This window comes from Monodon monoceros, unplaced genomic scaffold, assembly GCF_005190385.1.
Source record: "Monodon monoceros isolate NGI ecotype Baffin Bay Population unplaced genomic scaffold, NGI_Narwhal_1 Super_Scaffold_20, whole genome shotgun sequence".
Classification (NCBI taxonomy): domain Eukaryota; kingdom Metazoa; phylum Chordata; class Mammalia; order Artiodactyla; family Monodontidae; genus Monodon; species Monodon monoceros.
This window is the reverse complement of record NW_021703777.1, coordinates 136,815,856-136,942,526: the sequence shown is the minus strand read 5'-3', so window position 1 is coordinate 136,942,526 and position 126,671 is coordinate 136,815,856. Positions and strand designations below refer to the sequence as shown.

General features: G+C 59.4%; 5 protein-coding genes across 24 annotated transcripts; 2 read left to right on the top strand and 3 right to left on the bottom strand.

Moving 5' to 3' along the window:
* Positions 1-9,284: 9,284 nt before the first annotated feature.
* GAK (cyclin G associated kinase) lies at positions 9,285-61,355 on the bottom strand. Of its 5 annotated transcripts, none has more exons than XM_029235566.1 (29): positions 61,109-61,355; positions 51,393-51,454; positions 50,618-50,677; positions 49,599-49,713; positions 46,866-46,937; positions 46,494-46,636; positions 44,208-44,333; positions 43,066-43,155; positions 41,604-41,739; positions 41,260-41,372; positions 39,665-39,737; positions 38,010-38,133; positions 30,798-30,847; positions 30,114-30,262; positions 29,628-29,750; positions 28,765-28,898; positions 25,475-25,669; positions 25,040-25,157; positions 24,670-24,749; positions 20,901-21,094; positions 20,088-20,231; positions 19,602-19,994; positions 19,191-19,364; positions 18,460-18,570; positions 17,386-17,502; positions 12,682-12,906; positions 12,023-12,171; positions 11,239-11,415; positions 9,285-11,148 (listed from the first exon to the last, which is right to left on the bottom strand). In XM_029235566.1, exons 1-29 carry the CDS (start codon positions 61,251-61,253, stop codon positions 11,047-11,049), a joined length of 3,894 nt encoding a protein of 1,297 aa, XP_029091399.1. In that variant the 5' UTR covers positions 61,254-61,355; the 3' UTR covers positions 9,285-11,046. The 5 variants fall into 5 exon arrangements, with proteins under 5 accessions (XP_029091399.1, XP_029091400.1, XP_029091401.1 ...); XM_029235567.1 differs by having other exon boundaries at positions 46,866-46,892; XM_029235568.1 differs by lacking the exon at positions 46,866-46,937.
* A 136-nt stretch (positions 61,356-61,491) lies between these two features.
* Positions 61,492-87,289, top strand: TMEM175 (transmembrane protein 175). 5 transcript variants are annotated; one of them, XM_029235579.1, is made up of 11 exons: positions 61,492-61,846; positions 76,485-76,645; positions 76,789-76,827; positions 78,450-78,547; positions 79,453-79,504; positions 79,643-79,678; positions 80,342-80,425; positions 80,784-80,948; positions 84,469-84,547; positions 84,686-84,821; positions 86,463-87,144. In XM_029235579.1, exons 2-11 carry the CDS (start codon positions 76,493-76,495, stop codon positions 87,142-87,144), a joined length of 1,524 nt encoding a protein of 507 aa, XP_029091412.1. In that variant the 5' UTR covers positions 61,492-61,846; positions 76,485-76,492. The 5 variants fall into 5 exon arrangements, with proteins under 5 accessions (XP_029091412.1, XP_029091411.1, XP_029091413.1 ...); XM_029235580.1 differs by lacking the exon at positions 61,492-61,846 and adding an exon at positions 77,812-78,002 and having other exon boundaries at positions 76,496-76,645; XM_029235578.1 differs by lacking the exon at positions 61,492-61,846 and having other exon boundaries at positions 75,991-76,645; positions 86,463-87,289.
* A 202-nt stretch (positions 87,290-87,491) lies between these two features.
* On the bottom strand, positions 87,492-99,752 carry DGKQ (diacylglycerol kinase theta). 5 transcript variants are annotated; one of them, XM_029235571.1, is made up of 23 exons: positions 99,361-99,752; positions 97,461-97,540; positions 96,644-96,743; positions 96,135-96,220; positions 95,922-96,047; positions 95,365-95,569; positions 95,216-95,287; positions 95,016-95,116; positions 94,660-94,913; positions 94,484-94,574; positions 94,309-94,363; positions 94,121-94,182; positions 93,676-93,826; positions 93,211-93,249; positions 92,496-92,611; positions 90,987-91,138; positions 90,638-90,786; positions 90,365-90,543; positions 89,982-90,082; positions 89,748-89,894; positions 89,541-89,652; positions 89,307-89,459; positions 87,492-89,002 (listed from the first exon to the last, which is right to left on the bottom strand). In XM_029235571.1, the coding sequence occupies exons 1-23, from the start codon at positions 99,656-99,658 to the stop codon at positions 88,901-88,903; spliced, it is 2,931 nt and encodes a 976-aa protein (XP_029091404.1). In that variant the 5' UTR covers positions 99,659-99,752; the 3' UTR covers positions 87,492-88,900. The 5 variants fall into 5 exon arrangements, with proteins under 5 accessions (XP_029091404.1, XP_029091408.1, XP_029091405.1 ...); XM_029235575.1 differs by having other exon boundaries at positions 87,492-89,093; positions 95,365-95,518; XM_029235572.1 differs by having other exon boundaries at positions 95,365-95,518.
* A 9,860-nt stretch (positions 99,753-109,612) lies between these two features.
* IDUA (iduronidase alpha-L-) lies at positions 109,613-126,532 on the top strand. Of its 6 annotated transcripts, none has more exons than XM_029235346.1 (14): positions 109,613-109,870; positions 110,641-110,781; positions 121,309-121,394; positions 121,545-121,652; positions 121,938-122,033; positions 122,132-122,334; positions 122,499-122,678; positions 122,785-123,001; positions 123,303-123,515; positions 123,622-123,743; positions 123,821-123,946; positions 124,023-124,099; positions 124,507-124,607; positions 124,724-124,976. In XM_029235346.1, the coding sequence occupies exons 1-14, from the start codon at positions 109,728-109,730 to the stop codon at positions 124,828-124,830; spliced, it is 1,920 nt and encodes a 639-aa protein (XP_029091179.1). In that variant the 5' UTR covers positions 109,613-109,727; the 3' UTR covers positions 124,831-124,976. The 6 variants fall into 6 exon arrangements, 4 of the variants coding, with proteins under 4 accessions (XP_029091179.1, XP_029091183.1, XP_029091181.1 ...); XM_029235350.1 differs by having other exon boundaries at positions 109,627-109,666; positions 124,724-126,530; XM_029235348.1 differs by having other exon boundaries at positions 109,648-109,870; positions 122,132-122,295; positions 124,724-126,532.
* On the bottom strand, positions 110,913-121,302 carry SLC26A1 (solute carrier family 26 member 1). 3 transcript variants are annotated; one of them, XM_029235343.1, is made up of 3 exons: positions 115,477-121,302; positions 113,830-114,451; positions 110,913-113,128 (listed from the first exon to the last, which is right to left on the bottom strand). In XM_029235343.1, exons 2-3 carry the CDS (start codon positions 114,418-114,420, stop codon positions 111,599-111,601), a joined length of 2,121 nt encoding a protein of 706 aa, XP_029091176.1. In that variant the 5' UTR covers positions 114,421-114,451; positions 115,477-121,302; the 3' UTR covers positions 110,913-111,598. The 3 variants fall into 3 exon arrangements, with proteins under 3 accessions (XP_029091176.1, XP_029091177.1, XP_029091178.1); XM_029235344.1 differs by having other exon boundaries at positions 118,490-121,302; XM_029235345.1 differs by lacking the exons at positions 113,830-114,451; positions 115,477-121,302 and adding an exon at positions 113,301-113,809.
* Positions 126,533-126,671: the final 139 nt, after the last annotated feature.

The following is a 126,671-nucleotide window of genomic DNA, read 5'->3' as shown; positions in this document are numbered from 1 at the left end:
TCCCGCACTCCCATCCGCTTCCGCCCGTTTGGGGCACCTAGCGTGCGGACGGATACGTGCGCAGCGCCAGTAAGCGAAGCCCTTTCTAGTCCAGCCGCTGTCGGGGGTAGTTGGGCGTCGCGGCTCTGGTCGCCATCCCACTCTCTGCCGACGCGCGCGGGAAGGGGTTCCCTGGCGCGGCCGGTGACAGCGGTCCCGACCGGGCCGAGTGCCCCTCAGCGCTGTCTTGGCCCCCGACCCCCGCCGTTACCGGGCCTCCTGCACCGCTGGGCGTGAGAAGGGAGCCCCCAGACGCCAGACAACCCATCCAACCGTTGGAGGAGAGCAGCCCGCAGACCGACCGGGACCTATTTTTCTGCGTAATAGAGTCGCAGAGAAGGAGCCACGCCGTTTCATTTTAGTGGGACAGAGACCGAGAGACCCTCGCCCCCTCGGCTGGCGGCCCCACGCCGGGCAGGGACGCGCAGAGGTCACTGCGGACCGGCCGCTCCGCTCCGTGTCCCCGCAGTCCCGCCCCCGCCGCGGCCGCCCCCTCCCTGGGGCCTCCGGGATTTCCTCTGCGGCGTTATCCGCGCCGCGGGGAGACCGGGGTCGCTGCAAGGTCGGCGGCTCGACGTCCAGTCCCACCACCCCTCCTGGGGTCGCAAGAGTGCTGTGGGAGGGGTCCGGGTCTCCGCTGGCCTCCTGGTTGGTGGGCGGACACTCCTGATGGCCGCTGCACTAGCTTTCACCCTCCCCTCTCAGCTGAGGCATCAGGGCTCCCTGGGCCTGGGGTGGAAGGGGCAGATCCTGGAAACCCCACCCCGGGGGGGCACTCCTCACGCCGCTCCTCCAGGACAGTCCGCCTGGACTCCAGAGGGCATGCCTGTTTCCCCCCATGTGCTTGGAGCCTGGGCTCCCAGCGCCCACCCCTCGCTGACCGTCTGCAGGCCCAACTGTGCGCACTGGTGGCCCGGCAGGGCCCCCCAGCCGGCAGGAGTGAGGAAGGGGAGGGGGTGGAGGAGGCCAGCACAGCTTTCCGGGAGTTGGCAGGGGCACCGCCACTCTGCAGCTACTCTGGCCAGCGAGGGCTCTGCTGGCCCTGGGGGAGGCTCACATCCCAGAACGCATGGAGCTGCAGCCTCCCCGGATGCAGGGGCTGTGGGAGCTGGCCTCAGCTCTGTCCATTCCTCCTGCCGATAGCTCCTGTCACCCAGATCTGGGCAAGGAGGTGCAAGGTGGGTGCAGTGGGGCTGCTCAGAAGGGTGGGCCTGGGGACCGAACACGGTGCTCAAGGCTGCAGGGAGCGCCTCTTGCTAGCCTGCCCTGGCTGACCCCTAGGAATGTCAGAAGCACATGTTCATTTTACCTCTACCGCCACCCTTCACGTGACGTGGGTCGAAGCCCCAGGCCTTTTGCAGGTCTGGGGACAGGTGCTCTGTGGAGGGAGTGGTTGCCTGTTTCCAGGTGTCTGGGGTTCTGAGGGCCCAGCCTGAGCCCTCAGGGTCTGCTCAGCCTGGCCCTTTAGTGTCCTCAGAACCTGGGTGTGGACACCGGAGGGAGAGGTGTGGGTCCAGGAAAGAGAAGCCCCTTCTCCCCACTGGAGCCTCTGCCCTCCGCCTCTACCACCACGTGGACCTGGGGGATGACCCACAGCTGAGTCCAGAGCAGCCCCACGACCCATGAGCCCAGCTGCCCTTACAAGCACAGAGACACCCCGTTGACCTTGGGGCATCCTGGCTGGGTGTGACTGGGTGTGCCCATCACCAAGACAGGAGTGTAGGGGTCCGTGCTCGGCCCACAGTTTCCATGACCCCACTGACCCTGTGACCCAGGCCTGCACCACGTCGGAGGACAGAGGACAGAGGCCTCCGTGGGCCTCGCTGCCTGGCCCTCCCCCCCTCCTCCTCCCTCCCTGCGGGGTCGCCATTCGGAGGTCACCTGTGGGGTCATCACCTTCTTTCTCTCTGTCTCTGTGTGTCTGTTTGTGTTGTTACCCCTTTTAGACCCACCACACACGTAGCTGCCTCTTCAGTTCTCACATTTGTCCAGGCCCTGGGCTGGGGTTGGGGGACCCAGCAGGGTCTCAGACCCTCCTATGGAGAAATAGACAAGGTTGGTGACAGTCCCAGGTCAGGATGACCGGCACTCTGGGAGAGGGAGAGGCCGGGCGGCTGTGGGACCTGATGAAGACTGGAGGGCGGGGGACCCGCTCTGGGCGGGAGATGAGGGGAACGGCCTGGAACTGCCCACCAGCCAGGCCAGCCCCCATGGCAGGGAGGCAGCTCAGCTCACGGCCTCCGCCCAGCCTCGGGGCCACACCCCAGGTGGGCGCTCACGGCCCCGTGAGCACCCAGAAGAGGACCTGGGTTCCGGTGACCAGTGCCCCAGCCCGCAGTGGCCAGAGAGGCAGGAGCTGAGCGGGAGACGTCCATAACAGCAAGAAAGGCCAAGCCAAGGGCACCCGCCAGCGTCAGCAGGCTGAAGACCCAGGAGGGTGTCGGGGTGGGGGAGCTGGGCGGCGGCAGGCCGGGCTGGGCAGCGGGTGCCGGGAGCTGGAGAGGGGGAGGTGTTGCGACCAAGGGGTCAGCTTCGGGGCGTGTGTGTTTGGCCACGGCCACGTCTGGGCTATGGGACCCTGGCCGGCCGGCAGGACAGGGATAGAGCCCTGAGCTCAGTGCTCTGCGGGCTCTTCAAATGCAGAAGGCAGCCCCTGAGGGCTGGGAACCGCTGACCCAAAGCAGGGCTATGCCGAAGCCCGGGAGCCTGTGGTGCTGGGTTTGAGACGCCACAGCGCCACCTAGAGTCCCCCCTGCGGCCCCCACGGGGTCACTACTCCAGGTGTCAGGAAGGGGAGGCGGCCGCCTTGCTCCAGCAACTTCCCCCCCGCACCCCAAGCGTCCTGGAAGCCCCTGCCTGGCTCCCTGCACTCCCTCCAGGGAGGCCTGGCGCCTGCTGGTCCCCTCTGTCCCGGGAGGGCCCAGGATCACTTGAAGTCCTTCTTCAATCCTGGCATGGGGTCTGGCAAGGGGGTCGCAGGCCCCGCAGGAAGGGCTGGGACGGGCTCTTGGCACACATGGGCTCACCAGCAACTTCAAATACAAACTTAATAATTTAACACGATGAATAATTCAGTCCCCAGCACCAGCACCACCTGTGTTGCCATTTTCCTGCTGGATTTCATCATTACTTGCCAGGTAATGTAACACGTGAAAAGCAGAAGCAAAGCAAAGCTGGGAAACCATCACTGCTGTTCCTCAGAGCTGGGCCAGAACGTCTCGGCTGTGTGTGGAGGAGACCTTGTGCGCTCCCCGACTCCAAGGCCCCTTCCCTGGCCACGTGGGCTCCCGAGGGCGCAGCTGCAGGTGCTGGCCCGGCCTGGGGTGGCCTGCTCGTTCCTCGGACTCCCGCCCCGTCCTGGGTCAGGGTTGTGTGTCGAGATGCACTCTTCTTCATCTCCACAGAGGCTGCTCCTCGAGTTCCTGAGACAAGGGGGCCCCTCGGTTACCACCCGGGAGCCCTGAGGACCGCCCCCCGCTTTCTGAGGAGCTGGCCTAGGATCTGGGCTCAGAGCACAGTGGTGGCTCCTGTCCCCTCAGTTTGCCCCTGCTCGCCCCAGACCCCAGGCCCCTGATCCTTCCACCCCTCCCCATGGGGAGCGTGTTGGAAAGGGGGAGCTGTGACTTCCAGAAAGGGCGGTGACCACGAGGGGCTGTGGCTCCCATGCCCCCCTCTCCTTCCTGACTGCTGCCTGGAGCCACCCCCCACCCCTGTGCTCCAAGGTAAAACTAGCAGAGCTCACAGGCCTGCAAGTGGGATTCTGCTTCTCACCGCTTTGCTGGGACGGTGGCAGCCGTGGCGGTGCAGGGCTGCACAGAAGCACCAGGGTGGCCTGAGCAACCAGAGGGCCTCGGTCACCAACAGGAGGCAACAGGGGGACGACGCGTGAGAGGCCATGCTTCTGAAGGCCTCTGCCTGGTGGGAGCCCAGGCCACCGGATGCCCTTGCCCCAGCCCTGGGGTCGGCTCACCCAAGCCTCACGTCGGGGTCTCCACAGGCGAAAGGAAAGGGGTGTCCAGCGGAACAAGCGTCCATACCCAGGCTCTGGGCCCCTGACTCTTTGTCCAGCGGTCACTCCCTCTAACGCGTCGCGTGACCCTCCTGGGGAGAGTTCCCTGAACTGCAGACCGGGTGTCCCTGCTCTGTGAATGCCCCCCACCCATCAGCTCTGCCATCTCCCCCATCCTACTCCAGAGGCCTCCTCCACCCCCCATGGGCTGCCCGGACCAGCCTCGGGGACCTTTCACAGGACACTCGGTCAGAGGCCTGGCTCAGGGCCCAGGCAGAGGACGGCTGGCCTGTGCTGGTACGGGACCGAGGGAGGGTCTAGGGCCCCCGGGGTGTGCACAGGGCTCCTGCTCCGGCCGAGTGAGGTCTGGGCTGTGCCATCAGGCAGCTTCAGGTGGACGCAGTGCTCAGAGCTTCCTGCGCCCCGTGTCCCTCGAGGCCCCGAGGTGGCTGCACTCTGTGTGGGGCCGGCCACGACTCCCTCAGTCAGTGACCCAGCCCCAGCAAGGACTGAGTTGGCGGACAACAGAGCTGGCCCTTGGGGGGAGTGGGCTTCAGGCTCAAGAAACCCTTCCCGGAAAGGCAGGCCACAGAGAGAAAACACCACCCAGGAGGGCCAACCCCCCCGGCCCCCTCCTCCCTCCAGTGGCACCCAGAGTGAGGCCAGGCCTGTGTGGGTCCCCCTGGAGGGTTTCACACCCAGGAGGCACGGGGAGATGCCTGTCTGCTCAGTTGGGGAAGGGTCTTCCTTTGGTCCCGGGTCGCGGCCGTCTCCCGGCTGTGCTTGTGTCTGGGGGGCCTGGCAGCCCTGGTCAAGCATCGAGGGGTGGCGGGGAGGGGCGGGCGGCTGAATCCAGGCCCCGTTCCCCTAGGCCTGGAGCAGGGTGGGGCCCCAGGCCTGCCCCAGGGGGCAGGGAGGCCGCAGCAGCCAGGCCTGTGCAGGCCAGGGGACTGTCCCGCCTGGAGCGTCAGAAGAAGCACCCCATCGGGCTTTCTTTCCTCTTTCCTCAGAAAGCCTGCTGCTAGCTCATCAGTGCACCTGGAGCAGTCAGCCTGCAGCCCCGGGAGGGCAGAGGAGTCCGGGGCCCGGGCCAGCTTCTCTGGATCACGTCCACCACCTCGGAGGGGCCGACGAGGTGATGCAGGACAGCGACCCCTCATCCACTGCAGAGTCCAAGCCCCTGTTGTCCCCGTCACCCACCGGTCCACCGCCGGCCAGGGGGCTGTCCTGGCGCCGCGGGGGCCGCTGAGGAAAGCAGTCGAGGCGGCGCCTCTCAGAGAATTTGCTCTCAGACGCCACTGGGTAAGCGCCACGCAGAGAATCACAGAATCAAAACAGCGGAGCCGGAGAGACCTGGAGCCTGCTAGCGCGGGTGGCCAAGCCGGGCCTCGGGCTGAGTGACCCAGTGTCCCACGCTCCAGGCAGCAGCCCTGCAGGCGGGAAGGAGGTCTTGAGCCAGGTGGGGGAGGGCTCGATCGTGCCTCCCAGGGCCAGGCTGCCCCCCACCCGGCCCCGTACCCAGGGGTTCAGAAGGGCCTGCGTCCCACACTGCCTCTTGGGGGTGAGAAACACCCGGAAGGTGTGATTTCCACATCTGTGCTACAGGTGCGGATGGCATGGCCCAGACGGGTGAGACCTGTGTCCACCTTACGCGGGTGGGAGCCCTGGAGGCCCCGGGAGCATTCCCCTCCCCAGAAGGAAGAGGCTGGGTAAAATATTCCATCCCTGAAGGACAAGTTAGTGCCAGGCATCACATCGGAATTACAGCATCGCATGCAGAAAAGGAAAAATGATAGAAATGGAAGGCGTCTCAGAGCACAGGGAGGAGCTCCCCGCCCCCCGCCCCCAGAGGAGCCCAGGCAGTCGCTGAATAAAGACAACTGTCACCGGGGAGCCAGGCTGCGCCATTGCAGGATGCTGCTTCTCGGGCCAGATAAGCAGGGTCACCGGGGGGGCCACACATGCGGGGGGATGGGCAGCTCCCCAGACGCTGTGGAAAAGGCAAAGGGGGGGGTCTCCCTTGATCCGGGTTGTGCCATAGATGGTCGGCGCCTTGTCTTGGCCAGTGCGATGGCCTGACAGCCTTGGGGCTGGCCCTGGTGCGGGCCGGGAGGCTCTCAAGGCCCTGGGCCTGGTGCCTGGCCTGCTGTCTGCCCAGGCCTGGCTAAGGGTCTGGAACCACTTCCTCCCCTCCCCCAGGCATCAGGGAGCCAGCCCTCCTACCCCTTCTTCCTGTCCTGGGGGCCTGGGTGTGGGAGATTCTCTGACCCAGGCCCCGCCCGAATCCGAGGTGGCCAGTGGACACAATCCCAGTTCAGGGCCAGGTGCCAGGTGTCCTCCATGAGAAGCAGGACCCTCCACCAGTGGCCCTTTAGCTGCCCAGCGCCCCACCCTGTGTCTGGGCTTTGCCCCCCACACCTACATACCCTCCCCCTGATGAGACTCCTGGAGGACCCCAGCCCAAGTCCCCCCAAATCTACCTGTCCCCCCACATGCTCACCCACAAGCAACACACCTGCTGGCCTCATCGTGCCACCCAAGGGGCCCCTCCTGCCCCCGTAACGTCCCCTTCCTGTCTCCCTCCCTCCTAGTCCTAATGTCGCTTTCTCCTCCTAACACCCCCCGCCAGGTTGCCCATGGGGGACCCCCAGGGGTGTCCCCGGACTCTGCTGGTTGGAGCAGGTCTATAACTGTCCACAGCTGTGTCCTTGCTCTCAGGCCAGCTGCTCCCCAGTCTGGCAGACCCAGGCCCGCCCCTCCCTGGTAGCCGTGTTCTAAAGCCGTGTTCTTGGGAAAGCCAAGGCTGGCCCCTGGGAGCAGGGGCAGGTTCTGACCCCAAAATTGGCCCATGGGGTCTGAGGGGGGCTTCCTGGTCCTGAAACATCGCTCTCAGGGACGAGGGTGCGTCCTGGAGGCAAGAAGGCGGGTGGCGGGAGTGGGCATCGCATCCACGGCAGCCACAGAGACACAGGTGTTTCTCCAAACTGCGGATGTCACCCAGTGAGTCCTGAGGCAGCTCTGCGTGGAATAGCCTTGAAAACCTCCTGCCAAATGAAAGCAGCACCCTCCCCCCCGCCCCCCGCAAGCCTCTCCTTACTCTAGGGATCCCCACACCCCCGCCCTGCCCAGTGGGTGCTGTCCTGCCCTCACACCAGGCCAGGAAGGGCCATGCCCAGCGCAAGCAGGCAGGGCGACGTCAGGCCCCAGGGTTCCCTTCATATGAGACACGGTGCCCAGGTCTCATCCACCGCCCAGCAGGTACTCCGGCTGGACAGGGGCCGTGTCTGTAACAGAGAAAACAGCAGATGCGTGTGTCTGCCTGTCTGTGTCCTCTCTGTGCCCTCCTGGCAGCTGAGGGCCCCCCACTCCCACAGCCCGTCACTCTGGCACAGAAACCGCCACACTGGGGAGAGATCTGTCACAGCACCGCAGCCCAGACAGCCACCATCACCAAGACAGGCCCGGGCTGGACCACCGGGCACAGGGCGGGGCTTGGCCAGCTCCTGGCAGGGCCCAGAGCACCTGGGGGCTGGGTGGCTGCAGAGCAAGGCGCCCAGGGGTCTGCCCAACCCCTCTGGGGGCCTGAGCCGGCTTCATACTGGACAGAGGGTCTCTCTTGGGCCAGGATTCCCAGCCCCGCACTCCACCTTGACCCCCCCACCCTGGGCAGAGGCGCATCTCCCAGGATCGTTCACAGGCCTGGTGACCCAGAGCTGGCCCGAGTCCCCTACACTCACCCCACGGGGCTGGGACAGGGTGATTCCTGAGGGTCTCTGTGGGGACTAGCACCTGCCCGGCTGCCTGGGGCTCGGCCCTGGGCAGGAAGGGAGGCCTGGTGGTGGAATCGCCACAGAGCAGGGGCCCCAGGTCACTCCAGTGCCCCGCACGGCCTGAGGGGATCTAACCCTGGGCCCCCCAAGGCAGAGCCTGGACTAGGGCCCCGAGCAGCAGTTTGTTCCTAAGGGCTCAGGAAGAGTGGCCTGGGCAGGCGAGAAAGCCCATGGAGGTTCGAGGCCGAGCTGGCCGTTCCTCGGGAGTCTTGCTGGGCCTGCTCAGCGGCGCCGGGAAATACTCACTGAGCAGGTGAGTCCTTCCCACAGAGGGGCCTTTGCTGGGAATCCGGCGGGGGCGGGAGCCAAGCGCACGGGCCTCCTGCGCTGCCCACACTGCCCGAGGACCCCCAGCCCACGAAGGGGCCCCTGCGGCAGGGAGACGCGGAAGCGTCCTCAGACCCGCGCTGCCCTGGGGTGGGGGTGGGGGACCGCCCCAGGAGCAGCGAGAACCACGCAGCAGAACACAGCAAGGACCCGCCATCAGAGTGCTTCCTGATTTCAGGGACACGGCTCGATGGTTGGGCGAGGACTCACGGAGACACAGGACTCGATACCCCGGCCAGGACTCCAGGGAGGGGCGCACTCACTGCCTCTGGGACCAGGAGGGGAGGGGCGGGGGGCCGAGGGAGGTACTGCTGGGACCAGGGTCATGTCCCTTCGCGACACCAGTCACCCAGGCTGTCCGGCGCGTGCTGGGTGGGGTCCTCTACAGAACAGGGGGCGGCCGGACCAGGGGGTCCTGGGGTGAGGGATGGGTGGGCAGCACCGGGAGGCATGTACTGTGCTGGGTCCCTAATCTGAGCCAGTCTCCAGACCCGACCTCTGCTGAGGAGCAGACCCCCCCCAGGACCACGCCCGCTTCGAGTGGGGATGGGGCCAGCAGCGGCCCAGCACAGGGTTAGGGTTATAGGGTCATTCCCTGGGCCCCGAGGGGCTCACTGGAGGGGACACACGTGGTCCTTGGAGCAGCCCTGCTCAGGGTCTGCGGCCTGTAGGGATGGAGCCACTGGGGCCATCACCTCACCAAGATAGTAACTCAGAGCCAGTAGGGACGGCGGAGGGAGCGCCACACCAGAGACCCAGGGGCTACTGGCCCTGACCCATGACCCAGAGCAACTCTGATGTGCAGTCTTGGGCCTGTTTAGGTCGTTCATTGTTTTGTTTATGATAAATTTATTTATTTTTGGCTGCATTGGATCTTCACTGCTGCGCGTGGGCTTTCTCTAGTTGCGGCGAGTGGGGGCTACTCTTTGTTGTGGTGCACGGGCTTCTCATCACAGTGGCTTCTCTTGTTGCGGAGCACGGGCTCCAGGCGGGTGGGCTCAGTAGTTGTGGCACGCGGGCTTGGTAGTTGTGGCGCACGGGCCCAGATGCTCCGCAGCATATGGAATCCTGCCGGACCAGGGTTCGAACCCGTGTCCCCTGCATCGGCAGGCAGATTCTTAACGACTGCGCCACCAGGGAAGTCCCACTGTTACTTAAAAGAGTGAGTATGCTTTGAAAGAGGCCTCAGCCTGGGAAGAGCCGGGTTTAACCCTCCTGCCCACCTGCAGCAGCAGCCGCAGCCCAGGTGGGTGGCTCACCTCAGTGAGGGGACAGTGATAGGTCCAGGCGGCCCTCGGCCTCCTCTCCTGCTCTGCGCTGGGGCGGGGCTGGAGAGCAGCCCTGGGGCAGAGGCCGTAGGGTCCTGGGGCCTCAGGACACAAAGCCAGAGCCCCTTCCTCCTCTGAACTGTCAGGAGGTGCAGGCCCACCCTCTGCCAGACCAAAGACGTCACTGGAGGTGGAAGGCGGGGCTCCGAGCTTCAAGTCAGAGTGTTCAGCTAACCGCTGCGCTGCCTCCCAGGTGAGGCCTTGATGTGAGGATGGGTGCCTAGGAGCCCGGCACAGGGAGGGTCCTGACCCTGGTGACCCAACTCGCAAGCCCACCTGAGGGGCAGGTGGCGCACTCTTGAATCCCTGACTTGGCATCACATCTCACTCAGTAACTCATTTTGGCTAAAGAAGAGATCGCACAGAGTTCTCAGAGGCCAGCCACGGTGCTGACTGGGCCGAGGGGCAGCTTTGGCCGGGCCTGGCCAAGCCTGCTGTCACCACGGGGACGAGGGTCGAGGTCCGCCCGTCTCCAGGGCCCGGCCAACAGCGCCAGGCAGCCAGGAGTAGGACGAGCCCTGGGGATGGTGGACTGACCCGCAGGAGGCTGGGAACGTCACTTCCGACCAAAACCTCAAGTCGTGTAACTGCCGTCGTTTGTCCTGACGTGTTGTCTCCCAGAGCATGGGGCGGCTGGGGCTTCTCTAACAGGCCGTGACTCAAGGCCATTGCTTTTGCTTTGAATTCCCGGAACGAGAGAATCCAAAGCCCCCCACACCCTCCCGCTGTGAGGAGGAGGGACCCGGGGGGCCCAGGGGGAGGGCCAGCCTCTGAGCACCTGCAGCAAGACCACCTGCCTCCGCCACGCTGCAGTGGCCACAGGGCATGCCCAGCACCCGACGCGGGCCAGCCCCCCGACCAAAGCCGCAGCTCATCTGATCCCTCCCCACACCTCCCGGCTCTCCTGCCCTCCTGTCGCTCCTGACCACCCAGCTTGGGCTGCTGGCCGAGGCCAGGCTGGGGGCCCGCGGGGGCTCAGACCAGCAGTGGAGAGGAGCCCAACTTCGCCGGGCGGGGGTCCCTGCGGCTCATCTTCACGGTCAGAGCCAAGGTCAACCAGGGGACAGCAAAAGTGCAGGGAGGTGGTGTGCAGCCCCGGAGGCGAGGGGCGTCAGAAAATAGTTTAATTATGTACAGGTGGTCACCAGGCTGATTGCGAGGGGAGACGTGAACGTTCAGGAACGGATTCTGGAGGACAGCTGAGCAGCGCGATCTCCCCAGTGGGCGCGCCACGGATCAAACAAACCACAGACTGTGACACGTGTGGGAGGAGTGCAAATCGTCACCTTTCCTTCAGGACCAGAAGAGAAAAAGAAAGAACTCGGAGGCTTTGGAATGCTTTCTCTTCCTGTGAAGGGAGTGGCGCTGGCCCTGGATCCGCTGAGCGTGGCGGGCGTGACGTGATGCCAGCTGCGGCCGCGCCAGCCCGTGCCGCCCCGGCCCACGTGCAACCCTCCAGGCCAGCCGGCAGCTTCCAGCTCCACGAGCTGCGCGTGCAGCTGCGACCGTGGGCTCAGAAGAGCGGCCGGGAGCCCTGGCTCTCGAACTCGGCCCAGGCGTCGCTGAGCTCCATGAAGACCATGCGGGCGTGCTGCTCGTAGGGCTGCCCCCGGGCCTGCGGGCAGGCAGGATGGCAGCGGTGAGGGCCCGGCCTGCTCCCAGAGCCCACCCCGCCCCCAGCCCGAAGCCCACACCCCGTGCCCACCTTGTCCGGGTGGACCACCAGCACGGCGCGGCGGTACTGCTTCTTCACCTGCGCAGGCGTCACCAGGTCGGCCATGCCCACGGGCGTCCAGCGGCTCTCGTTGTCCCACAGCGCCGTGTGCAGCGTGGACAGCAGGGCGCGGATGTTCCTCTCCTTGCCCTCCGTCCAGTCCAGGAGCTGAAGGAGACGCCGTACTGCTGAGGGCGTGCCAGGCCCCGGCCTCTACCCACTGAGCAGCCGGCGGTCGCCCCACGGAGCAGGGATCTGACTGTGAGATGTGTGGCCCCGACGTGGACCCCCACCCCAGTTTCTGCACTGACCCCACCCAGGCATGGCTAATTCCATTCCCTAGGTCTGGCCGGACAGGACACGGACTAGACGGTGCGTGGAATTCAGGGACCCTTTCCTCAGTGGGGCATTCACAGATGACCCACCGTCACAGCCTTGCCCTGTCCATCCCGGGGTCCAGGCACACAGACGTCCTTGTCACCCCCGGGGTCTCTGCGGCCCACGCCCCCCGACCGGGGTCCCGCCTGGCTGGTGTGCAGAAGAGCGAGGAGCTTTACGAGCCTGAAGCCACATGTCCCAGCCACATGGGGACAGTTGATCTTTCACCCCAAAACTTTCAGGAGAGCAAATAAGCGTAGATGGAAGCCACTGTCCCCGCAAGCATGTCGGACAGAGGTCCTCGTGCGTGAGAGTCGGGGCTGCGCCGGCTGTGTCCCTCTCCCCACGCTCCTGCCCAGGGTGCCCCCCACCCTGCCCCGGCCCGAGGGCCCTGCACCTTCAGCTTGAGCGGGTCTGAGTCCCGCGCCTGGTCCTGCCTCCTCATCTCGGCGATCGTCCTCGGTCCCTTCCTGTCGGCCCGGGAGGAGAAGCCCTGGTTGGACAACAGGTCTTCGAAATCATTCTCCGACACCCTTGGCTTTGGACCTGGAGGAGAGCAGAGGCTTCAGGGGCCGCGCTAAGTGCCCGCCTAACAGCCTGCCTGCTGCCTCTGTGCTGCGTGGCCAGCTCGAGAACCCTCGGGGACGGCAGGACGGCCGAGAAGATGGGAAATGTCCAAAAGAGCTGCCCTGAGGCATGAGCGCACGAGTGTGGGCGGGGTCACGGCAGGCGTCGGGACCACCACCCCCGTGACAAGTGAGGCAGCCAGGCCTGGGCTGACCAGCCAGCCAGCTGCCCGGCCAGCAGAGGCCGAGAAGGTTCCCGGACAGTGTGGCCTGGCCCACTGGGGGCAGAGGCTCACCCACAGACATGCATCTGAAATCATTAACTTCCATCCAAAGGGGCTCCCGCTGGGTGGAAACAGACTCTGGGTCTCCTTAAACACCCTTTCCCGGGACTGGGCTCTGAGCTGGACAAGGCAAAACGGGATTTCACTGTAACCACTTCACAGCAAGCTCAAAAAACCACACACGCGGCGAGAGAGGAAGGACTCACCAAAGCTGGGGGCACGGACCCCCCTCTCCTCCCGGCCGCCGATCACACTGAAGCTGGAGTTGTAGTTTGGCCGTGGCTGTACACTGGCTATGGGGGTTGGCTTGGCCTGGGGGGGCCACGGGGCGCCCTGGGCTGGGGGCCGACTCATCTGCCAGGAGCCGCTGGCCTTGGGAGGGGGGACTGCTTTGGGACCGAAGCCCCCAGGAGTAGGTGCAGCGGGCGAGCCTGGGGAGACAGTTCACGTGGGGAGTGTCATTGATGGCCTGAGGACCGGGCGCTGCCCCGGCGGGTACTCGGCCCTTGCAGGCAGAGGACACACCCCCGCGAAATGAACGTTTCAGGTCAGCCGCCAGGACGGGCGGCCTCTAGGTAGCCGCACAGCTGGCCCGTCTGCAGGGGCTGGGCCGGGTGGGCTCCCCTCCCCACTCGTTCAAATGCAGGGCTGAGTCCAGGAAGCTCCAAACCAGCACCCAGAGCCCACAGGGCCCCCGAGCAGCACCACGCAGGCTGCTGCTCCGTGCACGCAGGCATGTGCCGCGTCACGCGTGCGTGGTTCTGTGCCACTTCACACGCGTACAGCCACGCAAGCACTGGGCTAAGATGCCCCCGTTCTCTGTCCTGTGACCTTTCACCTCGAGAACATTCTAGACGCAGAATCACAGGGCAGGCGGCCCTTGCGATGGGCTCTTCTCGCCCAGGACCCACCCACCTATCCACTCGTCGCCAGCAGCCTGGCAGGTGGATGCGCCACAGAAGGACTCCGGTGGGTTCCAGTCTGTGGAGATTACCAACAGGGTCGCCCTGAGCACTGCTGCAGAGACTCCCTGCTCAGCCCACGTGCACCTCTGGGATAGACGGCGGTCGTGGGTTCGGTTCTGTGAGAACCGACGCCAGCCTCAAGTAGCCGTCCTGCACGACCGCCAGCTCTGTGCCCGGCGCTGCACCCCGTCGAGACCCCCCGCGCCTCCAGGGCCGCCAGTGACACTAGACCTCTCCCCAGGCTGCCGTTCTCTTCACCACTCACCCGTTTTCAAGTTGGATGTGTTTTGCTGTTTTTACTGTTCTTACATATCCTAGATAGTTGTCAGATACGTGGTTCAAAGCTATTTCTCCCACCCTGTAGCTCTTCATCCTGCTGAGAGCCTTTAGCAGGGCACAAGATGTCTTTTTGTTCAAGTCCAATTTATCCATTGTTTGCTGACGGATCGTGGTCCAGGAGACACTAAAGGCGACGTCCCCACAATTTTCTCTTTTCTTCTGAAAGCTTTACAGATCTATGGCCAATTCTGAGTAAAATGGTCATCTACCTGCTGTTTAAGGTGTGAAATTCAGGTGAGGCCACTTTCTTGCCGCCCCAGCACCGTCATGAATGGTTTTGCACCTCTGGCAAAAGTCAGTTGGTCTTACTGGTGTGGGGCTACTTCCAGGTCGGTGATCTACGTGTCTGTCCTGCCCACAGCACGCAGGCATGGAGGAGGTAGGAGGCCTGGTGAGCTGAGTCTTAACCACCCCATTTCCCCTGACTCTCCAAATAAAGTCTACAACAAGCTCGTCTATGTCTGCAGGAACCCTCACTGGCATTTCTGGTGAGGACTGTACTGACCCCATTGACCACTGCAAGAGAACCTTCCTGATGTGGGTCACCGGGCTGCGAGCCCATCTGTTTACTGAGATCTTCCCCGTTTGGTTTTGTAGCTTCGCGAGTCCTGTATGTGCTTCGTAACAGTAATATGTTATATGTTTCTTTTTTTCTTCTTTTGCAGGGATTGTAAACGGTGCTGTTCTAAATTTTGGGTTCCTTGTGCATGTTGCTAGTAAACAGAAATACCCTTGTGGTGTCTGTTTGTTGATCCTGTGTCCTGCGACCCTCCTGAACTCGCTCTGGGACCTGAAATGCTTCCATAGACCCCCTGAGATTTCCCACACAGACAGCACGGCGTCCGCACATGACAACACTGCCTGTGTCCCTTCTGTCCCTTTCTTGCCTGCCTGCACCACCTGGGCTGACCCTGGGGAGTGTGTGGTCTTCTGAAATCCAGCGCAAGCGTGGCGGCAGGACTCTGCAGATGCTCCCTATCAAGCCCACGGGCTTCGCATTACTGGTCTGTTGAGCGTTTATCACAAGTAGGTGTTGAACTCCGGGGAATGCCTCTTCTGCACCACCGATGTGATCACACGACTTCCCTTCCTAGGCCGGTTAACGCTGTGTATACGTATACATATATATATGTATATATACAATTTTTTAAAAAATTATTTATTTATTTTGACTGCGTCGGGTCTTAGTTGCAGCACGAGGAATCTTCTCTAGCTGTGGCGCGTGGGCTCCAGGGCACGTGCGGGCTCAGCAGTTGTGGTGAGCGGGCTTAGTTGCCCCGCGGCACGTGGGATCTTAGCTCTGCGATCAGGGATCGCACCCGTGCCCCCTCCGTTGGAAGGCGAAGTCTTGGCCACTGGGCCGCCAGGGAGGCCCCTGTGCGATGCTTTCATACACTGATGAGCTCTCTGTGCAGCTCTCTGTGCTGATGACTGGCTTTGATCTTTGTGTCTGTGTTCATGAGGGACGCTGCCCTGTGGTCTGTAGTTTCCTTCTGTATCGCCTCCATCTGGTTTTGGTATCAAAGTAATACCAGATTCATAAAGTCAACTGGAAAATATTCCCTCCTCTTCCTATTTCTTGGAAAAGACTGTGTGGAATTGGTATGAATTCTTTAAACATTTGGTAAAATTCTCCAGTGAACCCAGATGGAACTGGAGATTTCCTTTATGGGAGGTTTCTAACTATGAATTCATTTTCTTTATGATTACAGACCCACTCAAATGCTCTACCTCACACGGGGCACACCTGAAGAACTTGTCCACCTCACCTCAGTCCCAGAGCTGGTGCTGAAGCCGTAAGTCCATTTCCCTTCAGAGCCTCTGGGGTCTGTGGACATCTTGGGTTAACCCCTCTTTCTTAATCCATCTTAGCAGAGATTTGTCAACTTTACCGACCTTCTCAGAGAACTAGCTTTTTGATCAACCCATTTTCTCTAGTTTTCATTTTCTATTTCATTGATTTGGGCTCTTTATCATTTCCTTCCATTTGCTTTGAGCTTATTTTGCTTTTCTTTTCAAATGTCTTCAGGTGATAACTCACAATACTGATGAGACGTTTCCTCTTTTCCAAACTACACGCTTAATGCTATGTGTTTCCCTCTTGGCACTGCTTTAGCTGCATAACCCAAGTTTAGATGTGTCATGTTTTCATTTTCATTCTCTTCGACACGCTGTTTTATTTTCCTTGAGACTTCCTAAATAACCCGTGTTATTTAAAACTGTGTCATTCAGGACTTCCCTGGTGGTGCAGTGGTTAAGAATCCAGCTGCCAATGCAGGGGACACGGGTTCAAGCCCTGGTCCAGGAAGATCCCACATGCCACAGAGCAACTAAGCCCATGCGCCACAACTACTGAGCCTGCGCTCTACAGCCCGCGAGCCACAACTACTGAGCCCGCATGCCACAACTACTGAAGCCTGTGCGCCTAGAGCCTGTGCTCTGCAACAAGAAGCCACCTCAGTGAGAAGCCCGCACACCACAACGAAGAGTAGCCCCCGCTCGCCACAACCAGAGAAAAGCCCATGTGCAGCCATGAAGACCTAATGCAGCCAAAAATAAATTTTCTTAAAAATTTAAAAAAATAAAAAATAAAAGTATCAATTTCCAAGAGTTTGAAGATTTTTCAGTTATCTCGCTGTTACCAATTTCTAGTTTGATTCCATTTGGTCACGGAATGATACGGTCTATATGATTTCAGTTCTTTTAAGTTTGTTGATGACTTTTTATGGCCCAATACATGGCCTTTCTTGGTGGTTGCTTGGGTGCAGGAGGAGGTGTGTCCTGCTGCTGTCAGGCACAGTGTCCTGTGAATGTCCCACAGCTTTGCTGACTTGCTGTCTGGTGGCTCTATCTTTGTTGACAGAGGGATGCTGAGGTCTCCAACTAGAATGTGAGTTTGTCTGTTTCTCCTTTCGGCTCCATCAGCTTCATGCAGGACTCTGTTTTCTGAGGGGGTGTGACGGAGGTCTGGGATCACAGTGCAGAGCTGAGGGCTGGGCTCCATCCTGAGAACAGGCGTCCCAGATCCCGAGAATTCCTTCTCACCACAGGCAGCCCCCGAGAGGCTCCAAGTGACCCCGCCCTGTGCTCAGACAGCCCAAGATAGAGGCAGAAAGCCCAGGGCAAACCCAAACTTCCAGGAATGCTCTCAGGGAGACACCAAAACCTGAAATGCCAGGAAGCGTCTGGGGAGATGTTATTTTCACCTAAAATTCCACATGCCTCCCGACTGCCAAGGGACGAGAGACACTCCTGGCCTCCAAACAATTAACGTCCCTAAAAGTTTTCTCAGAAAAATTACTGGCAGTGAATTCTGCTCCCTGGGGAGCGGGGCAGGCACTCTCCACGCTCCTGTGCTGAGACTGCTCCTAGATGACCCCCAAGCACCGCTATGCCAGCAGAGGGCCAGACTCCAGCACCAGTTTTGGCAATTCCTGGTGTTATCTTGGTAACAAGCTCCTGGGATGAAGCAGATTGGGCCTTTCCTGGTGTCGCTGTGCCCTGGGCCTTGGCGGACAGGGTGAGGCCCCACCTCGGGTAGGTGGGCACAACACCCCAGAGAGAGGCCTGGTGCTTTCCAAATGCCCGACACGGCCCTCAGGTTACCTTGGAGGCCGGAACTGAGGTCGCCGAGGTCCGCAAATGGGTCATGGCTCTGAGACTTGGTCTGGCTGGCTGGGGGGCCAGGAGGTGCCGGCTGGCCTCCAGGAGAGACGAAGGGGCCTGGAGGAGGGCAGGGGCATTAGATCCAGCACACTGGAGTAGATGTGGCTTCTGCTCTCCCATCTCACGCTCCTACAGGCCTCGCTCGGCGTTGTCACCGCACCTGGGACGTGGCCACACTCGCAGCCCGAGCTGCCCACATGGCTCCGTGTGGGAGGTCACCTGACAGCTCGTATAAACTGTCCTGGGTTTGTCCTACCACCTCCCGAATCCATCTAAAGTGTGAGTGCACTCTACGACATTCGTTCATTCTAAGTACAAGGTACTGAAACGTCTAAGTAAATCACTGTCCTGCTCCTAATTCCCGTGTCATTCAAGAGTCAACTGTGAGGTCATTACAAACGATGGCAACTCATACATAAAGAGCTCTTACGAGTTAATACAAAAAAGGTGAATTTCCCGTGCAAAAAAATGATTAGAAAATGTGAAACAGTTCTCAAAAGAAACATAACCAAAAACACACAAAATAATAACCTCACGCATAATGAAGAAAAGCAAATTGAAAGAACTGGTAGCCTATCAAACCAGCAGAGTAGCATGTTTACAATCACAGCCCATAAGTTAACAAACAGGACTTAAGAGAGAAGCACGTCACAGGCGCCACAAACACCACTGCCTTTGAAAGCAACTCACTACCGGAAACTTCCCCACGGGACAGGATCCTGACGTACGGAAAGGACAGACATGATGAAAGTGAGACACCAGAAGCACTCTTGCCCCCACAGATAAGGGACAGACCAGGATAGCCTGCAGCCTCTCAAGGGCCCTGCAGGCCACAAGGAAGCGCTAAGGAACATTCTGGGTGAAAACTTCAGAACAAGCCGAATAAGCGCCCACAGGAGCCGCACGGGGGGACTCGGGACAGTGGCAGGAGGCCCGGCCAGAGTGCCCCTGGGGCGCTGCTCCTGTCTCCTCCTCTTCTGGGGGCCGGGGTCACAGTTACGCCACGTGCCGTACCTTCTGCAGCTGGTGCGGGGGCCGGGGCTTCAGCCCAGGCGTCCCATCCTCCCAGCAGGTCCGGGTGGCTGGTAGAGGCTGTCATCTTGCTGGGCTCCGCTGGCAGGTCACCTGGGAAGACAGCGGCGCTATCAGGTGTGTCCCCGGTGGGGGCGGGCACATGGCCTTCATATGGCCTCCTGGGGGCCCTAGGGGACAGGCTGGCCACAAGCCCCATCTGCGGCAGTCTCGGGGGCTGCCCTCCGTACCCCCCTCCACGTGTGGGCAGGAGGCAGGAGGCACACCTGACGGCCGCCCGTGCGGGAGGTGGGGGGCCTAGGTGCTGGGCAGCAGCCCCTGCAGCACTCCTGGCCTAGCGAAGCCCCAGGCAGGGCTGTGCTAACGCACCTCTGGGGCCTCCAACCGGTCTCCCTCCACACGGGCGGAGGACACATCACACGGTCACTGCACTGACCAAGTGGATGCAGGGAGACAGCAAGAGGAGAAGCCCACAGGGCGATGCTGAGACTAGCGTCCGCCGTCCCTCATCTGAAAGGGTCTTCAGAGAGGCCTCCTCCCGCCATGGCTGGCCACATGCCAGTGCCCCAGAGCCTGCCTCCCCACCTCCCCTGAAACCCAGCAGGGCACACAGAGTGGACACTGGCTGCGTCCCCTTTCTGGGGGAGGGAGGATGGCACTGCCCATCTCCCCCGGCCCTGTGGCCCCGTCCCCAGTGTGGAGACCGCACTTACCCAGATGCAGGAAGTTGGTGCCGCGGGCCAGGGGTGGAGCGCTGTGGGTGGCAGGGAAGGATGCAGGCAGGGTGGCTGGAGAGTCCGAATTAAGAAATTCGCCAAAGAGGTCGGGCTGGGAGTGGGGCTGGGCGTCCGGGTCAGACGGCAGCAGGAGAGGGTCAAACGGGTCCGCTGTGGCAGGACACCAGGAAGCAGGTGCACGTGAGCGCAGGCACCACAGTGCACACCCTCGGCCCAGAGGATCGGCTCCAGGACGGCCCTCCCACGGCCCCGTGGCTCCGAGAGGGCGGGGCAAAGCGCTGACCCCGCTGACCCCCGCCTGTCTCAGGAGATCCTCTGGGGGCTCGCGGTCTCCCTGAACGGCAGACTGCCGTGACCTCCGGGCCCACTCCTGTCGGCGGCACCTACCGGCTGGGACCGTGGTCCGTGCGCTCGGGTCAGAGGCCGGGCTGGTGAAGAGCAGCGCCGCGTCCCTGCCGAGCAGACCGCCTGCGGCACCCTCTGGAGCAGCCGCCGGGGCCCCCAGGAGGCGGCTGAGCAGGTCCGCGTTGCTGGGGGGGCCCCCGCGGGCCTGCATGGGGGGCATCGGCCCAGCCTCGGAGTGCAGCCCCAGGAGGTCCACACCGTCCTCCTGCGGCAGGTCCGGGCCTGGCGTGTCCTCGTCGGCCACGTCCCCGCTCTCAGCCGAGAGCGTTGGGGCTTCCTCGTCAGACGGCTCACTCACACGTCCGTCCTCGGCCGCAGCAGACAGACCCTCCTCGGCAAGGTGACCCTCTGGGGCTGTCGCGCAATCCCCGTCCTCTGAAAAGAAGACAACGGTGGGGCGGCTGCGGCTCAGTGCGAGGAGTCAGCACGGGGAGGCCCACGAGGGCAGCGCCAGGCCCGCCTACCCACCCCGCCAGTCCAGCGTGTGCAGAAAGCGGTCGGTGTCCCCGCTGCTGTGCGGTGAGTCCAACTCCGGGGGCTCGGCATCCGCAGGCCCGGCCTCGGCGTCATACTGCGCAGAGGAGCCTGGCTGCCTGGGGAGCTCTGGTTTTCCTGCAGGAAGGGGGATGTCAGGCCACCCGGCCCAGGGCAGCAGCCCGTGTGGGGCTCCGGGGCCCAGGCCCAGAGCCAGGAAGGGCTCACCACCACCAGAAACCCACACAACAATCAACCAACAGTGAATGGATCCCAGCGTCGCCCAGACGCTGCCCCGGGACACGTGTGCACACACGTACACCGGAAAGCATACGTGCACGCACACGTGCACACACGCTATTCAGGGACACTTAGCTGTCCTCACATAACAGAAAAAAATGCAAACCAAGAACACGAAGAAAATCGTTATGTGGCAAACGAAGTCCCAAGTCCCACCCACCAGCGTACTTCTGATGCTCCTTTCAGTAAACGCTATGTAATAAGCCAACACAACCCTGCTGAGTTGCGGGGGGTGGAGGGGGTGGGGGTTGGCCAGGAACAAACTGCTGCGGGGGCAGCCCCGCCAGCTGGTCCCAATTGAAGCCTCGACTTCTTCCAGGTCATGTTCAAAGGTGACACATGTCCAGAAAATGCACCCCCCCAAAACAGCGAGTGACTCAAACCTGACCCTCCCGGGGGTCCCAGCCCCACCCCGTGACCCCGGCAGGGCCTGCAGGCCACGTGGCTTGGGATCCAAAAACAGACACTGGGCCACCTGCAGGCGTGCCCAGAAAACAAGGATCTCACCAAATTTCGACAGGATGTCTTGCTGCTCCTCGCGGCTGGAAAACAGGATCTTGGGGTTCAGCCCCCGCATGCTCGCAGTCTCCCAGGGTGGGGCCTCGTGGCCGGGCCTATCTCTGGGCTCCACCTCCACCTCCAGGTTCACTTGGAATAAATCGGGATATTTCTCCTGAATGTCACAAGCGTCCAGGTCATACCTGCATTGGGGAGGTGAGAAGCAGGTTAGGCACAACCACGGGCACTGCGGGTACCACCCCAATGTTCACCGGGAAACGAGTGCGGGGCAGGGCCGCGTGTTCCACAGGCACTCCAGCCCCTGAACTACATGCTCGGGACGTTCACGCCGCCACTGAGCCAAGGGTCAGAGGGACCGGCAGGGGTCTGTGCGCAGTGGGGCCCGTCCACACCCGCAGAGCAGGACCCCCGCTCCTCCGTCGGGGGAGCGCTCAGCCCGCACTCCTCAGGCACTGGAGTTCAAATCAGGTCCTCAGAGCTTAAATGCACGTTCCCATAAAAACAATGCCATCCACGCTGGCAAAATCCCCCAACTATTAACAGATGCCCATAAACCAACACCTCTGCAATCTGGCTGCAGGGGTGGAGAGGCACCAACCTGTTCCCACTGGGTGGGACGGGGAGCCGGGGAGCCCGGGCACGGGCGGGAGACTGGTAACAGGGCAGCCTGGCAGTGGTGACTGTGGCTGCCACGTCACTGAACTGCCCTCGTTCTGTGGCTCCGCATCTTTCGAGGGAATTCCTAAGATCACCTCTGGTGACGATATGGATAAACCCTAGTTCTTCAGCTAGACAAAAGGCTCCCAGCTGCTCTTATTTTATGCTAACGTGTTTGCATCTCTTACTGCTTTGTGCCTATAAGAAGCGTAAAGCAACAAAGAGAGAAACACAAAAAAACGCTGGGGCCCTGAAGGTGTGAGGAGTCGAGGGAGGCGCCCTGCCGTCCTCTGCAATGTCCAAGAACGGCCTCCGGGCAGAGGACGGGCCGCAGGAGTAGTCAGGGGTGCTGGTGAGGCCACAGCACATTTTAGTTCTTACTTCCCTGGATTCAGCAAAATGGGACGAGCAAGCACGCGTGACCCCAAATCCTTCCCACTCCTCACAGACGCAGCCGCCCCTGTGCAAGGAGGGGAATGAGGGGTCTCTGCAGGGGCGAGGCCAGGCCCAGGTGGGCACAGGGACAGTGGCCGCACTGCCGTGTGGCCCTCTCAGGCTCCCGGCCTAGAGGCCGCCACGGGCTTCCTTCCTGTCCAGGCCAGGTGCCCACAAGAAGACGACTGCAAGGGCGACGGCTCAGCCGGGCAGGAACAGCTGGTGCGGGGACGCAGGTGGAAAGCCCGGACAGCGATGTTGGCAAAGGGGATCCGGAGGCCAGCGAGGGCCCCGGGAGGGGCCCATCCACAAGGAGCAGAGGCCAAGAAGCAAAGCAGGGAGAAGGCGCGCGGCCACTACGAGCTCAGCTCCAGGGCAGCAGGGCCTCAGGGGCCACTCCGGGCACCATGCTGGTGGCCACCCACCCCCGCCTCCCTGCCCGGCCCCGCCCCAGGGACAGCCCCACCCAGGCCGGGGTCTGCCCACCCGTCCAGCAGGCCCGTGAGGAAACAATGAGGTCCGTGAGCAGAGGCGCAGCCCTGCTGCCCCCAAGGGTCCGGGGTCTCAGAGGGCAGAGGGCCAGGCCCCGCTGGACAGGCCCTGAGGGGGAGCCTGCCACGCTCAGCCGGGAAACAAATGCATCAGCTTTCGTCCTGGACTGCTCGGCACCCGCTCCACACTCACAGGAGGCACCCGAGGAATTTCAGATTGCTTCTGCAAAGTGTCCTCTTTCAACCACCCGCGGGGCACCCCTCGCCTTTCTGCTATTAAACAGACGAGTCCACTTCTGGAGGCACGACGTGCACAGCGAAGCACAAGCCTACGCACGCACCGCATAAAGGTTATCCTCGTGGCAACAGTCCATTCAGAATAAAACACTGTCTCTTTCCAGACCCCAAGAAGGGCCACGCCCCCAGAGGCGGCCACTCCTCGGGCCTCCGGATGGGGCCCCACGGGAGGCCTGAGCAGACGTTAACAGGGTCACGGACATGACATCACAGCTCACTCTCCAACCGACTGCCGACGCCACGGGGGCCTCTTCTCAGTCTGGAGCCATCGAGCCTGAGGCCCTGGGTACGTGGCTAATGACGTCACGTGCACGTGGGAAGCGCTGAGGCAGGAGATCTTCCAAGTTCTCGTCACAGGAAAACACCTAACTCCGCGTGGCTCCCACGGGGGCTCCCCCCCATTTCCTTGCCCTCGCGGCTCTAACCTGCTTCCCTGGTGATGAGGGACGCGCAGACTGGCTCAGGTGCTTGCTGGCCGTGTGGATCCACCAGCAGAGTCCCCTGCCTGCTTTTAATGGGCATCTTTCTCTTTTCATTCCGTGCTTCTCTATGTGTCCACGTCTGACACACACTGCAAACATCTCGTCTGCCCGAAAACATCTTTGATTGGCTTTTGCTTCTGAAGGATGACTTCACAGGAGACAGAATTTCAAGTTGGCCAACGTTCTCCTCAGGCACTTGCTGAAGACGCCCCCGACTCTGGCTCCCACCCCTTGGTTAAAAGGCAGCTGCGGTCTCCTTACTTTGAAGGTCCCTCCCCTGGGGGCTCCGAAATGGTCGTCTTTGGTTTTCAGCAATTTGCAAAATGCTGAGGAAGGGGTTTCCTCCCTTCTTTTATATAAACTCCTGTTTGCTGTTTTCAGAGTTTTTGATTCTATGGTTTGACGTTTTTCATCAGTGTAAGGAAATTTTCGGCCGGTGATTTTTCCAACATTGTTTCTGGTGTGTCCTCTTCTCCTTGGACTCCAAACAAAGGCACGTCTGACCATTTCCCAGCCCCCAACACCCCTGCGACCCCTCTGTATCCATCTCTCTCTCACCATTGTTCGTTCCTGTGTCTACTCTGCTACCGGGCACACGGCTCAATCCTCAGTTCCAGCTGTGACGTTTCTCAGTCCGAGAGTCACACCTGCCTCCTTTTCACACGTTCCAGCTCTGCGGTGAAATCCCCCTTGTACTTCCCTGAACACACGAGACAGTCAATGCCGTCTCCCGGCTCCAGCATCAGATTCACCTACAGGCCTGTCGCCCAGCTCTTCTGCTTGGTCTTCAGTCATCGGGTCTCTGAAGAGAAATGTCTGATGACACAAGGACACCTGAAGCTCTGGGACTACCTTCCTCCAAAGGAGAAAAAACCTGAAACCTTAAAGCGTGGCATTCCTCGTCTTTGTCACGTTGGCACGTTAAAAAAAAAATGCACGAGGTGCCAACGTGGAAAACATACTAAAAGACAAGAACACGGAAACTCTTAAAGGAGCAACAACAGGCAGAAACACAGACATGCCCACGGCCCACGACGCTGGCGCTGTGAGGGCAGCTGGGCGGTTCTCCCTGAGCCCTTACCACAGGCAGCCCTGGTGCGGCACTGCCCTGTGTGAGCCCTCCCGGGACCCGGGGCGTCAGAGCTCACGGCCCTCCCGGGACCCAGGGCGTCAGAGCTCACGGCCCTCCCGGGACCCCGTGTGTCAGAGCTCACGGCCCTCCCGGGACCCCGTGTGTCAGAGCTCACAGCCCTCCCGGGACCCCAGGCGTCAGAGCTCAGCACTCCCGGGACCCCTGCCAGTATCAATCACACTGCACTTGTCTCCACACCAGCCACGGCTGGGGGCGCGCCCCTACCCCTCTCGTCCGCCCCCCTCAGTGTGACACCAACATACTTTGCAAATTTCACAGTAGCTGCATTCCGAGGCACAAACCCTGTGTGGAACTGGATCTGGAACATCTTCATGGACGCCATCTGCAGGGAGAAAGCGAACAGAAGGTCCTCAGGCCGGGAGGGCAACGCCAGGCCCTTCACGGGTGACCAGCTGAGGCCCCACACGGGGCTCCAGGGCCAGGGACACACAGAGGATGGGGCAGCGCCCTAGCCAACAAGCGGCTCCTTGGGCCCGTGGGGAGGCCCCAGGTCCACAGCTGGGCAGGCTCAGGCTACAGTCCCTTCTGCCTCTGCCACACAGGTGGGGACACAGAGCTCTCACTGTGCTTAGAGAGCCAAGCTCGCCCAGGGGCCGCCCGGCGCCCGCTCACCTTAGCCTGCAGCCTTCCTCCCAGGGTGGACCTCGCGTGATAGATGATGATAAGCACGTCTCCCTGGACCGTTATGCCCAGGGGAATGACCGCTTTGCCGTCCTCGATTTTAAAATCCCTGGAGAACAGAGCCAAGAAAAGCAGTGCACTTAGGTATAAGGTGCACCGTTCTGATGAACTGCGACCCACAGCGCCAGTTTCTTCTTGCCTCGTGGGTTTTTCTGCCAAATTACATCAGGCATGCGGGGAAGATGGTCCAGGAGAGGACTTCCAAGGAGCCACCCAGCACGAAGACCCCGAGAACTCCCCCACAGGCCCCGCCGGCCCCGCCTCCACGCCCACCGCCCAGCCACAGCCCCACAGCACAATTCCCTCCTCGACAGCCCCCAGAAGATGAGGCCGCGGGGCAAGGAAGGGCCTGAGCCCCGAGCCCACCTCATCTTGTCGTACTCCTGGGACGTGGTGGCCACACGCTCATCCCCCACGTAGACCTCGCAGAAGGGCCGGCAGCCGTTCCGCTGCTTGCTGAAAAGGGGCACAGGCGTCATGACCACGGCCTTCACCAGGATGGGCTTGCTGTGGGGCGTGATGGGCTCCTCTGCCACCATGTCGCACACGTACTCGATGTACCTGGAGGGCAGGAGGCACACCATGTCACATGCGTGTTCTGTGCAGGAAAACGGGCCACGTCACATGCGTGCTCCGTGCTCAGCCCACGCACTGCGTCACACACATGCTCTGTACAGCCCACACCACACGTGTGCTCCATATGTGCCCACATGCCACGGTGCACCCGTGCTCCGTGTCTCTGGAGCCCATCAGGTCGTCAGTCTTTTCTCAATCACACGTAAGCATCTCATGCTATAAATTTCACTAAAAGCAACGTTCCGGTGTCATCTCATGAATCTTATGTTGTAATTTTCATTCAGTTCAAAATATCTTTAAATTTCCCTTGAGATTTCCTCTTTGACTCACCAGCTACTCACAGGTAGATTGTTTCACTTTGAAATATTTAAGGCTTTCCAAAGCCACCTGCTGTCACTGATTTCCGGGTTAATTCCACGATGGCCTGGGAACATATCTGGCATGACTTCTATTCTTCCCAATCTGTCGCGGTTTAAGAGCCCGGAACATGATCCTTCTTCCCAAGGGCTCTGCACGCACGTTGCTGTCGTGGGTACACTCCGTGGCTCTGAACCGGCCTGCCGACCTGTTCCACTGCTCACTGAGAGGGACGCTGCAACCGCCCCCGTCCTGCTCTGTGGACCTGGAATCCGCTCCGCCGGCTCCCTTGGTGGTTCCGCAGCTCCTCTTTGTGGCACCACCGCAGGGCATCCATCTCCCGCGCTGGTCTAACCCGTCTCCCAGGGAGGGGCAGGAGCCGTGGCTGGCTCCAAACTGACAGCAGGCGACACTCCGTCTCGCCACTGCACTCTGGCCGCTCCTGAGGTCCGCGGTGGAGATGGCCGCGTGGCAGGAGACCCGGGCGCCTCTCGCCGACAGCAAGAAGCCAGGACCACGACCCAGGTCCACAGCCCACAACCTGAGTGAGCTTGGGAGCAGATTCAAAACTGAAGGAGAAGGAGACTGCCCGAGTCAAGGCTGAGCTGGACGCCTGACCCGCAGGGACAGGTGTGTCAGCAGCGGGGCCTGTCGCACGTGCCCTGCACACAACCCTCCTCCGCCCCCACCGTCAGTGCTACGGTGCAGGCCCGCAGGCAGCGTGCGCTCGGCGAGGGGCCCGACACACAGGTGACGCTGAACCGGCTTCCCAGCCAGCCGGCCGCCCGCCTGCCTCTCCAGCCTCGGCTTCTCCTTCCTGATCTCCTGGGTCACCCGAGCACGTCCCAGGCCGCCACTCGCATCCTCTGCTGACGTAATGATGGCCCTTGAGAAGAACCTTCACTGCTTGCACCTCCACTCCTGCCGCCCACCTTCCAGAGCTCCTCTGTGTGGCTCTCGGCAGTGTGAACGCCGGAAGCCAAAGTGGGTTTTCCGTGTGTGTGTTTTGTTCTGAATTCCACTTGGTGTCCTCTGAGCTTCTTGGGTTCAACGTCTGCCGTTAATTTGGGGAAATTCTCAGCAACGCCTCCTCCGTGCTCCCCCTTCCTGCTCCGTCTCCCCCGGGGGCCCCAGTGGTGCGTCTGTCCGACCATCTGAGATGGCCTGACGCGTGTTCCGGTGAAGGACATCTACAGACCGCTCCGAGGTCGCGGCCCTCTCCGTTTGGGTCTTCCTTGCTCCCTCCCACCCCCACCCGTCATCAGAGTCTTGAACGCACGGACCAGCGACCAGCAACTCCAGACGTCCCATCACGGTTCCGAGCCTCATGCGAAGGCTGCTTCATCCGTATGTCCCCAGGAGATGACCTCGTGCCCCCTGAGCAGCGGCCTCCCTCTCTGACCTGTCCTGCAGGGCACAGACCACCCCCCGCCGAGTGCCCTGTGGGTGGGTGCCTGTCCCTCCTTGGATTGGGAGTGAGCCGATGGCTCCAGGATGGCTCTTCTCCAACAGGTTTGAAAAAGTCACGCATCTGAAGCGGGCACCGCTCTTTTGTAAGCTGTTGGGCCGGGCCGGGGACGACGCTCTCTACATCTGCACGTCTCCAAGGAAGCAGCCTGGGGTCTGCTGGGGGCCCCGGCGCCAGGCACAGAGCGGCAACAACGATACTCTGCTGGCTCTGACCCCCGACTCTGAGCACTCCCGAGCGGCACCCCAAGCTGCAGGCACAGTTCGGGAACCCCGGGTGTGCCCAGATTACAGGAAGGTGACATGCTGAAAGGGTCGGCAGCCTGTCACCCATGCTCGGTGGCGCAGCCCTTGCTCTGCCACGCCTTCTGCACGGTGGACAGGCCCGCCCCACCCCACCCCACCCCGAGCCACACAGAAGACACGACAGCATGCCAGCTGTCTCGGGGTACGCCCTGCCCCCAGGCAGCGAGCCAGTGGGGTGGGTCTCACAAGCAGGAGTGGGTCAACCACCCCACACCGCCATCGAGGCAGTGCAGCCATCCCGAGCGGGAGGAATGACCACAACGGCCCCTCACTGGCCTGGACGCCTTCTCGATCTCGACCCAGGCGGCCCCGGCTCTCCCCACTCTCGGGCCCTGTGTTGTTCATGCCAAGGCCCTCCCCACAGAGGAAGGAGATGCTCCCCCAGTACCCGAGGGGAGTGAGCAACTCCTCAGGCCTGAGCGTGAGGCTCCCCCCTCGCTGCAAGGTGGATGGAAGTGGGGAAGGCGGTCTGGGAGCAGGCAGTGGCCCCAGGGGGCAGGGGGGGGGCGGTGGCCAGCTGCAGCCCTGGGAAACCATCCCCTGTAAGTCGTCAGCAGAGACAGCCTAGAAGCTGTGTCTCACGGACCCTGACATGGAGGACGCACGGCAGAGGCGGTGCTGCCACACAGCTCCCAAATGCCACCTCCTCTGCCGCATGGAACCACCGGGCCACATGTGCAGAGGTGGCACCCAGGGGCTGCCCCATCGCCAGCGAGCAAGTGGCCTCATGCGCTAGGAAGGCTGGCGCCCAGGCCCCGGGCAGAGGCGCAGCCCCGTTGCTCGGGAGCCCCGAAAGGGCAGAGGCGCGGCTGCCCCGACTGCGCACGCGGGCCCGTGCTCCACCCAACACCGAGGTCCACACCCGCATGAAACCCTGCCATCTCCCAGCGCCCACAGCTACGGCCTGGCCACGGTGACGCCGCACCCAGGCCCCACGGTGGACGCCATACCTTTTGTGGGACGGCCAGATGCCCGGCGGGCAGCGCTTCATACTGAACATGTACACGGCGGCCTCTGCAGTGCTGAAGAGCCGGCAGAAGCACAGGAAGGAGCAGACGGCCACGGCAGATGCGGCCCTCCCGTCCTAGGACAGATGCACGGGACAGGTTCAGGCGGCACTCACTCCCCCAGGATAGTCAGGGCCTGCACCTGGGGCCGGGGCTCATCAGGGAACTTAGGAAAACCCACCTGATGAGGTGAGAATTCAGGGAGCGGAGAGAATACAGGCTCCGCAGCAGAAGGCACGAGGCGGCCGGGCACGTGCTGCTCTCTGTCAGGGTCCCCACCTGACCTTGGTCCCCACCCGACCTCAGCGCTCGGCACGTCCATGCTCACCCTCACAAACCCTCTGCAGCGCCACCCCTGGTGTGATGGTCACCCACACCAGGACGGCAGTACTGACGTTCGAGGGTGGGTTCTGGCAGGTGCCACACTGGGTGTGATACCCACAAACCCTCAGCCCCAGCGTGGGCTCAGAGACGGGGTCCCAGGAGGCAGGCTGGCCTCCGTATGTGGGTGCTGCCACAAGGGGGTCCGCACCTTCCATAAAAGGGGTGGGGGGGGACCCTCAGTGAGGACAGTCTTCTGCCAGAAGCCCCTGCTGCCAGGGACCCGGCCGTGACCCACAGAAGGTGCCAGGAGCCGCCTGGGGGCACCGGGCCTGGGCCGCCAGCCGCAGACCCCAGGGCAGAACTGCTGCTCCCGGGAGTGGTGGGCGTCGGGGTCACCACTCGGAACACCCAGCCGTCCCCGCCTGACCCTCTGCATGTCCCCTCTGTCCCCTGAGTGTACCAGGGCGGGGCAGCTTGCTCACCACGCAGTGCACCACGCAGATGTTGCCGGGGTCCTGGCGCAGCCAGGCGTGCATGTTCCTGCAGAGGCTGTACAGGCTACGGAGGCTCGGGGCCCGTCGAGCTGCCCAGCCACACTCGGAGACCTGCAGAGAGGGCAGCTCGCCAGCCGGGGCGCAGGCACACGGGCCCCACCCAAAGCACCCCACCACTCCCAAACCAAGCGCCGCCCCCCGCCCCCCAGGCGCGCGACAGGACTCGGGAGCCAGGCTCTGGCAGACGTGGCAGAAGGAGCGCAGCACCCGCCCTGTCTGCGCTCAGGGTCAGTATAAATACTGTAAAAAGCGTCCACGTCCCGAGCATTTATCCGCCAAGGAAACTGCGTGGTCTCGCGTTCCCTCTGGAGGCACCTCAGGCTCAGCGATCCTCAAGACCCCACCCCTTCTACGCAGTGTCAAGGGAGGACCAGCGCCACACTAGGCTGAGCATCGGCCAGAGCCCGTGCTCACCCGGTTGTGGAACTTGGAGGCCCGGTACGTCCTCAGGGACAGGTTGTAGACAGTGTAGCGGCCCGGGTGCTTCGCGTCCAGAAACAACCGCACGTCTTCGATGTTGTTCTTGATGGCCGACTCCACACCTTCCGCCGGGAATGACATCACTGCAAGAGAGGAGCCCCTGCAACCTCTACAACCACAGGCCGGATGGTCGGGCACACACGGGGGCCTGCTCCTCGTGGCCGCTGACCCAAAGGTACAGTGAGTCCTGAGAAGGGGCGGAGCAGCGGCCTACAAGCCCCACCCCACCGCCCGTCAGATCCTCTGGGATCCCCAGATGGTGCCCCGAGACCCTCCTGAGACGCAGCTTCTGCCACAGAGCCTGAAGCACCACAGGATCTCCCCAAGCATCTGGATTGTGGTTTTTGCCTGGAGACCCAGATTTTAATATGTATGGCCTCGCATTATTTCCCTCATGACCTCAGCATTTCAGAAGGTTCCAGACCAGGGGGAGAAGCTGGGTTGACACTGGCGTTATCCACCGCAGGGCCTAGAGGCACACTGGATGCAGGGGTGGACACCCTAGGCCACATCTCGGGCAAGTGAGTGGCTGCCCAAGAGGCCAGAATCCCACACACCACCCTCACACAGGAAAGAGCCAGAAGTTCATCCTTATTTAAAGCTGGCAAACAAACGTACCTGCAATTCTGGACGTGACGTAAGAAAGATCCAAATCTCCCTTCGCATAACTGGAATTAAAAACAAAAGGGCACTTGGTTATTATAGGAAATGTCTACGGTTAACTCACAAGAGCTTAAACTGAAGCAAGTCCCTGAGAGGCCAGGGCGTGTGGGGGGTGGCCTGCACCGTTCAGGCTGCAGCTCCCGGGGACACCGTATGTGCACGTGTCAGTGCACGTGTGTACCTGGGTGACTGCGTGCATGCACATGTGGGCACGTGTGGAGCTGACATCTACCTAAGAGGTGGATGAGAAATTATAAACTGCAAGGGGTGGAGAGGCGGGGGTCCCGATCGGAAGGGTCTTTAATTCTCTTACTACCAGAAGGTGGGACATAAGGAGCTGGTGTGGGAGAGAGATGACAACAAAAATGGAAGACAGAGTTTTCTGACCCAGTACAAAATGTCTGGCTAATGAGAAAAAATTACAAGGCACATGGAATGGCAAAAAGCAGAATCTGAAGAGACAGAACAAGCATCAGAACCAGACGTGTCAGGATGTTGGGATTATCAGACAGGGACCGAAAACAACTGTGGTCAGCGTGCTGAGGGCTCTAATGGATAAAGTAGACAACAGCATGCAGGACATAAGGGGAGTGTGAGCAGAGAGGTGGAAATCCTAAGGAAGAACCGAAAAGAAACGCCAGAGATCAGAGCCCTGCAGCAGAAATGAAGGTTGCCTCTGATGGGCTGATTAGAGTGGACACGGCTGAGGAAGGAACCTCTGAGCGAAAGGACATCTCGACAGAGTCCCTGAAAACCCAAAAGCAAAGGGAAAAGGCTGAAAGAACAGAACAGAACATCTAAGGCCTGTGGGGCGAAGGTGTAACATAATGGGGAATCCAGAAGGAGAAGAGAGGGAAGAACAGAAGAAATACTGAAACATTTTAACTGAGAATTTCCCCAAATCAATGTCAGACACCAAACCACAGATCCAGGAAGCCCAGAGAACACCCAGCAGGACAAATGCCAGAGTAATTACACCTGGGCATGTCGGTTTCAACGTACAGAAAGTCAAAGATAAAGAAAAAAGTCCCGAAAGGAGCTGGGGGGTGGGAGGGGAGGGGGACACTTTACCTACAGGGGAACTGAGATAAGAATTACATCTGACCTCTCCTTAGAAACCATGCAAGCAAAGAGTGAAGCGAGGTATTTACAGCATTGAGAGAAAAACCAGCAGCCCAGGATTCTGTATGCTGAGAAATTATCCTCCAGAAGTGAGGAGAAGTAAAGACTTTCTCAGAGAGAAAGTGGGGGAATTTGTTGCCAGTAGATCTACCTTCTAGAAATGTTAAAAAAAAAAGTTCCTTAGAAAGAAGGAAAACGATAAAGGTAGGAAACTCAGATCTACTAAAGAAAGGAAGAGCATCAAAGAAGAAATAAGTGAAAGTAAAATAAAGATGTTTATTTTTCTTATTTTTAATTTATCTGATAAGTTTGTTCAAAATAATAATGGCAACAATACACCCGATAGGTATGCCTATGTACATAGTTCACATATAGACACACATACTCAAACGTGCCTGTGTACAAGTGAAATGAACAACAATGATACAAGAGCCAGGAGAAAGGAATTAGGATTTCTGTGGCATTATGAAGCACACCCACTGCCTGGGAAGTGATAATATGCTATTTGAAAGTGAACTTGGGTTAGCTGGTAAATGGGCACACTCTAGGGCGACCACTGAAAACAGCAGAAGAAAAAGTATAACTGATAAGGTCGAAAGGAGAGAAAAGGGATCATATAAAATGCTCAATTAAAACCACAGAAGATAGGAAAAGAGTGGAAGGCAAAAAAGCACCAAAGAACAACGGCGAAGACTAGAAAACAGTAACAAATAGGGAGGCTATCAATCCAACCCCAGGTGCCGCGGAGACACTGCGGGCTGGGCTGCAGCCCTGTGCAGTGAAGCAAAGGGGCCACGCGGACGGACGTTTTGGTTCCCAGCGCGTCTAAACACTACGTTTACGCAACACTGTGGCCTATTAATGCAACAGTGTTATGCCCAAAAGACAGTGCCCATCCCTTTAATTAAAAATGCTTTATTGCTAAGAAACGCTACCCATTGTCTGAGCCTTCAGTGAGTCTCAGCAGTAACATCAAAGACCACTGATTACAGATACCATAACAAATACAATAATGAGGAAATGTTTGAAGTACTTCAAGAATTACCACAACGGGACACAGAGACACAAAGTGAGCAGATGCTGTTGGAAAAAGGTGCCGACAGACTCGCTTGATGCAGGGCGGTCACAGACCCTCACTGTGCTCCAAGTGCAGTAAAGCGGGGTCGGCCTGTGTACCAATAAACACTTTAAGCCCAACGGTCTAAATACACCAATCGACACAGAGCCTGCCAGAGTGGATCAAAATATATGGCCCAGCGATGCTATCTACAAAGTAAGATGAAGCTGAGCATCTCCTTGTAGTTTATTCATAGTTTGTCCTCTGTTAATTCCCTTTATGCGTTTTTTCATTTTCCTATTAATTTTCATAATCCACTGTATATAATGGATACTATTCGTTTTGTGAGTTACATAGTTTGAACCTATTTACTCCCAATCAGTGCCACATCTTTTTGTTAAAGAAACATGTTTTTTCAAGGAACAGAGAATTTTTAAGTTAGTTAAATTTATTAACCATTTTCTCCATGGCTTATATATTTTTTCACATTTAAGATATCTTCCTTACTCTGGTGTTATAAAAATGTTCCTCTATATTTTATTAGTTTTTCCTAAGAAATTGCTTTTCACAATTAGATCTTTTAACAAATCAGAACGACTGTATTTGGCTGTTATTAGACGGGACCCAATTTCTTCTTCTTCTACACAGCTACCCATGGTCTCAGCAACATAGACCCATTGGTCTGCTATTTTCTTTTAGACTCACATTTCGTGTTTCATACTATCCCTACCTAAGTACATGTCAAGCGTGAGTCTAAACACTTGTAACAACACAACAGATGTTTGAAAAAAATTGGTAAAGAACAGAGTTTGTCTCTTCTTATTTTTAAAAACATCGCCGGCCATTTTGGATAACTTACATGTGAATTTTGAGATTGAAATCTGTGGAAACGACATCAGGACTTTTATTTTTATTGCAAAGAATTCATAGATTAACTGAGGAGCAACACGACCTTCACGATACGAATTCTCCTAAACGTAAAGACGGCGCGCTTCCCCACCTGTCTCATGTTTCGGTCGTCAGTGTCAGCAGGGTGCGGGGGCTGCACGCGGCGCCCTCCGCAGGCCAGGCCGGGCCAGGGGTCAGTCGCGCTGCCGCGGGAACACCCCCCGCCCGCCCCGCACAGCCAGCAGAAGAGTCAGCACCATGGAGACCAACTGTCCCCAAACTGCCCATGAAGTAGATAAAGCACTACACCCTCAATGGCCGCACAGGCAACCGGACAGGTTTACTCCAGAATTCCCGTGCAGGAACAGATGAGTGAGAACGGCCAGTGTTCCTGGGGGGAGGGAGGAAGGCCTGTCGCCCAGACAGCAGAGCGCGGGGCCGCGAGGGGCTCGCAGGACGAGCCGGGACAGCGCCTGGCTTGGTCGGCAGCAGAGGGGCTGCTCCGGTCGGGGGAAGTGAACAAGAATCGAGAACAGTCCCCAGAGGGACGTCCAGGTGGATTAAAAAGCCAAATGTGAGCCAACCAAGCATTAAAAGGTACATTTACAATACATTCAGACATTTAAAATGGGTGTGTGTTTTTTCTGCCACGCTGCGTGGCTTGTGGGATCTTAGTTCCCCGACCAGGGATCGAACCCGGGCCCTCGGCAGTGAAAGCACGGAGTCCTAACCACTGGACCGCCAGGGAAGTCCCTAAGATGTGTTTTAAATCAGGTCTGATCTATTTACAAGTTGGGGCACGAAAGGCTTCCTAAACGAGAAGACAAAAGACAGAAAGGGAACTGTGAAAAACTCGTGTTTTAATTAAAACGAGCAACAGACAAGAAAGCATTCGCTGTGTTTACCCTGTATGAAAAAGCTAGTCTATAGAATGTAACGTAAAATCAGTAAGAAAAACAAACACCCAACATGAAAAAGAAGGATAAGAGCAGCAGTTCACGGGGACCCGCGGCCAGAGGTTCGCGTCCCCAGGCCCACAGGCTCCACGTGGGATACCTAGCGCTGGGGAAGCGGGCGGGGCCTGGCCACTCACCCCGCTGTCCCTGAGGAGGGGCCGGAGCACCCGTGGCAGTAGGGGGTGGGGCAGGTCAACATGGGGAGTGCAGCCACCGCCAGGCTGGGAACCCGGGGAGCCTGGTGGGGGCGTCTGTGAAGACCTGGCTCGGGGACTCTAGGACATGTGGACGTGTAGGGTCTGACCTAAAACTGGTGAGAAACAAATGAGACCACAGACAGGTGAGGGCTCAGGGTCAGGCCCACAAGCCAGCCACGCCTCTTGGAGGCCACGTGGGACAGGCTGCACACGCAGGGACGGTCCTCCTCCGGATAGACCCTAGGACTCCTGGGCCCACATACCCTGAGATGAAGGTCCTGCCTGCGGCCGAGGGGCTGGCAGTGGCCCTGAAGGGTCTCCATCACCAGGCCCTAACTGGACCTTCCTGTGGCAGGCCTGAAGCCCAGCACATGGGGCTCCGCCTGGAGGACCCCCTCAGTGAGCTCAAGCACCGTGACCGCTGCGCCCGTCTGACCCTGCAGGGTGAAGGCCGTTTCTGTGTGGATCTTCTGCTCATTTGTGGATGTGGGTAACAAACAACAGGAAGCGTTCGCTGCACATGTGCAAGCCTGTCGCTGCTGGGATGCTCCCCCGCTCCAGCCAGCAGCCTTTGAGAGCAGGACCCCGTGTCTGGGTCCTTCCCTGTGATGGGGATGGCAGTGTGGGGTGGCCTCTCTGCTTTCAGAGAAGACCCGAGGTCCCTCCTGGCCTCATGGAGGCCTCCCCTTCTGTAGGAAGGGCAGTTACAGGTCACAGTCCTGGGCCGGGGCTGTCACCGTTCCTGGGCCTTCTCAGGGGGGAGTCCCAAAACGAATGAGCTCACACTGGTATTTCTAAACCAACTTCACAAACACAGGGCCTCACAGACTTCTTTCACTTCCAGCAGGCGTCCTGGGTGAAAGGCGGTACCCAGCCTGACCCTGGTCCTCAGAGGGGCTGCAGGCAAGGCTAGCCCCGGCAGGCGTCTGGGGAGAGCAGGAGGGCACTGCCCGTTCTCATGACTGACAGGAGTGGCCATACGCCCCAAATGCCTGTAGAAAATGTGGTCCATGCGGAGACCTGCAGCCTGGGGAGCCGAGGGCTCAAGTGCCCCATGGGCAGCCCCACGGGCCCCTGTCTCTGGGGCCCGGCCTCGCAGCTCGGCTGGGAATTCAGTGTGTCCATCTGTCTGTCCATGACTCCACGGGGAGCTGAGCTGTGTCCTTTCTCTGAAACAACTCGCAGCTACGAGGACTGCTCGCCAGCGGGTCTCATGTGTCCTTCGGAGATTCGGGACCCTGGGGGTGGTCTTGGGACCCGACGCACGCACCTTTCCTCTTACTCTAGGAAAGCCCCGTTCCTACTCCTACGAGGACCTGCCCTCGGGTGTGTGTGGCACCATGCCACCGCGTGGCCTGGTTGTGCCATCAGCCTGAGGCACGTCAGGCTCACTAACATGGCTGTGAGTCGAGTTGGGCATGAAGGCAGCTGAATCCGGGCAGAGCCCCGTCACCCCCACCCTCACAGGCAACTCTCAGGCCCGACCATTCACCCGAAACTCTGCTTTCCTGAACACGAGCAGGTACGTGATGCCCAGCACGCGCCCCCCCAAACCCCAGGTGCCTGTCATCATGGTTCCCGGGTGCAGAGGCTGGGGCAGCGTCCATTCTCCTCCCGGCAGCCTCCCCCGAGGCTGGGGACGCTGGGCCCATTAGAGACCTGGGGTGGTGGGGGTGGTGGTGGGGGAGATGGCGTCTCAGCCGTGTGGGAACTTGGTTTCTTTCCTTGGGTGAGGCCGAGTGGCTTCTCTCACATCCCGTTCATTGTTGTCGGGTCTGCCATTCCAGCCCGGGTCAGCCCCGAGACCCCATGATGAACCCCGCTGGGAGGAAGATGGGAGGACATGAGTGGGGCCGTGGGACCCGCTGCCCTGACGTCTCCCCACTCAGCAGAAAGTATGGGGATGGCCGCGGGCCGGGGTGCGGCCACACGCATGCAGAGCTGCCTGCTCAGCGCCGTCACATGAGATCACCCCGCCCTGGGAGCGCAGCTGCAGGAACACCATGGGCAGGTGATAGGTAAGCGCCGAGCAGTCACCTCCGCCCATCCACGCCCCGTCCGGGACCCTCTGGTCTTCGCACCCAGAGCCTCGGCCCACATGACTGTTTCCGTCTCCGTGGACAGGACTCCGGAGAGCCGGGCACCATAAATGCACAATTGTACATCTGACCCTTCCACCAGCTACAAGGTGCAGCCCGGGATGTTGCAAAGGGCCACAGACACAGGTGCGAGCAGGCAGCCTGCACTGCCGGACCCCTGCTCTCAGTGGGAATTGAGTTTCTTCTCCTCACGTAAGGTCACATCAGAGGCAAAGCACACGGGGGCCCCAGAGCCCACCGACAGCAGAACACACACGTGTGCACGCACACGCTAGCTCTCACACACAACACACGTGTGCTCCCATGCACACACATGCTCACACGTGGGCACACTAGTGCCCAAACACGTGGGCTGTTGCCTGTGTCGCCAACAGTTGTGGACACAAAACAATGATCACGGCACAAAGAAAATGAGGCCAAGGCCCACACGGGGCTCAAAGACACGACAAACACACTGCCCCTGCCGCTGGACGAGGCAGGTGACATGCCAGAGGTAACCCCCAACGCTCCCGGAAACTCCCTGGTCAAAGCCGAGACCGCTCGGAGGACAGCATGAACAGGTCGTGTACTGTGGCCGCAGTCTCCGTGGACAGGGCCCCCCTTGGGAAGGGGGATGTGGCCCGGAGCCAGCGCGTCTGCTTTCCCACCATGCTCCCTCCACTGAGGGGGCAGAAGCGCAGCCAGGGACCGATGGCTGAGCCCACGCAGGGGGGCCAGGCTGGCGCTGAGCACGGGCCACTCACCCACGGCCCCACCTGGGGGTTCGGCCAGGCGTGCAGGCAGGGCTGCACCCAGGGTTCCGAAATCTCACTGCGGAGAACCCACGAGCCTGTGCGCCCTCGACTCACTTGGCAACGGACTGGATGACCTTGGAGGAGGTGTCCTTGATGTTGGTGAAGAGGCGCTCGGTGCCGCCCCGCAGGATGTCCAGGAACCCGCCATAGGGCTGGTCGTACTCGGCGACCACCAGGCCTGCAAACAGAGACAAGCCTTAGGATGTGGCAGGGCCCGCCACAGCCACCAGCACCTGCAGCGGCCACGCGTCCCCTGACCCAGCCACCAGCACTCCGCAACCAGGCACCCCGGGCCCGCTCGCGAGGGCACGACCTGGACACCATCAGCGGGCCGGAGCCTCTGGGCGCACGTGGGCATCCCCGGCTCCAGGACGTTCACCCCACTCAGAGCGCTCGCTGGACACCATCAGGGACCTTGTCACTGACAGACACGTGCCAGGGCCCAGCCAGGGCCACCGGCCTGTCCCCAAGGTACGGATACACTAGCACACACAGAGACCGCAGACGCACGGCGGAGGTGAGAGCACGGGAGCCGGGCCGTGCGGGCGGCCCCGGCCGGGCACAGAAAGGCCACGGGAGCCGCAGCTCACTGGGTCTGTGGGGGAGCGGCCTCCTGGCCGCCGCCCTGATGACACCGGAGTGGTGGCCCACGAAGGCCCCGAGACCCCAGGGCCCTGGGGTGCGGGCTGCAGCAGTGGCTGTGGAGGCGCAGACAGCGGGGGCGGTCTGCGGCCTCTCTGCCGCCCAGGCCCTGCCTGAGCGACGCCTTCGCCGGGCGCCCCGCGCGCGTGCGGTGTGGTCTCGTCTCGGCGCCTCGAGGTGGCCCCACAGCACTGGTGGGCAAGGGGCCAGGACACGGGCTGGCCAGCTGCCGAGTGACCCCCGGGGCCGAGAGCTGCGGGAGGACCTGGGAGGTGGGCTCCGTGCCCCAACTGCGAGGTGGGCAGCGGCCCCGGGGGCACAGGGCAGAGGCAGGTCCTGGCAGGACTCCTGGAAGCTTCCCGGGCCGGGGTGCCGAGCCCTGGCTGCAGCCCACCTCCCGGTACACACCGTGTTGCATCAGCACTGGGCGCCCAGACCCGCCCAGCACGCCGGACGATCGGAGCGCGAACCTCTCAGCAAACACGCCCGAGTCGCGAGAAAAGCACCCCAGCCCCACTTCTCCTGCTGCCAGGACTGTCTCCCCATCTGAGCCCCTCTTCTCAACCCGCGGACTCGGACCCTCTGGCCCCCAGCCCCCGGGCCCCGCACGGCTGCTCTATTTCCTCACATACCCGCTCCCGATGTGCCCACCCTCATGGTCGCTGTGGGCTGGCCGTGGAAGGCGCACCCCCATCTACCTGGGCAGGGGCTGTGCTCACCAGTGACTTGTGGGGGCAGCTGGGTCCCTGAGGGGCCAGAGGCCGAGGCGGCCACACAGGCAGTCAGTCACCCCATAGCTCTGTGGGCCAGGTGCCGGGGCTCGGAGGACCCGGGCTGCCCTGACAGCACAGGGAGGGGACAGCCAGCCCTCGGTCTCTGTCCTCCTTCCTTGTTCTAAACCGCAGCCTGAGTGGAAGCCCCGCTGAGTTCTCGGGGTGCTAGGGAGCCATGAACCTGAGACTGGTCCTGGGGACCCCAGAAGTGCAGTCTGCCTCTCGCTACCGGGCCCCAAGCCCGCAAGAGCAAGACCGGGTACCCAGCGCACGGCAGACGCGAGGAGTACTCACCTCCACCGCAGCCACTGCCTGTGGAGCCCCCAGGAGGGGCCGCGTGCCCGTAGCCTCCATTCTGCTCCAGGAGCTGTAAGGATCCCAACGCAGGTCAGGCACAGCGCGTGGCGCCACGCATTTGGGGCACATCGCCCCCCAAGTCCACCCTCCTCCACCTGATTTACTACAAAAGCCACGAAGGAACCTCCCAGAGTCTCGACAAATCTTGGACCCCAGGGCTGATCCTCGGGGTCGCCCGGGCGCACGGCTCCATCGCCTTAACAGAGGCGGCAGCCGTGAACGCCCCCACCCGCCAAGGCCACAGGCTCTGCTGTCGACACAGGAGCCGGGTGGGGTGCTGCCAAGCAGCGGGGCCGCAGGCTGCACAGCGAGGCGCCATCTCCCACGGGCCAAGCCCGGGGCCGGAGCCGCCTGCTGCAATGACACCAAAAACTTTGCGGAGACTTGTGGCACCCCTGGTGACGGGCTCAGCCAACCCTGGGACGTCGGTGCTGGGCTGAGCCCCACTCGAGTGCCGGCCTCACACTCGTCCCACTTTAGGTACGTGTAGCTCCACGGCTGCTCTGTTCATAAGTTATATAGAAGTCGCTTTGCGGTTTCTCGTGGGGTTTTAAGAAACGTTCTTTTCATCGGGTTAACGTTTTACCACGTTAGGCTCAGCAACGAGATATACGTGGTGTGGATTCTGTGCCCTGTGGTGCACTGGAGGCGACCAGTGTTAATGGGAACGCTCCATGGAGTCTTACAAGTAACACACACGCTGGCGTGAAGGTGTGTCTGCTAGGCCGACCGTGTCTTCTCCTCACAAACCCCCGGTTCTGCAGTTTCATCAGCTACGTGACAGCACACAGCCTCTCCCAAAGCGACTGCAGGCCGCCACGCCTCCTCCAAAGTTCCAGGGAACGCGCCCTGAGGCTCGTCGGAGGACGCGTTGCTGCCTCTGGTTCTGCTGAGCCCTTCCCCACACACCCGTTTGTGGATTCAGCCCAATCTCCTATGCGGTGCTCTCCTGGTTTCAGAGTCTGTCGGGGCCTGTGTGCCCGTGCTGCCCCGTGGGGGGCTGGCTTCTCTCCCCGTGAGGCCCCAGGCAGAAGAACCCTACAGAAGGGGTTTAACGTCTGACCCGCGGGCCCTGGGTTCTAGAAGCGCTAAGAGCACAACGTGCTCACGAGCCCCACTGCCCAGCGGCCTGCGTTGTTCCATGGGCATCTCTGCCCACGCCGCGGAGCAGGGCCAGCGGCACACGCGCAGACTGGCTGCCCCTGGATTACGGCCCTCGCTACGCCACCCGAGCCTCTGCCACTGCCAGGGGCACACATTTTCTGTAAAGGCCACTGGGCAGCCCAGGCTGACCTCTGACGGCTTCCGGCCTCTATGAACCGCACATACTGGACATCCGGGTCCGCTTCCATCCCCTGCCCGGCCCCCGGCTCTGCTTCGAACTCCGGAGACCCCACATGGCGGCACACTTCTCCTCAGGCGACCCCGCCGCCTGGGGGCTCCCCCCTGAGTGAGGGCCGTGAGCCCCCGGGGAGCCGGGCTCTATGGCGACGTCGAGACGGTGGGACCACAAGCAGCACGCGGAGGCCTACCTCGGTGATGGGCGACTTGGGGTTCACGTTGCGGGCGGCGGCGATCTCCTGGAGCTGGCTCACCAGCTCCGTGATGGACAGCCGCTCCTCAGGGTTGACCCTGAGCATGGCACCTAGGGCAGAGGCAGCGTGTGCTTGTCCCGCGGGCGCCGAGGCCGGGGTCCTGGGGAGCAAGCACCACCTGCTCTGCAGGGGCTAGGGACCCCGGAGGCCCTGCGTTTTGCTTACGGTACTGATTTTAAAAGCAAGCGAGGGATGACAACGTGAGGAACAAAATCGCCGGAAGCAGCCACTCAGGACGTGTGTTCACAGAGGTGCGGGGGACGCCGGCAGGTGGGACTTACGGATGAGGCCGTGGAACACGGAGTAGCGTGTGTCGTCGGCAGGGATCGTGTACTTGCCGTTGACGATGCGGAGCTTCGCCCCGTCCTCAAACGGGTGCTGCCCGAAGCAGAGCAGGTACAGGATGCAGCCCAGGGCCTGCAGGAGATGGGCAAGGCCTGCCAAGTCTGACCTGCGCCCCCGCCCATCTGGTCGTGGTCCACGCTTGCCAGGCACAGAGACCATCCCAGTCAGAGCGGCCAACAAACTCCAACCCTTCACGCTCTGATCAAAAGGTCCTTCCAAGATGCAAAGTTCCTACAACCCGGTGTGGGGATCTACCGGCCGGCCGGCTGTGCAGAGGGGCATGTGGCCAGGCGACTGCAAGGAAGGTGCCCCCACCATGCTTCTCTGGGCTAACGTGAGCGCCGGGGATGAATCTGGGGGCTGTCGAGGCTCCACGGGGTCGGCACTGAACCCAAACGTCAGTGTCCCCGCCATGTTTCCACCACAGCACCAGCCACGGGAACATGATGGGGAACCAAACCCGACCAGTGTGTTGGGGGAGCAGCTCATTCTGGGCCCAGACCAGGCCAAGCCCCAGCGCCAACTCCCGACCTGCTTTCCAACTCCCGCATGTGTGCGTGCACGTGGTTCTTGGGCTGGGACAGGCTGAGGGCGCCCACCTGGGGTTGACCAGCTCATGTGTGTCAAAGAGTCTCCACCTACCCCTAGGACAGGGACTCACATCCACGGCGGGGCTGAGGCCGGACTCGGGCCTGATGGGCCTAGACCATGAGCCTCGAGGCGCGGGGGTTCAGGGCCATCTGTCCCTGCTCTTAGGGACACCGGAGAGGCCGCAGGACACCTCAGACGGGCAGGAGCAGTGCCATGTGCACGGCGCCATGCTCCCCAAGCTCTGTGCCTGACTCTGAACCAAGGCGTCAGCAGATACCTGCTCAGCCAGGCCCCACACTCACCGCATACAGGGACTGCCCTCCATCGATGGGACATGTTCCAGGAGACGTGAAGGGTCACCCCAAGTGTGTGGCCTGACCTCACTTTGAAACCCCCTGGCAAGGCATCAGGCCCAGCCATCGCTCTGGCCATCACCAGGTCAGCATAGAGCTGCAAGGCCATCTGGGAGGTCCTCTTTCTGGCCACGTGAACTGTGGCTTCGTGAACCCCTGGCCCTGTGAAGGGGCTCCGACCAGGAGAGCTCAGGTCCAAGGGTGCAGGAGCGACCTGTCTCAGGCCCAAAGCCCGCGCAGCACCTGCACCCACTCTGCTACCCACCCCCCGACCCCACACCCCCGTCAGCACATCTCCGCTAAAAGCATCACAAGGGCCGTTGAAAAAACGGAAGAACAAGCCAAGAGGAAAAGAGAAGGGAGGCTGAGGGGACCAGCAGGCTGGAGCCTGCACCCCAGGGCCTCGAGCCAGCTGTGGCGGGGCTGCCCATGCACTGCGGGCGAGCGGCCTTACCCAGATGTCCTGCTTCTCGCCAATCGGGAAGTTCGAGTACAAGTCCACGATCTCCGGCGTCCTGTACATGGGAGTTGTGTTCCTGGTGATCTAAATAAAGGATACAAACGTATCAGAGGAAAAGTCACAGATGAGTGATAGCCGCTACACTGCACGGTGGTCCCTGTGCCGCGGCAGTCGGCGCCCGTCGAGAGCCCTGGCCCGGGGCGGTCCCACGAGCGGCTCTGTGGCTGGGCCCTGCCAGGAGGGGGTAAAGGGAACACGGGGGCCAGCACGAAGCATGTCTGGGGCATTTCAGTGCCACAGCAACCATGGACACACAGAACCGTGACCTGTGAAGAGAATGGCGCCCACGAGTCCTCGTCAACAACGAACAGGTGGGGGCACGGGGCACCAGGTGTGGGAGTGGGGCGGGGGCAGGGCTGCGCAGCTCTGAGGATCCACCCTGGGAAACGTGACTCAGAGCCCCACCAGGCGGCTCAGCCCGGCCCCAGCCCACGCGGCCAAGGCTTTCCTCCCCCTCAATTCTGCCCACCACCGGGCAGGGAATGCGTCTACAGCCCCGAGACGTGGGCACGCCACTGGGAGCGCAGGTCCCGAGGGACAGCAGGGCACGGGCAGCCAGGAACAGACACCTGCCCGGCGGAGCCTCCACCCAGCACTCTTCTTCGGAACCCGGCTCCATCTCGGATCGCTCTCTTTGCTTGTGCAGCCTCCATGGGCTGCTTATGTGCGTGGGCCAACGGTGGCACCCTCCCTCCCCTGGCCACGGCCGCAAGCGTGGGTGTCTGCGCCCGCCCAGCGCTGCCCCCTGCTCACACGTGTTCGGAGCATGCCCACCCGTCTCCCCTGCGGCTCCTGTGGGAGCTGCCCAATGTCCCGTGAAGGTAGGTTTTTACGTGATTTTTTAAATTGCTGCGTTTGGGATAATGAAAAAGTCCTGGAGAGGACAGAGGTGCCGTAGAGACATGAAAGCACTGAAGGCCACTGAACCATGTGCTTAAAAGCGGCTAAGGTGGTACATTTCATGTTACACATTTCGCTGCAACAAGAAAAGGCAAGGAAGAAACAGCAGGTGTGGGGTGCAGTGAGTGAGGGTGTCTCCCGGGCCTCCCGGGCCCCCCGCCCCGGCCCACGCTCACCTCCTCCTCCACCAGGGCCCGGCGCTGGGCGCTCCAGCTGTAGTCCGGGTAGTGCGATATGGTCGTGGCACTGCCGAAGTCGCACAGCTTAATGGTCCCCTGGTTACTGAGCAGCAAATTTTCAACCTGCAAAGTTCCAAAGACGGTCTTTATGAACTCAGGGTGCAGGCTGGACCGTGGACACGCATGGGGTGTGGCGCCCGGTGGGGAGTCGCTCTGAAGGCAGAGCGGCCAGGAGGCCTTCTGGGCCTGGGGACACTTCTTTCTGACCAAAGTCGGTGCATATACCTCAAAATGGGATGCTCAGAGACACAAACGGAAGTTCAAATCCACCACAAATCAAAGATAACTTGACCTAGTAACGTAGGATGTACAATGAAAGCCCTTAAAAACCTTAGAAGATGAAAAAAAAGTGAACATACCATTTAAAAATAATCAAACACATCAATAACTAAAGAAGAAATCTAACAAAAGATACACAAAAGACCTCTTATTCAGAAACTGTGAATACGTGAGATGAATTTTAAAATCCAAAACCAACAGGGACCCAGACTGCACTCCTAACGGGAAGGCACAGACCCAGCCATGGCTCCATAAGCCAGGTCCCACCACCAGCCCACATGCTAAGCGGGGCTGTACTTTTCGAATGGTCAAAACAAGTCAGAAGATCGGGATTCCGTGACCCAGGTGAGGGGCAGCTTTACTGACCCAGCCACACCTGCTCGACCCAGTGGCCAGGACATCTGCAGTCTGCCAGCCCCACTCGGTGTGGGCTCCCGAGATGGACAGCCTCCAAGTCTGGACACCGAGCAAATGGACTGTGGGACTCCACTCCCAAACGCCCCAAAGAGTGAAAGGTAAATCATACTGAAGAGAACGCAAGTGCACAACTGCTCCCAGCGAGTGACACGCAGCCCTGGGTGTGACACTCGTGTCTGGTACATCCCTGTGTCCTTCCTGCCCCTCCACAGAGCACCACGTGAGGACTCCCATCCACGGGGAGCACCTGCAGGGAGTCCCCAAGCGGGGCCGGCTGCCGCGGACCCCGGCACTGAGAAGTCCAACCCAGGCTGAGCTCTCGGACACAGATTCTTTAGTGTCAGCCTTCTAGTTTTTCACTTTCCTGAGACAGAGAAGAAACACAGCTGCCCCGCCCCCACTTGAGGACGGCACTCTTCCAGACCAGCAAGGAAACCAGGAAGGCTGGCTACAGACTGGACATGAGGGAAGTAGGACAGAAGTTTCTGGGAGGGAAATGGCACGTCTGGGGTCTGCTTTACAGTTTTTTTAGCAAGTAGGACTGAGGAGGGGCGGGGAAGGTGGGGAAGGGGGTTGGTGTGCTGCTACCCTGAGCCATGGTCAGAGTCGGGGCACTAGCTTTGTGGATGTTGGATTATTGCTAAAATCAGGCCACAGACCAGGAGAAAATACTTGCAGCACATGTAACTTAAAAAAGACTTGTAAGAATGTACAAAGACCAACCAACAGGACTTCCCTGGTGGCACAGTGGTTAAGAATCCAGCTGCCAATGCAGGGGACACAGGTTCGAGCCCAGGTCCGGGAAGATCCCACATGCCGCGGAGCAACTAAGCCCATGTGCCACAACTACTGAGCCTGCACTCTAGAGCCCGCGAGCCACAACTACCAGCCCACGTGCCACAACTACTGAAGCCCATGCACCTAGAGCCCGTGCTATGCAACAAGAGAAGCCACCGCAGTGAGAAGCCTGCGCACCGCAACGAAGAGTAGCCCCCACTCGCCGTAACTAGAGAAAGCCCGGGCAGCAACAACGAAGACCCAACGCAGCCAAACGTAAATAAATAAATAAATAAAACCAACAGACAACAGAAAAACAGCGAAAACACAGCCACTTAACCGAAGAGTGAGGGGAATAAGAGCACTGATGACTATAAACATGGCAAAAGCATTCAACATCATTAATCAGGAAAAGGCAAAATCACTAAGAAGCCCCCGACCAGGCGGCAAAATGACAAAGGGCAGCTCCACGCACACACGGATCCCGTGTGTGCATTGGGATGGGCATGCCAGCACCCCGGCAGGGAAGCACCCCTGCCCCCGCACCAGGCAGCAGGGCTCCTGCCCCAAGGCGGGTGAGGGAAGGGTGGCGGTGAGCGCAGCCCAGGGGAGCGGTCACCTCCTCCTGGCTCCACACTGGGCCCCCGTGCCCATGAGCACACCCACGCAGGCGACAACACCCAGCAGAGCAAGAGGGGCTTCATCTGGACGGAGGGCTCTTGTCCCGCAGCGCGAGCGTGAAGGCGGTACCTTGAGGTCTCTATGGATGATGGGCGGCTTTTGTCTGTGCATGTGCTGCACCGCCCTGCACGTCTGATAGAATATCTTCAGGACGGTATCGCACGAGAGCGGACCTTTAGATTCAATTCTCTTTAAAAATTCCACCAGCTGCCCTAAAAAAGACAATTAAGTTCACATCACCACAGAGCTGTAAAGGCTACGCCCGCCCCAGGCCCACTGCCCTCCTAAGCCCACGGCGGGCCGGGGGCGGGGGGGGAGGGGCTACCCCGCCCTCCGTCGGTCACCAAGCCCCGCAGAGGACTGTGTGACCTCCACCAGGGCCACAGTGAGTCACAGAGCCCTGCAAGGGAGCGCCTGCCCAGCCACCAGCAGAGTCCTTACCCTGGGAGCCCATCATGGCGCAGCAAGCTACAAGAAAAACAACCACGAGTGCGTACGTCCTTCCGAATGTCTCTAAGGAGATAATCACCGTGTTTCCTTAGGTAACAACGGTCCTCCGCTGTTAAGGAGAAATCTCCACACTGAACACGCAGACAACAAGGAGTGCGGCGTGGGAAGAGCACAGACTTGGAGAGCAAGGCTCTGGGCCCCCATCCCAGGCCCCAGGATGCCCACCTCAAGGCTGTGCCTTCCTGTCTCTGAGGCCCAGGCCCCAGTCTTGCTGTAACTGGCCGCAGCCCAGACCAGTGAAGCTGGCCGGTCCCCTCCGCGGCAGCTCCCTCCACGACCATGTGCCGCGTGCCGTCTCTGCCGGGCTGGCCTCCACGGCCGCCCCCTCCCTGGTCCAGGCCTCCACGGCCGCCCCCTCCCTGGTCCAGGCCTCAGGCTGCCTCGGCTGCCACGCTCCACAGCTCAGCTCCGCACGCTAGGGCCTGTGGTCCACTCGATGCAGCTGCAAGGGCGCCACCACATCTACAGGCCCCACAGTCAACCGGCACTCAGCCCCTTGCCCTGCGACCCTGCCTCCTGCCAACCCGCCAGCTCCCAAGCCCCTGCCACACCCTCCTGCAGCTCCCGGCACAGCTGCGCAGCCCTTCCCCACCCTGACTCTGGACTGGGGCTGGGCTCTGTCTGTGCTGTGCCCTAACCCTAACCCTCAGCGGGGGCAGGGGACCCACAGTAGAGATGGAGCCCCAAGGGGCGATGGGGCCCTCAGGAACAGACCGCCAGCCCCCCAAGACGCAGACAGGGCACAGGTCCCATGAGGTGTTGCGGGGGGTCTAGAGCAGGGATGACACAGTGACCGCCAGGCTGTCTGGGGCAACGGGGACGAGCCGGCGCATGCACAAGGTCAGGGTTCACTGGCCTCTGACGTTCAATGAAAATCAAGAGCGGTCTTTCTAAAGATAATTTTGTAGGTGGCACAGCGGCTGAGAGGGCACCGCGGAGGACAAAGCTGGGGTCCCAGGAAGGGATGGGGGCTCCTGGGGCATGTATCCAGGGTGGCCACCACCAGACCAACCTTCAGTGGAACTGGTGCCCACATGCCCCTCCCCCACCACTCCCAAAGACCCCGCGTCGCCGGGCGCTGGCACCGCCATGCCTAGTGTCCAACCTGGGCCTCGCGCGCTGGCCCAGATGGGTAGTCCCGGCAGCACCGCCAAGACTGGTGCACTCACCGAGGTCGCCGCATCGCGGCCGCCCCCGCCTCAGGCGCCACCCGCAGGCCCGCACTCGTGAAAGGCGCCCACGGCCTCCAAACCCAAGATCAAAGCAACGCCAAGGCGCAGCGAGCGGCTGAACGACAAGCGGGGAGCACCGTACACAAACCTCGGCTCTCCGGGGACACCAAGGGCCCAGAGAGGGCCCTGTGGGACCCGCGTGGCCCCCGCCGCCCCCGCGCATTGGGAGCCTTCCAGAGGGCGTGTGTGAACATGGGGGCACCAGCGCGGGTGCAGCAGGCTCGCAGGAGAGGACCCTGCTTCACGAGCTCCCACGTGACGCTGTCTTCAGTGAGCACGAGGCCTCTTGCAGGTAGAACCCAGCGACGCCAACCATCCGCTAAGTGGGAGAACCGGGCGCCAGACCTGGGCTGGGCGGGTCGGCACTCACCAGCTGTGGGAACCGAGGAGCCAGCACGTGGCTGCATCCCAACGCCGCTCCTGGCCGGAGCCCGGCACTCCCACGCCACCCCGTCGGAAAGCGCTGTGTGCTCCAGGTTCTGCCTTATCTGCTCAGGATGGGGACCCCCGTCCTCCTCCGCTCGCTCGGGGCAGGGATCCTGTGCACCTTGGCTCCCGGCTGCAGTCCACAGCACCCCCTCCCCTAGCAGCCCCGACACCCCATCTCTGCTCTTCTTCGCAGCACGACTCCTGCACTCACGGCCCCCCACCCCTCCTCCTGGGACACTCCTTGGGGGCAGTGGCCCCTGGGGTTGCTTCCCTCCTGGGTAGCCGCCTGCCGCAGTCTCCCTCACTCTCCCCTGGCCTCGAGGCGGCCCCACATGCACTGCCTGCGACCGATGGACAAGCAGGACGTCTGGCGGCCCCTGCCCCAACTCCGGGCCCCACAGCCAGTCCTCTACGCCTGCTGGGCCTCAGGAGTCCTGCCCTGCCCCTTCCATCCACGAGCCCCAGGACGGTCTCTGGCCACCTTGCTACCGCTCTTTTGCCCACACGGGTCCAGCACGGGGCAGGTGCTCAGTGCGGGGACGAGCCGAGCCCGACCCTCCAGGCGGGGGGCCTGCTTCCACCACAGACAGAGGCTGAGCCCCTAGAACTCTCTGGAAGGCATGGGCTCTCCGCTGCCTTAAGTGGACACAGGAGTCCTCCTTTCAGAACACAGCAAGTGCAAGTGTGACCACCTCGACGCAGGTGAGGTCGCAGCCTCAGGACGGCGCAGCCGCTCAAGCCCACCTCCCCGGCCTCACCTGACCGCTTCCCGACTGAGGTGGCTTCCTGCTGCCCGAGAGCCCCGACAGCACGCCTCCATCCCTTTCTCAGACCCATCTCTGCCCCCACGCCCAGCGCGGGGACGAGGGGGGATGCAGCCTCTCAAAGAGCTCCCACCGGACAGCGAGCCATGCTCTCTCCGTGACAGCCACCGTGTCTCCGGGAGAGAAGACCCGGGAGCATCTCTCGACTGCTGGGCGGTCCCGAGCCACTGGAACCTCACCTCGGCAGAGTTCCATGAGCAGCAGGAACTCGGCCTGCCCGGTGTCTGACTCCTCTTTTCCTATTGACGCTGCAGAACAAAACTGGACGATATTTGCGTGGCCTGAAAGTTTTTTCTGCAGGTGTCTTGTTAAAGGAGAATGCGTAAGTCTGCACGTTTAAAACAATATATACATAATATTAAGACACTAAGGTCAGAACACTGAATGCAATTAGCCTGCAATCTTGCCGCGTCAGAGCCAGAAGAGGACAGCAAGCAGGTGGGGGGCAGCCAGGACTGCAGGAAGACGCAGGCAGGAGGGGGAGCGGGAGGGAAGGTAGGGACAAAGACCCCCACCACGCTGGCCACGCACCTGACCGCAGGCCGGCCAGGACAGCAGGCGGAGGGCGTGGCACGCGCAAGGCTGCGAAGGTGAACGAGGCTACCGGGAACCCAGCGAGGTGAGGACCCCTGGGCCCAGGCGGCCGGCAGGCTCACAGTGGACAGAGCTTTGAGACGGAAGAGAACAGATTCTGACAGCAAAGGGAAGACCCCAGTTCCAGGAGAGCATGTGCGCGAGTGGAGAGCAGAGCAGCGCCAGCCCCACAGACCGACGCGCCGTGCACGGACGCCCGGGGGGGCCCGCACGCTCTGGGCAGGGCGAGAGGGACTCGGGGGGCTGATCAGAAGCGACACAGAGGCCCATGGGAACCAGGCCTGGCGAGGGGCCGGGGGCACAGCTGCTGGCCGGGCACCGTGGGCCACACCAGGTCACGAAGGACAGGCAGAAGGGCAGAGGCAGGGGGCTGCCCACCCCCGGCCTGGAGACCTCTCAGCAGGAATGACGACGCTCCCAAGGGTACAGATCTCTTACCATCACCCTGAGAGTGAAGAACAAGGAAGAGAACTCCTTCCTACTAGACACGCGCTGCAGGTAAGTCCAGGGAAGCCAACACGGAGAGGGCGTCACTGAGCAGCCTCTCGGCCGTGCTCAACCACAGCTGGAAGCAGGCCTCCCCACATGACCAGGAAAAGGATACCATGAAACACACTTCCTGAATGATGGCTCTGTTCTTCTCCTCTTCGTTGGACAGTAATCTCTGTATCAGGAAATAACATACGAGGAAGAGTAGAGGCTTTATCTTTGTGCTCTGTACCCAAGAGAACACACACAACACATCTAAGGGCTCCCCCGCCTATGCTTTAACATCTGACCCGCAGAGGAACTTGACAGAGGTTACAGACCCTTGGAAATGGGCCTTTATGATCCAAGGACATAAGAAAAACCAAAAATAGGAGGCTTTTCTCCAAACAGGCTAGAGGAAAATGAGAGATGTGGGTCTAGTTCTGGATGCCGGAGTGCAAGTGCACACCGCCAGCTCGGCTGCCCCCGAGACAGGCCCTCTGCGAGCCTCAGGACAAGCTAGCACGCGTGCCCAGCACCCCAAGTGGCCCGGACGCCCCCTCCCACCGCACCCCCGTGACCCTTATTTATAGATACACTGTGAACGCTGTTTTACACGAGTGGCCTTCAAAGTCCCGGTATTCGTGGAACCCTTACTTTGGCAGTTCTGACTCTCCTCCCCCTGGCCGCCCGCTGAGTCCCTGCCCCAAAGTTGGAAACCACAGCTTTACAGTCCTCTAAAACTGGTGAGGCTTCACCATCAGAAGAAACAAGTAAAACAAATAGATACAGACTGCAAAAAAGAAACAAGCTAAAGAACAGGGGTAAATCTCTGAAAACACTGTCACTTAGAGACCTGTTTCTTTTAAAACACACCAACACCCACAAAAGCATTTGTCCCCCTTTATTACCTTCAATGCATACTCTCTGCCACTCTCCAGATCTTGAGCTTCATACACAAATGCAAACCCTCCTGAAAATTAGAAAAATAGACATCAGTTCAGTGCTGTGACTTTATTTAACATTAAGCTTTAAAAATAACTTTGCCTGTCTCAAATAAAGTTGGAATAAGCATGGGAAAAAATATCTTTACTAAGTAAAATACAAACTGGACTTGTGGCTAGCAGTTTGTTTTCTGCAACAATGATGGCCCCGATTTATATAATACTGCCTTCTAAATACCCTGCTTCACAGGAAGGAAGGGAATGAACATAGGAGCGAGATCAATGCGGGAAAATCAACACAACTGAGGCCAGTCCTATGAAAACAAATAAAAGACTAGTATCTCACATGAATGTGGATGAAAGAATTCTTAACAAATCATTAATTCTAGATAAAATAAAATATTAACAAATCAAACTCAACAACATATAAAAAAGGATAATACATCACAACTAAGCAGAGTCGGTTTAATCAATGTAATTCAATTATTTTTAGTTTGATTTGCTTACTTTTTTCTAGTTTCCTACAGTGGAAAATTTCATCATGAAATTTAAAACTCTCAGCAAACTAGGAACAGAAGGAAACTTGCTCAACCTGATGAAGGGCATCTCTGAAAGACCCATAGCAAACATCACTCAGCAGTGGAAGACTAGACGCTTCCCTCTAAGATCAGGGATACTGCCATTCAGTATCACACTGGACGTGCTGGCCAGTGCAATCAGGCAAGAAAAGAAATAAAAGGCATCCAGACTGAAAAGAAGTAAAAATGTTTTTCTTTGCAGACAACATGATCGTCTATGTAGACAAGCTTATACCTACACCCCAAAAGCTACTATCAGTAATAAATGAGTATAGAAAGGTTGTGGGATGCAAGAGCAACATACAAAAAAATCAACTTTATTTCTACAAACCTTAAGTTAGGCAAAGATTTCTTAGATATAAAAAAAAAGTATGATCCATAAGTGAAAAATATGATAAATGCACTTCATTAAAGATGGTTTTACTGATTTCTGGAATACACTGTTGAGAGGGTGAAAGACAAGCCCCTAACTGGACTTTGCAAATCACACACCTGGCAAAGGACCTCTATCCAGAAAATATAAAGAAAATCCAAAGTTCAGTTTAACAACATTTTAATGAGCAAAGTATATGAAAAGACACTCAACCAAGATAAATAGCTAGCAAGTAAGCATATGAAAAAATGTTGTGTCATTATCCACCAGGGAAATGCACATGTAAACAAGGATACTACTATACACCTATTAGAACATCTAAAAGTTCTTAAACCGACCTACCAACTAGTGATTAAGGTGTGAAGCAACTGCACGCTTATGCACCACTCATGGGAGTGCAGAACGGTATCATCATTTTGGAAGACAGTTTGGATGTCTTTAAAAGTTAAACATATGCCAACCCTACAGCCCTGTCATTACACTGCTAGTATTTACCCGGGAAAAATAAAAGCACACATCCACACAAGGACTTGTGCACGAATGTTCATAGCAGCCCCATTTGTAACTGCCCAAACTGGAAACAACCCACATGTCCATCAATAGTGAATGGATAAACCAATCATCCCTGCACAGAACACGACTCACCAACAAATAGGATGGAACTATTGCTAACATGCAACAACAGGATGACTCTCAAAACAATTATGCTGAAGAACAAAAATCAGGAAAAAGAGTATACGTATATGTAGACACAATTTCATTTATAGGAGAGCCTAGAAAATACAGACTACTCTACAGTAACAAAAAGCAGATCAGCGGCGGCCTGGAGGTCGAGGATGGGAGGAGAGGACTGTAAGGGAGGGAGGAAAATTGTGGAGGTGATGGGTTTGTTCACCACCTTGATGACAATGACAGCTATGCAGACATATACATACACTCACATATACATATATATATATATACACACACGGGACATATTTAAAGTGTTTTGACATATATGCAGAGTTACTGTACATCACTTTTATCTCAACGTAGCAGTTATAAAATTAAATAGTAAGTCAATATAAAAAAATAGATGAGGGCTTCCCTGGTGGCGCAGTGGTTGAGAGTCCGCCTGCCGATGCAGGGGACACGGGTTCGCGCCCCGGTCTGGGAAGATCCCACATGCTGCGGAGCGGCTGGGCCCGTGAGCCATGGCCGCTGAGCCTGCGCGTCCGGAGCCTGTGCTCCGCAATGGGAGAGGCCACAACAGTGAGAGGCCCGCGTACCACAAAAAAAAAAAAAAGTGTTTTCTTTCTAAGATCAAGAACAACACAAGGATGTCTGCTGCTCTCAGAGCGCAATACAACATTTTGCTGGAGAGCCTAATCAGTGAAAGAAAGCTAGAAAAATAAAGAGCAGAAAGGTCAGAAAGGAAGAACTAAAGCTGGTCTTGCTTGCAGACGCTAAGCCCATAAAGCAAACAATCCTAAGGACACTACCAAAACCTCCAGGACCGAAGGGCCACCGCAGCAAGGCCACAGGTCCTCTGGAACATCTCCTGGCCTCTGCCCAGCCCCAGCACTGGTCCTCTCGGCTGCGGCCGCACCCACACTACCATGCTTCCTCCAGCACACCAAGCCCACTGCTACCCAGGGCCATTCCACTCGCCGCAGCCCTGCACGGGCACCCTCGCCCCGGACGCTGGCCCAGCTCCCCCTCTCGCCACTCCGGCTCTGCTCTGTATCACCTTCCTGGCTCAGTCCTGTCCCAGCCACGGCCTATCCCTGACACCCTTCCTTCTTCCCAGCACTTTCCAATACCTGACGCTCTACTACACATTCATTTGGATACCTGTTTACTGTCTCTCCCACTAGGCTGCAAGCTCAGTAGGCAGAAATGTCATCCAGCTTGTTCGTGTCACCAGCACTTAGGACAGAGTCTGACATATAGTGGGCAATCGGAAATGTGTGCCGAGCAAATGAGATCACGACAACAAACTCTTCAGCTATTAAAACACAGTCACGGGCTTCCCTGGTGGCGCAGTGGTTAAGAATCCACCTGTCAATGCAGGGGACACGGGTTCGAGCCCTGGTCCGGGGAAAATCCCACATGCTGTGGAGCATCTAAGTCCATGCGCCACAACTACTGAGCCTGTGCTCTAGAGTCCACGAGACACAACTACTGAGCCCGCGTGCCACAACTACTGAAGCCTGCGCACCTAGAGCCCGTGCTCCGCAACAAGAGAAGCCACACAATGAGAAGCCCGCACACGGCAACAGAGTAGCCCCCGCTCACCGCAACTAGAGAAAGCCCACGCACAGCAACGAAGACCCAATGCAGCCAAAAATAAATAAATAAATAAAAATTTTAAATAAACAACAACACAGTCACTTGTATTGTATTTAACACCCCGAAAAGCAGGACTATGCATTGTCTGTGAACACAGCACATGCAGAGGAAACAAGAGATGAGCAGGAAGTACATGCCGTAAATTCATGGTGGTGGCTGCCTCTGAAGAGAAACAGAGAAATGCAACCGGGGGTAGGGGGTCAACAGAACCCTTAACAACATCTGTGATGCTTCACTGTTTAGAAAAAGTCTGGAACCAAATACGACTTTTTAAAAAGCTACCGTTTATTCATTCTGGAAGGCAGGGACAAAGGTGTCTGTTCTGTTGTTATTCTTTCTACTTTTCTGCATTTTTGAAATTTTTCCTATTTAAAAAAAACCCCAATTTCAAATTTTGTGGTATAGCTACAGTAATCAAGACCGTGTGGCACTGGTGGAGGGACAGAGCAACAGAACAAAAGAGAAAAACCCTAGAAATAGAGCCCCACGAATATGCCCAAATGATTTCTGACAAAGATGCAAAAGCAATTCCATGTTAGAAGCACTGTTTTTTCAATAAATGGTGCTGGAGCAATTGGACAGCTCCAGGCAAAACAAAGAACTTCAATGTAAACTTTACACCTTACACGACAATCAACTCAGAGCATACAAATGCAAAACCATGGGACAGCACAGGAGAGAAATCCTGGAGACGCAGAGCTTGGGAAAGAGTTCTCAGACTTGACAGCAAAAGCAGGATTCAGGAAGGAAAAGTGATAGAATAGACTTCCTGAAAGTTAAGCTTTAGATCCCCAACAGACCCTGTTCAGAGGCTGGAAGACAAGCTGCAGCCTGAGAGAAAACACTTGCAAACCACATCTGACAGTGGACTCGTATCTACAACATACAACGAGCTCTCAAAACTCAGCAACGAAAGACGATTCGAAAATAGGCAGAAGGCACAGAGACGTTTCTCCTATGAGGGTGGGAGGTGGAAATAAGCACGGCCTTAGCCTTTAGGGAAACACAAATTAAAGCCCCAATGAGCTACCACTACACACCTGCTGAATGATCAAATGAAAACACAACACAAAATACTGGCAAAGACTCAGAGAAACTCATCACGCTTTGTAATGGACTCAGCTGTGTCCCCCCAGAAGTCATGTGTTGAAGCTCTAACCGCCCCCAATGCGACTGTATCTGAAGAGAGGGCATTTAGGGAGATAGATAAAGTTAAAGCCCTGACCCAACAGGACTAGAGTCCTTAGAAGAAGAGGAGACACCAGAACAGCCGAGGGAAAAGACCTCACCAGAGACCCTGCCAGCACCTTGGTCTCAGACTCCAAGCCCCCAAAATAATGAAAATGAACTTGTTGTTTACACCACCTTGCCTGCAGTTTGTACAGCAGCCCGAGCAGACTAAGACACTCGGCCACTGCTGATGGGAATGTGAAAATAGCACAGCCGCTCTGGAAAACGGGTTGGTAGTTTTCTAAAATCAAAACATGCAACTGCCATGTGACCCAGCACCTGGGCATTTATTCCAGAAAAATGAAAACACAGCCACACAAAAACCTGTACACGAATGTTTATAGCAGCTTTATTTCAAATAACCAAAAAACCGGAACAACCCAGATGTGCTTCAGTGGGTGAATGGCTGAGCAAACTACGGTACATCCACACCACGGAGTGCTCTGCAGAAATAAAAAGGAACTAGTTACAGACACAACAACCTGGATGGCTCCCCAGACAATCATGTGGAGTGAAAAAAGCCAATTCCAAGAGGCTACACGATGTGTGATTTCGCTTATACAGCATTCTTCAAAGGACAAATTACAGAGGAGGACAGATTAGTGCTTTCCAGGGGTCCAGGAGGGGCATCTGGCTGTGAAAGGCACGAGGGACCCTTGTGGGGATGGACACATGCAATCCTGGTTGTGATGGCAACTCCAGTTTTTCCAGATGCTGCCACAGCGGGAACGGGCAGTGTACGCAGACCTCTCCGTACCTTTTCTTACAACTGCACATAAGTCTATGATGACCTCAAAATTAAAAGTCTACGTAAAAATAGTAACACTAGCGTATAAAATGCATGAAGGAATGCCATGTTGGGCACTGCTAAGACAGTGCCCTACACAGTCATTACCGTGTATGTTCTGGAATCGGGAAATGGCTGACCTCCTCTTCCCCACATATGGGGGGGTGCGCGTGCATGCGTGCACGTGCGTGTGTGCGTGTATTATATAAAAACAGGACTCAGATCCAGAATAATAAGAAACTCCCACAACTCGTGCCCAATAAAAAATGGAAAAAAGATTTTAACAAACATTTCACACACAGAAAAGATACACGACTGGCTAATAAGCGGGTGAAAAGGCGTTGGACAGCAGCACGGGGAAAATGCAGATTTGGCCACTGCACCCTCTCGAGAACGGGTATAACCACAACGATAGGCGCTCACGAGCTGGTGGGGCGGAAGCTGGTGCAGCCACGGTGGAGAGGGTTTGGCCGTTTCATCTGAAGCTAACCCTACATCCCACCTAAAAGCCCGCACTCCACTCCTGGGCATTTTACCCAAGAGAAAGGAAAACACACAAAAACCTCATAAAAAATGTCGTTGGCAACTTTATTCACAATAGTCCCAAATGGGAACACCCAAAGGTCCATGGCAGGGGAGGGACAGCAAACTGCAGCAGAAAAGGGAACCGAACTTAAAAACCATGAGGCCGCCGGTGAGAGCACCCGGGTGCGACACCAGAGACACGCTGTCCCAGAAGAGGGGACTCAGAGCCAGCAAGCGCCTGGCCGGGAGGGTGACTGGGGCCCAGAGGCTTTCTGGGGTGACAACTTTCTGCGCAGCCATCTGCTACACAGGTGCGTGCATCTGTCAAAGCACCTGAAGTCCATCACCCCAGGTGAATGACGCAATTCAAATTATTTTCAATAAAAGAAAATAGGCACAGCATGTGGCCGTGCAATTCCTGAAGGGGAGCCAGAACAGCTAACAGGCACTGAAATAAGCTCAAACTCACCCATCAGAGAAGCGCAGACCAACAGAACCAGATACCACTTTTATCCACTACAATGAGGAGGATGTGGGGAGGCTGGAGTCCGGCTGGGCCTCCGAGGAGGCCGGTGACTGTCCCTCCCACAGCGCAGGGTCACAGACAGGGGCAGGCGAGGTGGGGCACTGCTGGCAGGACAGCAAGCACCAGGCCAGGTGGGGCAGCAGCATGGGAAGCAGGCCGGGTGATCTTAACACGTTTTCCCTCAGCATTGCTGGTAAGAAGCAGACACTCCTACAGAGCAGAATTCCAGGAGCTCCACTGCACACACGTGATCACTACCTACCCTACAGAGAGACGCCTGCTCACGCAGACGGCAGGCGGTGTCTCTGGAGACGAGCAGGCCTGGCAGAGGCAGGAAGGAGAGCACCTCCCCGCAGGGAGATGTCCCCATCCCAGGACCCTCCCCGGAAGACACCCCCGAAGTGTCCGGCCCCAGGGCCACCTCCCCAGTGTCCCGCTCCAGGCACCCATGTGCCGGCAGACAGACACGCACTGGAGAAGTACTGCAGGCCTGGCACCACAGGCGCCCAGCGGGCAGGGCAAAGCCAGTGGCGGCCTCCACACTCGGCTCCCACCTGGCCCCCCAGCGGCACCACTCCAGCAGCTTCTCTTACCTTGATTTCCTCTGGACACTTATCCCTCCGGGACACACCTAAGACGACCCAGGCTTTTCCTGGGACCAGAGCCTCCCCTGAGCTGCCGCCCGACTCCACCATCACCCCCCGGGGGCAATGGCAAGCTTCCGACAGCCCCGACCTCAGCACCACCATGATCACAATCCACATGAAGCGCCAGGGACTGTGCCCCCCAAGTAGCCAGGACCCCATAAGTACTGCTATGGTGATTATTACTGCTTTATGCTGGGTGCTATCACCACGGTTAAAGGCTGACCTTAAAGCTGCCAACGTGCCAGTGAAGGGTCAGGTGGGCCAGCTGAGAGGGCGATCACTCAGGCACAAGACGTGGGCCACCTCGTCCCGATGGCCACAACCAGCCACCGAGCCTAAGCCCCTGCTGCAAAGATCCTGGCTATCTGTGCTCTGCAGTGTCCGAAGAGGAAACGTCCCCTCGGAACCCTCCCTGGCAGAGAAGAGCCCATCTCATGGGAGTGAATCCACAGAGCAAAGCAGCCCTACAGAGCTGGGCTGCCCGAGGGACCAAATGCTCCTAAGCAGTAGAGATCCATCCCCGTTATCCTTTCTGGCAGAAGGAAGCATGAGCACGCAGAATCCGAAACAAGAAGACATGCAGAACGTATCCTGAAGCCCACTTGGACTAGGCATCTCTGACGTTGTGGGAACTCCCAATAATTTGCTTTAAGAAAGTGAAAATTTAGAACAAATTTTGAAAAGGTTAGAAAGCTATCTGGATCACCCGACCCACAGTTCTGCCCAATAACCCATTTCAGACAAGTGCAAATTCCAAAAAGCTATGAAAACCAATGTTTTTTCCTAAATCATTTGATAGCAAAACCTGATCTATTATAAACTCACCTGGGGCAACACCTGACATGAACTGATGTGAGGCTATTTGAAGACTTAATTATCCCACAGTGAGGATGCTTACTTATTTAATTACAGATATAGTAACACACTTGATTATGTGACACTTTCCCAACTCCCGTGGCAGTATCCCAGGACATACAGGATACACACTATCTTTCTAAAACCTGAAGAATTCTGGAATTGTCAACATAGGTACCCAAGGGTTTTGGGTTTGGGACCTTCCCCATATTTATGCAAGACAGCCTGATTTCCCACAGCTTATGTTCTAAGGTTGTTATTTTATGTGAACGACTTCATACAGGTTTCTTACCATTCCAGTTCAGAAAAAGGCTTCACAAGCTTTAGAAGCTGTGAGCTGCCAGTTCAGTTTAAGGGGAGGAAATCTACAGTTGCTAATCGCAGTGGTGACTTTCAGCTCCTGACATGCCCAGAGAGCAAAGGGAACAGGTGCTCTGCAGAGCCACAGTGGCTGCTCCCCTATCCTTGTTCTTCATCCTGGGTGTTAAGCCACAGGCAAGAGCTTCCTTCTCTCCGTGACCCACCTCCCATCCCACCCCTCCTCCCCCTGGCCCTGCCACTGCACCCAGCAGGGGTGCATCCTCACCCTCCCACCTCAGCTGCGCCCTCTGTCTATCCACCCAGAGGATCCCCTGCACTGCGCTGTCCTTTGGTCATCAAAGCCTGTGTCTTACTTGAACTTCCACAAGGCAGAAACCATGTACCGTCCCCTGTGAATTTCTTAAAAGAATCAAAATACTTGCCTGGTATTTTCAGAATGAGTGAATTGATCTGGGGGAACTCTCATTACTAGAGATACTGGCCCCTACCTCTGAAAGAAGAGCCTGATGTTTTCTCACTAAATCACACCCAAAATCTCTTCGTTTCTGACAGTGGAGGAAAAGTGTGTTCTGATGCTAAGGCCAGAACATCACCTCAGGCCTTTAGGAATGAGGGCGCCAGAACAGTCAGCCAGTTTCCCACCTCAAATGCAGCACAAACAGAAGCAAGAGTGCTAATGCAGGGGATACATTTCTGCTTCAGCACCAGCCCCAAAGCCAGCTGTGTTTAGCTGGTAAGCACCAGGGCTAGGGAAATCTGCCATGCCAGACAAAACAGAAAAACCCAGATGAGGAACTAGGACTGCGCCAACACTGGTGATAAATTCTGGGTGAAGAAGGAAGAGGACGTTCAGGAAGCTAGAGAGAGCACGCGGAAACACAGCCGACTAAAGATGGACCAGCCCACCCTGCAAGGTTCTGTTCCGATCACACCTGTTGGCTCAGCTTGCAGTAACTTCCGTGGGATCTCACACAGAGGTCGGGGAGCGGGACGCTCAGGTGGTAAGAGAGGAAGCCCGGCTACCGGACACTGCGCTGCTGTCTGTCCCAACACCCAAGCAGGGTAGGACTACGGTCACCCACGCCGGAGTTCCTGTCACCCGAGGAGGGCCAGCTCTACGTCCACTGCCCCACTACCGCCCTCCATGCGAGGGAAGGACCACGACTTAGACCCACGCCGCCGCACCGCCCGCCTCCGGACTCCAGCCTTCATCCGTGCGGGGGCCCCCTCGCTCCGCCTCTACTGTGGCCACTCGCTCCAGGCCCCGCCTGCCCACCATTCCTTCCCGCCGCCACAGCCTCCGCTCCGGCCGCGGGTCAGCCCACACCTGCCGCCAAGACTACCTTACCCCGGCCTGACCCCAAGCCTCCAACAAGGAAGTGCCCAACCCTAGGCCGGCCTCACCCTCAGCAGTGGCCTCCCGGCCGGCCGTGACCCTCCCCGCCGCGGCCATTCTCCCCCGGCCCTGACCCTCCCCCGGCCGGGCCCATGCCACCGGCCCCGGCTTCACCTTCGGCCAGGACCCGCCGCACCCGCAGCCGCAGCTCGCCCATCTCCACCGTCTGCCCCACGAAATCAGTCTGGTCGCGGCCGGCAGCACCACCCAGGGAGCCCGGGCCGGCCAGGAAGTCGAGCGCAGACTGCAGCAGCGACATGGTGGCGGCCCGCGGCGGGCGCCGGACAGAGGGCTCGGCGTCCAGCCGCGTCCGGGTCCACTCGGCAACCGCCGGCCGCGAACCGCACCAGCTTCCGCCCGACGCCGCGACGCAGGGGCGGGAGCGCGTCGCCGCCCGGAAGAGCGCCGACGCCTCACTTCCGCCGCGCCAGCGGCCACGCACGCGCAGGGCGGGGTGCCGGCTGGGGGAGGGGTGGTGCGCGTGCGCGGTGCCGCAGGCCTCGGAACGGATTTAGGTTGTCGCGCTACCAGAGGGCTGGCGGCGGCGGCCCTGGCTGTCCCTGGGTGGTCTGCACCCCGGCGCGGCGCTCAACCGTGCCCACGTGGCCGTTTCCGCGGAGGCTGGTGCTCGGGGGCTCCCGGGGCTGGGCCGCGCGGCGGGAGGATCGGGTCTTGTGCTCGGAGCGCCGGGGGGCCAGCAGTGTCCGTCTTTTTAACGAGTTGGTTGTTACTGAAAGACTGAAGAGGTTAATTGTAGAAACCGAGTTTTGTAGCTTCTGTAGAAAAGTCAGATCTGTCAGCATTGGACCCAGAATACCGCGTGTCACCCATCACCTAGAGCTGCCCCCTCAGGTAAGACACCACCACTTGCCTGATCCCTTGGCTCGTTTGTGTGCCCGGCTGCTTCCTGTAGGTCCTGGTGTGGAGTGTTCATCCCCAAACTGAGAACTGGAGCCGAAAGCCCCAGACAGCATCTTAACCCGCCTAGAATTTCAAGCTACTAAAAATATCTTTCCAGACGGGCTAACGTGCGTTATCCTTATAATAAAGCAGCTTCGTTCATGCAGTGCTTTACTGCTTGCAGTATCTTTTTATGTATTCGCCTTAATGATCCTAGATTATTTTGGAGAACGTACAGTATAGTTAATCCCGCACCCCACACCCCGCCTTTGGGTGCAAAATGTGCTCAGCAGTGTCATTACCTGGCCAGGTGGCCAGGGTCTTGTTGCTACAGCTAGTGGTACAGCTAGAAGTCCACACAAGTTACGTGGCTTTTTCAGCCAGTGTGTTCGTCTGATAAATGGAATACAAGGATTGGGGGCTCAGGAAAGAGCCCAGGCTGTATTTGGTTGACCCTAGCATGTAGGTGGTAGTTGACTTGGAAGAGCGCACCAAGGGGACACCGCAGTTAGAAAGAGGGTACAGTCTTCAGAGGGGAGGAGCAGCCAGGGAAGCAGGAATAAAACGTAAGAGAGGGCTTCCCTGGTGGCGCAGTGGTGGAGAGTCCGCCTGCCGATGCAGGGGACGCAGGTTCATGCCCCGGTCCGGGAGGATCCCACATGCCGCGGAGCGGCTAGCCCCATGAGCCATGGCCGCTGAGCCTGCATGCCCAGAGCCTGTGCTCCCGGGAGAGGCCACAGCAGTGAGAGGCCCGCGTACTGCCAAAAAAAAAAAAAAAAAAAACTAAGAGAGCTTCATGTCACCGGGCCAAAGAAAGATGTTGGGGAGGGTGGTGGTAATTAAAAGTGTCAAATGTCATTTAAAAGTAGGAAAAGTAGGAAAAGATGTGTGTTGGATTTAGCAACAATGAGATCTTTGGTGACCTTGCCAAGAATAAATTGTTTCATTGGAAACTCTCCATTACCCTGAGTGGAAGAGTAAAGAAATGGAGAGAGAGATGGTAAGTGGAGGTAACTCAGTAAGTTTGGCTATGGAGAAGAAAGTGTGGGAGCTAGAGTTATGACGGATGTTGAGAGGTTGTAGGATAGGAGATTGCTGAGCAGCCTCCAGCTGATGGAAGGGGGCCAGTCAGTGTCTGCTGGGAAAGAAAGGACAGGTGCAAAGTGGTCCCCTAGACGGTAGGAGGGAATGCTATCCAGAGCATAGGGAAGTGTTCACTTTGGATGTAAGAAAATCGCTTTTCATCGTAAAAGGAAGGGAGGAAGGTGGGTTGTAGTTGCAGGTAACTTTATGTGTTTATTGGACTGAAAGCAAAGGAATTCTCTGTTTTCTTCTGTTTTCACTGTGAATAAGGAGAAGAAAACGTCTCCCAAAAATGGGAAGGGAGGTAAGAAAACTAAGATTTGAGCAGTGTGGGAAAGATCTAAAATAGCTTTTGTGGAAAACCTAGTGAATAACTCACTAGAAAGCATGATGTAGTCCAGGGCTCGTCTGAGTTTGGAGGCTGTGGGTTTATTCTGGTATGACCTACATTTGCGTGGAGGTTTTTAATAGTGTAATTACTTTGGAGACAAGAGTCTATTCAGACTTTGTGTTTCATACTGATGGAGCACTTTTTATACTGACACTGCACTAGGTGCTATAGTAACACCATCTTAATCCAGATCTGTGTCTCCAGATCACACTTCCCTCCTGAACTCTTAGACATTTGTTCTTAGGTATCTCTCATATACATGAGATAGCTCATGTATACATGTCATATATATATATATATATGTCTAAAACTGAATTTATAGTCTTTATCGCCAAACCTGTCCCTTTGTAGTAAATTTCATAACAAAAGACTATAATCAGAAGTTAAGAAGATTATTTTATAATGATGAAAGGGTGAATTCATGAAAAGACATAACAATCCTAAACAGTTCTGCCCCTGATAATAAAGCTTTTAAATACATGAAGCAAAAACTAGTAGTAGTGCAAGGAGAGATAGACAAACCCACAACTGTAGTTGGAGATTTCAATACTTCTTTCTCAGATAATGATAGAACAAATACAGAAAATGACCAAGCGTATGGTAGAGTTGAATGACACCAGCAACTTGATTTAATGGACATTTGTAGAATACACGTTATCAAATATATAAACAACATTTACCAAGATGGATCATATTCTGGGCAAATATGTTTTCTGACCACGGTGGAATTAAGCTAGATATCAATAGCATATCTCTGGAAAATCATCCAAATGTTTGAGAACTGACTGACTCACTTTTAAATTACCCATAGGTCAAAGGAGAAATCAAAAGGGAAATTAAAATTTTGAACTAATGAAAATGCAGCATTTCAAAATTTGTGGCTAAAACACTATTAGAAGATAGGTCTCAAATCATTCATCTTAATAAACTAGAAAAATAAGAGCAAATGAAACTCAAAAGTAAGTACAAAAAGGGAAATAATAAATACCAGCAGAAATCAATGAAATAGAAGACAAAAACAATAGAGAAAATCAATGAAACCAAAAGCTGAGTCTTTGAGAAGATAAATAAAAAAGAGAAATTTCTGGCCAGGTTGAACAAGGAAAAAAAAGGGTTAACAGTATCATGAATGAAGGTGATGACATCATTGCCAAAAGGGTAATCGGAGAACATGAACAACTTTATGCCAATAAATTCAACAACTTGCACTAAAGGAACAAATTCCTTGGAAGACAATGCCAAAACTCACTCCAGAAGAAATAGATAACCTAGATAGCTCTATAACTATTAAAGCATTGAATTTGTAGTTAAAAACTTTTCCTAAAAGAAAATTCCATACCTAGATGGCTTTACTGGGAATTCTACCAAACTAAAGAAGAAATAATACCAATTCTATATAGATTCTTAAAATTGAAAGAAGGAAATATGAATGCCAGCTCATTCTATAAGGATAGCATTTTTCTAATGCCGAAGTTTGACACAGGCATTACAAGAAAAGAAAACTGCAGACTAATGTTCCTCATGACAAAGATATAAAAATTCTTTTAAAACATTTTTTAGCAAACTGAATCCAATACTATATAAAAAGGATAATACAACATAACCAAGTGAGGTTCATCTTAGGATTGCAAAGTTGGCTTTATATTAAAAAATGGATCAATGTAATTTACAGTATTACGGTGAAAAAGAAAACCAAATCAGTCATCTCAGTAGACATAGAAAAAGCATTTGACGGGGACATCCCTGGTGGTCCAGTGGTTGACTCCACACTACCACTCCAGGGAGCACAGGTTTGATCCCTGATGGGGGAACGAAGATCCCACATGCTGACCGGCACAGACGAAAAAAAATTTAAAAAAAGAAAAAGCATTTGACAAAATCCAGCATCGATTTCCTGATTTAAAAAAAAAACCAACTTTCAGCAAACTAGGAATAAAATGAAAACTTCCTCAACATAATAAGGACATCTATGAAAAACCTATAGCTGACCTATGGAATGATGAAAGACTGGATGTTTTTTTTCCCTCCAAGATTGGGAACAAGTCTCTGGTCTCACCATTTCTATTCAACATTGTACTAGAAATTCTAGCCAATGTAATGAGGCAAGAAAAAGAAATTAGGGGCTTCCCTGGTGGCTCAGTGGTTGAGAATCTGCCAGCTAATGCAGGGGACACGGGTTCGAGCCCTGGTCTGGGAGGATCCCACATGCCGTGGAGCAGCTAGGCCCATGAGCCACAGCTACTGAGCCTGCATGTCTGGAGCCTGTGCTCCGCAATGAGAGGCTGCAACAGTGAGAGGCCTGCGCGCCGCCATGAAGAGTGGCCCCCGCTCGCCGCAACTAGAGAAAGCCCTTGCACACAAAGACCCAACACAGCCAAAAATAAATAAATAAATAAATATATTTTTTTAAAAAAGATGAGCTCGTTAATTTCCATCCCACTACCTTCACTCACTGAGTCCTCTGCCTTTAAAAAAAAAAAAGAAAAGAAAAAGAAATGAAAAGCTTCCATATTGAAAAGGAATAAGGAAGATTGTTTATTTGAAGATCACATGATCTTCGGGGAGCTAAGATCCCACATGACTCGCAGCCAAAACACCAAAACATAAAACAGAAGCAATATTGGAACAAATTTAATAAAGACTTTAAAAATGGTCCACATCAAAAAAAATCTTAGGAAAAAAAAATGTCTCCAGGCATTGCAAATGTCCCTTGAGGGGCAAAATTGCCCTCAGTTGAGAATCATTGTTCTAGGTTAAAAAATGCATGGAAACTACAGAAAGAGCTACTAGAACTAGTGACTTTAGCAGGGTTGCAGGATACAAGGTTAATATGCAAAATAAATAAAAAGTTATTGCATATTTCTAAATAACTAGCAACAAATATTGGAAGTTGAAATTAGAAAAAAACCCACTATTTACAGGAGCATCAAAAGATACCAAATCTTTGGGATAAATCTGAAATAGATGTGCAAGACTTATAACTGAAAACTAAAAATGTTTGCTCAGAGACACTAAAGACCTTGATAAGTGGAAAGGTACACAGTATTCATTAATTTAGAAAATTCAGGATCGTTAGGACATCAAATTTATAGATTCAATGCCATTCCAATTAAAATCCCAGCAGACTTTTTTTTAATTGACACACTGATTTTAAAATTCATTTGGAACTGCGAAAGAGCCTGAATAGCCAAAGCAAGTTTAAACAAGGACAGATTTTTATGACTTATACGATCTAATTTCAGTACTCCAAATAGTGCTCCAAATAGTGTGGTGTTGGTATAAAGGTATAAGTAGATCAGTGGAACAGAATAAAAAGTCCAGAAATTGGCCCATGAGTATAAATATGTTCAATTGATTGTGAATAAGGAATAAAGGTAACTGGAGAAAGGATAGTCTTTTCAACAAACAGTGCTGGAAGAATTGGATATCCATATGTTTAAAAAAAGAATGTTAATCCATACATTGCATCATATATGAAAAAACCCATAAAACTTCTAGAAAACAATCTGTGAGAGTTTCTGATATGACACCAAAGTACAATCCATAAAAAATAGATAAACAGGCTTCCCTGGTGGCGCAGTGGTTGAGAATCCGCCTGCCAATGCAGGGGACCCGGGTTCCAGCCCTGGTCCAGGAAGATCCCACATGCCGCGGAGCAGCTAAGACCGTGAGCCACAACTACTGAGCCTGCGTGCTGCAACTACGGAAGCCTGCGTGCCTGTGGTCTGCAGCAAGAGAAGCCACTGCAACGAGAAGCCTGCGCACTGCAATGAAGAGTAGCCCCTGCTCGCCGCAACTAGAGAAAGCCTGCGCACAGCAACAGAGACCCAACACAGCCAAAAATAAATAAATAAAATAAATAAATTTAAAAAAATAGATAAACAGGACTTCATCAAACTCAAGAACTTCAAAATACATTGTTGCAGGTGTGCTTCAGTAGGTGAAGGATAAACTGTGGTGAATCTATAAAATGGAGTATTATTCAATAATAAATAGAAATGAGCTACAAGCCACAAAAAGACACGGAGGACCTTAGAAGCATGTCACCAAGTGAGAGAAGCCAGTCTGAAAATGACACATACTGTTAGATTCCAACTGCATGACATTCTGGAAAAGGCAAAACTGGAGACAGTGGAAAGGTCCATGGTTGCTAGGGGTTTCGGGGGGAGGGAGGGATGCATAGGGGGAGCACAGGGGATTTTTAGGGCTGTGAAATCGTTCCGTATGGTACTACAGTGGTGAATATAAGTCATGCATTTGTCAGCACCCATAAAACTACAACACGATGTGTCAGTGTGTCGGTGTTGGCTCATTAACTGTGCCACACTAATGTAAGATGTTAATGGTGGGGAAAAGGGCGGGGGGAATGAACAGGGATATGGGAGTTCTCTGTACTTTCCCTTCAATTATTCTGCAGACCTAAAACTGCTAAAAAAAAAAAAATAGTCTGTTGATTTAAATATATATGTGTGTATATATATATACACACATAAATATATAAATATATATATACACATAAACATATAAATATATATACACACATATATAAATATATATACACACATAAATATATAAATATATATATACACACATAAATATATAAATATATATACACACATAAATATATAAATATGTACACACATAAATATATAAATATATATATACACACATAAATATATAAATATATATATACACACATAAATATATAAATATATATGTACACACATAAATATATAAATATATATATACACACATAAATATATAAATATATATATACACACAAAAATATATAAATATATATACACACATAAATATATATATATATATACACACACATAAATATATAAATATATATATATATTTTTTTTACATGTTGAGAGAATGAAAGGACAGCCCATACTGGGAGAAAATATCTGATAATGGACTTGTATACGGAATATAATACATACATATGTTTATATGTATGTATGTAAAGAAAAGTACACAGTCGCTGCATAGTCTTCCCAATAATTTCCACACTCCTGAAGGAGCTTACAAGGCTCTTTGTGATTTAGTCCTGCCTTATACTTCAGGTACACCTCCCAGTTTGAGCCTGTGCTCCAGCCTTATCAAACTCCTTGCACTTTGATGCACACCGAGCTCTCACTATTAGACACACACACATACACACAGAATCATTATTTGTCTTTCAATAATCCTCACAGCATTGTTTGAGAATTAGAAGAAACAGGACATATAAAGTACTTGGAACAATGCTTGGTACTTAGTAAATGTTGGACAGATGTCACATATTGTTCTCATTGTCATTTTGTCATAAATATCTCCAGACAGCACTCGGGCATTTCCCATTCTGAGCTTTCCCAGCCTGAGCCCGCCCAGGACACCTCTGCCCCACCACACCCTGAGGCGTAGCCAGCACCCTGCGTGGCTCTGCAGGGTCACGAGCCTTCAGTTACCTCCTCTCTGTTATAGGAATTTTCAACTCCCTCTTCCTGCCATCGGAATTTAACAATTCTTCAGTCTCTTCCACCTTAAGAAAAATTATTTCTCAACTCCTCCTCGACCTTCAGTCTTGTGTTCTTTCATTCATCACCATGTCTTAAAAACTCGTGTGTGATGAAGGTTAGGTGTAGCTGACATGTTTTTGAACACTTATGTGCCAGGTGCTTTTTTTTTAGCCATGTAAAATGCACGTAACATTTAGCCATGTAAAATGCACGTAACAAAATTTACCATCTTAACCCTTTTTGAGAGCACAGTTCAGTGGCATTAAGTGCATTCACATTGCTGTGCAGCCGTCCCCACCATCCGTCCACAGAACTCTTCATCTTGCAAAGCTGAAACTCTGGTCCTATTAAGCAGTAACTCCCACCTCTCCCCCCAGCTCCTGCCAACCACCCTTCTACTTTCTTTCCTTATGAACTTGACTCCTCTAGGGACCTCATATAAGTGGGATCAGACAGTATTTATCCTTTTGTGCCTGGCTTATTTCACTTAGCATAGTGTCCTCAAGATTCAACCATGTCATAACATGTGAGAATGTCTTTCCTTTTTAAGGTTGGATAATATATCATTGTAGATGGAGATGCCACATTTTCTTTAGATGTTCATCTGTAGATGAACACTGGCGTTGCTTCCACCTCTTGGCTATTGCAAACAATGCTGCTGTGATCATTGGTGTACAAATATCTCTTCGAGTTTCTGCTTTCCATTCCTTTGAATATATACCGAGAAGTGGAATTGCTGGATCCTATGTTAATTCTCTGCTTAATTTTTTGAGGACCCTCCATACTGTTTTGCACAGCAGCCGCACCATTTACATTCCCGCCCAGCAGTGCACAGGGGCTCCGTTTTCTCCACAGCCTCACCAAGAGTTGCTGTTGTCCATCATTTACTTGTATTATGGCCACATCCTGGAGGGTGACTGTCTCGTGGTTTTGATTTGCTTTTCCCTAACACAACCCAGTAATGCTGAACATCTTTTCATGTGCTTATTGACTACTAGGATATCTCCTGTGGAGAAATGTCTTTTCACATCCTTTGCCCATTTTTTGAATTGGGTTGTCTTTTTACTGTTGTGTTGTAAGAGTCCTGTATATATTTTGGATGCTAGAGTCTTACTAGATACATGACTTGCAAATATTTTCTCCCATTCTATGGATTGTCTTTCACTTTCTTAATAGTGTCCTTTGAAGCACAAAAGGTAAAATTTCGATGAACTCCAATTTATTTTTTGTTGTTGCTTGTGCTTTTGGTGTTGTATTTAAGAACTCTTTGCCAAATATGAGGCCATGAAGATTTTCTCCAGTGTTTTATCTCTTACATTTAGGTCTTTGATCCATTTTTAGTTAATTTTTGTATGTGGCATGAGGTAGTATCTAAATTCATTCTTTTGCATGTGGATATCCAGTTGTCCCAGCAATATTTGTTGAAAAGACTATTCTTTCCCCATTGAATGGCTTTGACACCCTATTGCAAATCAGTTAACCATAAATGTAGTGGTTTACTTCTGAACTGTCAATTCTCTTCCATTGATCTATATGTCTGTCTGTATGCCGATACTGCACCGACTTGATTACCATAGCTTTTGCACTAAGTTTTGAAATTGAGAAGTGTGAGTCCTCAGGTTTGTTCTTTTTCAAGATTGTTTTGGCTACTCCTTAAATAGCCAGGGGTCCCTTAAATTTCCATATGAATTTTAGGGTCAGCTTGTAAATTTCTACATGATAGGCAGCTGGAATTTTGATAGGGATTGCATTGAATCTGTAGATCAATTTGGGAAGTATTGCCACGTTAACAATATTAAATTTTCGAATCCATGAATAGAGGATGTCTTTTCACTCATTGAGGTCTTCTTTAATCTCTTTCAACAATGTTTTGTACTCCTTTTTTTTAAAAGATTATTTACTATTTACTTATTTAATTTATTTATTTTTGGCTGCATCAGGTCTTAGTGGCGGCACGCGGGATCTTCATTGAGGCATGCAGGATCTTTCCTTGCAGTGCGCGGGCTCTTTGTTGTGGTGCACGGGCTTCTCTCTAGTTGTGGCGTGCAGGTTTTCTCCTCTCTAGTTGTGGCGCGCAGGCTCCAGGGCACGTGGGCTCTGTAGTTGTGGCACGTGGGCTCCAGAGCGTGTGAGCTCTGTAGTTTGTGGCACGTGGGCTCTAGTTGAGGCACGTGAGCTCAGTAATTGTGGCGCGCAAGCTTAGTTGCCCCGTGGCATGTGGGATCTTAGTTCCCTGACCAGGGATCGAACCCGTGTCCCCTGCATTGTAAGGTGGATTCTTTTTCACTGGACCACCAGGGGAGTCCCTGTACTCCTGTGTTAAATTTGTCCCTAAGTATTTTTGATACTATTATAAACGTAATTGTTTTCTTAAATCTATTCTCAGATTGGTCATTGCTAGTGAATAGCAATGCAGTTATTTTATATATTGATCTCATTTCCTGCAAACTTGCTGAACTCACTTATTAGTTCTAATAGTTTTCTTGTGTGGGTTCCTTAGGATTTTCTATGTACAGAATCAGATCATCTGCAAATAGAGACAGTTTTACTTCCTTCTTTCCAGGCTCTATGCCTTCTGTTTCATTGTCTTGCACAGTTGCCATGGTTAGAACCCCGAGCAGTGTTGCATAGATGTGCTGAGAGCAGACATCCTCGTCTTGTCACTGATCTGAGGCGGGTAGTTTTCAGTCTCACCATTGAGTGTGATATTAGCCCTGTATCAGGTTGAGGAAATTTCCTTCCATTCCTATTTTGTTGACTAGTTTTTATCATGAAGAGGTGTTATATTTTGTCAAATGCTTTTTCTGCATTTATTAAGATGATCGTTTTTGTCTTTTTTCTATTGATATGGTGTGTTCCAGTAATTGATTTTTTAATTTTAAACCAACCTTATGTTCCTGGAATAAAACTTAGCACGGTATATAATTCTTTTTATATGTTGCAGAATCCATTTGTCAACATTTTGTTGAGGATTTTTGTGTCTATATTTGATATTTACTGACTTTTTAAAACTAAAATTTAATTGAAAGAAACTTAAACATACAAAAAGTATAGAAAGCAATGTAATGGACATCTGTTTCCCCAAATTAACCCGTGCCTAAAGAAACACATTAGCTTTTGTCTTATTTTTGTCCGGATGGTCTTCTTTTCCCTTCATCCCTCTGCCTGCTCTTCTCAGCTCCTCTCTCTCCCTCCCTTCTGTAAAGTAAAGTATTAAGTTTAAGGATTTCCCTGGTGCTCCAGTGGTTAAGAATCTGCCTTCCAGTGCAGGGGACGCGGGTCCGATCCCCAGTCAGGGAACTAAGATCCCACGTGCCATGGGGCAATGAAGCTGGTGCGCTCTAGAGCCTGTGTGCCACAACTACTGAGCCCACGTGCCACAACTAGAGAGCCTGCACGCTGCAACGAGAGATCCCTCATGCTGCAGCTAAGACCTGACGCAGCCAAATAAATAAATATTTTTTAAAAAATTAAAAGAAAAAAGTATTAAGTTTAGTGCTGGCGAAGATGAGGAAGTCCCCTTCAGGCTGCCTCTCCCGCTGATTACAGGTAAAAACTCTGGACAAAATATTAAAAGAAAAAGTATGCAAAAGGCAATAGGTTGGAAAGGGCAGTTGGAACTTGAATCAGTGAGCACACGTGTGAGTTTTCCATTTTTTCACTCTTCCTCCTCGTGGCTTTGACCCTAGGCCAGTTCCCAGTTGTGGGCCTGGGCAGTGAGGGCTGCTGTACCCCATCTTTCTGCCTGTAGCAACTATGAAAGGGGCCCAACAAGCAGGGGCATGTGAGAGAGAGGCAAAGGAACTAGAATAATCCAAACAGTTTTGGAAAAAAAAACAGAGTTGGAGGACTCTAGCAGATATCAAGACTTACTATGAAGCTATAATCAAGGCAGTGTGAAACTGGCAAAGGATAAATGCATAGTCAGTGGGACAGAATGGACACTCCCCAGATGGGCCCACACAAATGTGGTCTGTTAGTTTTTGACCAGGGTGTGTGCAAAGGCAATTCAGTGGAGAAGGGACAGTTTTTTCAACAAGAAGTGTTGGAAAAACCAGACGTCCATCTGCAAGAAAGGGAAACTTGACTATACTTTGTATGTTATATAAAAATTAACTCAAAATTGATCGTAGATCAAAAGTAAAACCTCAAACTTTAAAACGTCTAAAAGAAAACAGAAAATCTTCGTGCTCTTGGGTTAAGCAAAGCATTGTTAGATATGACACCAAGAGAATGATCCATAAATGAAAAGGTGGCGAGTTGGAATTCATCCAGATATAAAGATTGTTGTTTTTTTTTTTAATGTGGACCATCTCCAAGGTCTCAGCTGAATTTGTCACAATGCTGCCCCTGCTTTACGTTTGGTTTCTTGGCCTTGAGTCACATGGGATCCCAGCTCCCCAACCAGGGACTGAACCCGCACCCCGCGCATTGGAAGGTGAAGTCTCAACCACTGGACTACCAGGGAAGTCCCGCCAGAGTTTAAAACTGCCATTCTTCTGAAGAGGTAAGAGAAGGAAGGACAAGCCACAAAACTGCGAGGAAATGCCTGCGAATTACATATCTAACACCGAACTTCTAACCACGATGTGGAAGGAACTCTCAAAATTCAGTAAGAATACAAATAACTCCTCAAAAAAATGAACAAAAGATTCTAGCAGACACTTTGCCACAAAAGATGTGCAGTTTAAAAGTAGGCACGTGAGAATACCCAGCTGGTCGATACGAAAGTGCAAATTAAACCACAGTGAGGTAGCACATCTCTCGGCACAGCTATAATTAGAAATTCATTAAATAGGGGCTTCCCTGGTGGCGCAGTGGTCAAGAGTCCGCCTGCCGATGCAGGGGACGCGGGTTCGTGCCCCGGTCCGGGAGGATCCCACATGCCGCGGAGCGGCTGGGCCCGTGAGCCGTGGCCACTGAGCCTGCGCGTCCGGAGCCTGTGCCCCGCAACAGGAGAGGCCACAACAGTGAGAGGCCTGCGTACCGCAAAAAAAAAAAAAAAAAAATCATTAAATTTTGAAAAGACCCTCCAAACCAAGTGCTGTCGAGGATAGGAGCAGATGCAGCTCTCACACGCTGCGGGTGGGAATGCAGAGTGCTGTGGTCAACGGTTTGGCAGATAAAGTTGACCCGTACTTACTAAATGACCCAGCAGACCCCTTCTGAGGTATTCGCCCAAGAGAAATAAAACAGGTTTACACAAATACCTGTGTGTACATCTTTATAGTGTCTTTATTGTGAACTGCTAAAACCGTGAATGACCTGTTTCCCAACTGGTGGGTGGATAAACAGGTACGTTCATGCAGTACAATTAACTACACAGCAGTAAAAGACATGTTCCTGATACTCCCGAGACATGGGCACATCTCAGACGCACTGTGCTGAGTAAAGGAAGCCAGGCTCAAGAGGTTCTCTGGGTACAAGGCCATTTACGGGACAATCTGGAAAGGGCAAAACGACAGTAACAGAAGACACAAGCGGTGGCCAGGGTTTGGGGTCGAGGAAGGCCTGCCCACAAAGGCACTGCTCGGGGCCAGAACTGCTTTGTGACTGGGGCCATGGTTACACGCCTTGTGCATTTGTCTACATCTCAGCGCTGGCACCAGAAGGAGTGATTCTTCCTGTGTGTTAACTTTAAAAAGTGGGTCCAGTGAGAGAGAAATTAGAGATACATCCGCACCCGTCCTCCACCCCTCCCTGCCTGGGTCACCGCAGTGCTGTCCTGTTTGTGTTACTGTGCTCTCACTGGTGTATGTGTGTACATCAGTGGTGCGACACGATATGCGTCTTTCTGCACTTGATCCATCCCTCTCAGCGTTGTGCCTCTGAGTTTATGCATGTAGGTTGTTTCGTCTGTTGTCATTTACTGTCTCAGTCTGCTCTGGCTGCCACGACAAAATGCCACGGGCTGGGACCTTAGACAACAGGACTTCATTTCTCACAGTCCTGGAGGCTGGAAGTCCCAGATCAGGGTGGCAGCCAGTTCAGTTTCCCGTGAGGCCACGTCCCGGCCTGCAGACACACAGCAGAGGGAGGGAGCACGCCGGTCCCCTCCTGTCAGGGCACCGATCCCATCCTGGGACCCACCCTCCCAGCCTCCTCTAACCTAGTCACCTCCAGAGGCCCCACCTTCTATCCCATCCCCCGGGGTGGGGCTCGACGTGCGACACATGCATATTCGGGACACAGGCAGTCCACAGCCCTTGGTAGCAGCTCCCTTAGTGGTTAATGATGTGCCACCTGTCAGTCAGAGCGTGTGTGGCTTTCAGTGTCGAGGTGAACTGCTCCGCGAGGCCCGCAGTCCCCACCTCGTGTGCACCCTGGGGCTGGCCGCCTAGGGGTGGGCGCCACAGCCCTGACCAGCTGCTGAGTGGTCTCCCGGTGGCTGAGGTGCCCTGCACCCCCTGCCAGCTTCTGCATCCCCCACGCCCTTGCCGCCTGTGCAAAGCTGACCTCTCATCGGCGCCCTTTGCACCTCCCGGGCTGCTGCGTATCTTGCACGTGTATCCGCACTTTGTCCTTCCTGTCCGGAAGTCCCCGTGAGCCTCCCTTCTGCACTCTGGGGGCGGGGTTCTGGTTTTGTCTTGTCCTGGGAGGCTCGGCTGTTAGTTTTGACATCCGGCCGCCCCTCGGAACTCCTCCGCCTCCCTCTCCCTCTCCCTCAGGCTCCTGGCGCTTTGCCAGGGTCGGCAGTGTCCTCTTCAGGGTGAAGACCAGGGCGCCCTTTCGCTTCCAGTCTTCCCTCTCGGGGGGTTTACCACTCGGGCCACCCGTCCAAGGGAGCCCTGGCGTCCTGCGCTCCGGACCCCCTCCAGCTCCGTCCCGGGCGCCTCGGCGCAGTGCTTCCCGCACGCCACCGCGGGGCATCCCGTCCTCTCTGATAGCATTTGCGGATGACTCCAGCCCCGACCTCTCTCCCGACCTCTCGATGCTGGCCCTCTGCCCAGGCAAGCTCCGTGGCAGAGGACGCGTGCTGCCCTTCAGCAAGGAGCCTGGTGCCTCCCAGCGGCCACGGCCTGCCCCCCCGGAGTTCCCGCTGCGGGGCCCCGACTCCATTCCCAGGAGGCACTGGCATCTCTTCTGCCCGGAGCCCCGTCAGCTGGCACCTCGCTTGTCTTCCCAGCCCACCTCTGATACTGAGTTGTCCAGGGAGCTCTGCCGTGGGGGCTTCGCTGGCGGGTGCCCGACCAGTCCCCCAGGCCGCCTGCCAACAGGAGGAGCGAGAGCGCCCTCCAGTGGGGCAGCAGCCGGGGCAGCTGGCTTTCCACGCAGGACCTTGACTCCCCCAAAGGTCGCATCATGGCTGTGATGCAGGGTGCAGTGGGAGCAGGGACACGGTGGTGTCTGGTTGGGGTCGAGGGTGTCACGCCCAGCCCTGGAGCACCCACCATACGTGCCGTGTGCCTCCGCTTGCCTCTCCTGTCCCTAGAGGGGACACAGTCGCAGGGTGTGTCTACCAGGTCACAGGCCCCTCTTGTAGAAGGCTGGCTGGGAGAGGAGAACAGGGCAGAGGAAGCAGCGGCAGGGCCCCTCTGCCCAGCCCCGCCCAGCCTGTGTCACGGCCCCCAGGAGCACCCCACGGGCTCAGACCTGTGCTTCTTCCCAGGCACCACCATGTCTGGGCCCCGGACCCCAGAGCCGGCCCTAGGTGGGCAGGGAGCCTCCTCCACGGGCTCACAGGACGAGGACACGGCTGACGGGATCCAGAGTTCGCATCGCATGCTCAGCTTCAGCGACGCGCTTCTGTCCATCATTGCCACCGTAATGGTCCGTGCGGGCCCCGCGGCCACTGGGGGTGTGGGGAGGAGCCGCCCAGCACTGGCCTGCGCCCCCGGCACGTGGCGTCCAGGGAGCAGTCAGTGCCCAGCCCAAGAAGTGTTCCCAGGTTCGTGTTGTGTCTGTTCTCCTAGATCCTGCCTGTGACCCACACGGAGATCTCCCCGGAACAGGTACTTGGGAACAGTCTGCAGTGTCTGGTGTGCGGGCGAGGGTCCAGGAGGCTCAGGCCCTGAGCTCGAGGCCAGGCTCCACTCGGGCGTACCCGGCTGGGAGGGCCAGGCCATCCGCCACGTCCCCCAGCGATGCCATCCAGCCCCGGGGCCCTCGCGCTGAGCCCTGAGCAATGCAGGAGCGCCTGGAGGCTGGCGCGGACTGTGCCGGCAGGCGTCGCGGGGAAGCTCCCTGGGCTCTCTGTCTGTCGCACTGGCGTGCCTCTCAGAGCAGGTGCTTGGGGGCAGAGGGCGGCCGGCCTGCTGGACGTGGGCCTGTGCCACGAGCAGGGAGGTGAGTGGGAAACGAGGCTTTTGTAAAGCAGAGTTTCCATTGCTAGTCAATTTGGAATATTTCCATTTTATAAGTAAAATGGCCACACGTCGCAGCACCTCAGAAACCGGACGTGATTCCGGGAGACGTTCGGAGTTCGCGGGCGTGTGTGTGTGCGAGCATGGCTCTCTGGGCCCCTCACGTCGAGCGGGTGTCACCTCTGGGCTCCAGGATGCGCAGTGCTGGCCCAGGACGTGTGGCCGTGGTCTGGCTGCAGGCCAACCAGCACACTTAGCCTGGACACTGCTGGGAGTCATCTGCGGGAGGTGATAGCGCTACTGCTTGTAGTGTTTGGATGAGAATTAAACAGAAATGATGGTCGAGCCTGACCTTGGCAACTGGCACCTGGCACGGTGAGCAAAGGGCCCCGTGTGGCTTCCTCTGCTCCGGGGCACCCCCTCCCCAAAGGGGGCCTGGGGGCTGTGCTCCGGCCAAGCTCAGGAAAGCCGTGTGCCCACCGGGGGCCTCGACGCTCTCCTGGCTGTGCCTGCTCCAGAGCCTTCTGGGGACCTTGGTGCCACCAATCTCAGAACAGGGTGGTGGGTGTGCACGTGAGATGCGGGAGGGGATGGGATGCGCGGGCCTGGAGCTCCTTGCCTCTCTGCGGTCAGGGTCGTGACCTCTGTTGACCCACGAGAGGGCTCTGGGCCAGAAGGTTCCGCGGAGGCGGGGAGACCCCTTCAGGGAAGGCGCTGAGGATGGTCCTGACATGAAGGAGAAGGTTCATCAAGGCCAGAGGGACCCAGGGATCTGGAAACGGTGCTGCCCATGTGGTCTCAGAGGAGGAGCAGACACGGGCAAGGTTGCATTTGGAGTTTTTGCTGACAAAGCGTAAACCCTCTCCCGGCCTGGGGCCCAGCTTCCTGCGCTCCCCGTCACCTGGCGTCCAGACACCGCGGCCCTCTCGCCAGGCCTCGCAGTTGCTTCGGGATCCCTTACCCGGCGACGCCGTGACTTCGTGCGGCCGCACGGCCTGTGGCCACCCTGCCAGGATCCCGGGAGAGGCTCGACGGAGACCTTTCTGCCTCCAGAGCTGGCATTTCTGGGGGCCTGCCATGTTGGGAAGATGGGGGGCCTCCGCAGGGGCCTCAGGGACAGCCCGGGACTGAGGCTGAGCCTTGGTGGGGGGAGGCGAGGGCTCCCAGGTGCTTCTCCGGCCCCCCAGGGCCTGGCGCCCGGGGGCGGGGCGGCGGGGCCGCCGGCTGCCGTGGGTGAATCTGCGTCTGATGGTGACGCTCTTCTGTTCCAGGAGTTTGACAAGAGTGTCCAGAAACTTCTAGCGACGAGGATCGCTGTGTACCTGATGACCTTCCTCATCGTGACCGTGGCCTGGGCGGCACACACGAGGTACGGGCAGGCTGGGGCCTGTTTCTGGGCTGGCAGCCACATCTCTGTGGCTGGCTGGGTGTGTGCCCAGCAGGTGTGGCCTCGCCCTGGCCGAGGGTCAGGGTGGCAGTGGGGGTGCACTCAGCACTGATGAGCTGTCCTCGGGGTGGATGGCGGCCCCGCCCTCTGGGGCTGAGTCACGAGGGGTCACGTTAGTGGGCTGCCCCTCCCCTCCCCTCCCCCGGCCCCCCCTGCCGGGTCAGGCCTCTGCTTTCTCCTCTGCACACGGCAGCAACAGGGCTTACACCCCAGGCCCGGGACGATGAACGGGGTGCCGGGTGCAGCGCTGCTCGGGCCGCCGTGAGCCCGGGCAGGGCAAGGGCAGGGCTGTGGGCTGCCCACCTCTACTGCACTGTGACACACGTGCTGTGCACGGCCCCTCCGTCCTGGTCCCTGGATTCTGGTGAGGAGGCTGGGGCCTCGGGACACACACTCCAGGGCCCGAGCTCTCGGTTAAGGAGGAAAAGGTTCCTTAGGACCCAAGGGGGACAGGGCCCCAGAGCTGTGGGCATCACCTGAGCCCCCGACGGGGCGCAAGGACCAGGAGGACCCCCGGAGGTGGGTGGGGATGGGCTGGGGTGCTGGCGTCTCGGTTACAGAACGCCCCCCAGCAGTGCAGACCTCCCCAGTGCGGGGAGAAGGCCACATTCTCGTGGGTCAGAACCCTGGGGCGGACCGTGTGGGGGCCGGGGAGGGGCCGGGGCCTTGGGAGCTCTGCCTGCTTCCGGCCTCCGTTTTCAGGCTTCTGCCCACGTCTTTCCGTCTCCGTGTGAGACCGTCTCTGTCGTATGAGTGTCTGTATTTGATGCCGTTAGAACCACGTTTACTGACAGCATGACTTTTCCTGTTTTCCTTAAATTGTTGAGATTGTTCCAGGTTGTTGGGAAGATAGACGATACGCTTGCCCTGCTTAACCTGGTGAGTTTCTCCTTTGGCTTCTGCCTGTGCTCAGCTCCCCGGTGGGTGCCCCTGGGTGTGCGGGCTGGGACGCGCCCACTCCCAGGGCCCCGCACGCCGCCCTCAGCACCCCTCCCTCCCTCCCTCCCTCCCTCCCAGGCCTGCATGATGAGCATCACCTTCCTGCCGTTCACAGTGAGTCCCAGGGATTTCCGCCCCCTCTTCCACCTGGGGGTCCAGCCTGCCCTCCTGCACAGGAGGGCTCTGACCCTAAGGTGCTCCCTTCTCAGAAGCTCTCAGACCACTGGGAGGCCCGGGGCCTGGACCACGGGGTTGCAGAGAGGAGAGAAGTTTCCTGGGGAAGGGCCGACCCTGGGTTTCCAGGCTGGACGGAGTGGGGAGGCTTCCAGGGCCCCAGGCGGGGCTGTCAGGGGCAGAGACCAGCCTGGCCTCCAGGGGCGCAGTGAGGGGTGCCCTCTCCGTGCTCCCTGAGGCTCTCGGCTCCTGCCTGAACCCCGGAGCCCACGGCCTCCTGGCCGACCTGGGCTCGTCCCCAGCACGTGACCCCTCCGTCTCCTCACCCTGCAGCTCCCTCTGGTTCTGACAGAGAGCGGGGCTCTGGGTACGTAGCACATTGCGGAGAACTGGGGTCTGGGGAGTCTATGAATCTGATAAGCGCGCAGCTTTAAAGGCTTCCAGCACTGGGTGGGATGGCTCTGGTGAGAGAGACGCCTCCAGGGCTCGGGCCGCTCCCACCCAAGACGGCTCTGCTGCCGAGCGGCGGAGCCCAGCTGATGCACGGGGCTCACGGGCCCTGGGGCCCCGCGGTCCTGATTCTGGGGTTTTTTCTGGCTGCAGTTTTCCTTGATGGTGGCCTTCCCCGAGGTGCCTCTGGGCATCCTCCTGTTTTGTGTGTGTGTGATGGCCGTCGGGGCCATGCAGGTAGGACACCGGCGCCCCGCCCCCACACCCCGTCCTCGTGGAGCAGGAGATGTAGCGCGTGCGGGGCTGCCCGTGGCGGGAGCCGTGCAGACGCCACCTGCCACGCAGCGCCTGCCACAGGGCACCCGCATGGGCCGCGGCAGGACAAAGCCAGAGACGCTCGGGGCCTGGGCTTCCTGTGCTGACGGGGAGAGAGAGTGAAACGGGGCCGTCGGCACCCTCAGGCGGGGCTCTGTGAGACCCACACCCGACCCCCAGCGCAGAGCGAGGGCTCCCGTCCACTCTGCGCCCCCAGAACATCCTGCAGCGAGCCCCACCCGAGACCCCGCTCGCACCCTGCAGCCTGCCTCTCCCGCAGGCGCTGATCGTGGTCTACGCCTTCCACCGCCCCCACCTGCTGAGCCCCCAGATCGAGCGCTCGGCCCGCCGGGCCCTCTACCGGCAGCACATCCTGGGCATCGTTCTCCGGGGCCCGGCGCTGTGCTTGGCTGCGGCCGGCTTCTCCCTCTTCTTCTACCCAGTGGTGAGTCAGGATGGGGGCGCCGGGGGGTTGTGCGGGGGGCCCACCGGGGGGCTGCTCTGCGGGGAGGAGCCCGCGTGGGCAAACACGGCGCACACCCTGTAGGCCCGGGAGGCCGCGTGCCTTCTAAAGACGTGCGTGCATAGGAACATGAGCCGCCAGAAGAGAGAGAAAGTGGAGAAAGAAACTCCAGAGCAGGAGAGACTGGAGTGGAGAAGAGGGAGGTGCAGGCGTGGATGGAGCTGGGCGAGGGCCGGGCAGACGCACCCCCAGCGTCCAGGGAGAGACGGCGGCCGTGCGGGCAGAGCCGTGCGGGACTCCGTCCACGGCGCCCTCGAGCCTGCAGGTCGTGCTTTTCTTTTTAAAATTTACTTATTTATTTATTTACTTCTTTTTAGTGGAGTATAGTTGCTTTACACTGTCGTGTTAGTTTCTGCTGTGCAGCAAAGTGAATCAGCTCTACGTACACATACATCCCCTCTGTTTTGGATTTCCTTCCCATTTAGGTCACCGCAGAGCACTGAGTAGGGTTCCCTGTAGGTTCTCATTAGTTCCGTTTTATACGCGGTAGCAATAGTGTATACGGAGGGTCCGTCCTGGCCGAGCTGCCGGCGCTGAGCCCACGGCTGACTTGACGAGCATATTGGTCTGGTGCAGCTTCCATCATCCGGGAAGGGGAAGGGAAACCCTAGCGAGCCGCCGTCCCAGAGCTGGTTGTAGAAGCTGGACGCACAGCTGCTGCCTTTAACTGAGCTCTAGTGAAGTAAAGTGAATCTCTACACCCAGAGCATCATAAGACGTGTGAAAACATGAACGGTTAACGTTACTTTAAACATCTAGTAAGTGTGTTAAGAGAATTCCAAGTTTAAAACAAACAGGATGGCAAGGCCTGCAGAGCCGCACCCTGGAGGATGGGGCTGGAGGCTGGGATCCAGTGTCCAGGCGCCCCAGGTCAGGCCACGGGTGGGTAAAGGGGAGGGTGGACGCTGGCGTGTGAGGTGGGGCCGGGCCTCGGGCTTCTACTCGGTCCCCTCGCCGTACAGTGGCTGCGCCTCTTGGGTGGGCCCCGCTCCTCTCGGGCGGAAGGGATGCTGCGGGGGCCCTCGGGGTCAGGCGGGGTGTCGCAGGGTGGGGCTGGCGATGGGGAGGCACGGAGAGACAGCAGGGCAGGACTGAGGGGCCCACTGTGTCCGGGCTTCTGGTGGGACAGCCCCTCCTGGCTCTGGGGACAAGGTCAGGGGCTGAGGGGCGGTGAGGGTCATCGCGTGGAGGACGGAGGGCACAGCTGGGATGTGGTACGTGTGGCCTGGGTCAGGAGGAGCAGGCAGAGCTGAGGCCCACGGGGGCCGTGCCCACTGGTCGGGCCTGGACACTGGCCCCGGGAAGCCCTGGGGCAGGCAGACAGGGCCCCGCGCGCTGCCGGGGACCGCGATGAGCCTGCGCAGTGGCCACACCCTCACGGGACGACAGTGGTGGGAGGCAGGCGCTGGGCCGCCACACTGGGGAGAGGAGGGTCCTCGGTGGCGCTGGGGGGTCTGCGGCCTCGGAGGGAGCGGTCGGTCGTTTCTCTGTGCTGCGTTTTTTGCCCCTTCCTCTCCATCCCTCCCGCTCCTTCCCCACAGTGGGGGTCTGACCCCTCTGCCCCTGTGAGATGAGGCATGTCAGAGCCTCCTGGCCCCCAGGCCCACCCCCTGCAGCCTCCCCATGAGCCCACGGCCATCCTTCCAGGCGTCCTCACCAGCCCCTTCCCTCACGTGGGACGCTGTGCGGAGTCCACCTTCCAGGGCCAGCCACTGCTCACTGCCCTGGCCCAGGCCGTCCTGACCTCCCTCTGGACCACCTTCCTCCACTGGTGGCACTCGGGGCCCAGGGCCTCCCATGCCAGCTTCCTGTGCCGGCTGCTCCCAGGACTCGCGCTCCTCCAGACCTGGGCAGGTCCCCACGGCCATTTAGGTCGCCCCCCGCCCCGGGACTCGGGCTCCTCCAGACCTGGGCAGGTCCCCACGGCCATTTAGATCTCCCCCCGCCCTGGGACTCAGGCTCCCCCTCGGGCTGTTCTGTTCCCTCCTACCCCGCAGCGCACGTGCACACACAGAACACACGCCGATCCTGCGTGGCCACCGTCGCCCCCCCGGGGCCTCTGCACTCACCTGCCAGGCACCTGGGACACTCCGCCCCCTCGGTGTGTGTGTGTTGAGTGACGTGTATGGTGTGGCCTTCTGACGTGTGGAGACTGGAGGTCGTAAGCAGAGCTGTGATGCCGGCCGCCCCCCGTCTGTCCCCGAGGTGCCCGTCGTCTCCTGAGTCCCCTCACCAGGCCAGGTGCCAGGTGACCTTGAAGCATGACTGTGAAGGACGGGGTGGAAGCCCTTCGCTGAGAGGGGCCACCGGCCGAGGCGACAGGGCTGGGCGAGGAGCCTTCTGCGGCCACCTCGGGCCCGGGAGCACGCCTGGCCCGCCAGCCTCCCTGTTTAAAATAACTGGGTGTCCGCGTAGCAAAAAATTGACCACTGTGACCATTTTATCTGCGGCGTGCAGCTCGGCGGCATTGACTGCCGACGTCACCGTGCATCACCTCCCTCTGGTTCTGGGACTTTTCATTCCCCCGAGACAGAAACCCTGAGCCCATGAGCAGCCACTCCCTGTCTCCCCACCCTCAGTCCCGGGAAACTGCGAGTCTACTTTCTGTCTGTAGGGGTTTGCTTATTCTGGTTCCTTCATATAAGTGGAATTATGAAATAGGGGGCTTCTACGTCTGGCTTCTTTCACTCGGCATGTTTTCAAGGTGCATCCACGTCGCCGGTGTCAGGATTCCCTTCCTTTTCATTCCCTTCCTTTTCATTAGTACCCCACTGTGTGGATGGGCCCCATCACCCACCCACGGACACTCGGTGGCTGCTGTGAGCATGGGTGTGCCCAGAAGTGGACTTGCCGGGTCCTGTGGCGATTCCGTTTAGTTTCTGAGGAACCTCCCGACAGTTCTCCAGCAGCTGCGCCATTTACGTTCCCACCGACGGCGCACAGGGCTCCAGCCCCACCCCACCCCAGCACGGCTGCTCCCTGTTCCCACTGGGAGCGTCCTGAGGCGTGCGCTGCTCTCCTCGTGGTTGTGACTGGCGTTTCCCCAAGTGTTAGTGGTGCTGAGCGCCTCCCCACACGTGTCGGGGGCCGCGTCTCTTCTTCGGAGAAATGTCAGTGCAAGTCCATGGCCCATTTCTCAGTTGGGTTATTTGTCTCTCCGTCGTGGAGCTGTCGGGGTTCCTTATGAAACCTGGATAGTAACCCTTACCAGGCGTGTGGTCTGCAAACATCTCCTGTTCTGTGCAGTGTCTCTTCAGCCCCCGGTAACGTTCTTCTATGCACAGAAGGTTTCTGTCTTGATGACGGATGGTTCACCTGTTTCGTCTCCTGTTGCTCGAGCTGCAATCCCTTCCGGGCGGGCAGCTTTGGGGTGGGATTCCTGGCTGGGCCCTCGGCGGAGGCACCGCGTGCCCTGACGTGCCCTGTGCCCTGTCTCGTGCAGTCGTACCTGCTGATGGCGACAGTCATCTTCCTGCCCTACGTCAGCAAGGTCGCCGGCTGGTGCAGAGCCAGGCTTGTGGGTAGGTGCCAGGCGGGGTTGGAGTGTGGGGTGCTGGGGCTGCCGCCGGGGCGCGCAGAACACGGGCCGGGCAGGCGGCGTCCCTGCGGGGCCTCCTAGCTGGCCCGAGGCCCTGAGGGCTTGGCTGCCCCTCCCACAGGCCCCAGGGAGCCCCCGGCTCACAGCCTGGAGATCTTCACCTTTGATCTGCACGAGCCGCTCAGCAAGGAACGGGTGGAGGCCTTCAGCGACGGGGTCTACGCCATTGTGGCCACGCTGCTCATCCTGGACATCTGGTGAGGACCCGCTGGGCCAAGACTCCTCCACCAGCCCCACAGAGGCTCCGAGGTCTCCCGGCCCACCCTCCCTGAGGGGCTCCCGCCTGAGAAGGGCCCAGTCCTCGTCCTTCCCAGAGCTGCACACGCAGGGCGGGCGGCCCCGGCTCCCTGCGCCCCTCTCCTGCTCCGAGCCCGCCTCTTCCCTTCACTCCTGCGCTTCTGCTCGGCCAGGCAGCCTCTGCGGTCTGTCACAGTTCCAACCTTAGCTGTTGTCATTTTATTTCTGTTTTATCTGCTGCTTTTTCAAGTCTTCCGTCTTTTCTTTAAAGCCTTTTATTCCTTGGTCGTACTTCAGCACGTTCTTATTTTGTTAACGTTAAAATGCTCTGATTTTATGTTCTGTAACTGATCACCTAAGGTCTTTTTTTTCTTAATGTAAATTTATTTATTTATTTATTTATTTATTTATGGCTGCGTTGGGTCTTCGTTGCTGCGCGCGGGCTTTCTCTAGTTGCGGCGAGCGGGGGCCACTCTTCGTTGTGCTGCACGGGCTTCTCATTGCAGTGGCTTCTCTTGTTGCGGAGCACGGGCTCCAGGCGCGCAGGCTTCAGTAGCTGCGGCACGTGGGCTCAGTAGTTGTGGCTCGCGGGCTCTAGAGCACAGGTTCAGTAGTGTGGCACACGGGCTTAGTTGCTCTGTGGCATGTGGGATCTTCCCAGACCAGGGCTCAAACCCGTGTCCCCTGCACTGGCAGGCGGATTCCTAACCACTGCACCACCAGGGAAGTCCCTCACCTAAGGTCTTGATGCTCCTAAATTTCTCTTAGTAGCTTTTTCCTACTGTAATTTGTGAATTTTTAAAAATTGGGAGGAAATGTCCATTGGTACCAATCTCTGAGACCTAGACCTAAGGTTCTGGGGTGATCTGGCTTTGCTTCTGCCCTGCAGCCAGGCCATGCTGGCTTGGGTCCCCTGCTGGGTGGTAGCAAGGAGCCAGCTGTGGCTGGGAACCCCGGGGGTGGGGGAGGTCAGGGTTCTTTCCTCCACCCAGAGCCACAGCCCCGAGGACCCAGGTGGGGATCCCCAGGAAGCCCCCAGGCTCTGTCTCCTGCCCCCAGCCCCACCAGCACACGTGCAGCTGCCATCGTAGGCACAGAGGTGTGTCTGGGCTGCGTGGCTGCAGGGCGGCAGCCCCATGACCTCAGTGGGGAGAAGCCTGGGCCAGATGTGCCTTAGAATCGCTCCTTAAAGTTCTGCCCAGGAACCTGAGGACCTCGGAGGCAAAGCCCTTCAGGTCTGTGGGACCGCTCCCGAAGTGGACGGGCCGCTGCAGGATGGTGGGCAGGCCTCAGGAGCACCCACCCGTGGGCGCCAGAGGGGCTGCGGGCTCAGGGCCCCGTGCCGCTCACCAACCCAGGGTCCGGCGGGCAGGGCTGCGCTCAGCCAAGGAAACACAGGCTGCAGTTGAACTTGAACTTCAGGTGAACGGCGCTGTGTGAACACAGGTGCGCGCAGTCTTAGTGTACGCCGTCCGTTCATCTGAAGTTCAAGTGTGCGGGGGGCCGGCAGCCCGCGCAGGGGCTGGGGCGGGGTGGGGGCAGGCAGCCCGGGACGGACGCCCGAGGTGGCGCCGCCGCAGATGCCGTGTATCTCACCCCAGTGAGGACAACGTCCCAGACTCCGAGGACGTGAAGGCCAAGTTCCACGGCAGCCTAGTGGCGGCGCTGGGCGCGTCCGGGCCGCACTTCCTGGCCTACTTCGGCTCCTTCGCCACGGTGGGCCTGCTCTGGTTCGCCCACCACTCGCTCTTCCTGCACATCCGCAAGGCCACGCAGCCCATGGGCCTGCTCAACACGCTCTCGCTGGCCTTCGTGGGCGGGCTGCCCCTGGCCTACCAGCAGACGTCGGCCTTCGCGAGGCGGCCCCACGACGAGCTGGAGAGCGTGCGAGTCAGCTGCGCCATCATCTTCTTCGCCAGCATCTTCCAGTTCGCCATCTGGACCACGGCGCTGCTGCAGGAGGGGGAGACGCTGCAGCCCTCGGTGCGGTTCGGGGGCCAGGAGCACGCGTTCATGTTCGCCAAGCTCATGCTCTACCCCGGTGCCAGCCTGCTGGCCTTCGCCTGCACCTGCGTGCTCAGCAGTTTCAGCACGGCCATCTTCCACGCCATGCAGATTGCCGTGCCCTTCACCTTCCTCCTGTTGCGGCTTCTGGTGCGCCTGGCGCTGGCCGGCCTGCGGGGCCTGCGGGGCCTGCGGGGCCCGGCCCGGCCCACACACACCCGGCCGGTGCCTGGGGCCACGGACGACGCGCAGTCCCCGCTCCTCCCTGCTCCCTGCTAGTGCGGCCCCGGTCCCCTGCCTGAGGTCCAAGTGTCCGGCTGGTGGCCCGGCCTCGGGTTTTGTTTTCCTTGTAAAGTTTCATGCTCTACCTCATCCCCTCAGACTGTCTTCCACTGTTGCAGACAAGAGTCTCGCAGGAGCGTCACTGTGTCCCACGTGCCTGTTGTCTGCCTCGACCGAGTGGAGATGAGCCGCGGGGGGGCCGCAGGCAGCGGGTGGTTCCGGGGCAGCTGGGGCCGCAGCCCCGTGGTGGGTGTGGGTGTGCGATGTGGCCTGGGTCCTCAACAGGCAGCACGTCCTGCAACTCAGCCCACGTCCCGTGGGCAGAGGGCCCTGGCAGCTGCTGGGCTATCCAACCGGCCCCCACATCCCAGACCTCCTCCCCCAACACACTGGCCTCAGGCACAGACGCAGGAGACGGCAGCAGGACAGGACGCCCAGACTGTATTTGTCCCAGATATAAATTACGGTCACCTTTAGGTGATAAGTTACAAATGGGGGGGGGGCGGTGCAGAGCCCACACAGCCCCTCCGGGCACACAGACTCACTCACGCACGCACAGAGGACACGTTCACCTGAACCAAAATTTACAAGACGGTCCACATTGACCAACGGGGCCCGCAAAGCAAAAGCTGATGCCGCCCCCGGGGACGCCGACCTGGGGGACACACAGCAGCTACCAGAGGCGTGTGGCGAGGACGGGCCGCCACCCACGGCTGCTCCGATGCACGTGTCTGGACAGTTTTGGCACGAGCTTGGCGGGTACAGGGCTGGGCAGGCCACGTCCGAGGTTGGGGCCGAATGTCAGGGTAAGGCCACCACCCAGGGTGCGAGGGCCCAGTGGCAAGACAGCGCCAAAGGCAAAGAGACCAGGCGATCAGGAGAGGGGCTTGTGGACCCTTCTCTGGGGCTTTGGGGGCTCCCAGGCAGCTGGGGTCGGGCTCTTCTGGGGACCAGGTCGGGACTCTGGGCTGGCTAAACTCTGGGGCTCTGTGGTAGGGGCTCTGCGAGTGGCCCACCAGACAGCCACGTTTGCATCCTGTTTCGCCAAGTCTCCGCGTGAAGAAGCACGGAGATCATGCGAGTCCCGTCTGCCCAGCAGCGGGCACGGCACCCGTGTGCTGTCGGCAAATGGGAGGCCGAGCGCCGCGATGGTCATGTGCCGCGTCGGCCTTGCTGATTAAAGCCGCTCCCGCTGCACGCCCTCCGCACTTCCTTTGGGCCCCCAGCCAGGCTCCTGCTACCTCCTGGGCACCACCTGGCCTCCTCGGGGCCCTCCCATCCCAGCCCTGTCACTCCGGGGCCACCAGCCAGGTTCCGACTGGGCCGGCCAGACACCACCCGGGCCTGGAGAGGCATGTCCCCCAGGACAGCCCTCGGTGGAGAGGTGAGGCCAAAGAGCTAGTGGCCAGGGTGTCCCGTGTCTGTGCTGGGCAACCCCAGGGTCCAGAGAGCCAGTTGCCCTGTAGGAGCATCCAGGGGGACAGCCCAAGGGGCATGAGGTGAGGTACAGCACTGCCTGGCTGAAGGGGTCAGAGGTGGCAGAGGGACCTGGGGAGGAGTGTGTGCCCTCCAGGACAGTGGCCCGGGCCCCAGAGAGCCCCGTGCCCACCCATCACTGGGACGAAGGCCAGAGAAGTGCCCACTACCCACCCAGCAGTTGTGTGTGGCACGGGGACGGGACAAGAGGGAAACACCCAAGGGCAGGGCTGTGGGCGAGTATATCCACCAGCGAGCGCTGCTCCAGGACCCGCCTCTACTTGGAGTCCCCCTCAGGGGCAGGCGCCCCATCTGCTCGCACATCCTTGGGGGTCCCCGCCTTCCTGGGCTTCTGCTTGGCCTTCCTGAGCATGTGGACCTGTCCCGAGACAGGCAAGGTCTGAGGGCTGTGCAATACTGCAGGCCACCTGGTGCCGGGTCCTAGGACGGCCGCTGCCATCTCAGCCCATCTTACAGAAGGGGAAAGAGCGGAGCGTGGTGTGACCGCGGCTTGTGGGGAGGGGCTCCCTAGGGGCTGGCCGGCCTCATCCAGCCTCACGACCTCCCCGCGTCAGGGAAGAACCAGCCGCAGCAGGACCGCCGGGTGCCCAGGCCATGCCGGCCACTCTGCGCAGCCGAGGCCTGCGGGCAGCGATCCCCCTGCCCAGCCTGCGCCTGCGTACCTTCGGGCCTGCGGCCGAGATGATCATGTGCCCGGGAGCCTGGACCCAGGGCTCACCGTCCACCTGCACAGGTGCGGCCTTGAGGAGGGTGACACGGAAGTAGGACCCCTGGGCGATGCGGATGCCGGAGCGCAGCCCACCCTGGACCTGACCCTGGTGGGGGAGAGGGGGAGCCATGCTCAGAGGGCCGCAGCGCCACGGCCCGGCCCCCCGGTCCCCCGCCCCCGCGCTCACCATGTGCACGACGCCCGTCACCCCCACCACCTCCAGCAGCCCGTCGTCCATGCGTGGCTTCTCGAATCTCGAGTCACTTTCGGAGCCCCACAGGTCGGCCCCCGAGCCCCAGCTGCACCAAGAAGGAGGGGCACAGAGGTCAGAGGGAGGCCGGAGGGAGGTCGGGGGGGGGGGGGGCCGGAGCCCGGGCGCCCCGCGTGCGGGCACCTGGGGATGTTGATGAAGATGAGCCCCTCGATGCTGGGCAGCTGCACCTCCTGCCGCCCCGCCTGCAGCCGCAGGGCCCTGTGCAGGCCGCGGGAGCGGTTCATCTTCTGCAGCCCAGCCCGCACGTACACGCCCTTGTTGTGGAACCTGGCGGGGGACCTACAGTCACAGGCGAGCCCCCAGGAAGTACACGGTCGCCAGGGCAGCCCCGCACCCACCCCTGCCCTGCAGCACCTGCTCGTGAACTTGCCGGGCTCTTCCTCTCGTGCCTGGTGGAAGTCCAGGCTTAGCTCTGCGTCGATGCCAATCCCACAGTAGTTACTCATGTGCACGATCTGAGAACAAGACGCGTTGTCCCTTGGCCCCGGTCGGCCCCCACCATGTGCTCCCCGCTGCCCCTGCGGTGGGTCCGGCCTCCTGTCACAGAGCTGCTCTGTCCGGTGACTGCCCCACACTCAGGTTCTGAGCCGGCCATCCCCAGGCCCGGCACCCGTGTCCACGAGGGGACAGCGCTGGTGCCAACGCCAAGGCGTGGCTGGGACAAGGACGAACGCCTGGACAGACGTGGTAGAGAGACGCCAGCCGGGTGCCACACCCCCGCCTGGGCACACCGGTACCTTGGGGGGCTCTGCGTCTGCCACGCTGTTCTCCCCACTGCTGGCCTCATGAGCGTCCAGGAGGATGGTCCAGCGGTCCACGAGCACGGCGTCCGCCTCGTCCACCGACACCAGCACGGAGAACGGGTCCTCTCCACTGTAGCCCGCCCCCCAGCGGAGGACCCGGCCAAGGTCATTCCCTGGACAGCGGCAAGACACACGCTGACTCTCCACACCCACCCCTCGCCCCGCCAAGCCCGGGGCCCCATCCCCCAACGTGCCAGCTGACCCCACCTGTGCCCAGGGGCAGGATGGCCACGGCAGGCTCTGGGCAAGCCAGGCGGTGCCGCATCTCCTCCAGGGCGGCAAGCACCCAGCCCACGGTGCCGTCCCCACCACACACCAGCACCCGGAAGCAGGGCACCTGGGAGAACACGTGGAACCTGGCGGCAGGGAGACAGGACGTGTCCCGGCACTGGCCACGGCCGCGAACAAGCAGGGACAGGAGGTCACCCCCGGGGCAGAAGCGGCCGCAGCTCATCCCCACCCAGGGTGCCCTCGAGGGTTCCGACCCACCGATCCCCAACCTGTTCCTGCTGGCCGGGGGGCGGGCATGGGCGGGTACCCCTTCTGGCAGGCTCACCCGGGCAGCGGCCCCCCGTTGGTCAGCTCAAAGACCTGGTGGGGGTTGAGCAGCTTCCGGAAACTGCAGAGCAGTTCGCGGCCCTTGAGGCCTCCGCTTCTGGGGTTCACAAACACCAGCAGGGGGCGGCAGTGTGGGGGCAACTTCAGGTGCTGACGGATGGGACTGCGTTAGGGCGGGCTGGCCGGACCCCCAGAGACAGAGCCGGGCCTACCCCAGCACGTGGCCTGGCAGTGGCGGCCCCTGCCCCTCAGCCCACCTGCCTGAGCCAGTCTGGGGCCGGCCCCTCCAGAGGAAGGCCACGCGGCCACCCCACCTCACCACTGCCTGCTCGGGCTGCATCCCACAACAGAAGGGGCGCCCACAGACCCCTGGGCGGTGGGGCGGGACGACACTGGCCAGCCTGGAGTTCTGAGCACATCGGCCACGCCACAGCTGCCACGCCACGTGTCCTCAGGCCATGCCCGTCACCAGACCCACGTGGCCCAGGAGCCTAGGCTAGAAGCCCACGCAGGACCCCGCCTGAGAGAGCCAGCCCACTGCCAGGCCCCCGCCCACCCACACGGCAGTCAGGAGGGGCAGCCCGGCTCGCAGGGCGGCCCCAGGCCTCCCCTGGGCCACGGGACAAAGCCCGCCCCCAAACACAATGGCAGAAACAGTGCCCGCGAGAGTGGGCAGGGAGCAGGGGTCCCCACGTGGTGAGGACGGGGGCTGCTGGGTGACAGGAGACAAACAGGCGCAGACACAGCGGGCAGCGGCCGCACACGGGCTCGGCCGTGGCTCAAGGCCGAGGACACACTGGGGTGACGTGTGAGCCACCGGGCCGAGCTGCCTGCGGTCACCACTTACCTGCTCAGCCCAGGGCAGGCAGCTGCCGGGAGAGAGAAAGTGCGTGTCGGCATCACCCACCCGTCTCTGCCCGTGGAGCTGGCGGAGGGGGACCCTGACCTGCAGTGGCCGCCTCCTTGTCTGGATGGTAGGACAGGGCAGCAGAAACCTGCAGACGTGGCTCACCCAGTCACAGACCCTGAACTCGTTCTGCTCTAATCCTGCTCGGCCTGAACTGGGGTCCGGTCACCTCAGGGGGTCCTTGGGGGCCAGCAGGGCCAAGGACCAGAAGCTACTACTAGGGCACACAGTGCAGGGTGGGGTCTGGGGCACTGCTGGGGCTTTGGGACAGCCTCCAGGGTCAGGGAGCATCACCTACTGGCCAGAGGAGGCCCAGGGTGCGAGCAGGGCTGCAGAGGCCTCCAGGGCAGGAAAAGCGGGGCCAGGGCCCACGACCCTGCGAGGGCCGCACACACAGTCACAAACACAGGCCAGCCCTGAAGAGGCGGCCGCTGCAGGGCCAGTCACGTGGCGTGCCGGCCTCTCTCCATCGGACCTCGGGCCCCTCCCTCGGAGTGAGTCAGCCGTGCACACAGACTCGGACTTTGCTCCAACTGACCAGGTATTAGACAAACTGGCCATGGAAGCTATGGCCCCAGGCCCCGCCCCAGCGCCACTCACCAGCACATCCGGGAGCACCAGGGCGGTCAGCGGCCGGCCGTGCACAGCCGTGTCCCTGACCAGCATGTACAGCCGCTCGGCCTCCGCAAAGCAGGCCACGTCCAGCACCACGGCACCTGTGGCAGGTGGGCCGTGAGCTCGGTTACTTGTCCTGCCGCCACCCACACGGAGTCTGGGCTGGGGCCTCGCCTCCTCCCGCGGCCGAATGGCCCCAGTTCTGGCCACGGCCCACCTCAGGCCAGCCCGTCCCAAGGCGTCCCCGCAGTGCGTGACTCCCTCCCCCGGGGGAAGCCTCCAAGGACAGCCGGGCCCAGAGACAGGAGATGCTGGGTGGCCAGAGCAAGGCCACCTGGAGGCAGGGTGGAGCAGACCCGCACCCCCCCCCAGGACCCGCGAGAGGCATGGAGAATGTTGGTAACTGCTATGGACCCACAGAGGGGAGACAGGCCTCACGGTACTGTTTTCCCACTGGGGAGATCTGAAGTTTCCCGCCATAAAAGATAGAACCCATGAGCACAAGAGGTTGTGGAGAAAACATTCTCTGCATCTCAGTCACGTTTTAGCAAAAGCATCACAGCCGTGAACCAGGAAATGAAACACCACCGTTTCCCCGGCCCACGGGTCCCAAACAAGGTGAAGCAAGAGGGCAAGGCTGCTCCAGCTACTCCAGGGAGTGACCTCGGACCCAACCTGACCACAACCCGTGGGGGCTCACCTTGTGCAGAGTAGACGTGGCTCACGGACACCAGGCCAGCTGCAAAGACGGGGGGGGGCGGGGTGGCACGCTGTGGTCAGATGCCAGGGACCTGCCCCCCAGGCCCCTGACCCAGGGCCGCCACCCCAGGCAGTCCCACCCGGCCCCCCAGGCCAGGAATAAGTTCACACCACCCAACAGCGCAGCTCTCCCAGGAAGTGCCCCCCCACTCCAGGCACAGGGCACCCCCCCCAGGGCCCACAGCAGGAAACCTCCTCAGAGGAGGTGATGGGGCCTGGGCCCCAGAGGTGAGGACGGAGACCCTCTGGGCCAGGAACCAGCTCGGGAAAGGCTCAGCCAGTGCTTGGGGGGAGCGGGGCAGCAGGGGGATGCAGCCTCTGCCCAGCAGCCCGCACACCTGCTCTCAGGACTCCCGCCCTGCCCCCCACCTGGCCAAGCGCCCCGGACCAGCCCAGGCAGTCGCACCTTTGCTGGCCACAGCCTCGTCCAGCAGACTGCTATACTCCTGGGGGGACCGGCCAGGGGGCAGGCCACCCACGAACAGAGAGACGCGTGGGGCCACCACTCTGCTCTCAGCCACATAGAACCGCGTCTGGCTCATCTGCCGCAGGGACGTCTGCGGGGAGGGGGGAACGCCGAGCAGAGCAGTAGGGGACGGGCCTCCCCACCCCCCGTCCACCAAGGGGGCCGAAGGGAAGACACCCCAGGCTGAAGGCCGCCAAGATGGGAAAGGAGAGGAGAGAAAGGACACACGGGGAACTTGCGAAGGGGAGGCACTGCTGGCCGAGACGCTTAGCTGCCCGCCAGCGTGGCCTTGTGTCCTAAGGGGAGACAGACTCCCTCTCTACAAGGTAGAAGCCATGGCCAAAGGCCAGCCGTTCCCCAGGGGCCAGTGTCCACACTCACTGACCTGCCGGATCTCACGAAGCCGGTCGAGCAAGGGCTCCTCGTCCGCCAGCACCGTGCGCTGGACTGCAAAGTTGAGAGACAGCACTATTAGCCCCAGGCCCCGTGGCCACCTCCAAAAGCACCTGCCCTGGGCCCCCGGCGCCTGGGGGCAGGACTGGTCAGGGCTTTGACGACAGGCTGCCCGCTCACCTTGCCTGCTGCCCATGAGTACCTCCACCAGCTGGAAGCTCTTCAGCCCCTCGGCCTGTTGGGGTGGAGTTCAGGGCATCAGGCCTGGACCAGCCCTAATGCCCCCCCCACCTCCCGCCTCCCAAAGACCCACACGGGGCCACCACGCCAGGCAGGGCGGGCCCAGCACACATACCTGGCGTCCAAGCAGCGGGAGGACCTCCAGCACCACAGTCCGGGCAGTGCTCTGCGGAGTCACACGCAGGGACACGTAGGCCACACCCACCCTGCAGGGGACAAGCTCAGGAGCTGGGGTCGCACAGCCCCCCCCCCCCCTCCCTCCGCAGACCCTACCGGGGACCTGGGTCTCACTTGAGCCAGGCAGGGTAGATCTTCAGGACCTCCTGGGTGCGGGGCAGAGCGCGAATGATCCAGGCCTCGGGAACGCGAGTGATGCTGGGAGCGTCTCGGGCCCCTGGGCCTCTACTGCCCTCCTCCTCGGTGGTCCCACCGCTCCAGGCCTTTCCCGAGGCCCCGGTGTTGCCAGCCAGAGCGGGTGCAGGGAGCGCCTGCAGCTGGAAGCCCTGAGGGTCCTCCGTGATGTAGTAGGCCCGCAGCGCCACCTCCTTGGAGGGGGGTGGGGGTGGGCGTGAGCAGAGCCAGGCCACGCTGGGTCCCCGCAGCCCCCCAGGGACGGGCCTGCAAGGCGGCTGCGGGGTCCCTCTTACCAGCACCTCCTGACTCTTGGCCAGGCGGGGGACGGTGATGGCACGAAAGTGGTTTCGCTGCACTGCGTCGTTGCCATCAAAGATCTTCAGAGTCTGCTTGCCTGGGCCACAGGGAAGTGGGTGCAAATCCGTGGAACGAGGCACGGGATGGGGGAACGGGGCATGGGATGCGGGGCTGGGCACAGCTAAGGGGCACTTACTGGACTCTAGTGCCATCACCTCTCTCCCTGGGCCGGCGGGGGCGCTTCCGTCCACGCTGTCTTCTCCCTCCCCTGTGGGACGGTCACAGTTGGCCTCAGTCGAGGCCCGGCCCCCACCCCAGACGCCCGCTCCCCGCCGCCCTGCTCACCGGGCTCAGGGGCCGTGCTCTCGGAAATCCGAAAGCAGTGCATCTTGCTGAAGTTGCGGGACAGCAGGCGCACGCACGCCGGCGGCAGGACCATGGTGCGCAGGCGCCCGAAAGTGCACTCGGGGGCGAGAGCCGCGGAGCAGACCGAGTGGGCCTGGGGGAGAGGGCGCGGGCTCGAGCCTGGGGTCCTGGTACAGGAGAGGGCCTGGGTCCAGGCCGGCCCTCAGTGATTTCCCGGGGGGCCACATTGAGCTCCCACGCAACCCCCAACCTCAGTCTCCCCTGCACAACCGAACCCCCACCCCAAAGGCCGGAAAACACCCCGATCCAAACGAGCTGTCCCCAGGACCCCCGCCCCCCAACCTGCTTTGCCACTGGACGATGCAGCCCGCCCCACTGGTCTTGGCCGCGACATCCATCCCGCCCCGCCCCCAGGACCCCGCCCCCGCCTCACGCGCACCCGCGCCTCTCCCGCCCCGCCCCCAGGACCCCCGCCCCCGCCCCACGCGCACCCGCGCCTCTCCCGCCCCGCCCCCAGGGCCTCCGCCCCGCCCCACCTGGACGCCGCACCACTCGCAGCGCACGCCGGCCAGCACGTCGGACGAGCAGCAAGTCTTCCGGCAGACCTCGCAGCGCGCGCCCGAAGGCAGGTTTCCCTCGCGCCAGTGGTGGAGGTGCGTGTCCTGCGGGAGGGCTGTCAGCAGGCTCGGCGGAGCCTCCCCCACCTCCCCGGCCCTCCGGCCCTCCGGACCCCGGCCCAGCGCACTCACGTGGTCCCGGTGCCCGTCCTGGTGGCACTGGCGGCAGTCGCTGCAGGCGAAGGGCACACAGTCGGGGTGAACGTGCAGCTCACACACTGGGGGGCGGGCAGGGTTAGGGGCTTCTCGCCGCTGCCCACCGACCCTGCCAGACCCCTTCTCGCCGGCCTCTCTGCTCCCGTCTGGGGCCGCCCCTCCCCTGACCGCACATTCTTTAACCTTTTGGGGTCCGACGTGCGAGACAGGAGCAGTCCCCCCTCCCTCGGCGGGATGGGGACCAGCTTCTCCGCTCCTCTCCCCTCCGGGCCCACCTCAACACGCAGCCTGCGCCCCTGCGGTCCCCTGCACCCGCCTCCCCGCCTCCCCGCCTCCCGGCGCGGGCAGCTCCAGAATCCCCGAACCCCACCCTAGAGCTACCGCCTGACCGCAGGGAGGGCTGGGCGCCCCTGGGCAGCAGAGGCCAGGTCCCTGGTGAGGAGGGAGTTAGACCCCAGAGGAGCCAGGCAGGCTCCTGACGGTACCTTCGCAGCGAACCCCGGGCGCCTCCAGGCCCTTTCGGCACACGGCGCAGAACCTGCGCTTGTAGAGCCCCCGGGGGCCGAAGCAGTGGGCCACGGGGACCTGGAAGGAGCAGAGCTCGGCCTCAGCCTGGGCCCTAAGGCCTGGCAACCGGGTCCCCAAGCCCCACTTCCTCTCTGTCCCAGGGAGCTCCCATCACCAGCCCTGGCCACCTGCCTGACCGCCATACACCCCTCAGTCCTCCCGAGCACGATTAACAGGATGCTGTGTGTGCCTCTCAGCCCCTCGGTGCTCCCAGGGGTCCTGCCGGGGACTGCCCTGCATGCTGACCTCCCCATTCCCTGTGCACGACCAACTCAGGGCTGCCTGGGCCGTGATCTCAGACAACCCCCACTGCAGCTCAGGCCCCGGCTGGTCCTGCCCAGACCTGATCCAGCTGCACAGGTGCTGGCCACTCCCCCAGGCCTATTCCCCTCCGTGATACACTTCAGGCCACCCGGATAAAGTACAGGTGGGGGAGGCCCACCAACAGGCAGGAGGAGCAGTGCTGGGTATCAGGGACCCTGGAGAAGACAGGGTCAGAACCATCGGGAAGTGACGCCCAGCTGCTGCCCTGGGAGGGGCTCACAGGCAGGGATGCAGTCTGCAGCTCAGGGACCCAGACCAGCACAAGGGAACACTCCCACCCCAGCCCCCCAGTGCTTGGGCCACTGCCCACCCCATCCGACATGCTGGCCTGACTGCCCACCACAAAAGCTGGCCTCCCTGACCCTCTGCACACTCCCCCCGAAGGTGCAGTAGCCCATGCTCCATACGCACGCGGACCAGGCTGGGTGCCACGCTCGCACACGGGGTCTTCACGTGCTTCAGGCACTTCTCGTGGGACATGAAGTTGCAGACTATGGGAATGAGAGCCCCGTGAGTTGGCCCCCGTCCTGCCCGGGAATCAAAAGACCCCAGGTCTTGGCACGCGGGAGGGAGGCCGCAGCCAGGGGGACCGCCAAGGGCCGTGTGGTAGGGTGCCAGCATTCTGTGACGGGGCAGATGGCCCATCACAGTGGGCCCACCCTCCCAAAACTTCCTGACCCCAACCCTAGTCATAGGGGTAGGGAGAGGGCATGGAGACAACCTGATCCTCTGTCCCACCCCAGAGAGCCCAGAGCGGGGAGCGGGGCCCTGGTGGCTCTGACCGTCCTGGATGACGGTGTGTTCTGGTGTCCCGAGAGTCCCCCGTCCAGCGCCCTATACACACACGCACACACAGGCCCAGTTCTTTCAAGTCTCTGCTGGGGGTGGGTGGGCAGGCGGGCACTTGGCCAGCTCCTGCACCTCTACCTACCCCCTACACCAGCTTCACCAGGGACACCCTTCCCTCACTCCCCACAACTGCATACACCCCTAATTACCCCTCCCACGCACGATGTGCCTGCCCAGACCACAGCCAGTCTGTGATAGACCAGGATCCCCCCAGCCCCCCGAGGCAGGCAGGGCGGCTGGCCCAATGAGGGCTGCACCTGCCCCGGCCCAGGGAGTACAGCCCAGAGGCTCCAACAGTGGTGAGCTATGCTCGCAAGGCCCACAGGGGCAGCAAGGGGGCACCCTATCCATCCTGGGGACGCATGGGGCCGGGTGAGGCACCCAGCCTGGCTCGGCTGCGGGCAGGCGGCACCCAGCTTCCTCCTCTGGCCCATGCACATAGTCCCTGCTCCCCCCACATGCTGGGTGCTCCCTGGCAGGAGAAGGGGCTCTTCCTCCCATGCCCTTGTCAGGCCCCTCTGCTTGCTGAGTTCACCGGCTCCTTCTCCAGAGTTGGGGAGAAGGTCCGCACAGCTGCCCAGTGAAGGCCTCCACATCACCCCCATTTCCCTTCCATGGGCTTCTTCGCCCCTCAGACCTAGTGCCCACCTTCAGGAGGCCATACCCGCGAGGGGGACCTGCCACTTGCCCTGGCATTAGGCATCCTGTGTGAGGCGCCCAGTCTCCTCTGCAGGCTCCAGCCTGAATGCTCCCTCTGTCCCCAGAGCCAAAGGCCCGTCTCCCTGAGCAGGTCAGAGGCTCCCCGCCCCGTCCCCTGCGGAAGCGAGCAGGATTAGAAGAGCCGACCCTGGCAGCACACGTGTCAGCTGCCCAGGAGCCAGAGGAGGGAGGGCCTCCTCACCCCGCCAGGCCGGCTTGGCGGCGACGTGTGAGCCCTGTTGGGGCATGTCACACTCGGGGTGGCAGGCCTGGCCCAGCTAGCTCTCTGGGAGTCTGAGCCTGCGCAGCGCCAGCACTCAGGCCCTGTGGGCAGCAGTGTGCACCCAGGAGAGAATGGGCCAGCACCAGCCCAGGGGAGCCAGTGGCCCAGGCCAGCCCTGCCTGGCCGCACTGCTGCCCCTTGCACCTGCTCAGGGTTGGCTGGCCTCATCCGCACTCACTGCACCTGCCCTGCGCTGCCGCGACGTTCTTTCCCCACTGGATCCCAAGCCAGGTGAGGGCGCCTAGGGAGCAGATCTTTCCACCGGCCTGGGGGAGGGGCCGCGGCCACTGGACGCCCCCAGACGCCCGCAGGAGCTGGCCCTCATCACCTCCACGGGGAGGTCTGGGCCTGGCACACTCCTGCCCCGAGGGGCAAGGGGCTCTATCCTGGGGAGGCCATTGCTGGAAGTGCAGAGGTCAGAGGTGAGGTGCCCGTTCTGGCCCAGGTACTGGGATCTGCGATGGGGTCGCGGGCGCTCACCGTCACACAGGATGCCGGCCAGCCCCCAGATGAAATCGGAGCAGAGGTGGCAGAAGGTGGGCTTGGTGAGCGTCACCTTCCTGAAGCTGTGACCCGGCGCGGCGGGGCTCAGGGGCCTAGCGCCCGCCCGCTCCGGCCCCGACCCCGGCCCGGACCCCGGCCCCGACCCCGGCCCGGACCCCGGCCCCGACGGCGAGCGGCTTCCGGCGCCCAGCTCCGGGCTGGAGGTCGGGCTGCCCTGGCGCGGGGAGCCGCCGCCAAGCCAGGCGCGGGCCCCGGGCTCGGCCGCCGCCGCCATCCCCGGCCAGGGCGGCCCGAGCCCCAGTGGAGGACGACTGCGGGGTCAGCACTGCGGGTAAGAGGGGCAGCCGTCCCCAGCCGTGCCCCGCGGTCCTCGCCGTGCTTCCGACTGCGCCTGCCGTCACTGCGCAGGCGCGCACCCGCGGGGCGGGGTCTGGGGCGGGGTCCCGGCCCTTGGGCGGGGGCGGGGTGGGGCCTGCGGGATGGGGGCGGGGCACGAGCGGGGCGGGCCTGCGGAGCAGTGGGTGGGCCGAGGTCCGAGCTCCGCGGCCTTCCGGGCAGGTGGGTGGGTCTGGTGGCCCGACGAGGTCCGGTGGCCAGACGAGACAGGCACACAACCTGCAGACACCGACGCGAGGTGTTTGCACCTGCGGCGCCCGGGCACGCGCCTGCGCAGACGGACGCCTCCCACGCGGCACCGGGATCCCGCTCGCGGCTGCTCAGGGCGACCCGGCAAACGTGCGGCACTGCCCCAGGTCCCCAGAGTGGGGTCTGGAGGCCAGGCCCTGCCCTAGGGGGCCCCCGTCTGGAGTCAGAGGGCCGGGGAAGGGTTTGGGGTCTCGGGGTGGGGGGGTCCCAGGGTGAGGTCCGGGGAGGAGCTAGGCCCTCTGGGCCCCAGTCTGGGCGTCCATGGTGGAGGAGGAAGGCGATGGAGATGGCTCTGGAGCTGGGACGGCCTGTCTGCCCTGTGTGTTCCCACCAGCCATGCATGGGCGGCTCAGTCTGCGGGGTCTTCAGACGCGTGGACCCTGCCCCGCCGCGAGCAACCCCCGGCGCCCGGCCCCTGTCCTCATCACAGACGGGGTGGTTCCTTTCAGGAGGTGCTCCCTCCCATCATCTCTCACTTGGGAAGCCCGAGGGACTGGCATCCTTCCCTCTGGACCCCGACCTCGTGGGCGACCTAAAGCGACCCCACCCCGGGCCTCCCGGACCCTTCCCCGCTGTGAAAGGCCCGCCCCCACCGCACTCCCAGGGAAGGCAGTGAATCCAGCCCTTGCCCTGCCCCCCAGCGTTGTCTCGAGGACGTGTGGGGGTCGCGTCCACGCGGGGCACCCTGCCGCAACGCCTGACAGCGCTCCGGGGTCCCCGCCCCTGTGGGCCTGACCGCGGATTGTAATGCGCGTCGCCGAGCCGGGCGTCGTGGGCCACGGCGCTTCCGGGAGACCTGCCTGATCCCTGCTGCGTCGTTGTGGGCTGCCCTCCCTCGGGACAGGCCCCGGCACGGCAGGGTGAGCAGGGGCTGCAGGGCCCCAGAGGAGGAGGAGAACGGGGCAGGGGACACAACCAGGGGAGGATAATGTCCGGGGGAGGGCGTAGTAGGGAGGAAATGCCTGGAAGTGTGTTAGGCCTGCTGGGAGGGGCTGCGGAGGCGGGAGAGAGGGAGGGCGGGGCCAGGGACGGGCCCAAAGACCGGAGCCAACCCCTGAGGGTGGGGGGGACTGGGCTCCCAATCCTGTTGGAGCACCGGCTGTGCACCGGGGCGCTGGGCTGGCACCCCTGCCCACCCTGGGGCTGAGTTCTGGGGCAGGGGGCAGACAGACAAGGGCAAACTGAAAAATAAGGCGGGAAACGCCCCTTGGTATCTCAGTGCCTGGCCGTGGACGGACGGAAGGAGCCAGGACTGAGCTACCAGGAGGACAAACATACAAACAGGGGAAATGGGTTGCAAAGCCCCGGGGCCGTGATGTTGAAAAGGCAAGGACATCCCTTCGCCTGGGGCTCCCCAGACGGGCCCCTGCGCCCTGGAGCATTTAGCTCACTGCCAGCCCCCTCCCTCCTCCCCACGCCCTGAGGCCACAGGGCCCTGACTGCCCACACTCCTCTCCTCAGCAACCCCCAAGCAGCCCCAGGCCAACCTGCTTCTTGGCCCCGGGAGGGTTGTGACCCAGCCATGGTGCCTGTAAGAAGCAGAGGTTTCTATTGAAGCCCACTCCCCGTAATTCAAACCAGCTGACTTCTAAGGACTCAGGATTTCAGGACATATCTTTCTCTATCTGCGAGAAAGTGGAGTACAGGAAAAACATCTTGAAAAGAAAAGTCCACGTCTGACCATTTCCGCAGACTTTAACTGCTTTCTGACCCGGCGTAGTAACTAAAATGGCAAACATACTTCCACCAAACTGTCCCCTGGCCTCCTTGGAATACCTTCCAAAGTAACTGGCAGCTTCTAGATGAAGCTTAAATCTAAACCTGTGCTTGGGACACATAATAAAATTCCAGACAGGCAACTTAAACAACAGACATTTATTTATCTTGGTTCTGGAGGCTGGAAGTTGGAGATCAGGGTGCTAGTGTGGTTGGTTCTGGTGAGGGCCCGCTTCCTGGCCTGCAGACACCATCTTTTGGCTGTGCTGGCACATGGGGGTGGGGACACTAATCCCATCCTGGGGCCCCACCCTCATGACCTCATCCAACCCTAATTATCCTCAAAGGCCCACCTCCAAATGCCATTCCATGGGGGCTAGAGTTTCAGCATATTAATCAGTGGCAGAATCAATGTTGTTTAAGTCACCCAGCTTGTGGTGTTTTGTGTGGGAACCGAGGCAAACTAATGTACACACAGACCTGACAGCCTGCCTGGAAGGCCCAGAAACAGCCAGTCCTGCATTGTTTGGTGACTGGCCTGTGTCACCCAACGTTTTGTCTTGAGTTCCACTGAGGGTCTTTTTGTTCCTGCTCACGTCACGGGCATGTGAGAGTCTGGCCCGCCGTTGGGGTCCTGCCTCTCAGTCCTTCTGCACCAGCGGGCTTGGGTGTCGGTGCCAGACTTTGGCTGTTATGGAAAATGCTTCTGGGAACATCCTCGTCCATGTGTTTGGTTACCACACATACATGTCCTTGTGTCTGCTGAAGTAGGACGTGCTATGTTCACTTGTAGAAAATAATGCCAAACAGCTTTCCAAGACTCCACACAAAAATAAAAGTTCATACTTCCACCAGCAATGTGGGAGACCTTGGCCAACCCTGGACACGAACAGTGTCACCATTTCAGCCTTTCTGGTCAGGGTGCAGAGGTGTGTGCGGCTTTGGCCCTTGTCCGGTGGCGCTGGTGAGAAAGGCTGCAGCTCGTCCTGGATCTGTCTGTCGTCTGCACCTCCTCCTGTGAGGCTTGCCTTGGTCACCTTTCCATTGAGCGTCTTTTTCTTATTGATTTGTAGGAGTTCTTTATATATTCTGGAGGTGATTCTTTTATTGGTTACAGTCAATTGTCAGTATTCTCAAAGTCATGCTCTATGTGGTCTCCGCAAGAGCTCACCCCCGGCTCCTGGGGAAACACCGGGCTGCTTCCTGCCAGCCTCTCGGCACGGCGTTTTCCCCGATGGGTCAACACAAAAGACCACTTAGTGAACAGACACCGTCGTTGGCTCGTTAAGCACTGACCCGGCCGGCAGCGCTGTCCCTCGGCCCGGACGGAGCTTCCCCGGCACACGGGTTCCTCCGCGGGGCACGTCCCGGCCACCCGCGCTCAGGACTCTGGATGTGAAGAGCCCTCGGCGGGGGGCCGCGGAAGCCACAGAATCACCACCGAAATCACAGGAGCGGAAACGCGGCCCCGGAGGGGCAGGAAGAGGGCTCGCTCACGGGTGAGCAGAAGCGAGAAGGCAGGGCCCGTCCATCCGCGCACGTCCATCCGCGGACAGCCTCGAAGGCGCCGCGAGTGTTGCCGACGGTGGGACAAGCGGGTCTTCGCCAGCAGGCGGACTCGCAAAGACAGCCTCCGCGAATATTGAGAGGGACCGTGTCTGCATCCCCCCCACACCTGGCTGGTCCTGCCACCCGCTCAGTGGTGGCTCTCAGTGAAGGCCTTCTTTGTTTCCTCTCGGCCAGCTGGGCAGCCTTTTCCCTTCTGGGGAGGGCCTTTGAGTCCTGCGCCACGAGCACCTGCCCGCCCTGAGATGGCAAAGATGCCCGAGTCTCAGGAAGAGGGCGGCGTGTCGTGCAGCCTCGGGCGCGTCTCCACTTGGCCGATGTACCACCAGGTGAATGTGGGGCTGGGCCTGCCCAGGTGTGAGGCAGCCTGAAGTCAATGGGACTCTCTTTAAGAAAAAATGCAGAATGATTTTGATAAAATTAGAAACACACTTATTCAGAATGAGAGGAAAAAATCACAACAAATTAAACATGAAAAATATCGATAAATGGCACAAACATCACAGAATCTAGAAAAAGCCCACACCTTTTATTCCTAACTGCCTGCTGCTCCACTGTGATTCTTTCTTCATCCACGTTCTTAAAAAATTGTCCCTGCTGCGTGGCTTGTGGGATCTTAGCTCCCCAACCAAGAATTGAACCCGGGCCCTCGACAGTGAAAGCCCAGAGTCCTAACCACTGGACCGCCAGGGAATTCTCTCATCTACATTTTTAATTGTCTCTTTTCATAACAATTTTGCAATATCATTGTCCAGGGAGAAAAGAAAAAGATAATTTAGTCCCTCCAGCGTAACTGATTGAAAACAATTGTCACTGCTAATTTACAAGACTTTCTGCATGACAACTTGTTACTGGTTGTATCGCATACATTGTTAGGACCACTGTCACAGCCGGAGAGAACTTCGTCAAGTCTCTTCCATAAGCTGGGAAGCCTCAGGGTCGTGTGCTTTTCCTGGGCCACGACTAATCTAAAATGTCCCTGCTGACCTGACGAAACTTCTTACATCATGTCCTTGTCACATTGGCTGTTAGGGTCCACGTTATCTTGTCAATGTCAGCGTTTCCTGTTAAATCAGCGCATGTTTAATCCTTTTCCAAAAGTTAGGGTGATTCACTCCTTCTTCCTGGTTAGTTGCCACGGGTGTTCCTGGAAGCTGTTTTCTACGCCAGGATGTCTGGCAGTAACTTCCTAACCAAGTGGCTGGGGAGGACGTGTGTTCTCCACTGACCCCCAACCCATGTTCCCACAACTCAACTTCCCCTGGGCCAGATCCCGAGAGTGCCACCCCCAGAGCCACTCCAGCCAGAGGGGAAGTGTGATGGGGGACCTGAGAGAGCGTGGTGGGAACTGCTGTGGTCACGTTGTCCTCATTTAGCAAATGTTACAAAACCTTCTGGGCATATGAAGGCCCTGTGTGAACCCAGGCGACTGCATGGACCCACGGCCTCCCTGTGGTGCCTGTGTCCATCTGTGCCCAGGCCCCCACTGTCCCCACCACTCTGGCGTCATAGCCCCTGTCTCCATAGCAGAAGCCCCTGCGCCTGTTCAAGGTGTGGGCGGGACCACATTCCCTCCACTCCGGCTGCTGGCCTCCAGCTGCTGGAGCCACGTTCCTGGCATTCCTGAGCAGGGCTGCACCTTTGCTCTAAAATCTGTGCCCAGGGGGCTTCCCTGGTAGCGCAGGGGTTAAGAATCCGCCTGCCAATGCAGGGGACACGGGTTCGAGCCCTGGTCTGGGAAGATCCCACGTGCTGTGGAGCAACTAAGCCCGTGCGCCACAATTACTGAGACTGTGCTGTAGAGCCCGCAAGCCACAACTACTGAACCCGCGTGCCACAACTACTGAAGCCTGTGCGCCTAGAGCCCGTGCTCCGCAACAAGAGAAGCCACCTCGATGAGAAGCCCGCGCACTGCAACGAAGGGTAGCCCCCGCTCGCCGCAACTATAGAAAGCCCGCGCACAGCAACGAAGACCCAACGCAGCCAAAACTAAATAAATAAAATAAAATAAAATAAAATTTGTGCCCAGGATTTGTTTTAATCACCTATGGTAAGGTGACAGAAATGGAGACAACTGCCTTTGAAGGAAGAACTTTCTTTTTTCAGTTTTTATTTATTTATTTTTACATCTTTATTGGAGTATAATTGCCCTACAATGGTGTGTTAGTTTCTGCTTTATAACAAAGTGAATCAGCTATACGTATACATATATCCCCATATCTCCTCCCTCTTGCGTCTCCCTCCCACCCTCCCCATCCCACCCCTCTAGGTGGTCACAGAGCACCGAGCTGATCTCCCTGTGCTATGCGGCTTCTTCCCACTAGCTAGCTATTTTACATTTGGTCGTGTGTATATGTCCATGCCACTCATTTCTTCCCAGCTTCCCCTCCCCCCCCACCCCGTGTCCTCAAGTCCATTCGCTATGTCTGCCTTGAAGGAAGAATTTATTACTCACATTTCTCAAGAGAAGGGGCCACCCCCTTCCACCAGGAGCATAGGTTTGGGTCAGGAGGCAGAAGCAGAAGTGAAGAGAACGTGGCCCAGAGCCTTAACTGGGGTTTTCACAGGAAGGAATGGGTGAGGCAGCACAGGTACACATGGCAGATTTAGGATTGGACAGTTTGAATAATTCTGGCAGGGCTGAGCGCTAGGGGCAGTGCTGCTTGCCCAGTGCCCAGCCCTGAGGGGGCCTGGGGCAGAGGGCACGTCGGCACGGTGGCTGAGAGTGGCTCACTGTGGGGGGGCTCAGCACTGGGAGGGCTGTCTCTCCAGGACCAAGGCCCCAAATGCCACAGCACCAAGAATACAGAAAAGAAGCGAATGTAGCCAATACAGTCAGAGACACTAAGCGAATGTAACCAATACAGCCAGAGACAGATACGGGGTGGGGGCGGAGGGAAGGAAACCGCTCTGCCCTGCTTAGAGATACAGGCCAGGTTTTTTATTCTATTTTATTTTATTTTTGCAATACGCAGCCCTCTCACTGCTGTGGCCTCTCCCGTTGCGGAGCACAGGCTCCGGACGCGCAGGCTCAGCGGCCATGGCTCACGGGCCCAGCCCCTCCGCGGCATGTGGGATCCTTCCGGACCGGGGCACGAACCCGTATCCCCTGCATCGGCAGGCAGACTCTCAACCACTGCGCCATCAGGGAAGCCCTAGGCCAGGCTTTATTTGAGAAAAAACAGGCTTTTGTTTAAGAGAAGGAAGAGGGAGAAAGATTGACGGTGCTGCCAGCAGGGCCCCTGGTCCTCTTACCAATCAGAGACAGGGACGAAAAGCCTAACAGAAAAATAAATGAAGAGGGAGAAAAGGATGAAAGAAAAAACCAATATAAGGGCACAGAGGGGAGAAAATAAGGCCTAGTTCTGCCCGTTCTTTTCCCTGTAAAATTTAGGGGTCGCTCACGGTGGAAAAAACACGCCGTGCAGCTGTGGTCCCACTGTTAGGGCTCCACACCAGAAATCCAACACTGCTAACACCACGGCCTCCACCGACCAGCGACCAGACACTTTGCTCAGTGGGTGCCTCTCCCCACCGTTGGCTCCACCCTGAAGGGACAGCCACGCCTCTCCAGGCCACCCTGGCACCTGGCTGCCTTCCAGCACGCACCGTCCTGGCAGGCGAGCCCTTGGCCAACCTTGACCAACGGCAGACGCCTTTCTCCAGGAGCACAGGTGTGGCCTCACCGTGATGACGTCCTCCTCCAAGGACAGCCACTGGACACACAGGTCCAACATCTTCTAGTCCTTGCTGAGTTCTGGTGGCCACATATTCTTCCCCCAGATCCCCTGGCTACCTGGGGAGCCCCTCGGGATGACCTGAGTGGCAGCGGCGGGAGTCTGTGGACTGTGTGAACAGCACTGCCAGTTACCCCACGTGCTGGGGCTCCTCTCGTGCCTCAGCCCTGCAGACGGACGGACCCAGAGCTCAGCATACCAGCTGGACTTCACGCGGCTGTCTTAGCCGCGGGTGCCCTGAACAAGTGGCCCATCTGCACATTGATCATACACTGTCCAGCCATCACCTAAAGATCGCCCGCTTCAGAGGTGAGAACTCTAGGAATCTCTTGTCTCACAGACTCCCAAATATATATCAAAATCACACGTTTCCACGTGCACTAAGGCCACGACGTGAGGTGTGGCCAGGACATGCTACACGTGTCACTTCTCAAAGTATAGTCCCTGACGGCTCCCAGAGGGCCTGTGTGACTGAGACAAAGACTGGTCTCCTCAAACACCCCTTTTCAAATTCCAGTCCAGCAAGTGGAACCCTAGATGGGCCTCTGTCTTGTCCCAGCCCTCAATCTCTCTTAATTCAAGGACCGTGGTTAACTCACACCTCACGCCAAGTTCCAAAGCATTTCCACTGCCCTCTCCTCTGTTAAAGGGGACCTGTCCTGCCTTTGGGCACTAAAGACTCTTTGCATGTGAGGATACTTTAATAATGCCCATCCCCTCCCTCCGCCTCCCCATGTGGTCCTGCCTCCTATTTCTAGGGATTTGTGTCCGTCTGTCTAAGCACACATGATTAAAGCAAGTCCTGAGTGCAAATTTTAGGACGATCTTCAGATGGCTTTCTTTCTTCTGAAGTCACCACGCAGCCTCTTTCGTGTCAAATCTCCCTCTGCCTCCCCCTTACAAGGACACTCAGAACCCGCTCGGACAATCCAGGGTCATCTCCCTATCTCAAGACCCTTAACTTAGTCCCACCTGCAAAGTCCCTTCACGGTAGAAGCTCCCACTCAGAGGACGTGGGGGGCCAGCCGCTCACACACCATGTGCCCCTCACAATCCCTGGGCTACTACTGCTGTCATGTTTCAGTCTCTGGATATACTTCGAGCCCCACGAGATGTTATTATTGCCGTGTTATGTGTCACTCTTCCCTAGACTTATAGACAATAGACCTTTCTGCTGCCTTTCCTTCCTTCCTGCCCCTCTGGGCTGCAAGGATCACGTTCTTCTGGAAGAACACCAGTTACCGTTTCCGTAAAGGAGGGTCAGCGGTGACAAGCGTTCTCAGAGTTGGATTCTCCGAAGCGTCTCTATTTAACCTCCATTTCAGAGCACGCTTTTTGCTGGATCGAGACGTCCTGGCTAACTGGTTTAGTTTGAAGTTTTCCTTCCCTTGGCTACTGGTTCTGGCCGCTTCTGTTGGAAAGTCAGTGTTCTTTCTTGCCGTTTTGCACTTTGAGGGTGGCGGGTCCTTTCCCCCTCGAGCTGCTTTGGAGGCTTTCCTTTCAGCTTTGGTTTCAGCATTTCACTAGGACCCGCCTGGGTTCTGCTGCCTTTGTACTTTTCCTCGGGCTACGGAGCACGTCTTCATTCTGTGACTGGATGTCGTCCATCACTTTTAGAGCTCCTCTCTCTTCAGCCCAAGGGACTGGTGACACTGGTTGACTCTGGGGCGGGGTTCTGCTGTCCGAGGGAGGGCAGTGCAAGGCCAGAGGCTCTTCCCCGAGTCCTGAGACGTTTGATTGGTGGAGGATGTGATGCTGTGCGACCTACAGTATATGTACGTGTACACACACGTAGTGCATGTGCAGTCTGAAGCTTAAACATTCACCGCTGACCCACCTCCCCCAACACCCAGGCCGCGCTGCCCATCTGCCCATAGAAATGTCCACTTGGCTTCTCAAAGGCAGCTTAGCCCCTTGACCACCCCCGTTGCTTTACAACAGCCCTCCTCTCAGAAAACGTCACATCCGCACGCTGCTCCAGACAAATTCCTAAGAGCCACCAGTCCACCTTCCAAATGTGTCCCACTTCTGACCACCTTCCACCGAGCAGCCGCCTGGCCCGCGCGTTAGGATACTTGCCGGCCCGCGAGCCGACCTTCCGAAGCATTAACAGACGACGGTTTTCACTCGAGCGGCTGAAGGCCGAGCGCTTTCCGAGTGCCGCCCAGTCCCCGCAGTCTGCTCGGCGCGGGAGGGAACGGAGGGGAGCAAACTACCGGGAAGGGGCTCCAGATTGGGGCGGGGGGATGGCAGCCTGAGGACAGCTGGGCAGAGCCTACTGCCTTGAGAAGCGCTCCAGATTCCGGGGCTGCCGGAGCTCCCCGCCCCGCCACCCAGCCCCACGCCCACCGCCCCGGGCCCGCCTCCACGGCCAGCTCCCGCCAGACCCCGCCCACGCCTCCTGCTTTCCCCTCCCGGCCGCGCCCCTCCCACAGGCCCGCTCCGCGCCCACCGCTCCGGCCCCGCCCACCGCCCCCGGCCCCCCCCCCCCCCCAGACCTCCGCCCGGCCCGGTCCTGCCGAGGCCCCGCCCCGTGCCGGCGGTCACGTGGCGCGCGACCCGGAGGCGGAACCGGCGGGCGGGGCGCGGACCTCGGCTCCCGGAGCGAGGAGGGCCGGGTGGGTCTCCTGCGATTGGGGTGCTCCCGTGCCCGGGTCTTGCGTCCCCCGCGCCCCCGCCATGCGCCCACCTCGCCCCTGCGCCGCGCTGCTTGCCCTCCTGGCCGCGTACCTCGCGGCCGCCGAGGCTCCGCACCTGGTGCGCGTGGACGCGGCCCGCGCGTTGCGTCCCCTGCAGCCCTTCTGGAGGAGCACCGGCTTCTGGTGAGCGCTCCGCGGGGGACACTGAGGTCGGAGCGGCCCAGCACGCCCCTGCTCGCTGCGCGCTCTTCCCAAACCGCGGCCGCGCACCCCGGCCCGGGCCTCCGGGACCCCCGTGTCGCACCTGGAGAGACCTGCAGTAGGCGCTCCGAAGTGAGGAGGGCCGCGGCTCGCTCCTTCCTTTCGGGTCCAGCCTCAGAGTGGGGATCTCCTCTCTGTCCGCTGGCTCTATGAGAAGTTTCCGGTGCTGCGGAGGTTTTCTAGCTGAGCGGCTGCCCCGTGTGGTGGGGGCCTGGGGCCAGGTCCTGAGTGTGCGTGGTCATCCCCCAGAGGCTGAAGAGCCTGGTGGCCAACCGCGGCAGCCCAGGCTGCAGGAGGGGCTGTGGCCCAGGACACTACTCTTTGGCGCAGATCGGGACCCCCCTCGAGGGGGCAACCCCAGAACGTTCGACGTCCCTGCAGTGGGACCTGTCCCCGTCCCTGGTGTCCCTGATTGCCTCTGTCAGACTTGGAGCTGATATCTCCCGGCCGGTGGGGCAGGGAGCAGGGTGGGAATGTGATCTCTCTGGGAGCCCCCGACCCCCATAAACCTGAGAGTTCGTCACAGTCCTGGCACTAGGGGGCAGTTTATTACATCAGAGACAGTAAAATTCACCAGCAGACACGCCCCGGTCCTTGCCCTGAGTTTGTAGGTGTGGGGCCTGTGCTGAGGCCCCTCCGCTAGCCCCACTCAAGGGGACTAATGCCTCTGCTTCCCCTTGTTTTGTGCCCAGTCCCCCACTGCCGCACAGCCAGGCTGACCGGTATGACCTCAGCTGGGACCAGCAGCTCAACCTGGCCTACGTGGGTGCCGTCCCTCATGGTGGCATCGAACAGGTTCGGACCCACTGGCTGCTGGACCTCATCACGGCCAGGTGGGTGATGGAGGGGATGGGCAGCCTGGGGGCAGCTGGGCAGAGCCCAGTGTATGGAGATGCAGACGGAGACTAAGAGGAAGTGCCGTCTGGGTGTGGAGGACAGTGAAGTACCGGGCCGTGGCGGGGTGACGGGGCGGGGGACTCCTGCTCCAAGAAGCCATTGCCCCTGTGCTTCTCGGCCAAGCATCCTGGGGGCAGGGAGAATGGAGGGCACCCTCCTGGCGCCACAGGTGCTGTGGCTGCTGGGGCAGTCCCTGGATCGGGCACAGCTGGACCCTGCAACGGCGAGTGGGCACCCTCGCTCTGTGCTCAGACTGTGTGGGGATGCCACGCCAGGGGCCGGACTGAGGTCGTGTTGGTCACATCTGCCTTTGGCCCTGCCGGCCCCTCTGGGGGCTGAGGCACAGGGTGTAAGAGACACTTGGGTGTGTGCATTGCAGGGTTTCCTAGACACAGAGACTCTCACACCCCTGGCCAGAGCTGCCAGCTCTCACTTGGTGGGGGGGTGCTAGCGGGCCAAGGGACCAACGTCCTTTTGGTACCTTGGAGGCCACGTGACTGCCTCAGGGTCCTTGTTCAAGTAAGATGGGACACCAACTGTCAGACCGGCTCCACGGACCAGCCTGGCACCGAGGCAGCGTTTGTCTCCAAGGTGCAGTTGAGGGTTCTCAAGTGTCTGGGTCCTTGTGTGTGTTCACTGCCACCCTCCATCCCATTTGGGGTTCCCTGGGTCCTCTAGATTGGAGGCACCAGGCGACAGCAAGATTGCAGTGATGGGTGGTGGGAGTGGAGGCTGGCGCAGGTGCCGGCTCTGTTAGAGGGTGTAGTTGGCGGCCACCAGCTCCTGGCAGCGGGCTTGGGCCGCCTGCACGGCGCAGTGCACGCTGGGAAACAGCTGCCCCTCCTCGGCCGCGTCCCCCGGGTCCTCCCCGAGGAAGCCGCCTCTCCTCAGGGTGTCCCTTACCGAGGGGCCGCAGCAGGCCAGGAGCAGGGTGATGCCCAAGGCCCCGTAGTCTCGGCGCAGGTCCTGCAGCGTGGCCAGGCCGGCAGCATCGAGGAACAGCAGCGGGGCACAGTCAATGACCACTGCGTGGAAGCGGGTCGCCGAGGGCACCAGTGCAGCCGTGCTGCTCCCGGGACCCAGGTCCCTGCCTTCGACAGGCTCTGCTTCGCCAGCCCCCACCCCCGGGCCCCGCTCCTTCCTCCTGGCGGCTGCGTACCCCGCGTTCAGCCCGGTGAGGCTGTAGAGTGACCGCAGGAAGAAGTCCTTATTGGCGTAGTAGAGGGGCCCCGTGAAGCGGAACACCTGCACACCAGGCTCGGGGACCAGGCCCTCAAATTCTGCTGGGTCCCCGTAGAAGCTGGAATCCCCGGCGCGGGCGAGCAGGGCAGCGTGTGGGTGCCGTGTGCGGCCGGCCAGGCTGAGCAGTGAGAGGAGAATGCCGGCCAGGAGCCCGGCCTCGGTGCTGACCAGCACGCAGGTGGCCGCCGTGGCCACCCAGACCAGAGCATCGGCAGGGCTGAGCCGCCACAGCCGCGGGACGTCGCGCACCTTGCGCAGGGCCCCACGCAGGCTGACGATGATGACGCAGGCCAGCACGCTCCGTTGCAGGTCCCGGAACAGGGGCGCCAGCGCCAGCACCACCAGCAGCACCACAGCGGCGCTGACCGCGCTGGACAGCTGCGTGCGGCACCCGGTGGCTGTCTTCACCAGGCTCTTGGCCAGGGCGGCACTGGTGGCAAAACAGTGGAAGAAGGCAGGCAGCACGTTGCAGCAGCCCACAGCCAGCAGCTCCTGGTTGGCGCGCACAGAGTAGCCATGGCTGCGGGCGAACATCTCCGCCAGCGAGATGGAGAAGGCGGAGCCCACGAGGGCCAGGGACGCGGCGTCCAGCGCCACGCGCCACACCAGCGCCGGGTCTGGCACATGCGGGGCCATGAAGCCAGTGGGGATGTCGCCAGCCACGCTGGAGCCGAAGCGCTCGTGGAACTGCCCGAAGTGGGACACGAGCGTGGCCGCCCCGATGACCAGCAGTTCTGCGGGCAGCGGCACCTTCAAGTGCTGCCGGTAGCGGTCCGAGAGCTCCTTGGCCGCCAGCAGCACGGCCAGGCACGCGGCACTGGTGAGCACGTCGCACAGGTTGGCCTGCCCGGCAGTGCGCAGCAGGCTCAGCCACGTGCTGACCACCAGGCCCGGCCCCTGGTGCCGCGGGACACGCACGCCCAGCAGGTGTCGGAGCTGGGAGGTCAGGATGGTCACTGAGGCCCCCATGGCGAAGCCGTCCAGCAGCGGCTGCGAGAGGTAGGCGGACACAAAGCCCAGCCCGAGGATGCCCATGAGGACCTGCAGACAGAGCGTGGTCAGGGCCGCAGGGCGCGGGCGTAGCACAGAGCCGGACCTCCCTCCCTCGCATTGCTTATTTCCCACGTGGACCCCACCCGCGGCCGCCTGCACATACGTGTGTGCGCACAGGCACGGCAGACGCCGGAGTGCACGCTGTGGCCACGACGCTCACCGTGGTCTCACACACGCGGGCTCTGGGCATCGGAAGGCAGCTCCTTTCTCGGCCCTGTCCACAGCACCGCCCCCCTCCCGGGGGACCTGGAGCTGAGAGGAGGGACCTGAGGTGGCTCTTGGGAGGGGGCGACGTTGGGGTGGACAGCCCTGGTCCAGTGAGGGCTGGGTGCGGGGAGGCCGTGGGAAGGCAGGCGGGCAGGCAGTTCCCAGGATCCCACTTGGGACAGGAAGCTGGGGAGGATATGCAGACCAAGTGGGGGCACATTTGGGCCCGAGGCCACACTCTGCAGCTGGCCAGGCAGGCCCCCGACCCCGGGCACCCTCAGCCCCTCTGGTGCCCCAACCTGGGGTGCTGTCACGCACCCACTTCTGCCTATGCCCTGTTCTCTCCTCGCCTTGCGGGTTAAGCCACCGCCCTGACCTCCTGTCTCCCGCGGGCTTGGCTCTTGCAGGGGGGCGACCAGTACCTGGAGGGGCTGCTCTGAGTGGCTGAGCCAGCCTGTCTAGGCCCAGGCCCAGCTCCTCACCTGGTAAACCCCGGCCAGCAGCGTGAGGGCGGTGGCCACGCGGATGGCGTAGCAGTCCCGGCTGCAGTCCTGCAGCCCAAGCGCCGGTATGGTGGCCGAGGCGTTGAGGGCGCTGCGGTTGGCCCCGGGCCCCGGGCCGTCCTGGGCGGGGTCGAAGCCGGCCTTCAGGAGCTCGCGGTCTACCACCTGGCCCACCATGAGGCAGAGCAGGCTGAAGATACCCACGGAGACGTGGCGTGAGGTGCCCATGAGGAAGTAGATGAGGTTCGCAAAGAAGGACGTGTAGAGGCTGTAGATGGGCTGCAGCCCGGCCAGCAGTGAGTAGGCGATGGCCTGGGGCACCAAGATGATGCCGATGACCAGCCCAGATACGACGTCACCCGCCAGGTCCTCCCGAGGCTGGTACTGGCGGAGCCAGCGCGTGGCGGGGAGCAGGTTCTGCAGCAGTGCCCAGGCCCCCTGCACGCTGCACGAACAGCTCCGCCGCAGCCGGGCCTTCAGAGCCTCTCGCAGGCCTGGGGGTGCGGGGGGCCGCCGGCGAACCAGCGCCAGCCCCCGGCCCTGCTGTGTGCACTCAGGGGACGCTTCCATCGTGGGGCACCAGCCCGCCCCCCGAGAAAACCTGCAGAGTGGGCAGAAGTGGGTGTCATTGCTGGGGTGGCGAGACGTGTCAGAGTCAGGGCGTCACAGAGACCCAGACTCGCGTGGCCAGAACAAGCTCCACTGCTCTCCGTCCGCGCCCGAGGCCCCTCCGCTCCGCCGCCCGGACCACCACAGCCCCCTCTGGCCGTCCCTCCATCACCTCTGCACTGCGGCCCTGCTGGCGGGAAGAGCCTTGCAGACGCCAGGACCCCAAATCTGTGCCCGGTCCTTGCGGCAGAATTCCCGGAACGTGCTTTGAGGGGCCGGCTGGCAGGGGAGCGGGGGTGACTGGTGTCCGTCGCCTGCAGGGTGTTCTGGGACAGCAGGCCCCTTTCCCGGTGAGTGTTAACGCTTCTGGGTTTTGGCTGGTGGCTCAGGCCGCACAGGCGCACCGCGGAACACACGTGCCAACCGTCCCTGCTCTCCAGAGGGCAGCCTGCCACCCGGCCCAGGCTGACCTTGCCTCTGTGCTCAGCGAGCGCCAGGGCGTCCCGTTCACAGCTGTGCTGAGGTCCGCCAGGACTTCAGCTCTTGCTGTCCCCCTCATGGTGACGTGAAGCAGATGGTCCCTGCTTCCTCAGAGCCTGGTCCCCCTGGCGCGGTGTGTGCACTGGCTGGGGATGCGGGGCCTGGGGTGTCCCCGGGTGTGGAGGATGGGCGCTCGTCCCGGCCTGGTGTGAGGTGTGGGCAGGCGGACGCCGCCCCCAGGGCTCGAGTGGCAGGCCTGCCCTTTGGGGGATGCTAGGGGAGCTGTTTCTTTCCTTTGAAGACCTCACCACACAGGGGTCCCTGGACACCTTGAGCTCAGCCAGCCCCCGAGGTCCAGGTGTGTCGACTGAGTGACTGTTTAAAACAACGGGGAGTCCACAAAAGAAACACTGGAATCGGACCTCTCCACTCAACAGCGTCCTGCCCCTCCGCTCCATCCAGGGAGCTGGCCTCTGCTGTGGCCGAGTTGTCTAGAGCTGTTGCTGTCCTGCCGCAGGGTCCCAGGGGGACTCTTACCTGAGGGGCCCCTCGCGGGCTCGGCAGAGAGTGCGAACCTAGCTTGTCTGTCCCCGGGGCCTTGGGCTCAGTTAGCGGGTTGGGCGTGCAGGCGGTGAGCTCAGGCACAGAGCTGGCCTGGCACTGACCGGCGGGCAGTGCTCTGCGCTTAGCATCTGACTGCTCGGCTGTGCTGGGCGTGCAGTTAAATCATTTACTCCGAAGACTGCTGAGTCACAGGCTCCCCCAGATGAGCATTACCTGAGCGGCTAATACGGGGAGTTGTGCGGTAATAAGAGGCGCACAGACAGTTACAATTGTGTGGGGCTCTTACAAGCTTCCAGCCTCCCAGGAGCAGGGCTCCGGGTGCGGGACAGGTGGGCTGGGGCATTGAGTGGCTGGAGCGGGAAGCTTGGACTCTGGGCCCCTGCGGGAGGCAGAAGCTCAGGAGCCTGGCCAGTTGTGTTGGGGGAGGGGCGGGGGAACAGGCAGTGTGCGACCCCTCGGCTCTGGGGCCCAGTGCCATGGCTCCCAGGACCCTGGCGTGTGGGCAAGGATGGGGGTCCGAGGGAGGGGCTGGTCTCCGAGTCCCATCCCTGGACATCCTGTCTGCCAGGAGATGGGTCTGGTCCCCGCAGGAGCCAGCTGGGCGCAGAGTAGCCACATGTTGCCTTCTGCTCTGTGTCCTTGGGTGGAAAGCAGGCGCAAGGCCGCTGGGGGCGGGGCGGGGTGTGTGTGTGGCCGAGGACTGGAGGGCTGCCAGGCATCAGGATACAATTAGCAGCCAGGTGTGCCCTTCCTGCTTCAGGGACAGGGGTCCTGGTTCTGTCCCCTGGAGCCCCACCACCTGGATCCCAGCCAGGTGCTGGCCCGGTGCGGTGGGTGGCCGCCTGGCCTCGCCACGCCTCCATCCACAACTCCAGGGCCAGCGGGACCTGCCTCATAGGGCTGGTGTGAAGGTAAACGGTCCCTTCAGATGACCACCCTCGTGTCCCACGTACAGTTAACCAAGAGTGCGCTGCTGTTTTTAAAATTACTCAGAACCTCAGTTCTCACATCTTTAAAATGTACAAGTGAGTGCCTGAGGGGCAACGTGGGGAAAGAACACCACAGCCCTGAGTGTTCTCCGTCCTGGAGGGGAGGCCTGAGAGGCTGCGAGGGGTCCCTCTGACAGGGCTGCAAGGCTGAGCTGGCCTGGGCCTGCTGTCTCCCAAAGCCAGGGGCAGGGGGGCGGGGGGAGCTCCATCCAGGCACCTCCCACATTCAGTCTCACTTTGGGACTTCCCTCCAGAGCCTCCCTGAAAGTTCTGCCACATCCGTGGCCTGGATGGGAAAGACCAGAGGCCCCATTTGGGGGCAGAGGTGGGAGTGGAACCCCAGGGTGGCTGGGGGGATAGCCAGACAGTGGGAGGGTTCTGCACACCTGCATCAAGGGGGAGGAGTGGTCAGGGCCGAGGCCCCACTGCGATGCTGCGTCCATCCGATTCCTTGTTCTTGAAGAGTCTGTGTTGGGCCCCAAGGTCTCGCCCTGCCCTCTGGAGTCTGAACCCAGCCACCCAGGGCAGAGCCTGGGGCCTCCCGGCACGGCCCCCCCGCCCCCGAGTCCTGCGCGGTACCCACTCAGTCCTGGGGGGTGCTGTTTGTCCAAGGATGTGGTTTACAGGAGCCACCGCTCAGAGGGCTGGCGGGACAAGTCACAGCAGTTCAGGGGCAGATAAGACTCCTCTCAGGGCTGGAGTGGAGGGGCCACCAAGGGGTCATAACACGCTTATCTTCCAACCCAGCTACCGGCGGAGCGGCATTGTGGGAACTCCCTGCGTGACACGTGTGGGCAGAGGTGGCTGGGCCCACTGTCGGGGAGGGGAGGGGTGAATGGGGGTGGCGGCCCCTCCCCCTCTCAGGAGGTGGGGACAGGGCTTTCAGGGGCTGCCTAGGTTTGGAGCACCTGTGGTGGGATTTTAGGCAGGTGGAGATATTTATGTTTCAGGGAGGGGCTGTTCTCAGCGCTGCAGCACCCATGTGTCCCATCCAGCTGCACCGCAAGGGGCCTGACCTTGGCTGCCTTGGTGGCAGGGACTGGGCCTCTACTCCCCCAGCCCCTGCGCGGGCTGGGTGTCTAAGCAGGCGAAGAGATACAACTGAGAGAGAACTGCAGGACCCGGGGCCCTAAGCGCCCCCCCACCCTGCCTGTCCCTCTGTGCTTTGAGGACTGTGGTTTTCATGCTGCCATCTGACCAGGCACACAGGCGAGCGTCTTGGGTCCTGGGGCCTTGCTGGCCGAGGCCCACTGTCCCCCTTCACCTCCGTGGGCCCACTGCAGACTCCTCCACTGGGGCAGGGGGGCCGCAGGACCCTGGCACGGGTTAATCAGGACGGGCGTGGGGTCTCCAGCACCTCCGCCTGCTGGAACCCCCCTCATCTTGCCTCCTGCCTAGTCCTGTGCCACATGGTTATTTTAATATTGGTCTTTAAATCACCATTTTAAGCCACCGAGTACACTTATTTGGAAAGGAGCCATGTATCCCCGCAAGTGAAAAGAGGCTGGGCTCCAGGGCCCCGAGAACCAGACCCCAGCGCTCCCAGTTCCAGAAGAGCGACTCTCCTGCCGCCCCGGCCAGCATCTTCGCAGCCCCGGACCCTGACTGTGGCTGCTGGTTTCCCGCAGCGGCGGGTCTGTGTCTCCCCCTCTGAGCACTCTCGCCCCGCACCATGTATTTCCCCACCCCGGCCCCGCTCCCCGCCATCCCTGCCGACCACGCGCGCCCCGGGTTCCCACCCCGTGCATTTCCACACGTACCCCCGCTCTGCGCCTCCTCCCACGAGTGCACCCCCCAAGCCAAGCACGCGCGGCCCGGGCCCCACCCAGCACATTTCCATACACCCTGCGCCCCCTCCCACGAGTGCGTCCCTCCCTTTGCCAGACGAGCAAGCGCGGCCCCATCTGCACCCGGCCCGATCCCCACCCTGTGTTCCCCAGATTCCACGCCCGAGCACGGGAGGCCTGGGGCCCCGCCCCGCGCACCCGAGCACTCACCAGTCCTGGGTGCTGCTGGGTCCTCGCGGCGCACGCGCTCAGGCCCAGGGATGGGGGGGGGCGTTCCTGGTGCAGGCGTTCCTGACGGCCGCCGGCGTGCGGTGAATAAAGTCGTTGTGCAGCCTCGGCTGCCCCGGCCCAAGTGCCGGGCCAGGAGCGGGAGGCGACGCCGCCCGTGCCTCGCGCCCAGGTTCGGCCCCCTGCGTGGCTGCAGGATGGAGAGGCTCTCGGGCTGGACTGCGTCTGTGACCCAGGCCTCTGCAGGGGGAGTGCAGGGGTGGGCTGCGCGCTACACCTTCTGGCTCAGCCCCCTCACTAGCTTTGATCTCTCAAATTCCTCTCCCAACGGAGGCTGAGACGGATGGAGACCTAGGCACCGACAGTGGGGCCTGAGGACTGCTCCCCGGGGTTTCTGGGCCTGGGATCACCCCAAGGTTGGGTCTTCTGGTCCCCGGGGGGCAGGTTACTGACTCCTAGGGCATTTCTGGGTGCCGACGCTGGGTCAGCGGACACTCAAGTCTACTCAGAGTGACAGGCTGAGATCGGCTCTGCAGCTGGGGCTCCCCTGGTGGCACCCCGCTGGCCCAGGACACTGAGCGCCGGAACAGCATTTACCCGAGGCCTGCTGTGCTCCCGCCCCGCCCCAAGTCGGCCCAGCGCTGCCAGGATCTGCAGAGAAAGCCTGGCACCCGTGCCCGGGCCTCCACTGTACATGCGTCGCCCATCTCCCACGCCTGCTCCCCCACCCCCATCTGTGGGACTTTGGAACCCGTCCGCTGCCACGCATTTAATTTTTACCCGAGCGCTTAAGTTTTTTTTTCCTTTGCTACCGGTTGTGACCTTTGGAGGGGGGAGGGGCGGACCCCCGCTGCGCACGTGCTGTGGGTCTGGGCTCCGGAGGTGGGAAGACGCGGCCTGGCCTGGTGAGACCCGGAGACACCCTGTCTGCGTGGTGGCTCGGCCTTGACCTTGTGCAGTGACGAGTGGGGCAGAGGAGGCCAGGAAGGGACGTGCTGACTTGTCCAGACCCTCGCTGTCCCTCAGGGGGACAGCGCTGGGCTGGCCAGACTGGCGTGGGACTGACTGGGAGACTTAGACCCAGAGCGGTTCAGGGCCAGATTCCACCTTGATCCCTCGTCGCCCCTCCCTCGCCGCCGCGCAGGCGGGACGCACCTGGATGCCACTAGAGGGCGCAGCTGCACGCCGTCTAGAACGTGTCCGCCCTCCCCCTCAGAACTGTGGATGGACCAGGCGTGCCCTAAGGGGAAGCCCTCAGACCCTCTGCCGGCCCACCCATCTGGGCCACCCCAGGCTGTCGCATCAGCCCCAGGCTCGGTGCTCTACTCCGCCTGCCTCGCCCTCCTTGTCTTGGCCTGACGGCTGAGCACCAGTTTCCTCACCCAGCCCCCGACCCCAGGTGAACCACCTCCACGCCAGCGCATTCGAGACCCATCTTACTCCCCCGCCTGCCTCTGCCAACTGCACGCACCCGCAGGTGCTCAAGCGAAATCCACGGTTGTGCAGAACCCCCCCTTCCCAGCTCCCCTCCAGTCCGGCAGAGGACGCTGGCCCCTCTGCCTCCTAAATCCGCCCGCTCCAGCTCCCCCTTGCTGCTGCCACCGACACCACCCAGTCTGGGCACCATACCTCCTTCGGGGAACCGTCTTCCAGCTCCCACTCTGGCTCCAATGGGCCGATGAAGGGATCCTTTCAAAACATGGCAAAGGCAAAACTATGGAGACAGTAAACACGTCAGGGGTTTGGGGTGGGGGGAGGATGAAGAGGTGAGGCACAGAGGATTTTTAGGGCAGTAAAAATACTTTGTGTGATACTACAGTGGTAGATACATGCCAGTATACATTTTTCCAAACCCATAGAATGTACATCACCAGGTGAGCCCTAATGTGGACTGTGGATTTGGGGTGACTATGATGTTAGTGTAGGTCCATCAGTTGTAACAAAAGTCCCACTCTGGGATGCTGATCATGGGGGAGGCTGTGCATGTGGGGAGAGAGCGTGGCTGGGGGTAAATGGGAAATCTCAGTACCTCCATCTCAATTTTGCTGTGAATCCAGAACTGTTCTAAAAAAATTGTCCTACAAACACATAAAAAAAACTCACGGTACTGCTCTGCTTCGATCCCTGAGAGGACTCCCCATGTCACCCTGGGTCCCATCCCGAGTCAGGATCCCATCCTCACCGTTGTCACGAGGCCCCGTGTGACTGCGTCTCTCACAACCCACACCCTTCTGCCCCAGGCCCGCTAGCTGCTTTCCTGCTGCTTATCACGAATTCATTTCCACCTCAGGGATGAGTGCAGGGTGGGGAGGCTGCCCTTCTCCCTCTCCTGCCTGTCCACATTGCCTCTCAGAGTGTGGAAGGCGGGTAGGGGTAGTGTTGAGCCGAGTCTGGGGCCCTGGCCTCAGGAGATGCAGGGAAGCAGGATATGGCACCACGGGGTCCTGCCAGGCTCATCCCACAGCCTCCCACTTCACTGTCAGCTGTTTTTAGGATGCCTGTTCTCCCCCCTCCATCCTGTTGTACCTTTACCAAAAGACCTGCCTGCCCCCTCCCACAGGCTTCAGTGGGCCTGCCCCTGAAGGCTTGAGGGTGGGATTCCAGCACAGACACCCTAGTTCATACTAGGCTGTGAGTGACTAATAGGCGTACATAGTTATGCTTTTTGAGGAGAGGGGCCAGCTGAGTCTGGAGCCTAGTCCTGCACGGCACCTTGCAGGTTTCTTAGCTGCTTGAATGTGGCCACGGTTCCAATCCCGGGCCCACCTTCTCCCATCCTGACACTGAGTGTCCTTCTACAGGGGGTCAGCCAGGCAGGGCCTGAGCTACAACTTCACCCACCTGGACCGGTACCTGGACCTTCTCAGGGAGAACCAGCTCGTCCCAGGTAAGCCGCCAGCCTCGCCCCTGTACTGCTGGCCCCACCCCGTCCCCTTGGCCTGGCCCTTCTGTCCTCCTGGTTGCCCACTCAGGGCCTACCTCAGTGCCGGCCTGGTGGAGACAGGCAGGTGAGCACAGCCACCCTCATGTGCTGCAGGCTTTGAGCTGATGGGCAGCCCCTCCGGACGCTTCACTGACTTTGAGGACGAGCGGCAGGTGTTCGAGTGGAAAAACCTGGTTTCCCTCCTGGCCAGGAGATACATCGGTGGGTGGGGCGCGTGCCCTGCGGGGACAGGGTGGGCACTCCTGGGCAGGCTCTCCTCCCACGCCCACCCAGGCCACCTCCTGGTCTTCTCATCATGAACCCACTGAACCAGGGCCTCCTGATGGGGGAGGGGGGGCAGGTCGGTGGGGGGCGAGCTCGTAGGGAATCAGACACTCCGGTCACATCCAAACCCCCCACCATGGTTGCCCTCCCTGGGGATCCCCATGAGCCCATGACCCTGCCCCAGGGGAGGGGCCCTCTCGCCACAGTAGGGACCCTCTGCAGGTAGGTACGGCCTCAAGCACGTTTCCAAGTGGAATTTCGAGACGTGGAACGAGCCGGACCACCACGACTTTGACAACGTGTCCATGACCTTGCAAGGTGGGCAGGCCGGCCTTCCTGGGGTCCTGCGGATCTGAGAGGGGGTGGCAGCCGCCCCTCCGGCGCGGGGGTGTGGACTCGGTGTCCCTCCCGTCCAGGCTTCTTGAACTACTACGACGCCTGCTCCGAGGGTCTGCGAGCCGCCAGCTCGGCTCTGCGCCTGGGCGGCCCCGGAGACTCCTTCCACCCGCTGCCGCGCTCCCCGCTCTGCTGGGGCCTCCTGGGGCACTGCCACAACGGCACCAACTTCTTCACCGGGGAGGTGGGCGTGAGGCTGGACTACATCGCCCTCCACAAGAAGGTCAAGCCCGGGATCCCCGCCCTTCCGTCCGTCCCCGCCCCCAACCCAGCGCCTACGCGGGGGTCCCCTGCACGCGGCAACCCCAGAATGCCCGCCTGCTGCCTGCAGCTCCGCCGCCCCTCCGCGGCGGTCTCGGGGGTTGCTCAGGCGGGGCCTCTGCGCAGGGCGCGGGCAGCTCCATCTCCATCCTGGAGCAGGAGGCGGCGGTCGTGCGGCAGATACAGCGGCTCTTCCCCAAGTTCGCGGACACCCCCGTTTACAACGACGAGGCCGACCCGCTGGTGGGCTGGTCCCTGCCGCAGCCCTGGAGGGCCGACGTGACCTACGCTGCCATGGTCGTGAAGGTGGGCCCGCCGCCAGGCCCGCCCCCGGGGGAGGCCTTTCTCCCGGGTGGGAGGGGCAGGCAGGCGGCCCCCGCGGTCGCGTTCCCAGCCACCCCGATTCCCGCAGGTCATCGCACAGCACCAGAACCTGCTGGTGGCCAACACCAGCTCCTCCGTCCGCTACGCGCTCCTAAGCAACGACAACGCCTTCCTGAGTTACCACCCGCACCCCTTCTCTCAGCGCACGCTCACCGCGCGCTTCCAGGTCAACGACACGCGCCCGCCGCACGTGCAGCTGCTGCGCAAGCCGGTGCTCACGGCGATGGCCCTGCTGGCCCTGCTGGGTGAGCCGCGTGCCGGGTTTCGCGTCACTTCCTGCGAGGGCGGGGCCAGGACGAAGCCTCAGTTGGACGGGGATGTCGTTCTAGGCCAGGAGTAGCTTGTGCAAAGGCCCGCGAAAGGATGTGCCTTGCTGGGGAGCCGGGAGCATGTTTCTTGTCCCTCCCCACCCTTCCCAGCTCAGTGGGTCACAGAGCTTGTGGTGTGGCCGGGGACCTCCAGTGGAGGAGGGCAAATGGTGGGAAGCGGGCCCTGGGAGGGTCGAGGGGCGACGACTCCGCGTGGTGACCCTTCTAACCCCCGTAGACGGCGAGCAGCTCTGGGCTGAGGTGTCGCGGGACGGGACGGTGCTGGACAGCAACCATACGGTGGGCGTCCTGGCCAGCACCCACCACCCCATGGGCCCTGCCGACGCCTGGCGCGCCACGGTGCTGGTCTACGCGAGCGACGACACCCGCGCCCATGCCAACCGCAGCGTACCCTTGACTCTGAGCCTGTACGGGGTGCCCCCGGGCCCGGGTAAGCAGGGCTCCCAGAGAGGGGGCTCCAGCTCCTGGGGTGGGGGTAGCTCTGGCGGGGCGGGGCCTGGAGGAGGCGAGCCCAGCCCCAGCATCCCGCTCCGCAGAGGTCGTCTTTGTCCAGCTCTACATGGACAACTGGCTCTGCAGCCCCTACGGCGAGTGGCGGCGCCTGGGCAGGCCCGTCTACCCCTCTGCTGAGCAGTTCCGGCGCATGCGCGCGGCCGAGGTCCGCGGGGAACGTGGGGTAAGGGGCGGGGCGACTCCCGAGGTCCGAGGGCCCTGAGCCCCTGACTCTGTCCCCAGGACCCGGCGGCCGTGATGCCGCTCCCTTTTCCCAGCAGCGGCCGCCTGACGCTGCGCCCAGAGCTTCCTCTGCCCTCGCTCTGGCTGGTGCACGTGTGCGCGCGCCCGGAGGAGCCGCCGGGGCAGGCAAGTGGCAGTTCCTTTCCCGCCGCCGCCCCAGTCGCCCCCGCCCCCAACCAGTCTCGGTGCCTCACTCCCCCAGGTGACCCGGCTCCGTGCTCTCCCCTTGACCCGCGGGCAGCTGCTTTTGGTCTGGTCCGATGAGCGTGTGGGCTCCAAGTACGTGAGTCCGGTCACCACCCCTACCCCTGCCCCCCCCCAACGCGCCCTTGGCCCCCAGATCCTCCGGGCTGTAGCGCCCATGTGGCCACTCTCTGTGGCCCTTTGGTCACCCCACGCGGACTGTGCTCTCTGCCGCCCATACAGCTGCCCCCACTGTTGGCACAAATGGCTCATGACTTTGTGCCTCTGTGATGTAGGGTGGGGGCACCGACACAGGCCATTTGCCCCTGGCACGTGTTCCAGACCCCTCCTCTCAGCCAGTGTGGCCCTTTGTCATTGCAAAAAGAGTGTCCTGGGCCCCGGGGAGGGGCCAGGAAGGGGGCTGGAGGGGAGTAGGGCTCTGGGCGCCCCCTGCCTGCCAGTCCCCCTGGACCCCAGCCCTGGTTCTGCCTGACCTCCCCCAGGTGCCTGTGGACCTACGAGATCCAGTTCTCCCTGGAGGGCGTGGTGTACCTGCCCATCAACAGGAAGCCTTCGACTTTTAACCTCTTCGTGCTCAGCCCAGGTGTGCCTGCTGCCCCAGCACAGTCCCTGTGGGGGGTCCGGGGCCTTCCGGCACCTGGAGTTGGGGGATCAGAGGGGTTCAGGTTCAAGGGCAGGCACGTACCTTTGTGTCCTCAGACACGGCTGTCGTCTCCGGCTCCTACCGGGTTCGTGCTGTGGATTACTGGGCCCGACCAGGCCCCTTCTCGAGCCCCGTGTGGTACCTGGGGGTCCCTGCCCCGTGAGGGCCACTGCTGCCCCGCGACTGGACCTGTGCTGACCGTAAGCCTGGGCGGCCAGAAGCCATGCTGGGCCAGAGTGCCGTCAGCCGGTCATCCCCTCTGTTTGTCCCCTCCTGCCCCTCATTCACCCCCTTAAAGTGCCTTTCCACGCACAGTAATGGGGACGGCCTTCGTGGTGGGCACTGGGCAGACACGAGGCCTGGCTGGAGTGAGGCCATCCCCGCCTCGCCCCACCCCTGCCTGTGGGAGCCGGGATGGGACTCGGGTCGAGCGCAGACAGGTGTGAGTTGCCACTGGGGTGCCCGCCCTGCGCGCCTGGGGTCTCTGGCGTCACCGCTGGGTGCAGCAGGCCCCATTCCCAGCCCCTGCGCCGGGAGGGCCCAGAGGGTTCCCACTTCCTGAGGCCCAGCCAGGCTGCCCCCTGCCCCCTGCCTGGCCCAGACTGTCCACAGTGGCAGGGGAGGCCGACAGTGTCCACTCCTGTGGTCATCTGGGCTCCTTATCTGGGTCCAGGAGAAAGCAGCACGCCCAGACGAGGGCGACTTGGGGACTGTGGATGGACATGTGGACGGGGGCAGGGAAGCCACAAGGGGTGGTGTGGAGCCCTGGGGCTCCTCCCCAACCCCCCACGCCCACCCCAGGCCACCTGGTGAGGCCACGTGGCGAGGAGCGGGGGTGCAGCCAGTCTGGAGCGATGCAAGCGGGAGTGGGGGCCCCGACCCACCCTCCTCTCTCTGCTGCCCTCCGAGCGGCCTGGGTTCAGGGATGGGTGAGGCAGGCCTGGCAGGGCACATGCAAGGCAAGGCCCAGTCACCCCCGGCTCCTGTCCGCATGGAAAGGGCGGGGCACCAGGGCCCACCAGCAGCCTCATCCTGGGCTGGGGATGTCAGTGGGAGCATTCTCCACCTGAACCCCAAAGCCAGCACCTGTCCCCATCGCCCTTGGCCGCTGGGGAGGCTTCAGGGCTTGGTGCCTGGGGCCCCGTTGTTACATACAAGGGGTGCTGGGGTGCCCGGTGGGCCCCCGGTCTCTGGGCGTTGTTTTCCTGCCTCGTCAGGAAGCTCTGGCTGGATGCGGCTACGTGACCAAGCACCACGGTGGGCAGGCGGCCCATACAGCAGAGGCTCATTCTCTCACATTCTGGAGGCCGCAGCCTGAGGACAGGGGTTCCTCCTGAGGGCGCTCTCCTTGCCTTGCAGACGGCCGCCTCCTCCCCGTGTCCTCACAGGGTCGTCCCTTTGTGTGTGTCTGTGTCCTGATCTCGTCTTCTTATAAGGACACCAGCCATGTGGGATTCAGGCCCACCCGTAGGACCTCATTTGAATCACCTCTTTAAAGCTCCCTCTCCAAATAAGGTCACAGTCTGAGGTACTGGGGATGAGAACGTCAGTGTATGAATCGGAGGGATCCAGTTCAGTCGGTAACGAGCACCAACCCTATTTCTCTGCGGTGGTAGGAATGCACCACCCCGGCGTTAAAGCAGCCTCTTCTTTTTGGGATACAGGCTGCTATATATAAAATATAAACAATAGGCCCTACTGTATAGCACAGGGAACTATATTCAATATCTTGTAATAAACCGTAATAGGAAAGAATATGAAAAGGAATATATATGTTGGGTTGGCCAAAAAGTTCATTTGGATTTTTCCATCACATCTTATGGAAAAACCCGAACGAACTTTCTGGCCAACCCTATATATACATGTATATAACTGAATCACTTTGCGGTACACCAGAAACTAATGGAACATTGTAATCACCTATACTTCAATTAAAAAAATTTTTTTAAAGCAGCCTTTTCTCTACCTGCTGGTTCGGTAGCCTGAGGACCCCTGATGGTCAGG

Bases quoted from the DNA above. Each gene is read 5' to 3' on its own strand.
- GAK (XM_029235566.1), bottom strand. From the start codon at position 61,253: ATGTCGCTGCTGCAGTCTGCGCTCGACTTCCTGGCCGGCCCGGGCTCC. The intron at 51,455-61,108 runs GTGAAGCCGGGG...TCTAATTTTCAG, and splicing joins GCGGCGGGTCCTGGCCGAAG to GAGGGTTTGCATTTGTGTAT. The intron at 30,848-38,009 runs GTGAGTCGAGGG...TTTTAATTCCAG, and splicing joins GTCATCCAGTCCGTTGCCAA to TTATGCGAAGGGAGATTTGG.
- TMEM175 (XM_029235578.1), top strand. From the start codon at position 76,178: ATGGCTGTGATGCAGGGTGCAGTGGGAGCAGGGACACGGTGGTGTCTG. The intron at 76,646-76,788 runs GTCCGTGCGGGC...CTGTTCTCCTAG, and splicing joins CCATCATTGCCACCGTAATG to ATCCTGCCTGTGACCCACAC. The intron at 78,548-79,452 runs GTACGGGCAGGC...TAAATTGTTGAG, and splicing joins GCCTGGGCGGCACACACGAG to ATTGTTCCAGGTTGTTGGGA.
- IDUA (XM_029235346.1), top strand. From the start codon at position 109,728: ATGCGCCCACCTCGCCCCTGCGCCGCGCTGCTTGCCCTCCTGGCCGCG. The intron at 121,653-121,937 runs GTGGGTGGGGCG...GACCCTCTGCAG, and splicing joins CCTGGCCAGGAGATACATCG to GTAGGTACGGCCTCAAGCAC. The intron at 122,034-122,131 runs GTGGGCAGGCCG...CCTCCCGTCCAG, and splicing joins CGTGTCCATGACCTTGCAAG to GCTTCTTGAACTACTACGAC.
- DGKQ (XM_029235571.1), bottom strand. From the start codon at position 99,658: ATGGCGGCGGCGGCCGAGCCCGGGGCCCGCGCCTGGCTTGGCGGCGGC. The intron at 89,895-89,981 runs GTGCTGCAGGGC...GTCCCCCGCCAG, and splicing joins CCCGGCAAGTTCACGAGCAG to GTTCCACAACAAGGGCGTGT. The intron at 89,460-89,540 runs GTGAGCGCGGGG...CTCCCCCACCAG, and splicing joins TGACGGGCGTCGTGCACATG to GGTCAGGTCCAGGGTGGGCT.
- SLC26A1 (XM_029235343.1), bottom strand. From the start codon at position 114,420: ATGGAAGCGTCCCCTGAGTGCACACAGCAGGGCCGGGGGCTGGCGCTG. The intron at 113,129-113,829 runs GTGAGGAGCTGG...CTCTGTCTGCAG, and splicing joins TGCTGGCCGGGGTTTACCAG to GTCCTCATGGGCATCCTCGG.